At 38.7% G+C, this 110,823-nt stretch overlaps 14 protein-coding genes across 20 annotated transcripts; 8 read left to right on the top strand and 6 right to left on the bottom strand.

Moving 5' to 3' along the window:
* Positions 1–1,230: 1,230 nt before the first annotated feature.
* On the top strand, positions 1,231–3,280 carry LOC122011423. The gene is made up of 6 exons (XM_042567814.1): positions 1,231–1,398; positions 1,502–1,619; positions 1,827–1,962; positions 2,052–2,140; positions 2,395–2,528; positions 2,619–3,280. Exons 1-6 carry the CDS (start codon positions 1,240–1,242, stop codon positions 3,243–3,245), a joined length of 1,263 nt encoding a protein of 420 aa, XP_042423748.1. The 5' UTR covers positions 1,231–1,239; the 3' UTR covers positions 3,246–3,280.
* An 8,266-nt stretch (positions 3,281–11,546) lies between these two features.
* On the top strand, positions 11,547–13,458 carry LOC122011972 (cytochrome b561 and DOMON domain-containing protein At5g47530-like). The gene is made up of 2 exons (XM_042568416.1): positions 11,547–12,689; positions 12,767–13,458. Exons 1-2 carry the CDS (start codon positions 12,069–12,071, stop codon positions 13,313–13,315), a joined length of 1,170 nt encoding a protein of 389 aa, XP_042424350.1. The 5' UTR covers positions 11,547–12,068; the 3' UTR covers positions 13,316–13,458.
* Positions 13,459–42,516: 29,058 nt separating this feature from the next.
* On the top strand, positions 42,517–48,527 carry LOC122011969 (alanine--glyoxylate aminotransferase 2 homolog 3, mitochondrial-like). Of its 2 annotated transcripts, XM_042568413.1 has the most exons (9): positions 42,517–43,019; positions 43,203–43,433; positions 43,533–43,703; positions 43,866–44,009; positions 44,157–44,336; positions 44,474–44,699; positions 44,776–44,889; positions 44,967–45,053; positions 45,132–45,336. In XM_042568413.1, the coding sequence occupies exons 1-9, from the start codon at positions 42,777–42,779 to the stop codon at positions 45,173–45,175; spliced, it is 1,440 nt and encodes a 479-aa protein (XP_042424347.1). In that variant the 5' UTR covers positions 42,517–42,776; the 3' UTR covers positions 45,176–45,336. The 2 variants fall into 2 exon arrangements, with proteins under 2 accessions (XP_042424347.1, XP_042424346.1); XM_042568412.1 differs by lacking the exons at positions 42,517–43,019; positions 43,203–43,433; positions 43,533–43,703; positions 43,866–44,009 and adding exons at positions 46,002–47,015; positions 47,086–48,527 and having other exon boundaries at positions 44,158–44,336; positions 45,132–45,920.
* A 1,107-nt stretch (positions 48,528–49,634) lies between these two features.
* Positions 49,635–63,513, bottom strand: LOC122011967 (clathrin heavy chain 1). The gene is made up of 30 exons (XM_042568411.1): positions 63,302–63,513; positions 62,858–63,062; positions 61,147–61,235; positions 60,965–61,043; positions 60,744–60,871; positions 59,241–59,339; positions 59,019–59,127; positions 58,352–58,431; positions 58,034–58,261; positions 57,881–57,946; positions 56,306–56,422; positions 55,876–56,073; positions 55,621–55,737; positions 55,362–55,421; positions 55,116–55,202; positions 54,878–54,961; positions 54,676–54,810; positions 54,538–54,600; positions 54,357–54,461; positions 54,092–54,204; positions 53,748–54,000; positions 53,478–53,614; positions 53,115–53,393; positions 52,028–53,030; positions 51,440–51,925; positions 51,120–51,290; positions 50,859–51,044; positions 50,349–50,471; positions 50,144–50,254; positions 49,635–50,052 (listed from the first exon to the last, which is right to left on the bottom strand). The coding sequence occupies exons 1-30, from the start codon at positions 63,344–63,346 to the stop codon at positions 49,891–49,893; spliced, it is 5,118 nt and encodes a 1,705-aa protein (XP_042424345.1). The 5' UTR covers positions 63,347–63,513; the 3' UTR covers positions 49,635–49,890.
* A 1,031-nt stretch (positions 63,514–64,544) lies between these two features.
* On the top strand, positions 64,545–66,309 carry LOC122011966 (protein CANDIDATE G-PROTEIN COUPLED RECEPTOR 7-like). Its single transcript, XM_042568410.1, has one exon. It carries the CDS (start codon positions 64,669–64,671, stop codon positions 66,013–66,015), a length of 1,347 nt encoding a protein of 448 aa, XP_042424344.1. The 5' UTR covers positions 64,545–64,668; the 3' UTR covers positions 66,016–66,309.
* A 736-nt stretch (positions 66,310–67,045) lies between these two features.
* On the bottom strand, positions 67,046–68,958 carry LOC122009673 (protein NETWORKED 2A-like). Its single transcript, XM_042565926.1, has 2 exons — positions 68,862–68,958; positions 67,046–68,787 (listed from the first exon to the last, which is right to left on the bottom strand). Exons 1-2 carry the CDS (start codon positions 68,956–68,958, stop codon positions 67,046–67,048), a joined length of 1,839 nt encoding a protein of 612 aa, XP_042421860.1.
* On the top strand, positions 67,183–73,341 carry LOC122011965 (probable GTP-binding protein OBGM, mitochondrial). Of its 3 annotated transcripts, none has more exons than XM_042568408.1 (7): positions 69,391–69,696; positions 69,780–69,935; positions 70,762–70,909; positions 71,150–71,258; positions 71,382–71,464; positions 71,651–71,713; positions 71,808–73,341. In XM_042568408.1, the coding sequence occupies exons 3-7, from the start codon at positions 70,769–70,771 to the stop codon at positions 72,972–72,974; spliced, it is 1,563 nt and encodes a 520-aa protein (XP_042424342.1). In that variant the 5' UTR covers positions 69,391–69,696; positions 69,780–69,935; positions 70,762–70,768; the 3' UTR covers positions 72,975–73,341. The 3 variants fall into 3 exon arrangements, with proteins under 3 accessions (XP_042424343.1, XP_042424342.1, XP_042424341.1); XM_042568407.1 differs by having other exon boundaries at positions 69,392–69,696; positions 69,780–69,880; XM_042568409.1 differs by lacking the exons at positions 69,391–69,696; positions 69,780–69,935 and adding an exon at positions 67,183–67,312.
* Positions 73,342–74,224: 883 nt separating this feature from the next.
* On the bottom strand, positions 74,225–77,784 carry LOC122011964 (scarecrow-like protein 9). Of its 2 annotated transcripts, none has more exons than XM_042568406.1 (2): positions 77,633–77,784; positions 74,225–77,007 (listed from the first exon to the last, which is right to left on the bottom strand). In XM_042568406.1, the coding sequence occupies exon 2, from the start codon at positions 76,949–76,951 to the stop codon at positions 74,642–74,644; it is 2,310 nt and encodes a 769-aa protein (XP_042424340.1). In that variant the 5' UTR covers positions 76,952–77,007; positions 77,633–77,784; the 3' UTR covers positions 74,225–74,641. The 2 variants fall into 2 exon arrangements, with proteins under 2 accessions (XP_042424340.1, XP_042424339.1); XM_042568405.1 differs by lacking the exon at positions 77,633–77,784 and adding an exon at positions 77,478–77,626.
* A 647-nt stretch (positions 77,785–78,431) lies between these two features.
* Positions 78,432–79,892, bottom strand: LOC122012514 (pentatricopeptide repeat-containing protein At2g27800, mitochondrial-like). The gene has a single exon (XM_042569081.1). It carries the CDS (start codon positions 79,765–79,767, stop codon positions 78,535–78,537), a length of 1,233 nt encoding a protein of 410 aa, XP_042425015.1. The 5' UTR covers positions 79,768–79,892; the 3' UTR covers positions 78,432–78,534.
* Positions 79,893–81,714: 1,822 nt separating this feature from the next.
* Positions 81,715–86,499, top strand: LOC122011962 (mitogen-activated protein kinase kinase 1-like). The gene is made up of 10 exons (XM_042568403.1): positions 81,715–82,011; positions 82,459–82,546; positions 82,725–82,853; positions 83,196–83,420; positions 83,491–83,673; positions 83,776–83,996; positions 84,377–84,422; positions 84,499–84,691; positions 84,994–85,970; positions 86,046–86,499. Exons 1-8 carry the CDS (start codon positions 81,938–81,940, stop codon positions 84,589–84,591), a joined length of 1,059 nt encoding a protein of 352 aa, XP_042424337.1. The 5' UTR covers positions 81,715–81,937; the 3' UTR covers positions 84,592–84,691; positions 84,994–85,970; positions 86,046–86,499.
* LOC122009672 lies at positions 85,771–86,229 on the top strand. The gene is made up of 2 exons (XM_042565925.1): positions 85,771–85,970; positions 86,046–86,229. The coding sequence occupies exons 1-2, from the start codon at positions 85,771–85,773 to the stop codon at positions 86,227–86,229; spliced, it is 384 nt and encodes a 127-aa protein (XP_042421859.1).
* Positions 86,500–86,938: 439 nt separating the features above from the next.
* Positions 86,939–89,227, top strand: LOC122011961 (E3 ubiquitin-protein ligase SINAT5-like). Its single transcript, XM_042568402.1, has 3 exons — positions 86,939–87,263; positions 88,154–88,540; positions 88,813–89,227. Exons 1-3 carry the CDS (start codon positions 87,072–87,074, stop codon positions 89,146–89,148), a joined length of 915 nt encoding a protein of 304 aa, XP_042424336.1. The 5' UTR covers positions 86,939–87,071; the 3' UTR covers positions 89,149–89,227.
* A 955-nt stretch (positions 89,228–90,182) lies between these two features.
* LOC122011959 lies at positions 90,183–94,567 on the bottom strand. 3 transcript variants are annotated; one of them, XM_042568399.1, is made up of 7 exons: positions 94,362–94,567; positions 93,031–93,097; positions 92,886–92,947; positions 92,720–92,809; positions 92,517–92,638; positions 90,835–90,910; positions 90,183–90,646 (listed from the first exon to the last, which is right to left on the bottom strand). In XM_042568399.1, exons 2-7 carry the CDS (start codon positions 93,095–93,097, stop codon positions 90,431–90,433), a joined length of 633 nt encoding a protein of 210 aa, XP_042424333.1. In that variant the 5' UTR covers positions 94,362–94,567; the 3' UTR covers positions 90,183–90,430. The 3 variants fall into 3 exon arrangements, with proteins under 3 accessions (XP_042424333.1, XP_042424334.1, XP_042424335.1); XM_042568400.1 differs by having other exon boundaries at positions 90,856–90,910; XM_042568401.1 differs by having other exon boundaries at positions 90,874–90,910.
* A 3,544-nt stretch (positions 94,568–98,111) lies between these two features.
* On the bottom strand, positions 98,112–101,761 carry LOC122011957. Its single transcript, XM_042568398.1, has 6 exons — positions 101,507–101,761; positions 100,080–100,562; positions 98,879–99,215; positions 98,622–98,699; positions 98,351–98,408; positions 98,112–98,268 (listed from the first exon to the last, which is right to left on the bottom strand). The coding sequence occupies exons 1-5, from the start codon at positions 101,512–101,514 to the stop codon at positions 98,358–98,360; spliced, it is 957 nt and encodes a 318-aa protein (XP_042424332.1). The 5' UTR covers positions 101,515–101,761; the 3' UTR covers positions 98,112–98,268; positions 98,351–98,357.
* Positions 101,762–110,823: the final 9,062 nt, after the last annotated feature.

Genomic DNA, 110,823 nt, shown 5'->3' with positions numbered 1-110,823 from the left:
CATCGGTCGATTTAAAATGATTCACTTTAGAAAATGATCAGAAAGCCGCAGCAAAGAACCCTGAAGAAATGATTCACCATATGCACTCACGATCTGGAGGACGACTTGATTAGTTAATATAATCTCCATCCATCATGATCGCACTGTGCTGCATTGAGTAGCCGATGCATGAAGGCGGACGCAGGGGCGGGAATCTCTCGCCGTCCCGTTGACTACAAGCAGATAGAAGCGGGAGGTAGAGTCCAAGCGTATTTGGACGGAAGCTGCAGCCAGCAGGGACAATCTCTTGTCGTTTTCGAAAGTAGCTGGTAGGCTAAACCAAAGCCATCTCAATGCTCTACTCTCAACAGCTGCAAGTACGAGTGGCAGTGGGAGTAGCCTGGCAGGGGAAGCGATGTTGTTGCATGCGCTGGGGATGATCCAGTTGTGCTGCAGCTCTTCGAAGTGGGAGTCATCACTCATCATAAAGGAGTGGGTGTAGGTGTAACAGCTGCAAGCATTGCTGTGTCCAAGTGTGGGTTAATTCGATCCTACCATGCACTGCCCCAACTTCTCACATTGGGATGATGGGACCCACACTTAAGTAGTGGGTCCCACCATCTCATTGTGAGAGGTTAGGGCAGTGCCTGTACAGGCAGGGTGAAATTTACCCCAAGTGTGCTAGGCGAGGAATGGAGAGCATTGATTTAGAGTGTGTGCCATTTGGTTCAATCTTCAGTATCACGGCCAAGCACCAGGCGTCAGGTGGTGAGCCAAGATGCATGAAAAATCTCAAAGATCAAAAATTAACAAGCAAAGAATGAGTAATAAAAAGATTATGATGAAAAATCAACCAGAAAAGGGGCATGTCGTTGTTCTCTCTATGATTATCGTTTTCATCGTGTCTTTTGATGTGCGTTGAGCATATCTTCTTTCTCAGATAATAGAATCATGCTGCTACACAAACATGCACGATCGTTACTCTTCTTATGTGTATCTACAATTTAGATTTCAATAATCATACATATTATATCGACATCATTAACCTTTCACTTTCACATAAACAGAACCAGCTTTCGTCCAGAAAATGGAGAAATTTCGAAATCTCCATGCTTTTTTCTCCCCGGCCCAGTTTTTCTCTGACCGGTTTGTGTCCTCTCCCACAGCGCAAGTACAAAACAACTCGCTTTCTTGGTCTCCACTATAAATACCAGCTTCACCTCGCCTCACATGCCTAAACAAACTATTCCCCTCACGTTTATGCCTTCATCCTTACCAGTTACCTCATCTCCAGTTTTCAACTTTAACCCCTCTGTGACTGTGATGACGAGATCTACTACAGAGAAGAAAGAGCCCAAGACTCGAGTGGATGAAGTTCTCCGGGCCCTCAACAAACAAGCTCCTCTCACAGTGGAACAGGTGAAAACTTCCGCACGGTCTCTCTTTTCCCACAGTGGCCCCCCACGAATTAACAATACATGCACGAACAGTTTAAGACTTGTCTGGTTCTCGTCGATGGCAGGGCAAGTTCTGTAGCGATGCTTGTGTGGAGCTCTTCCTGCGAGCTAAAGGAGAGAGCGTTAAGAAGGCAGCCAAGCATCTCAGAGCCGTCCTTTCGTGGAGAGAGGCCATTGGAGCTGGTAACTTTTTATAGCAACATAGATCAAATCATGTTTTAACTTCTAAATATATTTTGAAAAACAAAAAACAAAAAAAATCACAAGTATACATGTCCATTGGATTTTCATATAAGCTTCTTTTTATAGCGTTTGTTCAGAAATATACATGGAATCTGTTTTTCCGTCCGTACTAACCCCTGCTTCTCTTCTGTATCAAAAACCCGACAGCGCATTTAATGGCGGACCAGTTCTCCACCGAGCTGGCCGATGGGATGGCGTACGTAGCAGGTCACGACGACGAGGCCAGGCCTGTCGCAGTGTTTCGCATCAAACAAGACTACTTCAAAGATCAATCTCAGAAGTCGTGAGCAACTTTGCAAGCTTAATTTCATTTCTTTACTTGTCTGATTTTGCTCTAACTATTTCTTCTTATGTTATTTGTGCTTCTGGCAGACTTATCCTGTTCTTTGTTTTCACTCTGGAAGTGGCCGTCTCATCCATGGCCAGATTCGTGGATCAGTTCGTGCTTCTCTTTGACGCCAGTAAGCTAATAAAGCTTGCTTCAGTTATAAGAAAATTGAAAAATAAGTACTAAAGAGTTCAGTCACCAACGGACGTTTTAGTCAATAACAATCTGGTGTTCAGAGTCCTGCAGACTCTTTTTACATAACAGTGACATTCTTTGAATTCCCAATGTCTCAAAAGTTAATGAACACTGAGATGATTTGTGTTCTCTGTCTCGGATTCAGTAAGATTTAATGTGTATTTATATATGTGCGTGCTGCCATCGATGCAGGCTTTTTCAGGTCACCGAAGACTTTCCTCAGCTTGTTCTTGGGGACGTTGAAACTTGTTTCCGAGTACTACCCTGGGCGCCTTCATAGAGCCATGGTGATCGATCCACCCTCGCTCTTCTCTTGCCTGTGGAAGGTCTGCAATCAACGCAACTATTGGAAATTAATGCAGCGTGATTAAGCTTGTTTACTTCTTTGTTTTTTTTTTGTGTAATTGATTGATTAGGGGGTTCGGCCTTTCGTCGAGCTGTCCGGCGCCGTCACGGCGGTGGTGTCGTCGATGGATTACGAAGATTCCCTCGAGGGTTCCACCTTCGGGTTGTCGTGCGCGAGGACGACCTCCCTCCGTTTCGACGCAGCGGTTGGCGGCGGCGCCGCCAAAGTGGGCAGGTCCACTTCGTCCCGGTTTTCCGTCACCGTTTCCCACCACAACTCGCTGAAGCCGTGGTACTTGAGCACCACCACGACCAACAGCGCCGTGGTGCCCACCGCCAGCCTCTCCCTCGTCGGCGCCTCCCAGTTAACCGCCCGGTCCTTCTCCTTTGTCTCTCCCGGCACCTCCCGATCAACTGCTCGCGTCGTCGGTGCGCCTCCGCAGTCAGAGACGCCCTCCAAGCAGCGGCCGAGGACTCGGATGCCGTCATTCTTGCAGTCGCCGTCGGTGCTATTCTCGTTCAAGAAAGAGGGCCACGTCAGCCGAGCGGAAAGGGAGAGGGAATCGTTTCTGCCGTTGATGAAATTCTACCGGCGGCCGTATGACGAGGCCGCGTACCGTAGCAAGCTGCGGCCCCCGCACGGCAGCCTCTTCTCCCCCTGCGATCATCTTAGTCAACGGTGCAATGTCTCAAACTAGTGTTGTCATCTCATTGGAACCTAGAGCATTAGAACATCAATATCAATTATCATATTCAAAAAAATTTACTTTAAATTTTAAATAAATTAATTAAAAATCCTCTATATCAGTTATCTTATCAATTTTTTAAATTTAGATTTGATAAATAGTTATTCTCTAAATTTAATGAATAATACTTCTATCATAAAAATAAAATAATATTTTTTTTAATCTCTCTCTTTTCGCTCATTTCATAAATATAATAATAAAAAATTAGAAGAAATAGAAGAAAATAATAAAAAATTAAGTATGTTGGAAATTTTAGGATATTTAATGTAGTGTGTAGTGAAAAGTGATTATTTAAATTTAATAAAGTGGATCATTCACCCTAAATTTTAGATATAGTAATAGAGAAACTGATGTGAATGCTCTTGACACCTTTAGTTAAAATGTAAGAATTGACCTTTAATGTGAATCTAAGAGCATCCACAATAGTTTGGGATATTTTTCCCAAGTATTTGTGAACCCTACTTCCACATCATCTTTCAAATATCCCACTATTCAAATATCTCAACTTCCATAATGAAATATCCCACCAATCAAATATTTATGGGTCTCACTCATCAAATATTCACTCTCAAATATCCTCAATTCCACAATTAAATATCTCATCAAATTTAATTAACTTACATTTAATTCTAACAAAAATTTAATAGAAATATAAATTTAAGTTCATACAAATACAAATATTTTATAAATTTAAAATTAAAATACAGAGATACAAATCATATTTAATTAATAAAATACATAACAATAAACTACAAATAATAAAAGTAACATTGAGCAACTAAAATAAACCAAATTAACTACATGTTTAATTTTTTCTTCAGTTGTTCACATATCGCTAGATGATTTTGAAGTTGTTCATCAGTCATGCCTCGTGTGTCCATTACAAGGAGTTGATGTGCTTGGATGAGTTGATCAACTTTCTTATTGTTAATATACTCTTCCAACTGCGTCATTGATTATTGCATAGCCTGATTCAATTCATCAAGTAGGAATACTCTTTCTTTGCCTTTCCTCTTTGATGCCTTCTGTCCCATTGGACGAAATCAGATTTCTCTATCATCTATATCAGCAGTTGTGTTAGGATTAGAAGAGTCAGTATGTGCACCTGATGATTTTGATGTTCTTGCTTTTTTTGTTGCCCGTCGATCTGAGGATTGAGGAGCATAAATAGGACTATCTTTCACGATTCTCCACACATGCTCATATTGGAAAGTAGTTTTAAAAGTACTTTTGTGTTCTTCATGAGCTCGCACCATCAAATCCTCATCACTCCATTCGCTTGGTCGATCATTATACCATTTATTGTAGATTCCATTGTATCTATTTACGATATTTTTCAATGAAGCCCAATGTGATTTTGCTTTCTCCGCGGTTCTCTTTTTAGCTCCTTTAGCTCGATTGGTATTGAAGTATGTCACAACTCATTTCCAAAATGACTCACTCTTCTGGGCATTACTAACTACTGAATATTCACTCATAATTGTATAGGCCGCTGCAAGGAGCTTATCATCTGCCACTGTCCATACTGTTCGCTTGTTATGGTCTTCATCTGATTCGTTGCCCATCTCTAGTGCTTGATTGAGAATAATATCGTCGGACCCTATTTCAGATGAAAATGGAGGAAATTGTGAATCGGGGACTGCATAAGGTGTACCTTTATCACTGTTAATTGCATCAACACTAGCTCTTCTCGATTCATTTGAATGAATCTCTGGTGATTGAAGCTGATTAATTCCATGAGATGAGTCTTGCATGAAATACTGATTACTCTGCCAATATTCTGGAGGATATGTATAAAATGGAGCTCGAGGGTCGTCACTCAAAGAATTTGGATAACTTTGGAAATTATGGTAATATGGTGGTGGGTATGGAAAAAGTTGGAAATTTGGTGAATGTTGAGTGGGAAATGGAAATTGAGGATTGAAGAAATTAGGACGAGCTCGAGAACTTTCTTCACATGAATTTTCGTCGATATTTGGAGAGTTGAACAAATCCCTAAAATAATGACCAGAATTTTTATCCATCTCTCTAAATTTTTGGTAGGCAATGGGTATGAAAATGATAAAAATAGATGAAAGAAAGGATGTATATATAGGGAGAAATTGAACGTTATCGAACGTTTAATTTTTCAAACGTTTTCGAACGGTTAATTTTCCGAACGTTTGATTCCTCGACAATTAATTTATCCAACGGACTCTTTTTAATGTTTGCATAGTTTGAATTTCATTAAATTTTAAAAAAATGAAACAAATATAAAGTCACGACAACACTCATATAAGGTGGGGCGCACCATATTAAAAACAAAAATAATAATAATAAAACAGTAGCGGCAGCCCACTTTTTGTGGGCCCCACGTGAGGAAATCATCGGACATAGATGTGTGTCCGGTGATTTCTATTACCCCATCAAATATCCCCCACAATGGGGGATATTTGGGGGTGGGGGATATTTGGAGAAATATCCCCTCCAAATATCCCCCACTGGAGATGCTCTAAGACGATGTGACCGTTAAATGGAGACCTATACGTGGGGTGGTGTGAAAAAGAAGTCAAGCTTACGGTAAATAGACAAATGGAATTGTGCGTAATGAAAGAGAAAGTTCACGGGATGGTAATAGATTGAGTTTAAATTTGGCCCTGTTTTATTTGGGGTAAATAGATGATAGGACGGATCTAAATCTATTAATCGAGTTTAGAAGCGGATTGTAACCGGATTATATATTTCAATAAATTCATTTATCCTGTTCGAGAGTCGAAGCAATGGATGTTGGGACATGGCGTTCCTGATGATTGGTGGTAGACTCCTCATCAATGAAGCCTGTAACCATAGCAATGTCAGTGCCGAGCCAGGGAGGGGTTGCTCGGCGATGGTCCTCCGACGCTCAAGTCAAACACGGGCGATGTAGAAGAAATGAGGAAGTAAAATGACAGAGTAAATGTGGCTACAGTAGAGATTATGCATACATCCGTCAAATTTTAGGGGTGTTTATATAGGACTCCCTGGGAACGCGTGCATGCTCCTCAAAACATACCCTGAAGAGACGTGTCAGAAAAGTGTATCTGACACCATATCTTAACGACTCGAGCATATCTCTGACAAGACAGTAGAAACTTCCACTGTACGATCTTCTGCCTGTCCATGCTGCCAACCATGTCGTCTGTCGATGGCGCGAGTCCCTATGAGGATATTGGCTGATCCTCCTTTTGTCTATTAGTGGGCCGAGCGGGATGAATGCTCGGCCAGCCCTTGGTTGTTCAGCGGGCCTTGTCCTTGAACCGAGAGGAATGACTGCTTGGCCAACATCCTACTATCCTGATTCCACGTTATGTAGGTCGGAGCTGTGTCCGAATGTAGCCTGCTCAGTCGTCAATGTTTCACTTATGTGCGTTCGAGCGGGCTGGTCGCTCGGCGCCTACTTCGTCTGTTCTGAGCGTAAAAAGCTCGGTATGGAGCCGAGCTATACTAGCATCCGCCTGGACCCTCTTCCTCCTGAGCGGGAGGGGTTGCCCGATCGGACTTTGACCTTCACCATGTCGTTGACCGCCCCGTTGATCGGGGTCCCTCCTTATCACCGGATCATCCACCTTGGACCTGCCCTATATATATAATAATAGTAACTTATTATTTTAAATTTAGTGGGTTAACGGGTCCAACCCACTATGGACCTGCTGGATTTTGAGCGGGGTCGGGGTGGGTTGAAAAATTAGGCGGGACAGGTTCAGGTTCAGGTCCATTTTTTTGACGGGGCAAGTTCTGTGATTTACTAAACTCGACCCGAACCCGCCCCATTATCATCCCTAGACATATTTGACTTCCCCTAGCTCCGTCTCCCAGCTCCATTAGCTTAGGAATCCACCTCCAATAGCTCAGGATCCTGACTCCAAAGACTTGGTCGACCGACTCTAACAACCCAGTCAACTAACTCCATTAGCTCAAAAGTCCGACTCTAACGGCTTGATTGTCCGACTCCAATAGCCCGATCGCTTGATTCCATTAGCTCAGGAGCCCAACTTTAACGACTCAATCGTCTGACTGCAACTATCTAATCACCCAACTCTATCAGCTTAGATATGTGATTTCAAGAGCTCAATTACTCGACTCCTCAACTCTCTCAGGCGAGAGTCGCATCCACTATAAGAAAACCTGTAATTAACAACCAAATTAGTGACAAAAATATATTTCTGTCGTAATATCAATCGTTATTAATAAAAAAATATTTTTAATAAATTTAAAATAGGGATGAAAATTTAATTTTGTTGCTAATTTAGTGACATAATTTATTTCCGTCGTTGTTTAGTTAAAGAGCAATGAATATTTAATTCTGTCGCTATACGAGCGACAAAAAAAAATTTTCACCGCTAATTTAGCAAATTTAGGATTTCCTTGACTCGAGGATCATTTCCAAGGTCACTACCTACCGAGGATAATTTCCAAAGCTAGCTTGAGGGTCACCCACCCAATCTCAGGGTCAAAATTTGAAGCACTAAAGTAATCGTCGAATGGACACACCCTCAAGAAGGAGGTCTCAATCTCAGTCTTGGGAACTGGTGTGGTACGAACAGGAAAATAACCTCCACGGTGATAGAGAGTGTAAGTATCCCGAGTTGCCAGCCTACACAGGACCAACAGAGAGAATCCCCCACTCCAAGGTGACATCAATATGATTTCAGAAGGATCGACTGATGGATATTCGAATAGAGCCCGAAAGAATTATGGTTGAAGACTCAAGAACTATGGGATTGACACCAAGTTTCGTTTGGAGATAGGTCCCCAATCAATTTTAGGACTCACGACCTCAAGGGGGTATCTACTCTTAGGCTCTGTTTACTTGGGAGAGTGGAAAACAAAATTAAGGAAAAGTTTTCACGGTGGAAAAGTTTCCGTCGTTTACTTCATTAAAATTTTCCGAATGAAAAGTAACGCAATCCATCAGCAGATAATTTTGGAGCCAAAATCGATCACCTCAAAATCGGACGGAAAGCAGCGGATGGAAAAAAAAAATGACACATGTACTCCTTTTACATTCACAAAATTACATTATATACAAAAAAAAATGACGCATGTAGCCTTTTTAACTCACAAAATTATACTATGTACCAATAAAATGACGCATGCACCCTTTTTTATTTACAAAATTACATCACAAGTATTCACCTTCCTCTATCAAGGTAAACAAGTGTGCAAAGGAAAAAATTTCTTCACCCTTTCTTTTCTCTTCCTCCAAAGATAACTTTCTATCGTTGATTCTTTTCTTTTCCTCATCCACACTCTAGAGTAAACATAGCTTAATGAAGATATGCACTCTTGCTAACTATAATGTGACAAGGGCCTTCATATATGGGGAGCTCGATAAATGTGCCCTCAAAAAGGCCTTAGATCAGATGTCGATAGATCGACATGAACTTTTACATCTCTGTACGGTGTTATTTAGGTTTACGAAGCATGAAGTAGAGCCGTTAGGACATATTAACCTTCCATTATCTCTAGGAGAAAGCCTTGGAGAGTGAACTCAAGTTATTGTCTTCACAAAATAACGTCGACGTGACGATGCTGTCGTAGCTACGCTGTTCCAGAGATCGACAGTTGTATGCAAAGCTAAATGACCGCCCATGTGGTAAAAAGGCGAAATCGCTCGTCCCCAGCGCCCCCGCTGCACCCGACCCAAGGTCATCACGAGAGAGGTAAATCATAATATCCTGAGCGAGCATGTGGCAGGTGGGGTGAGTTGCACAGAGATCAGGGATTTACACCCTGACTACTTTGAGTTTCGACCTTACGATCTCATGTGATAAATATCCCACCACGTACCAACTTTGATGACATGTGGAGTCTGCCAAATGACCGCCTATGTTCCATATCAAAATGAATCGAAATTAAAATCAGTTATTATCTTTATTCTGTACTTAAAATTATTATTTTTCTCAGTTGTCCACAAGTCTTTTCAATTTCTTTCGGTTTGAATGTGTTTGGAGATGTGTGTGGATCAGTTTTTGTTTTTTAAGAAAAAGTTAAAAGATTAACATAAAAACGTTTATCCTCGGCTTTCAGACACAATTATACGATGAAATCTATTTGTTTGAAAGTTGATCATTTTTCAAAAATCTATGAAGTTGCTATAAAAATATTTACAACAAAATAAAGATGTGCCAATTTGGGGAAGCTGGTGCGGTGCGTTAGATGATCACGATTCAAAGATGTCCGACTTGGGCCGCGGCGCTCTGCACAATGTCAATAGTGCATTTTCGGTTCGACGCCGTCGATCCAGCCCCGTACTTTTCCGGGACAAAAGATGTCTGCGAGGCTCGCTGCGGCCGTGGCCTATCGTTTCTTCCCGCAAATGAAACCCTCGATCTGCATCTGGATCTGAGGGACTGAAATGGCGAAATCCGCGACGGAGAAGAGGAGGGTTCGGCGAGTCTCGTAGAATGGGGGAAGAGATCCGCCCGACACCTCGTCCAAGGTTCTTTCATCTCCTATTTCGTTTTCCGCTCGCTCCGTTAATTGAGTTACCTTGCTTTGTTTGATTGATGAAACAAGCATCCCATTTTCTTTTGTTCTGTATAATCCATCCCCTAATACGCTCTTTGCTATTTGATTTAGTGGAAGGGAAATTTATTTCTGAGATTGCCGTAGTATTACATTTGTTTGATCTATTTTTGGATGTGAAGGGAACAAATTACGGCTGTTCTTCCTCTGCGTGAAAGATAAGGTCAACAGCTTTACATATTCAATGAAGTGCAGTTCTGCAAATTGGCGCAGCAGTTCTTCATTTTCTTCCTTACCTCACAAAGGGCATGAAGAACCATATCCAACAAAAGGTGGTGTTATCAGCTCAAAACCATATTGCCGGTTCTCGTCTCCCACATGCCTATGCACTTGAACATTTTTACAGTGTTCATTAATTTTTTTCCCCATTTATTCGACTGAAAAATGCAAACTCTGAATTCATTTTGTTTGGCAGTTAGAGCAGCAATATTTGGCTTTCTATACATAGTTTCTGGAAAAGCGCATTTGGTTTTCCCCCTAGATCAATGCCAGGAAACAACGTTTAGGGAGCTAAGTCAGCTTTGGCCAAAGAAAGATTAAGAGGAACCCCCTGGAGCTGTGTTGATTTTGGTTTTGGTTCGTCACCATGATCCTGAGGAGGATGCCAGAGCTAGGTATGTTGTGTTATCAGATATGAAAGAATTTAATATCAGGTGTTGGTAACTTTCTATCCATGTCAAAAACTATTTGTGTGTGAGTCTTAGCTGAGTTATTTCACAAGAGAAATAATTTTTCGTTTCATTTGTTGCTATCCAGTTAAAAACTATTTGACTATATCTTAGTTGAGTTATTTCACAAAAGGAATCTGTGACATATATATTACCAAGCCTCACGTAGCTTAACGTTATTTTGGAATTTTCTCTTACTGTTTTTCCTTCTGATTCATGCAATCTTATCAATTCGCCTGTTAAATTCTCTTTAGATACCAGAAGGTTCACTATATATATTGATGATGTCCTTTGAGTGATCTCCAAAAGTAGCATTATCTTATCTGATGCAGGAGCAGCACCTGCTTGTTAATGTAATTCAGAGAAATTTTAAAAAGAAGACAATCAATCATCCAATGCTCAAGACTCGAGTTATGGCATGGTTGAAACTGACCATCAAGAGGCCGATCAAGATTCAGCTCAACTTTCCTAAGGTATGATTACAATATCCAAAATTATCTGCTCCTTGCCTTTTGCCTTGAATTTTAAAGGGAGTATTTTGTTGTTTAATAGAACGTCTTTGAGTTAACTAATACATTTTTCTTTTGATAATGGTATCCATTCTGATCAGCATAATCAAGCAAAATTAATATTCAGGCCAAGTTAAATATGATGGAAGTATCATGATGCAGGTGTGTAGAAAAAAATAAGAGTCAGGGTTTCTTATCTATTTCTCAAATTCGTTAGTTTCTTCATCCAAAAATGTTTGTTGCATTAGTCATCTAAGATAAAAGCTAACATCCCCTAGAGAGTGCATGTCATCTATGTTCTTGTGAACATTGTCTTCCACTTATCGTTGTGTGTAGTTGCCTGTCTATTGATAAGTTATAAAGAGGTCTCTTGTGTTATTGGAAGTCATATTCGACCTTGTCAGTCGTTTTGCCAACCATTATAAAAGTTTTGCTGTTCCAATTTCATGCTATGTCGACACGACTTTTCTATGTTAATCCGACCTTATAATGGTTCACATCATTGTATTGATAATCACTCATCTTGAATTTATTTGGACTTGTTCAACTTCTTTTTTGTTTTTTGGCAAGGAGGTCAATCGGCTACTCAATTAATTTGGACACTGTTTTTCTCTCCATAAAGCCACCCAAATATATCGAATTATTTGCTCATCAACTCGTCACGTCGACGTGGGAAGGTATCAGAAGAAATTAATGTTAGTCAACTTGATGCTTGCTTTGTAGTGACTCGTGGGAAACTTTTTTTTTTTCCACGAAGTTAACTTTACCAAGAGAATAATCAACTTGACGCGGTTGATCGACTAAAAATTCCGGCATAGAAAATGACTTCGCTGAATAAATTGATGGATGAATACCGAGTCAACCATTCCGCGTTCAGCGAGGTAGGTTTTGAATGGAAAAAGTCGCGTGGCTACGGGGGTGTGGAAATTGGCCCTGGCTTTGTCTTCCAATTTCGTCGTAGAAAATCACATCCTTTCCGTTCTCTTTATTTCATCCTCCCTCTACCTTGATTTCTGAAGCCATCCTCATCGATTCCTCTCCAAGCTTCGGCCATGGAGCTTGCCATCCTCTTCCTCGTCGTGTTCTCCTCCTCCTCCCTGTTGCAGCACGCCACCGCCCAAACGTGTGACGCTGCGATTACCTTCTCCAACGACAAGTTATACACTGCCTGCAACGTCCTTCCCTACCACAGCGCCTCCCTCCACTGGAACTACTTCGCCTCCAATGGTACCGTCGACATCGCCTACCGCGCATCGGGGTCTTCCGCCAGCTGGGTCGCCTGGGCCATCAACCCCAACAGCGCCGGCATGATCGGGGCCAACGCTTTCCTCGCCTTCACCAACACCACCACCGGCAACGTCGCTGTCTTCGCCACCCGCTTCACTAGCTACAGCGTCCAGGCCGCCGATGTCCGGGACGAGGAATTGGCCTTCACGGTGTACGACAAGCGGGCGGAGTACTCCAACGGCTACTACACCATCTACGCCTCCCTGGAGCTGCCGGGAAACACCACGAGGCAGAACACAGTGTGGCAGGCTTCATCGGATTTTAGCGACGGAGTTCCCAACGGTCACCCTCTCAGCACAGCCAACAGACAGTCGATGTCTACGCTGGACTTCCTCTCCGGCCAGACCGCTTCCGGCGGAGGCAATTCGAGGCTGCATCGCAAGAACGTATGTTCGTCCAAAATTTGGACTTTCACATCCTGCATCCATTTTTTTTTCTGATGATTAATTGAATCGTCCGACAGATTCATGGAGTCATAAACGCCATCAGCTGGGGAATTCTACTCCCGACTGGAGCCATCATCGCAAGGTACGTGAAGGTGTTCCAGTTCGCCGACCCGGCGTGGTTCTACCTCCACGTCGCTTGCCAGTGCTCGGCCTACGTGGTAGGCCTCGCCGGTTGGATTCTCGGCCTCAAGCTCGGCAGCCAGTCGAAGGGAATCACCTACCACAAGCACAGGGACATCGGCATCGCCCTCTTCTGCCTCGCCACCGTGCAGGTGTTTGCTCTGTTTTTGAGGCCCGACAAGAATCACAAGTACAGATGGTACTGGAACATCTACCACTACGCGGTCGGATACGCCGTCATAATCCTCAGCATCGTCAACGTCTTCGAGGGCTTCGACATCTTGGACCCTGCCAAGAAGTGGAAGAACGCTTACATCGCCGTCATCGCTACGCTGGGCGGCGTTGCGCTTGTTCTGGAGGCCTTCACTTGGGCCGTCGTTACCAGGAGGAGGAGCTCCGAGAAGCCTCATAATGGCGACAATACCACAAACGGGTTTTATGCTTGAAGACTACAACTACACGATCAATTGGTGTTATTTAGATAATAGATGCGTAGGGAGAGAGAGAGAGAGATACCTGGCAGATCATTCTTGCTTAATTTTTTTTGTACTACAACTTAATCCATGGAAATTAGCTTATTCAACGTGCAGTCCTGCAATTATGAAGTTATCAGAATTGGATCAACTGATCCAGGCAAAAATAGATTCAATCGGCTGGTTTGATAAAAACTGAAACGATGATCTATCAGAAGTCATGAAAACTCCACATATACCTCTTCAGCATCTTAAAGGTTAACATGGCAGTGTAGTAAAATGAGGTTTGGAATTGAGCATTTGTTCTATGGGATAAAACCATGTTTCTTTGACGTCGCTTGTTTCCTTGCGTTTCCTCAATTTTCCACATTGTCCCGGAGCCATTTGGATGGAAACTCCACCTAACGATCAAACAACAATAATACGACTCAAGTGTTTTCTGCCATACCGCCTCTCTGTTGGACTCGTACTGCCATCCTCATACTCTTCCCCTCTTTGCATCTTGTTTGGATATATCTATAATGATCAGCTAGGTAAACCATGAATGGCATACCACGAATAAATTTCAATCCAAAAATAAAAAAAAAATGGTATACTTGATAGAAAGAAGCTAAATCCTTAATTCTGTGCATAAACAAACAAACAGGGAGCTGTTCAGCTAAAGTCAAGCACAAACAAAAACTCAAATCATAGCAAGGGTTCAATCCAAAGCAAGGCTCTCTGGTTAACTACATAGGCAAACTCCAAGAACGCCACTAGTTTCTGAGTCCACGTCTGATGCACTTGATAGTTGGATCCTTTCTTCTTGTTTGTTTTCCTCATTTCAATTTATACTTAGTAATGAATTGGTGGAAACCGGAGACATTAACATTATAAGTGGATATAGACTAAGAATTTTTTTTTTTCCATTTTCAATCTGTTTCAGCGTTGTTAAAATGGCCATTAATTTAAAGCCTAAACCTGCGACTGAAATGATAAGGAATCGATGGATATAAAAGAGAAAAGAACAAATAGATACGCCAATCCATGGGTCACTGTTATGATCGCCGGAACTGCGGACGTAGAATCTACGTACACAAACGTAGAATCTTCTGATCGGTTTGCCCTGTTGTCACCAAAACTGTATGATTCATCAAAACTAGGTCGATGAAGGAATGGTAGGGTGAAGGAAAGGTTAATGCTGATTAATTCCAAGTTCAAAACTTGGAAGTAGCTAGCTCATGCAAAGTCCATGGAGGAAAGAGGGGAAGGTACATGCTCCAAAACCAAAACGTGAAGCGAAAAGCAGACAGACGAGTCGCATAAAATCGTATGCTTCCCAAAACTCGGCGCCAAACGCAAGGCTCCAAGCTTCCTTTGTTCCACTCTCCCCGCAACTTTCTCCCTTTTAAAGTGGTCTCTGCTCCTGCTCCCACCCACCAAACAAACGTCTCCTGAGATAGCCTCCAATTCCTTTCCTCCTTGGATTTTGCACTCCTGCCATAGATTCTCTGCGCTCCCTTTCCCCACAAATTTAATCCATTAATGCAGGAGGAGAAGGGCTTCGATCCCTATAAATAGCAGCACCTACGAGCTGAGCTCCAATTCATCATCATCCGCCTCGACCATGGGGAGAGAGAGCGCCTCGCTCAATTCCACCATTGCTCTGCTGCAGGAGAGGTTCAAGAAGCTGGAGAGAGTGAGGGAGATGCGAGAAGAGCGGGAGCTCCACAGATCGGCGACCACCAACAGGGGCGCCGCCCAAGTCGGATTGCAGTCGTCGGAGCAACCCAAGTGGCTGTTCCCCGGCGCCTCGGCCCCGTCGTCCGGACAGCTCCGCGGCAGCCATGTCGTCGTCGACACCTCGCTCACCATCGGCTCGTGGCATAACGGCAACGAGACGTCGGACGTCGACACTTCCCTTCACCTGTAGCCATGCGGGCCTGTGTCATTAATTAGTATGTGCGTCGAAGTAGCTACGCTCTGTAATTAACTTCTCTCGAGAAGTGTTGCGACTGCAATCTGCAATCTGCAATCTGCAATCTGCATGCCTTACTGTACTTGATATGAAGAGATTGAAGGGACGTACTGATCAATCATTCCAACTTAGAATGCGAAGAGTGGTGGGGGTTTGACGGAAGTGAGAGTGATGAGTGTGTTCCACAGAGGCGATGGAATTCCTGTCGGAAAAAATTAGTAAACGACGGATATAAAAAGCTCATCGTCTCTATATCAGTGAATCAATCATGCGTCTGCGCAATGTTTTCTGGCGTCTGTACACAAGACTTGGCGTTTTCTTGCTTGAAGCCACGGATCCTCATGCCTCTGCGCAATGTTTTCTGGCGTCTTGTAGGCTCAGGCCACGAAGCCTCAAGGAACCAAAACGAATCTAAAAGCAACATCAACTACGTTACCAATTTTTTCACGTTCAAAACTAACTACAGTTAGCTTGATGTGATGTGATGTGATGTGGTGATGATAAATGAGGTTTTTAATTTATCATTTTTACCTTACATCGATAAATAAAAAAAAGAAAAATGATATGCTCAATGAAAAAATTTAAAAAAAAAGCTCAAAAATAGACATATAAAATAATGAGACTCATAAAAAGTGAAATGGTGGATCATGATTTTATATGTCTATCCTTGAGTTTTTCCTTGGGGCCCTCATCTGAATGACCTAAATAGATCATATGGGTGAGACGATGAAGAAGGCAAGAATGTTAGCTTAGGGACATGTGGAGTACTTCAGTTCTGCCAAGATACATTGTGTTTTTTATAACCATAGTTAAATGGGAGCGCTTATGAAATCAAGGTCTAGGACAAATGAAAACCTTTTCATTCAAGTACTTAGTAAAATGATTTGGCATGAGTATCCTTTGTTGTTCAGTAGCATAGTGAAAATCTTTGGCATAGAGTTCCAGTGCTAACCTCAATATATCGAAGAATTCTGTGAGTATTTCTGACCATCATTGAATATCCTGTACAACCTTCTTCTCAAAACTCAAATTCCTATTTATTCCCGGAGTCACAGACTATGAAAATAAAGAACACAAATAATTACTAAGCATATTGTTCCCATGTGAGATCACGGTTTGATGAATCAACCGGAGGCGATTGCTAAGGGGGAGATCCTAGATGCTTCGGCTAGGAAGAAAGCGCCGTGGATACCTGTAGCACTCCGCCAGATTAGAAGGAGCGTCAAGGTTGGACTCGGTGTGACCACAGGGGCTAGGAAGAAATAAAGGTTGCAGTGTAGTGGAAGAGTAGATGATTGTGTGCGCATACATGTGCCCGCGAGAGCGAGCGACATTTTATAGAATGCCGAATGTATCTACTTCTCTGAGATATTTGCATCCATTTGCCTTGTTCTCCCAGATGTACGCTAATCTTCTTCACTCCTCTGAGAGAAACAGTCCTATGAATGAGGCGGTTATGTCGAGAAAATAAATTGGACTATAACAAGTAAATAAATTACTTGTATTATATTCACACTACAAAGACACTACAACACTTTTGAGGATCACTCAATTTTAGAGAGGAAAAGAAAAGGAAAATGAAAAACAACTTTCAACTTGAAGTCTCTATATTTTTATTTTTCATTGGATGATAAAACAAGAATGCAGGGGGAGTATTTATAGTACTCACCATACAAGATACATAGTTGATCAGAAAACTAAATTCTATCTACCAAGAAATTCTATCTCTATCCATTGGATGAGAGAAATACTCTCAACCATACATTTTAATTCTTATCAATTAAATTCTATCTATTGAATGAGAGAAATACTCTCAACCACACATTCTAATTTCTATTTGTTAAATCTTATCCATTGAATGAGAAAGAATACTCCCATCTATATTTTTATTTTTATCCGTTAACGAGTTGGTATTGATCTTCAACACTCCCCCTCAATATAAACCCTTTGTACTGTGCTGAGTTGATAACGGAACATATTAAATTTGTTGGCGTTTAATCCTTTTGTAAACACGTCCGCAACTTGATTATCTGTACTGATTTGTCTCATCTCAATTTCTCCTTGCAGAACTTTTTCTCTGATAAAATGATAATGAACTTCAACATGCTTAGTTCTTGCATGAAAGATTGGATTTTCTGCCAAACGAATTGCTGATTGATTGTCACAATATACTGGAACTACATAATCTACTGGTTGATGTAGATTATTCATTAGTTGTATTATCCATGTGCTCTCTTGAGCTGCCATTGCTGCTGTTCGATACTCAGCTTCAGTAGTTGACAATGATATAGTTGGTTCTCTTGCTGCACCACGAGATTGTGTTGGTGCGGTTAGCACTAACGATTTAACCCATGTTTTGATGAATGACAAATAGGTTAAGTTAGTTTTGTTGTTGTCTGACACTTTGATCGAGTGTGCAGGAGAAGTCCAGACAGGTCGACGGACTGACCGGATGTCTGGCACGAAGTCCAGCTAGGTCGACGGGTTGACCGGATAGCTGGCGAGAAGTCCAAGCGGGTCGACGGGCTGACCGGACGCTTGGCGAGAAGTCCAGCTAGGTCTACGGGCTGACCGGATAGCTGGCGAGAAGTCCAAGCGGGTCGACGGGCTGACCGGACGCTTGGAGAGAAGTCCAGACGGGTCGACGGGCTGACCGGACGTCTGGCAGGTAAGTGAGGTAAGTCACGGGAGGGGAGTGACTGTGAGGACGCGTTCCCGGGAAGGGGACATTAGGCGTCGATCCGGCTTAGATTCATTTCGGATGTCTAAGTCGAGATCGTGACTAGATTCCGGTCTCGGAAAGACGGAATCTAAGTTATACTCTTTTTATCCATCTGTTGAACTTTAACTGTGCTAACAATCTGTTTTACAGGATGTATATTTGCCTCGGACTAACTTTGTTTTGCAGGAAAAGGGAGTTTTCTGGAACAAGGTGGTCCGGGCGCCCGGAGGGGATCCGGGCGCTCGGAGGTCCGGGCGCCCGGAAGGCGAATTCTATCCAGCCAAGTCGTCGCCACGTGGAGCATCTCGGGTGGAGCAGCTACGTCACATTCCAGGCGCCCGGAAGGGATCTAGGTGCCCGGAACAACATATAAAAGAAGCCCCAGACAGGAGCTTCATATCAATCAATCAAGCTGAGAACTCTTCTGCTGCTGGTCTTGCTGCTCGACATTCAGTGCGACGCCAACAAAGCTCCGACACTACGCTCCGTTCTTTTCCCTTTTTGTCGGTATTTGTTTTTAGTTTTCATTAGCATTCCCTGTACGGTTCTTTTGTAATCATCATTTCGAATTGCTAGTGATTGCCCAACGAAAGTGGTCAAGGACCACGGGCCTTCGAGTAGGAGTCGTCACAGGCTCCGAACGAAATAAAACCATTGTGTCTATTTTACTTTTCCGTTGCGTTTATACTCTTATTTTTCGAATCGATATTCACCCCCCCTCTATCGAATCTAACGGTCCTACAAGTGGTATCAGAGCAGGTACCGCTCTGATTTGGTGCAACCACCAATCAGACAGGGGGTGAACTTTTTTTTGGTTCGATAATTTTAAAACTGGTGTTTCGTTAACTTAATATTTCTCTAATCAATTTAAATTAGTGCAACACGAATCTATTTTTTTTTCTATTTTTCTCTTCCCGCACTACTAATCCAAGACCAAGTCTTGGGATATTTTTTGGTTATTTACCTGTGCACAGAATGTCCCAACAAGAAGGATTCAGCACAGTACGACCTCCACTCTTCAACGGGGACGACTTTCCATACTGGAAGAAGCGCATGGAGGTCTACCTCAAAACAGACTTCGACCAGTGGATGAGCATTACGAGACCCTACAAAATTCCAGTGGACAACTCCGGGAATCTAGTGGATCCTGAAGACTGGACAGCAGATCTGAAGAAAAAAGCATCAACAGAAAATAAAGCGATCAACACTCTACAGTGCAGATTGACAAGAGAAGAACTGAACAGAGTCGGTCCACACAAAAACGCTAAAGAGCTATGGGACAAGTTGATCGAACTGCACGAGGGAATGTGCGACGCTAAGGTAACAAAACGAGACCTGCTTTTAAATAAAATTTTTAATATAAAACTGCAGGAAGGAGAAACAGCGAATCAACTCCACGCGAGGATCAAGGACATCCTCAACGGGCTTCATGCGATAGGCCACCAGATGGAGAACAGAGACTTAATAAGGTACGCATTAAACGCCTTTCCACGTAATAGTTTGTGGGCATCAATAGTGGATGCTTACAAAATTTCTAAGAATCTTTATGAATTAAAATTAGACGAGCTTTTCTGTGAATTGGAATTACACGAACAAACTAATGCTGGAGCCGAGAAAGGTATAGCCTTATTTGCAGGTTCCTCCAAAGAGAAGAAAAGCAAGCCTGAACTTGAAGAAGACTCCGATCAAGATTCTGAAGACGAAGAACACCTGGTGAATTTGGTAAGAAAAATGTTCACCAGGAGAAAAAGGAGTTTCAGCAAAAAGGACCTTCAAAAGATCAGCTCTCCCTCAGAACAAAAGAACGTGACTTGCTACAGCTGCAACAAAAAGGGACATTACAAAAACGAATGTCCAAAACTGAAGTTCGACAAACCAAAGCCAACCAAAAAGAAGGCACTCAAAGCAACGTGGGACGACTCCTCGGACGAATCGGAGGAAGAAGAGCAGAAACATCAGAGCCACCTCGCACTGATGGCCCGCGAAGCCGAAACAGAAAATGAGTTGGAAGATGAAGACGGGTCTGAACCCGAAACAAGCCACGAGTCCGTACTCGTTTCCGAAGGCTCGAATGAGGTATATTTTAATTTAAACAAAAAGTTTTTTAGAATCATTTCTTGTTTAAATAGTAAATTAACTAAAGTAGAAAATGAAAACAAATCACTTCTTGAGGAAAATCAAAACCTCAAGGAACAATTAAAAAATTCGAATCCAACTCAAGATCTAACACTTGAGGAAGAGAATTTATTATTAAAAAATGAAATAAACAATTTAAAGGAGATGTTAGAAAAATTCACAACAAGATCAAAAAATTTAGACTTAATCCTAAATAATCAAAAAGCATGTTATAATAAAACCGGACTAGGATATAAGTCGAATTCAAATAAAACCTTCAAATCATTAATAACCCAATACAAATCAACCAATCTAGCTTGGGTTCCGAAAGCGTGTCTGACCACGCAAGTAGGACTTAATCAATATTATATACCTAAAGAAAAAATACATTATATAAAAGTGAATAAACCAAACCAAAATCCAAAATACAAACCTAGATCAAATTCAAAATCTAAATAGTTTAAAAATCAACAAAATTATCACCAAGTTAACTATAACTATAAAAAGAATCGACACAAGCCTAAAACCAAAATCTAAATTAATGGCCAATAATTCAGGGGGAGGCTCCAGAATAGCTGGCACCTCCAAAACTAACCTACCCGACAGGGTAACCCAAAACTAACTAACTCGGCAGGGTAATTTAAAAAGAGACCAAGTTAAACTTGAATCATGGTACTGGTGAAATTTTTGGATGATAGTACGTTAGGGAAACTTGGGCATCGCATGTCTAGAAAGATATGGCTTCGATCTGGTGCATTTGGCCAAGTAGAACTGACCGAAGCTACCCTTAAATGAATCCTAACCGGTTAGACCAAGATTTAGTACTAAGTTCCGTGGATAGAACTATTCGGAAAACCTCGAAAGGTTGGTTACTTCTAATGATGTCCATGTGACTCACCAAGCTTAGAAGTTTATCCGAAGAATGCCTATTTGTGGAAACCAAAACTAAATCTAAATCTAACACAAGTTAAACCAAAACTCTGTAATCAAACCAATTTCATCTCACAAAATCATAGGATTCCCTGATTGATAATATAGATCGGGTGAGATGAATAAGGCTTAAATTTTAAAGTTAAAAATTAATTTCAAATTTTAATTTTAAACTTAAAAATTAATTTCAAATTTTAATGTTAAACTTAAAAATCAATTTCAAATTTTAATTTCTAACTTAAAAATTAATTTCAAAATTTTAATTTTAAACTTAAAAATTAATTTCAAATTTTAATTTTAAACTTAAAAATTAACTTCAAATTTCAATTTTAAACTTAAAAATTAATTTCAAAATTTAATTTTGAACTTAAAAATTAATTTCAAAATTTTAATTTTAAACTTAAAAATTAATTTCAAATTTTAATTTTAAACATAAAAATTAACTTCAAATTTCAATTTTAAACTTAAAAATTAATTTCAAATTTTAATTTTAAACTTAAAAATTAATTTCATATTTTAATTTTAAACTTAAAAATTAATTTCAAATTTTAATTTTAAACTTAAAAATTAATTTCATATTTTAATTTTAAACTTAAAAATCAATTTCAAATTTTAATTTTAAACTTGAAAATTAATTTTAATTTTAAACTTAAATAATGCATGCTCAAAAGACTAACTTTAAATCCTACTTACTGTAGGAAACCAAGTGGATTTTGGACAGTGGTTGCTCCAAACATATGACTGGAGATCACACCAAATTCACTCAACTCACTTACAAAAGCCTAGAAATAGTTGCCTTTGGAAACAACGGCAAACTCAAGGTAATTGGTATAGGTAATATTGAATTAAAATTAGACTTTATAATTACAAATGTTTTACTTGTTGAAAATTTTAAATATAATCTTCTAAGTATAAGTCAACTATGTGATACTAGGTATAAGGTCAAATTTCTATCTTCAGAGTGTTTAATCAAACATCTAGATAATCCTACCATAAGCCTAAAAGGCTTTAGAAAAGACAACATCTATGCCATCAACTTAACCATTTCTTCCATTAAGTGTTATTTAACACAAAAAGAAGAAACTTGGTTATGGCATAGGAGGATGTCTCACACCAACTTTAGAAATATAAATAAACTAAATGGACTTGTAAAAGGCTTACCAAAGTTACCTAACTTAGATTCAACCATATGTAATGCTTGTCAACAAGGCAAACAAACTAAATCAACCCACAAACAAACAAATCAACCACAAACTAACTCAATCTTAGAACGTCTACATTTAGACCTTTTTGACTCCCATGGAGTCAAATCTATAAATGGAAACTTATATTGCTTAGTAATTATAGACGATTATTCTAGGTTTACTTGGGTCAAATTCTTAAAACATAAAGATGAAACTTTTGAATTTTTTCAAATTTTTGCAAACAGATTGAAAACGAAAAAGATATTAAAATTAAAAGAATTAGGAGTGACAACGGGGGATAATTTAAAAATCACCACTTTAACAGTTTTTGTCTAGAAAACGGTTACCATCATGAGTTCTCATGTCCTAAAACCCCCCAACAAAATGGAATTGTAGAAAGAAAAAATAGAACCTTACTTGAAGCTTCTAGAACAATGTTAAATGAGTATAACCTACCTAAATACTTTTGGGCAGAAGCCGTTAGTACAGAACAGAACAACAATAAATAAAACTCATAACAAAACGTTCTTCAAATTGTTTTATAATAAACAACCAAATATAAAATATTTTAAGGTATTTGGGTGCCCAGTTTTCATCTTAAATACAAGAGAACACTTAGGAAAATTCACCTCTAAAATTGAAAATGGAATTTTTGTAGGATATTCCCTAAATAGTAGAGGCTACAGAATTTACAATAAGGTTACCTTAAAAATTGAAGAAACTACTAATGTAAAGTTTGAAGAAACTAAACAAGACATAGGATCTACACAAACACCTGAGTTAGTTCCAGAAACCAACCAAACTCTAAGTCATGAAGAAGAGGAACAACATCAAGAGAATCAACCTCCTAGAACAATAAGGGTTAACCCAAATCATCCAATTGATCAAATAATCGGTGACCCAGACTTAAGAGTTCAAACCAGATCATCCTTTAGAAACCTAAGTCAAATTTCATTAATTTCAAAAATTGAACCCAAAACTGTGGATGAATCCCTATTAGACCCAGATTGGATTATAGCTATGCAAGAAGAACTAGCCCAATTTGAGCGTAATGAGGTCTGGGACCTAGTTCCACCACCTAAGAATAAGAAAATAATAGAAACAAAATGGGTATTCAGAAACAAACTAAGTGAAACTGGGGAAATTACTAGAAATAAGGCTAGGCTGGTTGCCAAAGGATTTAGTCAAGTTGAAGGACTTGACTATGATGAAACATATGCCCCAGTAGCCAGATTAGAATCCATTAGAATGTTACTAAGTTATGCAGCCCATAAAGGGTTCAAATTATACCAAATGGATGTTAAGTCTGCCTTTCTTAATGGACTAATAAAAGAAGAAGTTTATGTAGGTCAACCTCCTGGGTTTGAAAGTCTAGAACACCCTGATTATGTATTTAAGTTAAAGAAAGTATTATATGGACTTAAACAAGCACCCAGGGCATGGTATGAAAGGCTAACATCCTACTTAACATCTAAAGGATTCAAACAAGGTCAAATTGACCCAACCTTGTTTGTTAAATCATTGAATTCAAACATATTCATTGCACAAATTTATGTAGATGATATAATATTTGGTTCAACAAATTCGGAATTTATTACTCTAATGGAAAAAGAATTTGAAATGAGCCTAGTAGGAAAATTAACTTATTTCTTAGGATTACAAATCAAACAAACAAATGAGGGAAATTACATTTATCAACACAAATACACTAAAGAATTACTTAAAAAATTCGGAATGGAAAATACAAAAGAAATAAAAACACCTATGGCAGTGAACACAATCTTAGATAATGACCCAAATGGAAAATCAGTTGACCTAAAATATTATAGGAGTGCAATAGGTAGCCTACTATACTTAACTGCAAGCCGACCTGATATTTTATTTGCAGTTAGTATGTGTGCTAGATACCAAACTTGTGCTAAGGAATCCCACTTGACACAAGTTAAAAGAATTTTTAGATATCTTAAAGGAACAATAAATGTAGGAATTTGGTATCCTAGAACCAATAATTTTGAACTAATAGGGTATTCTGACTCAGATTATGCTGGATGTAAATTAGACCGCAAGAGCACAAGTGGAGGATGCCAATTATTAGGTACATCACTTGTTAGCTGGTTTAGTAGAAAGCAACATTGTGTTGCTCTATCTACAACTGAGTCAGAATACATAACTATAGGTGAATGTGTTGCACAATTACTATGGATGATGCATACTCTAAAAGATTTCAACTTAAACATTACAAATGTAAAAGTATTAATTGACAAAATAAGTTCAATTAACTTAACCAAGAACCCTGTGCATCATTCAAGAACCAAACATATTGAAGTTAGGCACCACTTTATCAGGGATCATGTTACTAAAGGTGATATTGAACTCAAATACATTGAGTCCAAATCAAATTTAGCTGACATTTTCGCAAAACCACTCCCTGAAAGTGAGTTTAGAAACTTACGCCGAAAATTAGGAATGTGCTCAATAGACTAGGAATTTCAAATTTCAAAATTGTTTTCAAAAATCACTCTTTCAAATTATAAGTCAAATTTGTTTATTTTCAAAACCTTCCATTTTTAGACTTTCAAAAATAGTTTTGGCCTTAGACTAGCTTGGAATCCATAGAAAGCATGCACCCATAGGGCTAGTTTTTGAGCATCTCACCAACACTTTAGGTTTACCTTGCGTGTGTTTGACAAACATAGAAAGGGGTGAGATGCATAGGCCAACTGTCTGGACTTAAGATGCTTATTTCAGTGCATCAGCATAAGTCTGGACGTTAAATACAAATCAGACAGTAATCAGATTAAAGATCATCAGTCAAATCATACACTGACCTTAATCTGACTAACCAAGTGAAAGCTATTATCTCCTGATAGTTAGTTAGTACCTAATTGGTTAGACAGCAGTTTAATTTTAAATGTCAAGTTCAGGGGGAGAAATTAATCAAAATTTCATGTGTTTGACAAATGCTTTTAAAAACTAGCTTATGTTTGAACATTAATTTTCAAAAAGTTAAAATTAACTAAGTTTAATCCCACCTAATTTTTAAACTTGTTTTTAAAAGTTGAATATTGCAAATTTAAACTTATTCAGTTTTGTAACATATGCTTGAAAATTCAACTTTCCAAACTTAGTTTTTATCAAATTAGCCTTAAAAATTTATTTTGGTAAAAATTTTACTTCTTGAAAAATTATTCTTACTTGTTTAAAATTTTTGCTTTGTTTTAAAAAAAAAATCGAAGATTTACCTTTTTGAAAAGTAAATGTTACTTAAACATGAAAAGTAAATTTGAAAAACCTGATTTGAAAATTTTTACACGCTTGAAAAGTTGAACTTGATTAACTTTAAATTTATACTTTTCAAAATTCAACTTGTCTCCCCCAAGTCAACTTGACTATTTTTTTAAACTTGGTGTTAAAAATTGTACTTTTATCTTTTAATTTTGAACCAAACTTAGATATGTTTCAAAATCTGATTACTTTTTACAGTAACTCTACACTATGATTGTTTACCCTTGCTTATTTTTGATGAATGCCAAAGGGGAAGGGTTAGGTGGTTAAGTTAGCTAAACCAATTTGAAAATATAAACTAACTTTAAAACCACATAAATGCATGTTGTTTCTTGCATATGTTTTCACTAACTTAACCAGGTTGTCATTCTATCAAAAGGGGGAGATTGTTGATGTTAGCACTGACGATTTAACCCAGTTTTGATGAATGACAAATAGGTTAAGTTAGTTTTGTTGTTGTCGACACTTTGATCGAGTGTGCAGAGAAGTCCGCAGTCGACGGGCCGACCGGATGTCCGCACGAAGTCCTAGGTTGACCGGATAGTGGCGAGAAGTCCAAGCGGTCGACGGGCTGACCGGACGCTTGGCGAGAAGTCCACCAGGTCGACGGGCTGACCGGATAGTCGGCGAAGTCCAGGGTCGACGGGCTGACCGGACGCTGGCGAGAAGTCCAGACGGCTCGACGGGCGTCAGGCGGTAAGTGAGGTAAGTCACTGGAGGGGAGTGACTGTGAGGACGCGTTCCCGGGAAGGGGACATTAGGCGTCGATCCGGCTTAGATCCATTTCGGATGTCTAAGTCGAGATCGTGACTAGATTCCGGTCTCGGAAAGACGGAATCTAAGTCATACTCTTTTTATCCATCTGTTGAACTTTAACTGTGCTAACAATCTATTTTACAGGATGTATATTTGCCTCGGACTAACTTTGTTTTGCAGGAAAAGGGAGTTTTCTGGAACAAGGTGGTCCGGGCGCCCGGAGGGGATCCGGGCGCCCGGAAGGCGAATTCTATCCAGCCAAGTCGTCGCCACGTGGAGCATCTCGGGTGGAGCAGGTACGTCACATTCCAGGCACCCGGAAGGGATCCAGGCGCCCGGAACAACATATAAAAGAAGCCCCAGACAGGAGCTTCATATCAATCAATCAAGCTGAGAACTCTTCTGCTGCTAGTCTTGCTGCTCGACATTCAGTGCGACGCCAACAAAGCTCCGACACTACGCTCCGTTCTTTTCCCTTTTTGTCGGTATTTGTTTTTAGTTTTCATTAGCATTCCCTGTACGGTTCTTTTGTAATCATCATTTCGAATTGCTAGTGATTGCCCAACGAAAGTGGTCAAGGACCACGGGCCTTCGAGTAGGAGTCGTTACAGGCTCCGAACGAAGTAAAACCATTGTGTCTATTTTACTTTTCCGCTGCGTTTATACTCTTATTTTTCGAATCGATATTCACCCCCCCTCTATCGAATCTAACGGTCCTACAGATTGTTCCAGAACCAAGCTTGAATACATAACCAGTTGTTGATCTTCTTGTGTCACAATCTCCTGCATAGTCAGCATCGCAGTAGCCAACTAACTTGCAGTCTTCATTTCTTTTGTACAAAAGGTCATAATCAATTGTGCTCTTTACATATCTTAATATTCGTCGAGCTGCTTCTAAATGAGGTTTCTTTGGATTTTGCATATACCGACTTATCACACTGACTGCATAAGAAATATCAGGTCGAGTTAAGGTTAAGTAGATGAGACTGCCTACCAATTGTTGATACATAGTTGCATCTTCTAATCTTTTCCCTTCATGTGTACATATTTTGATATTTGGCTCCATGGGTGTCGAAATCGGCTTGCATTCGAGCATTCCAAACTTTTTCAACAAGTCTTTGGAATATTTTTGTTGACAAAGAAATATTCCATTTTGTGTGCAATCAATCTCTAAACCAAGAAAGTGCTTAAGTTGCCCAAGTTCCTTCATTTGAAAGCGAATTGATAAATTCTCCTTTGTTTGAAGAATTTCTTCTTTGTCATCGCCTGTTATGACTAGGTCATCCACATATACTAACACGATAGCTAATTTTCCTTTATTTGTTTTGATAAATAAGCTGGAATCTGCAGATGTTACTAAATAACCACTTTGAGTTAGAAATTCAGCAATTTTACCATACCACGCCCTAGGTGCTTGTTTCAATCCGTAGAGTACTTTCCGTAGCTTGCACACATATTCAGGATGATGTTGGTTCTGAAAACCTATTGGTTGGATCATATTAATTTCTCGATCCAATTCTCCATGAAGAAAAGCATTCTTCACATCCATCTGCCATAGATTCCAGTCTTTGTTGGCTGCAAGTGCAAGAAGGATTCATACAGTTGTAAGTTTTGTCACTGGACTAAATGTTTCATCATAGTCTAGTCCATACTGTTGAGAGAAACCACGAGCTACCAATCGTGCCTTGTACCTCTCGATTGACCCATCCGGACGACGCTTTATTTTGAAAACCCACTTGCAAGAAATGGGTTTCACATCTCTTGGTTTTGGTATGAGATCCCAAGTTTGATTTTGCTGCAGTGCATCAATCTCTTCTTTCATAGCTATCACTCACTCAGGACTTTGCGACGCTTTTTCAAATGTCTCAGGCTCTGTTGCTTCTTCAACTATGGCTGCATTGGCATATTTTGGATTTGGCCTTCGTGTTCTGTTTGACCTTCGAAGTTGAGATTGTGGAGTTGATTCTTCCATTTCACTAGGTCTCTCTTCTTCATTTGGTTGTTGATATATGCCGGTTTGCCAAGGACTCTGAGCCACTCCTTGTTCAATATCATTGTCATTTGGATCTCTTGATTCATCTGAACTTGGTTGAAGTTGAACAATATGCTCTCCCATCTTTTGTTGCAATTTGTCTTCGAGGTCTTTAGAATCTGACAACACCTCCTTAACGGGATTCCACCAAGAAGATGCTTCATCAAACACTACATTTCGTGAAGTGTAACATCTTCCACTTGTTGGATCGCAACATTTCCACCCCTTTCTTTGGCTATTATATCTCACAAAGATACATCTAATAGCTTTCTTGTCGAACTTGGTTCGTAAGTGATCAGAAACAAATACATAACATACGCAACCAAATACTCGAAGGTAGCTAACTGTAGGTTTTATGTTCCTTAATTTCTCAAAAGGTAAAATGAATTCTAACCTTGGTTGAGGAAGTTTGTTAATGATAAAAGCTGCAGTCCTCATTGCTTCAGCCCAAAACTGTCCAGGTACATTCTTGTTGTGCAACATACTCCGACAAACTTCTGCAAGATGTCGATTCTTTCTTTCTGCTACATCATTCTGTTGTGGTGTGTTGGCACATGTGTACTGATGGTATATTCGACTTTCTCTTAAGTATTGGGAGAAATCTCTTGAGCTATATTCTCCCCTGTTGTCTGTGCGTAGGCAATAGATCTTTGTTCTCAATTCTCCTTCGACTGACTGTTTAAACTCTTTAAACTTGGAAAATGTATCAGATTTTTTTTTCATAAATAAGATCCAGACATACCTTGAGAAGTCATCAATGAATGTCACCATGTACCGCATACCGCCGATTGATGGTTGCTTAACGGGTCAGAATACATCAGAGTAGACTAACTCTAATGGTTCCTTTGCTTTAAACTTTGACTCTTGATATGGTAATTGGTGTGCTTTACCATATTGACATCCCGCACATACCGTGTCTGTTCGTATGTCTAGTTGAGGAAGCCCCTTAAGCATTGACTTCTTCATCATCATGTTTAACTTGGAATAGTTAACATGACCTAATCTCATATGTCATATGTCTGATGTTTCACTTTTCCTTGTCTTGTCTATATATGCAGACTCTGTTGACATCACGTAGACAGACTCCAGTCGTTGCCCCTCCATTATTGGTGTTTCTGATATTTTGAGATTTTGATATACCTTTACATCTTCAGGACCAAATAGAACATAGTGACCTGATGATGTTAGTTGAGACACAGATAATAAATTTTTCTTCATTCCTGGGACATGATAGACATCTTGAAGTGACACCTGATTAGAGTTATATCGCGGCGTAATTATTGTCTTACCAATGTGAGCTATTGGTAACCTTGAGTTGTTGGCTGTCACCACCATACGAGCTCCCTTATATTCGGACAAGTTTTGTAGCTTTTCTTTATCACCTATCATGTGATTTGAGCAGCCTGAGTCTACGATCCAATCATTTTTGTAGTTAATCTTGTCTGACATTGTTGTAAAAGCTAATTCATTTTCCTCTGCAGCGAACAAGGCTTCAGCATCCCAGTCATCTTCGCTATTCTCCTTAGGATTGGAGGTAGCAGTATTACTCTGAACAAACTTTTTCTTGGCCCATCAATCTTTTGCCATGTGGCCCACCTTCCCACAATTGTAACACTTGCCAATAAACTTTCTATTATTGGCATGATTCTGTGGGGCTCTTCTTGGACGATGACCTTCATTGCCTTGATAATTCTTTACTTTGTCACCATCCTTTTTAGATCCATCACCAGCATGTCGTTTGAAGCAGCCCTTACTTTTATTGGTGTAGAGCGCTTCCTCCTCACCCTTTAGCGAGACTTCTCCCATTTGCTTAGCCATAGCTTCTTGGCATGCAAGTAAATTTTCAAACTTAAGAAGTAATGGTTGTGTTGGCCATCCTTGTATAGCAGCAACAAATCCTCGATATTCTGGTTTCAAACCATGGATAATTATTCTCTTTATCCTGGTTTACCCAATAGGAGCTTCTGGATCTAATTCTGAAATTTCACGACATATCGACTTTACCTTGTGAAAGTATTGGGCAATCGTTTTGTCACGTTGCCCTAATGCTAGTAGCTCATTCTCCAGGAGTTGCAATCTTGCATCATTCTTCTTTGAAAAGAGTGTAGCAAAGGTATCCCATACTTCCTTTGGTGTTTTGGCATCTCGGATGTGCTCCAACATTTCTTCTTCAATTGTGATTTTTAAAACAAACATTGCTTTACCTGCTTTGATCCTCCATTTTCGCAAGATGCCATTAGCATCTTCTGCTGGTTGCATGACTTCACTACCACCAACAACCTCCCAAAGATCCTGACCTTGTAGGTAGGACTCCATATATATTGTCCACGTGTTGTAGTTTTTGTTGTTGAGTTTCTTGACTCCTCCTACTATTTTAAGGTCGCCCATCGTGTCGGAAAGATTTTGATTATACCGAACAAGTTTGATGAACAACCTTGTACAATATAAACCTCCTTACGATTCAAGATAACTCCACCAAGAACAATCCCTGACCGTTCAGCTTTGATACCAATTGTCGAGAAAATAAATTGGACTATAAACAAGTAAATAAATTACTTGTATTATATTCACACTACAAAGACACTACAACACTTTTGAGGATCACTCACAATTTTAGAGAGGAAAAGAAAAGGAAGATGAAAAATAACTTTTAACTTGAAGACTCTATACTTTTATTTTTCATTGGATGATAAAACAAGAATGCAGGGGGAGTATTTATAGTACTCACCATACAAGATACATAGTTGATCAGAAAACTAAATTCTATCTACCAAGAAATTCTATCTCTATCCATTGGATGAGAGACATACTCTCAACCATACATTTTAATTCTTATCAATTAAATTCTATCTATTGAATGAGAGAAATACTCTCAACCACACATTCTAATTTCTATTTGTTAAATCTTATCCATTAAATGAGAAAGAATACTCCCATCTATATTTTTATTTTTATCCGTTAACGAGTTGGTATTGATCTTCAACAGGTTATGCCTCTCCCACGTTTTTAACAAACCATGTAGGATGGGAGATGATTGAGCCCAACAGGGCTAAAGAGGCCAGAGAGACCAAATAGAATATGTCTGGGCGGTCGAGTGATTGAGTCCGGAGGAGTCTAGCAACTGAACTTAGAGGGCTGAGCTAGAGAAGTTTAGGAATCATGTGGTGAGGGAGCACAATTGTGTCAAACTGAGGGAGTTGAGTGTTCCGATTCGAAGGGGTTTGTTGACCAAGTTGGAGAGATCACGTCGGAGAGGTAGTTTGTTGCCCAAGCTCAAAGAGTCTAATGAACTAATTTGAATAGGTCTTTTGCTCAAGTCTTAGAGGTAGTCTAGTGATCGAGTAGAAGGAGTCAGGTGATCACTTTGATCTCTACCTATGCTTTCCTTTTGACGAAGACCTTTGACCAGACCATGTCATGTATGGGCTCCCATATCCATCACATTACAAATCTCCCTCGAGTCTAGTCAAAGAAGATCTAAGTCTGACTGATTGAACTTTTGTATTTTAGGCCGGATGTTCCACTTGGGGTTTAGGGTGGATGTAGACAAGTGACCTTACCGTCGTACCATTGTATGACCTTGAGAATCTACGAGTCAGGTGCTATTAATGTGAGCAATACACGTGATGATATATCTTTGTAATGATTAACGTGTCTTGTCTTGCAATTAATGCTAGCGAGTTGAGGACCACCACATATCGAGGCCATGTCGGGAGATCAGTTTGAAATGACTGTTGAGATTTTATGGATTTGGGTACATGGTCCAACAGTTCAACGTGATAGCTCGACAAATTCGATGGTTGGAACTTTGAGCCATGACTATATTTGGACCAGTGACAGAGGAATGTGGCCGCATTCGTCATTTCTTTCATCTTTGTCTTCATTCCTCGACAATCTTCTACTCTCTCTGGTGTAAGTCATTGTCTTCTTCTCTTTGTTTTCCATTTTAATGTTGTTTTCCCTGAGTTTACTGTCTGACCGTGGCCTCCAAAGGTCCATCCACCTTCTAGTATGAATCGATTGAATCATACTTTAACAGGGGTGGCCTAGACCAACTGCGCATATAATTTGAGATACCGGCCGACTATTGCATTGTAATCCGAACTCGCTTAGCTTGATCATCCTGTATACTCACCCACTAGTTTTGTAACATTTTTTCAGGGTCAAATGCTAAGCGGGCTTCACTTTCCTATTCTAACATTCTTCTTCGAGATCTCTGAGTATTTTCACATTCCTATCCAACATTAGGTCCCAAACTTATTTCGACTACTTTGCAGGTTAGTTGTTCTCTTTCACCTATACCGAGTGCCCTTGACCTTTTGAGTTTTTCGAGATATTTTATTTTACTACTAGGTTTGGATGTAATTTTTTAAAGAAACTCCTGACTTTTCATAAAGGAAGAAAATCTTTTCTTTTATTCAACTTCTTACCCTTGTTTTTTTGGCCTAAATGGTCATAGTTAAGAAGTTGGCTAACGCTTGCACATTGATAGCCATTTTGGGTTGGTACGAATGCCATACTCGTTGAGTTCTATTGCCATTTGATCAATCGCCCTGAGGTCTTGGTATTAGTTAATACCCGACCTAAGGTTCTATTGGTAAGCATGACGGTGGAATAAGATAAGAAGTATGGTCATAGTTTGCGAGTCATAGTGACTAGAGCTAAAGGCAACTTCTCTAGGGTGGAATATCTAGTATATGTGTCCTTTAGAAGATGAGCAGTAAAATAAATGGGGTGTTGGATACTACCCTCTTGTCGAAGTAGAATTGAGCAAACTGTTGGATCGGGTGGACAGACTAGAAAGGGTGAATAGTGTTAGGACCCTTGGTGGCCGGCTAGAGGAGGATGAATAGACCCTGCACAAATCAAAACAAAAAGAACATTTCTTGACTTATAACTTAAATAAAATAAACACTTGCATAAGAGAATAAAGAAACTGAAAAGAAAGAGGCACAGAGAATTACTTAGTTATAACTAGGGAGGTTGTTAATCCAAGGAAAAAAACGCATTAAAAAAACCTCCTCTGGACGGAGAAGCCTCTTACAACATTCAAAATGTAACACCCCACCCTCCTCACTACTAGACTGTGAGGGCGGAGCGTTACTGGACTACTAACTTTACTTAACTATCTTGTTCACATGTTGATAGTAATTCTTAAAACTCTCGGAGAACTCAAAACATACAATTAACTAGCAACGGAAGACTAAATGACTCATCTAATACATTCTTAATAAATGTCAATCTTAATAAATTCTTATCCTAGGTCCCAAGACTTCTATAGTCCAGGCATCACACATCCATCCGCACCTCTCTGTCACCTTCCTTTGCTATAACTTTTCTTTTCCTGTATCTGCAGTAAGAGGAAATGCAAACTATAAGCAAAATGCTTAGTAAGCGCTATCTAACTCACAAAATCTCGATATGCATGTACATATATCTATAACATGATCTAACTGATTACTTACTGAAGACTACTCATGCTCATCTAATAATAATAAAGGAATCAAACAAGCTGAAATGCTAAACATGTAAAGCTACTCATGCTCAGAAAATAGCAAAGAACAGTAAGCTAATCTAAATAACATGCTAGCATAAAAGAAAACTCAACTTGCTGCTTTTAAAACAAAATGAAACTTATTTCATTTGTTCTAAACTTATTCTTTTATTTCACTTGTTTAAAAATTTCTTCTTTAATACTTTTATATTTATGTAAAACTTACTTACTTGTTCAAAAACTTATACTTATAATACTTCAAAATAATAATCAACTTTCTTCTTGGGCCCGGCAACTGTACTTGCTATATGCGCATCCCTAACTAGACCCAAGGTAGCTAGTCCCGAATCTAGTAGGGTTTACAATTGTAACGACCCGACCCATTTGGCGGCCTATTTGGCGACCCTCGGGTCGTCGACCGTCGACCGTCGACCGTCAACCGTCGGTCGTGCCGTTACTACTAGGTTATCTAAACCTAGGGACGACTATGAGAGCCCAACCCAAGGACAACTGAGAGTCCAGCACAGTGCCACTAATAAAAGTAAAATACTTGTTATCTTTTAATACTTCTAATATATAATGCCTCAGCATTTTAACGAGCACCTTGTGTGCCAAAATCCCTAAAGTCTTGACTTTGGGATCTACTTAATGCCTTGGCCTTTTTCTTTCTTTTCTTTATCTTTCTTATACTTGTTAATACCTCTAATAAAAGAATGCTTCTTTAAAAACTGAAATGTTTAAACAAATTCTAACTTTGAAATGCATAAACAAAAATCTGCATACTATGCTAATCAAAATTCTGCATACTATACTAATCAAGATTCTGCATTCTATGCTACACTATTTCTGTATACTATGCAAACATAAATTCTGCACTATAATACTTAACCAAACTGCACTATAATCTTTTTCTTTAAAAATTGCACTATAAGTTCCACAATAAATCTGCACTACAAGTTCCACCAAAAATCTGCACTATAAATTCCACCAAAAATTTGCATTACAAGTTCCACAAAAAATCTGCACAATAAACTTTAAAGAAATCTGCACCATAAGCTCTTAAGAAATCTGCACTACAAGCTCTAAAGAAATCTGCTCTAAAGAAATCTTCATTTTAAGCTCTAAGAAATCTGCACTACAAGTTTAATTAAAATCTGCATTATAAGCTTACATAAAAATTTGCACTTATAAGCTTAATTAAAATCTGCACTATAGGCTTAATTAAAATCTGCACTATAAGCTTAAATAAAAATCTGCACTATAAGCTTAATTAAAATCTGCACTATAGGTTTAATTAAAATATGCACTCTAAGCCTAAATAAAAATCTGCACTATGAGTTTAATTAAAATCCGCACTATAGGCTTAATTAAAATCTGCACTATAAGCTTAATTAAAATCTGCTCTATAAGCTTAATTAAAATCTGCACTATAAGCTTATATAAAAATCTGCACTATAAGCTTAATTAAAATCTGCACTATAGACTTAATTAAAAATCTGCACTATAAGCGCTTCTCATGCTTCAAATTCAAGAAGAACAAAGGTCTGAAACTACTCCTACTGCAGGTGAGAAGCACTTACCTTTGCGTTCTTGGGCTTACAACCGGAAAGAAAACTTCTAGGGTTTGCGGGAATTGCAAGCTTCGACCCCTCCTTCATGCTCACGGTTTCCCCTTGACGAGAGGATCACAACCATGTGAAGATCTCCCGGAAATCTCCCTTGGGCGGCCGCCGGAGAGGAACCCTAGATCCCCCCCCCCCTTTTTTCCTTCGCCCAAACAGGAGACGCTGTGCCGTCGAGAGAGAAAAGGAGAGGAGAGGTTTAGGTTTTGGAAAATAATCCCTAAGTTCTCCCTTTTTATAACTTAATATTTCTGTTAACTATCTTAAATAAATTCGCTACCTTTTCTAAACAGACAAATCCAACATCAACTTATCCCTTTTATAATCCAATATTCTGTTAACTATCTTAAATAAATTCACTACCTTTTCTAAACAGACAAAACCAACATCAACTTATTTCTTTTATAATCCAATATTCTGTTAACTATCTTAAATAAATTTTGCTACCTTTTCTAAACAGAATCGCTTGCTTGACCACTTGGTCAGTCGAATTTGCTTAAGGCTTGGTTCGGTCGGAGGTTGCAGGTTCGAATCTCGGTTAATTTTCTTTATTTTTTGCAACTTGTTTTTTTGGTAAAAATACCAAACGAACTCCAAAAATTGCATAAAAATACTCTAAAAATTTCTAAAAATCTCTAGAATTTTTCTAAAGTATTTCTAAATATTTTTAAGTACTATTAGGACTCGAAATGAGGAAATTTGGGTTGTTATACAAAACTCACAAAACAAAGCTAAATAAGAACTAGGAAGTACATAAGTGTTGTTTCAAACTATTCTGTGTTATTGTTAGCTTTTGGGAGCCGGACTATTTATATAACCCTGCTTGGGGCGCTTGGAAGCGTTCTAGATACCTAGAATGGGATAAAACCTTATCCCCGATGCAACGGTCAAAGGTCACGTCGAAAGTGATAAAACATGGGTTCCGAGCGCTTGGACTACTCACGGCGCTTGGAATGGTTTCGGGCGCCCCGAAGTTGAAAGTCAACCTTTTGTTGACTTTCTTTCCGGGCCTTCACCTTCGGCTCCGCTTGCTTCAGTCGGAGTCTTCCGCTCCGCCTCTGTTTGCTTGGGTGATTTTGGCCATCCGGAATAGGGCTCGTTTGAACCCAACTTCCGACCTTCTCGAGCAAGCTTCCGCTCCATCTTCTCGTCCCTCGGAAACGCCGCGCACCTCCTTCTTGTTTGTCCGTGTACTCTTCCGTAACACCTCGTTCCTCAGACGTACCGAGCCCGTCGACTCTCTCCCGTGTCGTCCTTCTCGCTAACTATGTCTTTTGCTCGACATCCTGTGCTCCTAAGTTTCTGCACAATTAGACACAGGGTTAAACACAACAGGGTTTAACCTAACTTGTGATCACATCAAAACAATCTTCCCCTTTTTGATATGAGCAACCCAAACCAAATTAGGGTAACATAGTGTAAAAGAAATAAATTTGTAATTTAAAATGTAAAAATTTAAACTACCTCCCCCTAGACTTAATCTTCCCTTCTCCTCTTTTGATCACATAAAAAATGGGGTACCAAAAGGAATCTAAAGGTAAAATTTTCAAAAAATAGGAAAGTTTTTAGTAAAAAAAAAAAAAAAATCTGATTTTCAACATTTTGAAAAAAACTTATCAAGTTTTTGAAAGTTTTAAAAAATAATTTTGATAGCACTTAAAAAAATTGCAATAAACTTAGAAAAGATTTTCTAAGTAAAAAATATTTTGATATCACAAAAAAAAAATTGAAACATCAATAATTTTCTAAATTAAACAAATTTGTAAAAGCTAATTTTGTAGAAATAATTTTGGTAAAGTAAAGCTGATACTTCCAAAAAAATTTTTAAGTCTTTTAAAAATTTCTAAGTTAAAAATACCAAAAAAAATGTTTGAGTAACTATATAAAGTATTATTTAATTACAATTAAATGTTTTATCAGTTATTCAATTAAATATTTTATTTTATTAATTGACTTCTAGGCTGTGGCAAGACACTAGGTCTTCTTGCAGAATAGTATAATGTTTATTAATTGACTTCCGAGCTAGTTCGAGCGCTCGGAACTGGTCCGGGCGCACAGAATGCAAAAGTCTATCTCGTCGCAAACATGGTGCACGCTGATTGGCTGGGCTGACATCACAGTCCAAGCTCCCAAAACTACCTATATAAGAAGCCTTCCGCCAGAGCATGATACACAACTTTCTACCATGATTGCTCTATTGCGCACTGCTCCAAAGATGCTCCTGCAACACTGCGAAGCACTTTCGACAACCCGCGACTCAGTTTTAATTTTCTTGTTGTCGGTAATTTAGTTTTATAGTTCTTGTATGAATCTTGTAACTATTTTCATGAACTATTAGTGGATTGCCCAACGAAAGCATTCGACGAGTGCGTGCCTTAGAGTAGGAGTCGACGAAGGCTCCGAACCAAGTAAAAACTTGGTGTGTTATCATTGTTCTTATTTTTCTATTTCCACTGCTTATTCGATTAAGTTTCAACGATTGTTATTCACCCCCTCCCTCTAGCGAACTTTACGATCCAACAATAGGTGTACTGGTAAAGTAGAGAGTCATTCTTGAATCGACCTAGATTGTCCTCGGGATCTGCTGACGCAATGTATTCTCCAAGTTGGGGCATCCGAAAATTAAGTGGTAGCTCCATCATCTAAGACATGACTCGAGAAAGGTATGCCTTGAGAACTCCTTTCTTCAACATGTGGGAACTCTTTGCTTTAATTCGGGAGAGGAGGAAGTGTCTCTCTCTCACCATCAATCCATTTGAGTGTCCTTTAGGTGGGATCATAGTCTTCCTCCATGGCGTAGTGAAGGTGGTATCTAGGGGGAGGGCTTGTTGGACCCATTGACACTCGACTAGGGATAGACTACACCTCAGTTGAAGCATTGAGTACTTCTTCGGGAGTCAGATGTGTGAGAGGGAGTGTTTTCAAAACCCGTTGCACCGCTTGATCGATTAGCATCTAGAACTCTTCTCGGGCCATGGTGATGGTCTCACCCTGAGCCACATCACAGGTGGAGTCGGGACCCTCGACAATTCTCTTGGGTTCCACTATCTCAACATTTCAGTTCAAGTATTTTCCATAGACGACGCCAATTTATTTTTACCTGAAATCATGGTCTTGTGAGTCAACAATAGACAACGGCTAAGGGAGAGATCCTAATGCTTTAGGGAGGAAGAAAGCGTCGTGGATACCTACGACACTCAACCAGGGATTAGAATGGGAACCAAGGTTGGATTCGATGTGACCACTCTGACACTTAAGTTAGGACAGGGGTTAAGGAGAAATAAAGATTGTAGAGTAGTAGGAGTATATGGTTGTGTATGCATACCTATGCCTAAAAAGTAATTCCAGTATCTCAAATTTCTTAATTTTTCCAATTGAAAATTTTAGACAATCTATGACATATAAAAATAGAAATCTACTATCTATGTCGAAACACAAGAAGGTCTAATACCACTATTGATATCCCAATGCTCATACAAAAATATATTTTTGAAAAACATGCAGCAGAAGTATAATAATTCCCTAAATTATTACAATTGTATCATACATCCACAAGAATATATATGTGTAGATATAATCATAGAATAAAATTTTGTTTAGAAATTATACCTATCGGATGACATTTAATGGAAACAACATCAAATAGTAAGCCTCACAAAACTTGTCTCTATTCGTATCCATGTCGAGATACCTTCAAGATGACTTCACAAAGCCACAAGTCATGTCTCCACTTCGGTACTTGCTAACGTAAGGAGATGATACAATCTGAGAGAAGAATCCACGGCTCAATTTGGTACACAACGGTAATTGCAACCTAACAACACCAAAAGGATTGGCCAACGACTTTAGAGCCTATTGTTGGCGGTTGTGGTGGCTCTGTTCGACTGGGTAGTTGGCAATGGGAAGGTTGATGCCCGGAAGGCCAACGACTGCAAGGCGCCGGTGGCTGGTTGGCGGCGGCGACAATCAAAGGTAGCGACACCCTTAGTTTGGCAGCACAAGAGAGGGAAAGGAATAACGCCTAAAATTAATTCACATTATTTTTCTCCTCATGGAGGGATTTTATACACCTCCGTTAGAATTTGATAAGGAAGATCAAACCTATACCAAATAAATCAATCTAATCTATTAGCAATAAGTTTGGTTCAAAATCAAACTAACTTGGTTTAAAACCAAACTAATTTTGGTTTATAACTAAATCAAAGTGGATCCGACTCGCCTACAAGAGGCGTGACTCATTAATGCTTCCGACCCAATAAATACTTTCCATATTTGCCTTTTGTCTAGTTTTACCAGATTTAATTTCTCTCAATTTGAAAATCCTATTTTCAAACCTATTTTGCATATTTCGAATATACTCATAGTGTGTGTGATCCAATAGATTCTCGGTTATGTTAGTCATTCATAATTGACCATTAATTATGAACATATATGAATGACACATTGTAGTACATTATGACTCTCAATTAATTAAAAAATCACAGTTGATCTTAGAATAAATTCTGAACTTTCAACATCTATAGTTATTAGTGTCGTGTCTGTTCCTTTCACTCATCTTATACTCACTTCGTTCAAAGCATGGTCTATGTGTCAGTCTCCACTAGACTGATTACGTCACAAATAGCCCAAGTAATAGTTCCTTGTCTTGTGGATTTAAATTACTCAAATATGTGTCTAAGAATACTATCATCTTGACATGTTTTTCTTTGGCCAAAGATATATAAGTAATAACCTTGACAAGAGGTCGTAGGGTATACGCCTGCTTTACAAAAGGAGTGATGAATCCTTTATGAGCTATTCAAATACCTTTAGATATATTGACTTATACCCAATTATCTCGTAACTACATTCCCTAGGGAATGTATAGTAAAAATGTCAAAGTATAAGCCTCCATGATTAAGATGACTTGAATACCTCAAGTATAAGAAAACTTGCACTCGAGCTATAATAAGATCTTTATCGACATGTAAAGAACCACATGAAGTCTCACAGTAAATCACATCTAATGAAGTAATTATCTTTAACTAGTATCCATATGTTAACTCTTAACATCCCAATGTTTCTAGCCATTGAGGACCAACTGCTTGGATAAACCAAGGAGCATAACATATGCTAGTCTTACAAAATCAATAATGACCAGTCTCATCAATTCATTGACTAGTGAAAATTTCAATACATACATAATTATATATGATGAAATACCAACTAATTATGATCTAATCATAGTTTTTCTCATGCTAAGTATTATATTGTGGACTTTATTAATTGTGTTTAAGATCAAATCACATACATATAAAATGTATATTCAAATAATACATTTTATTTATTAAATAAATAATACAAAATCTAAGGTGATTGCCTAGTACACATCTAAAATATTGCACATGCCACAACCTCCTTCTTCCTCACGTCTTTGACTTCTTCAACATTAATAGGTCTCCCTTCTATTGGCCTTGAAAAAAAGAACTTCAGAGGTGGCCAAGGGTACATCCAGAGCAACTTTATTAGATCTATGTATGCATTCTCTTTGGCTTTCTTTAGTCACTTGCTTCAAGGCGAATGAGGGGCATCTTAAGATATTGTTCACTCCTAACAAAGTGATGCAATAAGGCGGCCTTGAAGTCGGCAAAGGTTTGGATGAATGAGGGTGATAGTCGGTTAAACCATCATTGAGCAGATTTGGAAAGTCATTCGGAAGACTGATCAACACTTGACATTCTTCGTGTATTGATGAAGTAAGGAGGTGTTCTTGAATCGACCTAGATGGTCCTTGCAATCGGCAAACCCAGAGTATTCATCGAGTTGGAGACTCCGAAAATTAAGTGGTAGTTCATCGTCTAAAACACAACTCAATAAATGTGTGCCTTGAGAACTCCTTTCTTTGACATGCAAGGGCTCTTTGCTTTTATTCTGGTGCAGAGTTGGCATCTCTTCCACCATCGATCTATCTGAATGTCCTTGTGAGATCACGGTCTTGCTTCGTGGTTTAGCGAAGGCGATAGGAGGAGAGTCTGCTCGACCCATCGACACTCGACTAAGGATAGGTGACACCTCAGTTGAGGCATTGGGTACTTATTTAGGACTCAAATTTACAGGAGTGAGTCTTTGTAGAATCTGCTACACCGCCTGATCATTTAGCATTTGGAACTCTTCTTGTGCCATGATGATGGTCTCACTCCAAGCCACATCGAGGTGGATATGGGATTCTCAACTACCATCTCAACGTTTCAGTTCAGATATTTTTCATAGATGATGTCAATTTATTTTTATCTAAGATCACGGTCTTGTGAGTCAATGGGAGGCGATTGCTAAGGGGGAGATTCTCGATGCTTAGGGAAGGAAGAAAGTGTCCTTAATATCTACAACACTTCACTAAAGATTAGAACGGACATTGAGATTGAACACTTCCTTGATTACTATATTTTCGGAGATATACGTTAACATTCTCCAAGTAGTCGTGATCCTATGTTTGACTTTTGACCAAGACTTGACCAGGCCATGTCAAGTATGGGGTCTCATATCCACCATTTCACATATCGTTGCGTGATCCTCTCCCATTGTTTGACATCTCTGCATCCAAAACTTGTAGCTGCAGCTACCAAATTCCCAATATTCAATCAATCTATTCTATTTGTCTGACGTAAAAAGGTGAACGCATGATATTGTTGGGAGATGAGTTTCTTTGCATATAAATATGTTTAAAGCTATATCATGCATGACACCATTCAAAATGTCGTTTATGTATATAATATAGATTCTGCAGCACCAGCCACCAAGTCGACTCACTCCACCAACAAGGATAATAAATAAGAGAAATAGGTCGATTTTTAATCAAACTACCTCAGAAATATGCAAAAACTTTGTCTTATTACCAGTAAATGAAGGCTGAAAACAATTTCACAAGTTGATGAACTCATTTTTATCATTGATATATATGATTTATTTATTTATTTTTTCAATCCAAATGAATTAATTAATGAGCGTCCTGGAGCAATTCATCCATCGCCATCTCTGTTTCTCCCCAAGCAAACACCAACACTGAGAAAGGACAAAAAGTACCTAAGAAAGTTTTTGAAAACTTCATCCGTTCCGGCAATCTCACGTCGATTCCAGCTCAAACAACAATCCGGTGATGATTCATCAGTATTTGCTGGTTATCTGAGTCACAGCGCATCAAATGATATCCGATAACAAGGGCAAAGTGGTAAAGGAAAGAGGACAGATTTCCTATTTAAGTGAGTTTTTCTGAGCGAGAGAAGGAAGAGTTATTGTTTCCGCCGCCGCTGGAAGGAAGCCGTCGAGGGAAGATCACGCCTTTCTTGTTCTCCTCTGAAGCGATGAAGAGACTTCTTTTTCGGCAGTTTTCTTCTTCTTCTCCTTCACGGAATTTTAAGAGGGTCTTCTCCCGATCTTCGGCGGCGGCGACAGTCGACGAGAATGCCGCCGCCGCAGCCGTTCTTTCCAAGATGCCACTTTTCGACTACACACCGCCTCCCTACGACGGGCCACGGATGGAGGAGATACTCCGGAAGAGGATTGAGTTCCTCAGCCCCTCCCTGTTCCACTTCTACAAGAAGCCCGTGAGTTTGCTTTCTTGCCCTCTTTAACCTCACCAAAAGCACAAACGAAAGCAAATCTTGATCTATGGATAGTGAAGAGGATTGACTATTTCTTCCAGCAAATTGCCAATCTTCTTCAAAGTAATTTAGGATTTCCGTAACTTGAGATACATATATATTTCATTCGCCTTTGTATTTTTGCAGTTGAACATTGTTGATGGGAAGAAACAGTACTTATTTGATGAGGATGGTCGCCGCTATCTGGATGCATTTGGCGGTATCGCTACTGTTTGCTGTGGCCATTGCCACTCTGACGTTATTGAAGCAATAATCAATCAAACAAAACGAATTCAGCACTCTACTGTTCTATATCTAAACAATGCCATTGCAGATTTCGCTGAGGCGTTAGCTTCAAAGTTGCCTGGGGATCTAAAGGTGTAGATTTTATTTTATTTTATTTCCCTTAAACATTTGTTCTCTACGAGCAACCTTTTTTCTTAGTGTGTTTAAATTGAAACCTTATACGCGATACAGGTTGCATTTTTCACAAATTCTGGCACTGAAGCAAACGAGTTAGCCATGATGATTGCTCGCCTTTATACTGATTGCCATGATATCGTATCACTCAGAAATGCATACCATGGGAACGCTGCAGGGACAATGGGTGCAACTGCTCAAAGCAACTGGAAATTCAATGTTGTTCAGGTGCATGTGATGTTCAATATTTAGGTTTTTTGCTTTCTCTGATTAAAATTCCGTGTGCAGATGCTATTTAATACCGTGATTATAGAAACTTTTGTGTGAATTCCAGATTGATAAAACTTGTGATATGTTAAAAGAATTGTTCACTTTATTGTTTTATCCCAGAGTGGAGTGCACCACGCTTTGAACCCAGACCAATACAGAGGGGTTTTTGGTTCTGATGGAGAAAAATATGCTAAAGATGTTGAAGAAATCGTAGATTTTGGTACTTCTGGGAGAGTTGCAGGTTTCATTTCAGAAGCAATACAGGTGCTCAGATTATACTCTTCTTTAATATGCCACCATCAACTGAGATCAATGTTTGTGAAGATGCTTTACATCCTTTCATTTCTTTTATTGAGAGGACGGCAAATTCTGCAATCAAAATTTTTTCTGCATTGATTAACACTTGCACAGGGAGTAGGTGGAATATTGGAGTTGGCACCTGGTTATCTGCCTTCTGTATATAAAACCATAAGAAAGGCTGGAGGAATTTGCATAGCTGACGAGGTTCAATCAGGATTTGCTCGCACAGGAAGCCATTTCTGGGGTTTTGAAGCTCATGGTGTGGTGCCAGACATTGTCACAATGGCTAAGGTTGACTCTGATAGTTATTAACTGTATTCTGAAACTTATTGTTTCTTGATTGAGTCTTTCAGAATGTAAGAAATTAAAGTTGATTTTGCATATGCTTAGTATCTGAACTTTTGTAACTTGTTAATGAAATTTTGCAGGGTATTGGAAATGGGATACCGATAGGAGCAGTTGTTACTACTCCAGAAATTGCTCAAGTTCTGACTCGCCGATGTTACTTCAACACCTTCGGCGGTAATCCGGTGAGTACAGCGGCTGGTCACGCTGTGCTTAAAGTGCTCGAGAAAGAAAAGCTTCAGGAAAATGCTTTGATCGTTGGATCTCACTTGAAAGATCAACTCAAGGCACTCCAAGGAAAACATGAAAGTAAGTCGGTGCATGAAATTAGTGATTCAAATGGCTGAGTGATAGTCTGATGTATTAATGAGTTTTATGATCGTAGTCATCGGCGATGTAAGGGGAAGAGGGATGATGCTCGGAGTTGAGTTAGTCACTGATCGCCTCGAGAAAACACCAGCAAAAACTGAAATCTTGCGTGTGATGGAGTTGATGAAAGGTAAGAAGTTGTTCAAATTAAACTGTTTTATCTCTGTTCTCTGACAAATCTGGGCGGTGTTTCTGTGGTGGCAAAAGACATGGGCGTGTTGGTAGGGAAGGGTGGCTTTTATGGTAATGTCTTCAGAATAACGCCTCCTCTCTGCTTCTCAAAAGAAGACTCAGGTGTGGTGGCTTCTTTTCTTCAGTTTTTGTTGTACAGTGAGTGACGATGCATATAATAACCTTCCTTATTTGGTACAGATTTCTTCGTGGATGTCATGGATATCGCACTTTCCAAGTTATGAATCTTCTCTTCCGATCTCGTCGCTGGATTGTGAATGCATCTTAATATCGCACTTTCAATGTGCATGTTAGGCGACAGTGAATGTAACTCTCTCTCTCTCTATAAGATTCTCCTCGGTGATAAATGAAATTAAAACGGTTTAGAAGTCAACTTCCACAGATCGATCGTTCTTGAATTTGATCACAAAGTTTGCAATCACTTTTATCGGTTTAGAAGTGCGTTTCAGTTTCTTTAGAAACATTGGTAAAATTAGCGCTGCCCGCAATGGAAGGGGAGAGGAGAGGAGAGGAGTGCCATCCAATCCTGTGAATTTCCCACGTCCATTATTAACTCTAGTTCGCTATTTCCATGGTCGAAACCAAAGGTCGAATTGATGAGCGAGATCACAGCACTATGTATTCTCCTTCCTCTTCCTCTTCCTCTCGAAGAAGTTTACCGCTGCTCTTCTTTCTCCATCAAAACAGAAGATTATCGAAGAAGAAGAAGAAATAAAGAAAGAAGAAGAAGCAGCGGCTTCTATGTCACTCATCAGCTTCTCGCTGCTCAACATTACAGGAGGGACTCCTGAACCTGTCTGCTACGAAAATGGCATTGTCAACTCCAAAGGGTGGTTTCTCGGGGACAAGCCGCTGAACTACTCCGTCCCCCTCATCCTCTTAGACATTTCCCTTATTTTCTTGCTCTCCAACGCCATCCATTTCGTCCTCAAGCGCTTGGGCCAATCGAGATTCGTCGCTGAGCTCCTGGTTAGAGCTAAATCTGGGTATCAACTGATTGATTGATGTGGGAGTGGCATTGAAGTTTTTTATTTTTTTTTAATCTTGTAGGCTGGTATAATTCTGGGGCCTTCGATGATCGGGCGAAGCAGGGCATTTAGAGACGAGCTGTTCAAGGATTGGGCTCGTGTCATCCTCGACACCATTTCGATCACTAGCGTCGTCATGTTCATCTTCACCGTCGGCGTGAAGACCGATCTGACCCTGCTCCGCAAGCCAGGGAGAAGATCCCTGGCCATCGCCGCTGCCGGCACTATCCTCCCCTTTTTGCTCTGCTTAGTGATGTTCTTCGCCTGTCGGAGATACTTCCCCAACGATGTCACCCAGGACTCGCTCCTCTACTTCCTCGCTTCGCGCCTCTCGCTCTCCTCCTTCCCGGTGCTGGCCACCGCCCTTGACGAGCTCCAGCTGCTCAACTCCGAGCTCGGCCGCATAGTCATGTCGGCCTCGCTGATCACCGACGTCACGGATTGGATCGTGAGCGCGCTGGCGTCGGCGATCGTGATGATCACCAGGGCGGGCCACTCCGGCGCCGCGATCGGGATCATAGGGTCGCTGATCTTTGGCATCCTGTTCGTGATGTGCGTGGTTCGGCCGGCAGTGATGTGGGTGTCGCGGCGCACTCCGATAGGGGAGTTGCTGCTGGAGTGGCAATTCCTCACCATGTTGCTCACCGTGCTGGTAATCTCGGTGGCGACGCAGGTGCTGGGGTTCAACGCCATCCTGGGGCCTCTGCTTCTGGGACTGGCCATCCCGGGGGGGATGCCCTTCGGCCAAACCCTCACGCAGCGGCTGGAACCAGTGTGCATGGGCCTCTTCCTGCCCATTTTCAACGTCCTCGCCGGCTATCGCACCGATTTAAACGACCTCAAGGACGTCAGCTCCTGGGGCCTCATCGAGATGGTAGTCGTCCTCTGCGTCATCGGCAAGCTCGTCGGCGCGGCCGCCGCGTCACGCTACTTCGGGATGTCTACCGTCGACTCCATCTCGGTCGGCCTCATGCTCAACGTCAAGGGAATCATCGAGGTCGCCGCATTCAACACCTATGCCTGGGGCGATATTCAAGTGAGCGATTTAATTCCCCTGTTTTTTCTTCGATTCACACATCTCACAGCGCGTCAAATTCAAATTGTAGATCGCATCGGTGGAGCACTTCTCGATGCTGATCATATCCATCCTGGTGGTGACGGCGATCGTCATGCCGCTGATCAAATACCTGTACGACCCCAAAACGCACTACGTGGCGCGGAAGCCGCGGACGCTGCAGTACGCGAACGCCAAGCCGAACTCGCACCTGCGCATCATGATCTGCGTCCACAGCGATGAGAACGTGGCCCCCATCCTGGATCTCTGGACCATCTGCCACGTCACCGTGGAATTCCCCGTCACTCTCACTGTCCTCCACCTGAACGAGATCGCCGGGCACAACCTCCCGGTTCTCCGCGCCTACAAGCCGAGCCACCACTCCGCGCCCATCACCCCCTCCGACCACATCATGAACGCCTTCCGCTACTTCGAGCAGAAGAACATGGAACCGGGCGCCACCACGCTGCATCCCTACGTGGCCATCGCTCCCTACGCTACTCTGTTCAACGACGTCTGCTACCTCGCGCTGCAGCGCAATGCCCACTTCCTCCTCCTGCCCTTCCACAAGATCAACGACGGGACGCAGCAGAAGGTGAACTACGGCCACCAGTCCCTCAACCGCAACGTCTTCGCCTACGCCCCTTGCACCGTCGTCATCTTCATCGACCGCAACCTCGCCGGCGCCACCTGCGCCAACACCAACCACCTCCTCAACCGCCTCGTCGTCTACTTCCTCGGGGGCGAAGACGACCGCGAGGCCCTCGCGCTGGCCCTACGGTTCTGCTACAACCCCAACCTCCAGCTCACCGTCGTCCGCTTCCTCCTCCTCTCCCCCGGCCGCGACGAGGCCGTCGATAAGAAGAGCATGGACAAGGAGGAGAGGCTGGATGAGGAGACGATGGAGAGATTCCGCGAGTTGTGTAGGAGCCAAGAGAGAATGCAGTACTTGGAGGAACACGTGGTGGACGGGGAAGGGACGGCGGCGGTGATACGGGCGATGAGCGAGAAGTTTGACCTGCTCTTCGTGGGGAGAAGAAAGGGACTGGATTCGGAGCTGACCAAAGGGCTGACGGAGTGGTGCAAGGAGTGCCCGGAGTTGGGCATTTTGGGAGATATGCTGGCGACGTCGGAGTTCACGGAGAAGGTCTCCGTGTTGGTGGTGCAGCAGCAGAAGGGATACAAAGGAGATGGAGGAGGTCAAACGGAGTCGTCAAAGAAGCGACGAGAAAAAAAGCTTGCTGGAGTAACCGTAGAAAGATAAGGATGCTCAGTTTTTTCCCTCTTTTTTGTTTTTTTTTTCTTCTTTATTTTCTTTTCCCCTCAATTCTTTTACCTTTTTTCTTCTTTATAATTCTGTTTTTTTTGTTAATTTTATTTTGTTTCGATTACATTGGACTTTTGTATAATTATTACACTAATAGCTCTTCATTTTTTTTTAACTCTATCACAGAAGAGAATTTCGTCTTTGTCTTGTTAGAAATAAAGTTGATGCTGCGAAGAACAAATGGAAGGTCTGTTATTATCTACCATGAAACGTGAATGAGGAAGCTGAATTTGTCTTTTATTTGCCCATTAATTTTTATTATGGGAGATTTCTCTGAGATACTTTTCCGTTAAAAAATACCCTAGAAAACCAATAATAATTATTTTAAAATAAATTATTTGTAAAAAAAATAAATTACATCAAAAATATAATTCTAAATTTTTATCTTTTTTATACTAATAATAGACGAATTTACTCTAAGTTTTAATCTTTTTATACTAATAATAGACGAATTTACTGTACATATTCAAAACATAGTACCGTGATACATATTATTTGTAAATGATATTATTTCGATAGATGAAATACATAAAGGTTTAAATGTTAAACTAAAATCTTGATAAGAAACACTAGTAAGCAAATATTTTACACTTAACAGAATAAAAACATAATATATAAAATTTAAATTTAATAATATTAGATATAATGAAACAATTGTTAAGATAATAGATGACAAGTTATCTAGAACTCAAAGTTTTAAATATTTAAAATTATTTTTATAAAACAATGAAGGGACTAAGAAAGATTTTTTACATAAAATATAAATAGGATGATTAAAATGAAAAAAAAAACGTCATATATTTTATGTGATTATAAAATATCTTTAAAATTTAAAGAAAAAAAAATCTGTAAAACCATAATTAAACTTGCACATGAATAGAAAATGAAAGTTGAAGAAATAAAAATATTAAAATAGATGGAATAAAAAAATGAGATTAAAAAGAAAATTAGAATTCCATCTATTGAGAAAAAACTTAGAAAGATATATTTAAAAGAATACAAGCATACATTTAGACGATTAATAAATGTTCTAATTAAATAATGTAAAACAATGACAAACATGTATATCAAATAAAAAAAATTTAAAAATAATTAAAAATAATAAATCAAGATATAATTTATTCAAATATAGACAAAAAATGAATCATATAATTGACCATATCTAATGAGATAAGATTTAATAGTTGTATGTAAATGGATAAACAACATAAGTAGAAAAGGTACCCAACAAAGAAATTCATAAATAGAGCTGCAAAATCCGATTAAAAATCAAATGAAGGAAAAACAATAGTTTACTCTGCGTGCGGAGATGTTATACAAGTACAATAACCACTCCATATTTTGATCACACAAAAACGTGAGTTTGACCTCAGTCGCAGTCAATCACTGCTTCAAAAACAAAGAATAAAAAATGTATGAAAAATAACATCAACTGCAAAAAGACCTTGACTGCTAATTTCATTAACACCCACCCAACATCTACAAGTACATTCTAATTGAGTTTACATGGTATAACAATCTCCAAAATTCTCAGTAACTCCCCATGGGAGGCATGCCAAAGGGTGGCATGGGAGGCATTCCCATGCCGCCCATTGGTGGCACCGGTAGGGGTCCATAAGCTCCACCCATAGATGGACCTCCCATACCAGGAGGAGCTGGCAATGCAAGGGGCAGCAATTGTGCGTACATATTCTGCAGAGAAATCAGGCCCAGTTTTAGTTAACAATGCAACATCAAGACTTGCACCAACAAAAAACAGTTACAGTTAGGATTCGTTAGCTACCTGCTGTGCAACCAAATCCTTTTCTTCCTTTTCTTTAGCCTTCACGTCATTTTGTGACTCAATCTTATCTTTTACAAGCTCATCAACTTTACTAGCATATTCACGAATAAACTGCAAATGCAACACTTGGTATTAAGCATACATATATTGAAAAAGACTTTTTTTTTAACCAAAACGCAGCAAACAGATGGACAGAACAGATCACCTGCAGCAAGTATGGGAAAGCAAAATCAATCATATTGTTCATCCAGGCAAGCTCAAGGGCAACATCAGGACGGATCAAGTCATAACAAATGAAGAGGCAAGAAGCAAAGCATTCTTTCTTTCCCTGTAATACAAAACCATGAAATCCATCAGCTGTCTACTAGAGAATTTAAAGCAAATGGATTGAATGTTTATTTCCTTTTAGGAATGTAGACAAACATTGTTTGCGGTTGTACAAAGAGAAAAAAACAGTCAACATAATAGCAAAGTAAAATAGGAAACCATGTACAAAAAATATAGCTAATCCTACCGTGCTTACAATCCACGTATATAGTGAATAATTGCTTATTGAAGCTACTTATGTTGTAATTCAAACATTATTATGCAAAAGAAATTTCTTTTAGTCTAGTAATGCTAAACAATCTCTTTTACATATGAAAACATCTATCCAGAGGTTCCTTACAGAAATGAAAGCATATTTCTTGAGGTTTCTTACAGAAATGTACTTCACCTGTTCAATAAAATAAACAAGCAAATCTTCTGAAAGTTCACGATCACCAGACTGAGAACATGTTTCCATTGCATCTTTGTAAAGTTTGTCTTTCTTGGATAGTGCAATGGATTGTTTCCACCTTCCTGCTTTCTTATAGATATAAGCAGCAATTCTTCGCATCTCAAGAAGCTCATGTTTTTCAATCTAAATTTGGAGAAGACAATTCTGAGAAGATTCATAATCACAAAAATAAATTGTAAAAAAAAAAGGCAACTTTACCCTTTGCGCAAGGCCAATCTGATCAAAATTGTCATGCAAGTCAACTGATTCACGTAGTCTATCATAGTCTTCCTCCTCAACATAAATCTCATTTAGAGCTTCATTGACTGCAGACACATTGTTGCTTTGAACAGCAACCATATATGGCTTCACAAGATGTAAGTGCCCAGCCTGAAGCAATAAAGTGTTGGGGATTCAACTCCTAACTTTATATTAACATATCATTTTTGTACACAGCAAAAGAAACAGCTGGATTTACTTGTAATAAAACTAAAAGAATTGAGATAATGCAGAAAAAGATTACAAGGACAAATATGCACCTTTCGCATAATATCTACAACACGAGTGTGGTCCACACGAAGTGCTAGCACGTGCAACACATCATTAATAAGGTCAGGATGTTCTTGCAGGTAGAAATGCACAGCTTTGTAATAGAGCTCAACATTTGCAACTTTAACAATAACATCTTTGAACTGCATATGATCCCATGCGTCTGGAGAATGGTTCATAATAGTAGTAGCAGCATTGTCAAATTCATCGTACTGTATATACAAATATGTTAGCTCTTTCCAGTGATGCTGCTCATCACAAGCACGGATAAGCTTGGGAATGTTCAATCTGGTTGAGAAAAGTTTAATATGCTCCATCAGTTTTTCAGGTCTATATCTAGCATATAAGACTCCCAATTCTGTAAATATGCCCATGTGTGCACGTTCCAAACCAAGACCACTCTCCATAAGGGAAATTAACTCGTTGAAGCAACCTCTGTTCTGATAGTATTCACTGACCTCTTCCAGGTCATCCACCTAAAAAGACAACCAGCATATAACATTAGATCTGAAGCAAAAAACAGTACTTTCTTGATTAACTACGAAAAGAGAGTATTGTCGATAGGAGGAGAAAGCTACCTGGATAATTATATTCAGACCACATATTTGCGCCAAGCGGAACTCCTCAGCATCAACACAAGCAAAACAAACTTCCTTCCAGGTCTTGGAGCTATTCGCTTTGCGAGCTGCATCAACAGCACCCTGGAACTGCTTCAGCTTAACAAGTGTACTAGCCAACTTTGCCCAGTTCGAAATGAAAGCAAAGATGATCTTTGCAGCCTCATAAAGAGTATCATCAAATAGCCGATCTCCAACATTTTGAAGGTTAGCAACATTTGGCATAAGAATAAACTCCTCGATATCACCTAGCCTATCAATCTTGGCATATGCAAATATAAGTTCACCATCCACTTTTGGCTCTTTAAGCTTTTGTCTAACCATCAACAAGTACTTCACAAGATCATGATAAACGTTGGTACCTTCAGCAGCCCGAATGACATCGTGGAACTGGGTTTCATCATCAGCACGGATGAAAGACTCAATAGCATCGCTTACTAAGCCTTCCCGTAATTGAGCTTTCGCAACCTGGCTCCATACAACATCTTCCTCAACTCGGAAGGCAAACTCTACAGCTCTCTCTATGCTTTGGATATTGTCCAGAAGAACATTGACAGCCTGAACATTTAGATTAAATTTCTTGAAAATAGCAAAGCCTTCCTCATAAAGTTGAGCCTCAACCGCCACCTCACCAACTGCAGGGCCATCAAAATTATCTAATCTATTAATGTAATCCATGACCCTTGGTGGATCTGCTTTAATAGCTGTTAAAATCAACAGGTTCTGCAAATTGAAGTTTCCACTAAAGGCAGAATTCTGTAGCACAATTTTCTCAAGTAGTTCAATAAGTTCATGTGGAAGATCAGCAGTCATGAAAGCTTTAACAGCTGAAGAAACTTGCTCGGGGCTCTTGCTCTCAGGCAATGCAGTAGAAACAACTTGATCGATAAGTTGTCTTCTATATTCATTTTCAGGTTGAAGAACTTTCTCCCATAAATCAGCATCCATCCTTTCAACTACATATCTGTCACCAGAGAAGATGGTAAATCTCGAGTAAATAATCATTATTAGGAAGGAAGAACCTAACAACGTAAACTTCAAATTCTACCTGGCTTGAAGTTTGAATAATGAGTTTTTGTTAGTGACATTTATCAGTTCATCGTCACATTGACCTCGCCTGTATGCAACAACTGCCAGAGTAGGATCACGTTTTTCACAATATTTACCAACAACACGTGAATCATAGTATGGGTTAGTTGTAAGAAAATGCTCAGGGTTGTTATTGCTGTCAATAATAATTTTCCCCAGAGCATTATGAACATGAACATCTTGGCTTCCCTCGCTAACAAGATGTTCCAGAAATTGCGTGAGCAACCGCAGACGATTCCTGTTATCCATGCAGAATTATAAGTACAATCCAATTTGTCAAACAGAATATTTCTAAGGGCATAATAAAGGTTCTGTCGCATACCTCTTCTCACATTCAGCCACAAGAGGCTCAACCGGCAGGAGAGAACGGACAGAAAGAATCAAACCTTTGATGAAATCTTCAGGACATTCATCATCCAGCAGCTGCCCAACAACTAAAGGAGCATTTCCTGGGTTTACCTATAAATATAACAGCCCACGAGAAACACAAATAAATAGGTTAATCAACCTCAAATGACTACACCTATAGTAACTGCAGGTAGCTGACCACTGAAGATAATATGACAAAAAATGCAGTTTAAATAAATCTTACTTTCTGAACATAACCTTCAATGTAGCGAAGCATGTTGTTTGTGTATAAATAGTGAGTCAAATCTGGAACAAAACCAAAACGATCACAAACATTGATCAAGGGCCTTGCATCTGGAAGTTTGGCTTCCATCAGAAAATTCTTAGTTTTCTCAGGGTCATAGAAGTTGGACTCTCTTGTCACGCGCTCAACCTCTTTTAACTGTCCAGTTTTTGCTGCTGCCTCAATATACTTGAAGTGTATATCGGGATCTTCACTGTTTCAATCCAATAAAAATAACAAAGAAAAATATCAGCATTCTTATTTGCAGAGTGCAATCGCTGAAGAATCATAGTGCCAACTTGTACCTGGAGCTTAAATAAGATCCCAAGAAAAAGTAAAGTCCTTCATATGACTTAAATTGCTCAAACAGCTTTATACAGGAATCAACACCTAATTGCTCAGAGTATTCCTTGGCAGTCTGCAAAAAGGATGTTATGAAACTTAACAAACTTCCACCTATGGTAGGAAAGAAACTTCGATCAGAATGAACTTAATCAGAATTTTTATTCTATGATTGACAAGATTAAACATCAACTTTAAATCAGACTAGTTCTCCTGAATCAGGACTACCTGAACAATTATCTGAAGGTTCCCTCTCAAATTAACAAGTAAAAGGTCCTTCATGCACTCAAGAGCCCACTCTTTGGACAGTGTCCCAAAGAACTCGACAAGCGCCTGCAGTGAGGTACCTCTGACTTAATAATTCATACAAACATTTAGCTAAGCGACAAGATTCAGTATGCAAATTAACCTGTGGCTCAATGGCATGAGTATTCACAATGACACGCTTGATATCGGGTAATTCTGAGTAGTGCTGCATGATAATTTAAATTTGATTAATAATTTGCAACACATAAACCTTGCCAGCAAATAATTTTCATTGTTCCACCTGAAGTGCTCGGATATATAAGCCAGCTTTTTCACAAAGTTGAGCAATACGAGGTCTATCATAGTGACTAAACATTCCATTAGCCAATATAGCATCTGCTACGTTTGGATATGTCACCAAGTTAATCTCTAAAACCTGCAATAGTTTTGAGGTCAGTTAGAAAGATTGCAAATGAATAGTACATATTCTTAAATTGAGTTACCTTGGTTTGAAGGAAACCATGTTCAGGTAAATTTGACTTCAAGACATCTAACAAAAAAGCTGTTGCCTCTCGAATAAGATTTCTCTAGTAGCATAACCAGGAAGAGAACAGAATTATTTTAGCAATGTATTTGAATTACAAAAGACAAAAACTAAGCAAGGTAGAAATGTAGTAGATCATCTCTATAAGAAAACTTATACTTTCTGCATAACTGTGATCACAAGGGAAACATCAGAACCTGAAGAAAAAGATCTGTGATTGTATTGTAATCAACTGGACAGCCTCCCTCCATTTGAGACATCATAAGGGCAAAATTTACCGCTCCCTGAAAGAAAATTTTATTGGGAAATTAAATGTCATAACAATGATAATAGTAGGGAAGCAGTAGAAATCATTCAAATTAACAGTATCATTCTGAATGAGTATACTGCAACAGAGCTATATTTGCAATTTTTTCCAGATTCACATATGAACAAATTCTTACCTGAGCATCAGCCCTGAGAATTGTCTGCAATAGGAAAAGATAATCGGGTGTATAACCTACCTGCAATGAGTGACAAAATTATTTAAGTCAATCAATCCAACATTCTTATTTGAAGTTGTCTTGGATGTGTAGCTTTTATTTGGACAAAGCAAGGAGTACAATGGTGGAAAGTATACCTGAACATAAATATAAATCAAAGAAAATCAAAGTGATCTGATCAGATAACTAGCACAAAAATTTAGAAGAAAAAAAAATGTACCTGCTTTGAATAAATAAGAATCTTATCGAATTCCCGTCTTTCAGCAAAAGCAGCAACAACTTTTGGTGTGGCCCTTGCTTTTATATAAATTTTCAGGGCAAGGTCATTGTCCACAGTCTATGTAAAAACAGTTGTTAATATTGAAACTGCGGTGATGCAAGTTATAGAATGCTTTAAAATGTACATTTCATATGATAGGCTCCTAATTTTAACAGTCAAAAATACTTCTAGTCTCCTGTCACTAATAACAATTACCTTGACAAGATCCCCAAGTTCTTCACTGCATTCAAGCTTGTCTTCAGCCAACCAATTCTCCAAGAGGTTCTTTTTGTTCTGATTGACAACAAGTCGAGATAACTCCAAAGATTCAAAGGCATTAAGTTTTCCTCTAGTCAACAATGTTCCAAAATACTGCAAGAGAGGTGGTGTTTGCCCAGGTTGGACTGGGACACTCTGCAAAGCATATGCAGAAACATATTTTTAATAAATCCTCAGAAACAAGGTGTAAGAAAATATAAAGAGAAGAGAAAATATAATGTTTATGCCCAGAAAAGTTCAACGACAACTAAGATATGAATTTCAGTTCAATCACTTTGTTCAATAAAAATAATTTATTTCAATACAATAAAGCGTTATTCAGAAAAAAAAAACATAGTATAAAAAAAGAAGCCAAAAAAAGGAATACCTGAAACTTCGCAACAGTCTCTGGAGTTCGAAGAATGCCTTGTGGAGATTCTGCAGCAAGTTCAGCAGCTTCTTTGTATTTAGTTTGGGAAAAGAGTTCTTGAAACCTTTGCACAACCTGGAAACAAATTCGCAGGTAATTAAGGAAGCATCATGACGTTCTCCAAACAATAAAATGTAATATCACTTTGTTCAGATTGAAACAAAAGGGATCAATCACCATTCACCATACAATTATCTCTCATTGTAGAGAATAATAAAATAATATGAAAATTATAGAGAAAATAAAATGATATGAAAATTGTTGCTGCCTACAGCTATGCCCATCAATACATACATAGCAACTAAGATCAAGAAACAAAATATCACAAAAGCTTGGCTTCCAACAAAATATTAAATAAAACAACTTAAATTTGCTAAAAGGAAAGTATCCATGTTATACTTACTCTGCTTGAAAAAAAACATTAAGCCCTATATTTTTTATTTTATATGTAATTTTTGAAATTTCTTGAATAAAACTCAGGTCAGGTTGGGTCAGGTAAAAACTGTCAGGTCAAATAAACAGATGAAGCTTTTAGTAATTTCTAAATTGATTTGCTTTAGAAAGTTTTTTTAGTTAAATAGTTAGGTTCTCAAGCTTTTAGAGAACTATTAGCTATTATTTCAAACATATAAAATTTCTAGTTATTCAGATTAAGATTCTGTTAAAAAAAATGTCAATGCAAGATTTTAAGCAGCTTGAGAACATTATTATGATAGCAGACACTGCCATTGAATTTAAAGAATTTTCATGATGGTAGCTGATCATGGTACAATATTATCTCTCACTGCACCACATGCCAAGCAGTTTTTGTTTTCCAGATAATAATGATTTGGAAAACTAAAAATAGAAAGAAAAAACATTTACAATAATTTTTTTTAGTTCTCTATACAATATTATTTTTTTTTAAAAAAAAGAGGATGTTTGATCTTCCACAATGGTAAAGAATTTAGTATCAAACATATTGAAAAATGAATATTTTTCTGGAAAACATAAACACGAATCAACTGCACAGAATTCTAGGTTAGCGATGTAAAAGATACACCAAATACCAAACAGAGCTCTTTGATATTTAATGAAATCAGCATGTTTATCAGAATTCTGAATCAATTTTTTTTCAGTGTAAAAATAAATGAAAAATATTTGCAAGAAACTTGTAGCATAAAAAAACAGCAAGTATATTCAACAGTGAAATTTATGGTTCAAACAAATTGCAATTTGTATTACCAGAAGCAACAAACAAGTGAACAACTAAAATAAATCAAGACGGAAAAGGGAGGTTCAGTTTGTGTTAAGAATTTAACAGTCACTAGAGGAGTTGGCAATATTCATGAAAAAAAAATAGAATAAAGGGCAGTCCGGTGCACGAAGCTCCCGCTATACGGGGTCCAGGGGAAGGATCCATGTACGAGGCTGTTTACAGTAGTCTTGATGAAAAAAAAAATAGAATACCAAGGAAATAACAACAGCATTACTGATACTTGAATAATCAATACATATAAACAGGTAAAGATTGAGCTAAAAATCTATGGTTACCAAATTCTCTGCGCCAGGAAGGTTTCCTCGTTTTGCAAGATTAACAGCAAGCTCCAGATTGTTCAACTAGTAAAAGTATGACCAATCAGTAGTCTTGAATTTTTTTTATTTTTTATTTTAAAAATCAAATAAAAAGTTCAAGCAGTCACATACTTGGCCACTGATAAATGGAATAATAGTTTCTTCATTTACAGTAGCCCGTAGAACCTGACCCCTCCTATTGATTGCATAAAAGCCACCAATACTTGAAGCCTCTGCAGTGAGAAATATAGGATCTGGGCTAATTCGATTTCTGTAAACTGCAGATGCAGTTTCCAGATCATACACAAACAATAGACCAAGCTTTGTAATAACATATATCAAACTGTATTTTTGAGAAATCTGCCAAAATGAACCATATTTTGAATCAGAGGGTAAAAAAGAAGATAAGTATACTTGACACACATTTAATGGAAATAGTTTCATCATCACCTGCATTGCTACAGGAAAGTCATCTGCAAAATCTGGTGGGAAGAAAAGATCTGCTTGTTTCTTTGTAAATCCCGGCTTTCCTGTCATTTATTGATTTATAAAATGAAGAAAGTCACACAAAAGATAAAATATGCCCAAATAAAAATGTGATATGAATCTGCAGATTTGAATGTGTTTCTTGGTTCTCAAAAGTGTTTGGCCAATACAAAATTATTCTATTCGTTTTATTTTTTAACTACTTTCTGTGAGAACAACCATTCATTATATTAGATAATTCTCAAGTATAAAGACCAGATGAAAACAAGTCACTTAGTCGGGCACCCAGTACCTGTCAACAAAAACAAGACTAACTACTCAAGTAATATTCCTTTTATACAAATGAAAATAGAGATAAATTCTAGTTCTAGTGTAGTAATGTAAGAAAGGATTCTTTCATGAACATGTCTTTGATTTATTAATCTTGATCAAGGTTTACATAAATTTTCCTTTTCCATATTCAACATTCTTGCCAAAGGTTTTTAGTTCAAAAACTCGTCTCATATTGATTCCAACTACTAACCAAGTATAATAATAATTAGATACAATTAGATAGCAGATGAATACTGAGATACAATCTGGAAACAACACTCCTGCAAGTAACCAACAGCAAGAATCACAATCGAGATACCTGGTTGCGCTCCAAGTTCAATGACGTGCAACTTTGAAGTAATTTGTCCAGCATTACTAGTCTTTGAGGCAAAAGAAATAAGAATGGAGGGATTCTCATTCCCAACTACCTACACAAGAGAACCATGAAGTCAAGAGAACAGAAAATAGAAATACATGTTAATAGAAGTAGCATAAACCAGTGAGAAAGAATAAAGCGACTAAAGAAAGTAGAAAAGCAAACCTTAAATGAAGCAAAGGATGCAGTATGTGCTTCAAGTGCCTGACTACGCTGTTGATCAACAGAAAAGAGCTGCATATTTCCTTTCACCAGCTGTGGTCTCTGTAACCAACATTCCATTGTTTTCATCAAGGAAAGCACATAACCTAATTACTTATATAAAACTAAAAGAGAACTAATTAACATAGAGAACCTCACAGAAAATAAAGAATAAAAGAAAGTATAAAAGGACAGGAATAATAATAATAATAGAAGAAGAAGAAGGCATCAATCAGTTCATTCAACATCATAACAGAAGAGAGCAACTATTGCCAAAAGTTAAGAGATTTAAAAGAAAACACTTGGAGGAAACATCAAGCTACTATTTCTCTTTGAACAAACAAAATTGATTATTACTTTCTGAATCTTCATCATGTATAATTTCCATGTCTCAAATTTTCAATCTAAAACCAAACTTTACATATATCCTAAGGTTATTCCCCATCTTAGCTAATCTTTTCAGATTTGAATTGACAAGTAAATATCAATCAAAGGAAGGGAGCGCCAATAGTGTAGAAAGAATCGCTTGTTGGCAGACAATTGTGCCTTGAGCTTGTAGTGGACACAGAGGACAGAGGAGGATTTGCTATGGATTTGATCAACTTGGTGTGATGTGCACGCAGAAGATGAAGATGGTCATCAGAGTTATGTCAGGCGGTGCTAATAAGCATAAGGCTAAGAAGGGGGCTTCAATGTGTTGTGAAGCATTCAAGATGGGAACCTGCATAAGGGCCAACAATGTGACATAGGAGAGGGGGATGCATGGGACTTTCGAGTAAATATGGTGACGAGGAGAGGAAGGGAGATAGTATAAGAGAAGGGAATAGAGGATATTCACTGTTACATTCAACACATAAAAGAAATCTCAACTCTAGAAGAGAAACTAAGCTTCAATATATACATATGTATGATTCAAAAGAGACATTAAACTCATATACACATAGACTCATATACCCATAGAGAGAGGACTCTTAACATATTACCAAATAACTAAATATCTCATGTGGAGTGGAACTAAACCTATCCTGATGTAATTATTAACTCTAACACAGTCGCATCCTCTGGATTATCACTTTTTGCCTTGAGAAATCAAAATCATATGCAAATTCCTCATAAAAGATCAAACACTCACTCGCACCTTTAGAAATTGCCAATGAATTCCTATTTCCACATGTTTTCTAACCGATTATTGTGTACATCATGTTTTAAAGAGGATTAAGTAGGATAGTTACATTTCAACATGACCCTGGTTCAATTTTAGTGCTCCAAAATGTGACAGAAATTCACATCCTGACACAAGTACACACAAACATACACATGCAAAAGCCAGTGTGAAAAAAAAACTGTAAGGAATTTCACAAGGTTTTGATTTATTTTCCAACTAATAAAGTACTATCATAAAGTCTACTTACAAGGGAGAAGCTTCTTAAACCACATAAGCAATATAAAGAAGGAAATAAAGAGTACCTCTGGAGCACCAGGTGCAATTCCAATAAGAACTAGCCATTTCTCTGATGGGTCACATTTATAGTTAATTATCTGATTGTTCGCTAAATTAGCTGCCCTATCAAACATCTTAACTGGCTCCGATCCACCTGCAATTCATCCATGATGAGAGTACAAATTTCTACAACATGACCTGTGGAATTTGTAGGTTATTATTAAAAGAAAATTAACTAAGGGAGAACCTTCTATTGACCAATGATAAACAGAAGTCTGAGTAGCCAGACCCAGCATCTTTGGGGTGATCCATTTCCAAAATACAACCTGAAAAGTAACTCAACATAATTAACTATAAAAATTGACCACCAGAACCAGAAAAAGAAACCAACTGCCTGATAAAAAAAAACATTATATTCATCATGGATACCTGTTCAGGCATCTGATGAGATTTGATTTTAGTCTTTGCTTCAATATTGAATACCTGCAAGTGATCCTGAGTGGTTCCAGGAATTTGAGCTGCAAGTTCAGTAGATTACAGGTTGTTCGTTAATAGCAAGAAAATACATGCTTTCAAGAACCAAAAAACAACCATGTGACTTCTATTTTGAAAAGTTAATTATGCAAAAATTGATTTCCATATTTCAAAAGTATGAATAATAAATTAGAGACGTCCACTTTGTATGCTTAAACAAGAAATTTAACAAATAGACTTGCCAAAATCTATTCTGGTGGTGTCAGCCAAGAAGATAGATCCATACAAATTATATGACTAGTTAAAGAATAGAAAGATAACATATCCGACATCACATGTGAATATTAAAGAATCATATAACAAAATCATTAGAAATAAAGTTGATGTTTTATGTTAAAAATGACATCAGAAGCATTTTATATAGTTGTTTTCATTTACAAAATAGCTAAACAGAATCAGGAAAATTTTCATGTTTCATGTTGATTTCATGCCTTTGTCTATAGATCACAAAGGCCATTGATTTTCATGAGATGTGAAATATGACAGCAGCATTTTAAATGAAAAAAAAATGCTGCAAGTCGATTAAATGAGCTTAGAATGAGAAAGAATGCTTATATCTAAATTATCTGAGGTTAAAATAGAAAAATTCCTTTAATTTAGTAATCACCTAGGTGAGGCAATGGTGGTGTTTATCCTTGAAACAAATGAAGATGAGCTGGTCAAAAGATAAGTGTTAAGTGCAAGTAATTGATGTAAGAACTACTGTCCTCACCAACTCCAACTGCAAATGACAGAGAAGAATCGCTATAAATCCTTAGTAGGGAAAGTTGCACATGTAAAGGACAAGTTATCGCATTGCATTTGGCACTTGACAAAGAAATCATTCAAAATATTTTTCAACTAATTGTCACAGAAGCTAAATTTTCTTTTTAACACCTTGATAAACTTATAGAATGAAAAAAAATGCCATTATAGGGAACCCCTCAAGAAGTAATACAACAGTGTACTTATTAAACCAAGTAAATATGAAAGTAAGGTGAATTGAATGGGCTGGTAGAAAGGAAAACTAGAATATAGGAGGCCCTCCCTCTAGAAGGTATAAATAAAAAACACAATAGCGTTTTTTGACTAGGTGATTTCTCAACTTTTGTAAGAGACACATTATCATGTAATGCATGTGAATAGAGTTTTCACCTGTTACCATGGTCGGCTAGAATCAGATGAATTATTTGGACAGTCAACAAAGATTGTACATGATAACATATTAATTGGTAATCCTTACGTAAGCTAAAGCTCAACTAGATCAAGCAAAATTAGACCTGAAAGTAAGTTAAACGCGATTGGATTAAACCAATAGCAAAGATAGTAAATAGCATTTACAACAGCTTAGAGCAGAGTCTAAAATTTTCTCTCATTACTCAATTGTTTGTAAGATAATGCAATCTTTTGGACTACAGATCAGTGGCAGACGCACAGGGGAGGCAATCCTTTAGTACTTAGCCGAAAAAAATAGCGGTTCCGCCCCTGCTGCAGATCCACGTCCAAGTTAACATTACGTGAAAAATAAAGCTAGTTTACCAAGTAATATCAAATCCGTTGGCCCAAAACTATATTAGAAGTTATCACGAATGGAATGGCGAACAAGTGTGAATTTTCAGCTAGATACCTTTAAGAGCAAGAATCCTGCTGTTGGGATTCATGAGAGCAGAGTCTGCAGTGATCGGCCTCCTCAAAGGTTGCATCGGCATGTTCATGTCAACAATTACAACACTATTCTGCGGTGAGGTCTCCCTGACGCATATGTACTTATCCGATTCCATTGTGACATGCGTGAACGTGATGAATTGAGGATTGATCCCAATGCTCGGAAGCTGAAGATCACATCAAGAATCATAACAACAACAAATGCACGTCCTTCTTACGCATTAGAAATATATAACTTCAATTATCTATAGCAAGTCCAACAGATCAACAAATGGCTCAACATATCCGAAACAAAACTAAGATATATTCAGTGTATTCACTCAGACGCCATAAAACCTTACTTTTCTATCTGAACCGATATCTAATACAGCAATAAGTGAAAACGAAGACAAGATGGGAGACTCACCGTCAAAACCTCCTGCATCACGATAGGTGCGTTGGCTGCCGCCATAGCGGCTGGATCTGGGATCGGCTAGATTCCGGCAGCCGGTGGAGGCAGAGAATGGATGTGAACACTAGCACTTAGATCTGGCCGAGTGGAACCCTACAAGCGAGAGGGAGATGAAGGAGAAACGAAGCGGAAGAAAAACGACAATCGGCAGTGTCCTAAAGTTCGCAGACCGATATTATATAAACCGGAAACATTTCAGACCGACATATAGGTGCAAAATTGCAAATCGGGAACGCATATCGGTATTGATTTTGAACTATGTATTTGTCTAGTCTAAACCAACTAAAAATAACACACAGTTGAATATATATGTAAAAAACTATAGTTTTATCACAAATTTGCAAGAATTTTAAATATATTGGGGTGAATAACACTAATATTATCTTAATTTGTTTATGAAGTAATAGGTGTTTTTTTTAATATTTTGACATTTAAAATATATGTTTAAATGAGAATTTGTGTTTGACTATTCAAGTTGATTTTGTTCATCATGCTTGAATACATTGAATTATTAAGCATACAAAAATCCAACAAGGAAACTTCGAATTATTAGGATAGTCAAAGAGCATTTTTCCTTTTTCTTTAAAATAAAAAGGATTGTCGTTGATATATTTTTATTTCAAAAATATCTTTCTTTTCAACGCTCTTATAATTTATATTAATTTTTTATCCATATGATTAAAATTATTTAAATTTGACTATATAATAACTACTAAATAGTTACTAAACTGAGAAATATTTTTTATAAGTTAAAATAAATTTGATTAAGATTAAAACGGATGTTATCTTTATTTTTAAAAAGAATGTTCTCTAATGTTTTTATCTTTCTAAACTCGAATAGATTTTAAATACAAATAACATACTAACTATTTTTATATAAAATTTAAAATATAATTCCTATAATATAATTTTATAGTATAATGTTTATATATTTTTATTAAATTATACATAATTATACTAACTATTATTAAATTATATACAGAAATTATAATCATTCCATTTCCGTTAGCATCGCACCTTTTTTCCCGGCACCTACATCTGATCCAAGTCAAGTCAACTCATGAGCAGTTGTATTGTTCCTGCATCAAGTGTTTATTTAACCTGAGTCACCATGAATCGACCAATCACAATTCCCAAGCTGTGGGTTCCACCATTGTCAGGTATCGCTCCCAGGCGTTCGCCGGCCTCCAACTCCTCCCGTAACTTAGGTTATATTCTCGATCCAACACCATTTCCGCCGACGAAGTTGCTGTTATTGTTGCCCCCGTCGCTGCTTTCCGATCGCCACCGAGTCACCGGCCGAGAATCCAATTTTTGTCGTCATGGACAGATTGCCCTATCTTATTCCTCTCCTCATCTCCCTCCTCTCTGCCCTAATTCTCCCTTCCATGGCGGAGATGAAGACCCTAGAGATCTCCGATGACACCCGCCAGATCATCCTCTTTGAGAAATTCGGATTCAGCCGTGCGGGCACCGTTAACATCAGTTTATCCGGCGTCTCTTTAGCCCCTCCCTCACCCTCCGACCCCGCCATCGACCCATCCTACTTGGGATTCTTCCTCATCTCCGACGAGAGCCTCATTCAGGCCGCCTACGACTCGCAGCAGAATCCTGATCCCAACTCCTACCCCGATTGCGTCCTAATGAGCCCTTACGTCAAAAACATCTTCAAGTTTTCCGAGCTTTCCCCACCGGTTCCCGACGGCGCTATCAATCGCTCCTTCCCCGTCTCCCATCCAGATGAATACAGCCTTTACTTCGCCAATTGCGTCTCCGGTTCTGCGGTCACGATGTCGGTTCATACGGAGATGTACAACACCCGCGCCGACGGGACCCGCGACTTCCTATCGGTTGGCCAGTCCCCGGTGCCGTCGATGTACACTTTCTTCGCAGTCGCCTACTCTGCCTTCCTGGGCATATGGATCTACCTCACTCTGTTTCATAATCGGCTCTCCTCCCACAAGATCCACCACCTGATGGCCGGGCTTCTGCTCTCCAAGGCCCTCTACCTCGTCTTCGCCGCCGAGGACCTGCACTACATCCGAAAGACCGGCACCCCTCATGGGTGGGACGTTCCTTTCTACCTTTTCCAGTTCCTCAAGGGCGTCCTCCTGTTCACCGTCATCGTCCTCATAGGCACGGGCTGGTCCTTCCTCAAGCCCTTCTTGCAGGAGCGCGAGAAGAAGGTTATCATGGTCGTGATCCCGCTCCAGATCGTGGCTAACATCGCCTCGGTTGTGATCGGCGAGACTGGGCCGTTCATCAAGGACTGGGTCACCTGGAACCAGGTTTTCCTCCTCATCGATATCGTCTGCTGCTGTGCTGTCATGTTCCCTATCATCTGGTCCATAAGATCGCTGCGGGAGACGTCAAAGACTGACGGGAAGGCTGCGAGGAACCTCATGAAGCTGACTTTGTTCCGGCAATTTTACATCGTTGTGATCGGATATCTTTACTTTACTAGGATTGTCGTGTATGCTTTGAAGACGATCACATCCTACAAGTACCGGTGGGTGAGCGTGGCTGCTGAGGAAACCGTCAGCCTCGTTTTCTATTTATTCATGTTCTACATGTTCCGGCCAGTAGAGAGGAATCAGTACTTTATGATCGACGACGACGAGGAAGCAGCTGCAGAATTAGCTCTTCGTGAGGAAGAATTCGAGCTCTGATTGGTACTAGGTAGGAGACATTTTTCAGGAACTTCTTGGTTTGATCTCTACTGATCTCTGATAGTGTTCTTGCTATAGGCTAAATGGGGAAAAAATATCCAGAAACAAAAAACAAAAACCTAAAGATATTGTATTCTCGTTTGATCTGATTGGCACTTGCATTGCTTCCACAATGTTTTCGATACCTTAGTCTTCATTTGCATGGTGCTTCAGCTTATCATCTTTCTATGAGCGTAAGATTTTTGTACTGAAACCAATTCCGCTTAATGTATTTATACAGAGACAAAACTTTTATGTGATTGGCTCTTGTATTGCTTAAGCTTACAAATACCAAATGAATTTTAGATGAACGAAAAATAAAATTCTAGTGGATCTTAGAGTGATTAGATTTGATGACTTATTGGCATTTTGAAAATGAATCCCCTTAATAAATTTTAAAAAAAAAGATGCATGCTTGACTTTTGCCTCAATAATTAAACCGAGACACTTTAATTAGTTTAGTGGCTCGCTTTAAAGTTGCGGACAAATTAGTGAGGAATATGCAATTCTACTAATTAGTTAGCCAAGCTGAACTTCAATTTGTTTATTGTATTCGAAGTTCCATGCGATGAAAAATTGTGCATATTTTTTCCTTGATAATGCAATTTTCATGTTCTGAAGTCAACTTCGTATTTGTCCTGTGCTTACAGTTTACATGGTAGTGTCTCTCTTACACTGTTTAGTTTGGCCCCGAATTGACAACTGATAACCATTAGCAACTGATACATTGACTATGACTTTAGTATGACTACTCCTGTTTGAGCAACTAGTTCTGAAACCATATCTACTTGGAATTCCTACCTTTGCCACCGCGGATAAACGATGATATAGCAAGGGATAGAGCCGATATAGAAGAATAATTATTGTTGTTGTTGCCACGGCGGAGAGAAAAGTCACATCTCGGAAGGTGTCATGGATCTCCTAAGACATCACTAAGAGGAACTGAAATCCAAGCACAGGGTAGCATTTGTTCGTCTAGGAAATGCAGATCTTAGATCACTCTCTTGCTTCTTGAATGCGCAGGGCTTATGCACGAGAACAGTGAAGGCTTCTTGGGCTTTGGACCAAACAAGAAGGTCCGGAGTGGGATGATCTTGGAGGATGGATGCTCGAGGTGGTCGTCGTTAATTTTGGACAAAGTGGTAGCAATCTCCTCCTGCAATCCGCTCACACAGTCTAGACCAGCTTGCAACTCTTTTGCCACCTTCTTGTTCTGTTGCTGCATGCTGAGTACCTCTCCCTGGAGCTTGGCTGCCTGGTAAGGGGTTAGATTCACGCATTCAATCTCGCTTTCCTTCGAGGCCCCTTCTATCTGGCCTTGCATGCTGCAAAGAGATGAAATTCTGCAGTTGAGTTCTTCATTTAGCTGCACATTTTTTTCCCACCACATCTGTAGCTTGTGGTTGAACTTTCTCAGCCTTTCTGCCACAAACGAAGTTTTAGGACTGCCCTTATGGTTTCTGATCTCATCCCACTTCTCCATGTCAGCTTTTAGTTTTTTGTGCTTAGCTTGGAATTCTTGAATCTCACGGTACGACGAACAAAAGCGCAACCAGAAATCCATGTTCTCTTGTAGCAACACATCAATTTGTTCACGGCATTTTCCTTCGACTGACGAAGAATTTTGGCTTTCAAGGACATAGTATAATTTGATGTCCTCTGCGTAAGGGCTCCCAGTTTCTGAATCATGAAGTTTTTGGTCGTGAGCAACTTTATTGCTAGTTTTTCCCATCTCTTTGATCACGTTTCCACCTAAACGTTCCTTCAAGGTATTTAATATCTCTTTGAGAAGTCTGATTTGCTCCTCTTTCATTGCATTGGAATCTTTCAGCTCTTTGACTTGTTCCATCGTTTCCAAATGATATTCTCTATTTTTCTTCTCAATTTCCGAAAGCATTTCCCTGGTGTCTTCATAGTTTTGAAGAATGGACGTGTACTTGGACAATGTGACCATTTGTTCATCCTCTGATCCATTTTGTAGCGACTCTGGGAGATCTGTGTCATCATCTACCTCTACAAGTTCTGCTAGAACATCATCGACACCAGAGTCACTATCTTCTTGCAACAATTCTGTCTGCGTACCTTCAATTTGTTGAAATTCTTCTTGATGTTTAGGTGTCTGCCAACTCTCAGAAACATTGTCAAGGCTACAGCAAGATTCTGTTAACTGTGCTGGAGAAGTGCCTTCTTCATCATCATTGAGGCAATATTCAAGTTGATGAATGCTTTTCAACCTATCTTTTGCTTGCTTTAGTTTCTCAGTTAAGCTATTTTTGGGCTCACCAGCCTGGTCTTCTTCCAAGCTTTCTATCTGCTCCTGAAGCTCATCTGCCTCTGAACTTAATCTGTTTATCTGCACAGTCTGTGATGCAATTTTGAGTTCTAAACAAATGGCCTTGTCTACAAGTTCATCAATCTTCTCTGCCAGTTCCAACCGTTCGTCACCATCTTCCATTGACATATTCGGCTTCGGGTAGCCACAATCACCTTCATCATCTTCTATTGCAAGCTCAACCTGCTCCGGAGAAACAGTAGCTATGGTCCGGTTGGCCTTGTGCAACTGCCCAGATGTCCTATCAAACTTATCAGCCAACGCCTTGTAAGATTTGTGCATCTCCTCTACGATGCTCGAAAGCTCAGGCCTTCTCTGGAAATACAACTCTGCCCTCTTTGCAAAGGAATCTGCATCCTGCTCTATTAGTTTCATCATGGCCTGAACCTTCCCCTCCATCACTGCAAACCGAATAAGAAGATTAAGAGCACGCCATGTTACAATGCAGATGAAAAGAATGTTTACTGAGACAAACCGCGGAGGTCGTTGTCGAGCCATTTGGATTGCTTGTCTCTTATATGGCTGGCCAGCCACAAAGAGTAGGCCTTGTCGCGTGCTTCCATTTGCTCCATCTTCTCTGTGCAATCTTCTCGCTTCCTCGACCTCCCTCGTTGGTGATACAACTGAACAGCTCATCGGAGTGAAGGAGGAAGTGGGGATAAAAAGAACAACCGAACGAATTGCTTGTTCGAAGCTCGTAGAGTGGCTGGAAAATAGGCAAAAATATGCGGCGGCAGCGCTTTAGTAGGAGATGTGGAGTCGGAGACGTTTTACCTTAATCTTGTTCGTTCCTACGGAACAGATTGGAAAGCTTTACTAAACAGCACGGACTATTTTAAAACGAAGGGATATATATTCTTTGTCTGATTATGCTTTAAAAGTAAAATAATAATAATAATAATAATAATAATAATAAATTATCTATTATATTTCTCGCTATATATATAATTATTATCGATTATATTTGTGAACCAAACCCAGAAGTCAGGCGCGAACCAAAGCGAAGGCTCGAGCCGAGCTTGATCCGGATTAAATGAACCAGATCGTCACTCCATTTCTCGCTCCGCCTTGCGGGTCGAACCGCCTCCACCCTCTTTGCTCTCGCGATCTCGCACGGGAGTCTGCAGCCGTCGCACTCTGACGCCGTCCGCTCTGGCCGAGTGCCCTTCCCCTTTCTCTCTCGCATCACAGTTCTTCCGGCGATAAGGCCTCTCTTCAGCAGAGAGTGCACCGTCACAGAGAACTTTCTTGCTGCTCTACTCTGTTAACAGCTATATCGTCCCGGAAGTAAAACTTGTGTGCCTACTCGTGTAAGAGCTTGTTCCTTGCGCTAGTTCTGAACTCTTCCATGCATTATTGTTGTCACTTGTTGTTTCTGGCTATATCTTTTCAGAAGCCTTGAGGCAATAAGGATTATATGCGGCAGCAAGAAATTGTCCTTCCCCCCTTTGATTGCCTAATTTTTGTTATTTGGGTGAATCGCATCGTGATCAGGTAGTTTTTTCCCCCCTCTCTCGCTCTGTTGAATCGGGAAGACTTGTAATGAAAGGTAATCGTGTTCTGATAATTAACTTTGTCAAAAACCTTGATGTTATCTTAATTCATATTGTCGAAAACCTAGAGGATAGAGCTAATTTGATGTTTGACTCAGATGCAACTATAGGTATTAAGTTAGTAGTAAGTTTTATGATGAATGTTTCACTTTCCATATTATATCATGTCTAATTTTTCTTTGATATGTGAATTCTGCTTTCTGACCATCTATTACAACCTATTTCTATAAAGAAGAAAAAGAATACAAAAGGACTAAATATTTGTTGTTGGATTAAGGATGAATTGACTGTGTGGCTCAATTCATGGATGCATACCAGCCAATATGAGGGATATACCCGCATTGGGTTGTATAAGCATCACGAATAAAAGGCTCATGCATGTATATCTGAAAAATTAGATGGTCCATGTGTGCCTGTCTTTGGACAAACTTGTACATAACATTTGTACTTCCTAGTGTGGCATGCGTGCTCATTCGTTGTTTTTATTCATGATAAATTCTGTGTTTATACTTCACTATCTCGTTATGATGGGACATTGTTGGTTGAATCAGACAAATGAATTATGAAGCATCCTTCAATTGGCAGTTCATGATCATGTAATGTTGTCACATATTTTTTTTTTTCAGGAATTGCAGTTCACAAATCATACAGCTAAATTCATTTCATTTCATTTGGTGGTTATTTTTATTGACATTTCTATGCTTTACAGATACACTATGTATGGTGTGCATGCTTGGAGAATTAGAAAATTCAGTAGAAGTCTTCTAATTTTTTCCATAGAGTTTAGCAAAAGTATTTTATACTTTTGTTGTACAACAACAGGTAAAGGATGTGGTGGTGCCGATATCATCAACAAATTCTAGGCCATGCTAGAGTACTTTTGACATCACATTGTAGGCCGCAATGTCATCCCTTCTCTTTTCGTTACTCTGGCATTCCCAAAAAAAGAGGAAAGCTGGCTCCTTTGCAGGTATCCACAACATAATTCACCATCTGCGGCATCATCTTGGACAGTTACTAATGTTTTTCTACTTGATTCTCCTTTTCTATTTTACCCTCTCATGTTTTTAGTTTCAAACAGATAGACCTAGAACCCTTTTATCTACTTTTGAGATGTCAACTGGTCTCCTATTTTTTCTTGGTTTTGCTCATATCTGTAGATTTTCAAATTGTCTTGAAGATACTCTCACTTTCTTGTTTGAATTTTTAGGAAAGGAAAATGGTGGATAGGATCAGATTGTGGGCCAAAGGAGGTGAAGGTGGGAATGGGTGTTGTAGCTATAGACGTAGCAGAGCTGCCCGTTATGGTCAACCTGATGGTGAGAATATGTGATTATTCTAGTTTAGCTTGCCAACCTCTTAACACATCATAGAATATCTGTTTATGGGGTATTGGGGTTACTAGTCTACTAACGGAATAATACCTCTACCAATAATTGTAGGTGGAAATGGTGGCAGAGGTGGTGATGTCATTCTTGAATGCTCTCCGTCAGTTTGGGACTTCAGTAATTTGCAACATCACTTGGTATGTTTCGAAACTGATAGTTTTGTTGATTCATAAACTGGTAACTTTCTCTACATAATAGCAGCAGTGTGGTCATTTAATAATGTACACAGGCAAAATTAGTTTTTTTTCTAATTGAAGCATGCTCATTATTGTGGCCTTAAATACTACTAGTAGTGGTTTGAGTGTTATTGGACTGTTTTCCAGAATGCACAAAGAGGAGGGCATGGCACTTCAAAGAATAAATTAGGAAGCCGTGGGCTTGACAAGGTTACAACTTTTACAAAGTTGGAGTTTCTTCGTCAACCTGTTATTTGCATACTATTGTCATGGTACGTGAACGACTATTTTTTTTTTCTTTCAGGTTGCTCAAGTACCAGTTGGCACTGTAATACACCTTGTTAGTGGTGAGACTCCTGTTGCAGAAGATTCTTCTAACCCATCATTGGACCCCTGGGATATACCAGTTGATGTTAACCAAGCCAATTCTAATCACCAAAAAAATGAGAAAGTTGATCTATCTCATTCGGCTGGAGTGGAAGCTTTTCATGGTTCAACTTTGAACTCTGAAGATGATGTTAATAAATCAGTTCATGTTAACAAAGAAAGGTTGGATTTGTCTCCAGACAAGGAATCTAAATATGACAAGCATGATGGTGCAAATGAAATCTGCAAAATCAGCATGGAGGAAGATGAGGAAGACGATGAGTTGATGGATGAGGAAGATGAGGTGGTGGCGGAATATTCAGTTGCTGAATTAACTCAACCAGGGCAACGATTAATAGTTGCACTAGGTGGAGAGGGTGGTCTTGGTAATGTTGCTTTAATGAAAGATAGCAAGTCTTTCAGAAATACAAGTGATCAAAATGGTGTTTTGAATCAAGGAACCATGGATCAGACATTGCCTACTACTGGCAGACCTGGCTCTGAAAGTCTTATCATATTGGAACTAAAGAGTATTGCCGATGTGGGTCTTATTGGTATGCCTAATGCTGGTAAAAGCACGTTGTTAGGAGCTCTTTCAATGGCTAAGCCTGCAGTGGGCGATTATGCATTTACCACTCTTAGGCCCAACATAGGAAATCTAAATTTTGAGAGTTACTTCTCTGTTAAGGTTGCTGACATCCCTGGTATTATTAAAGGAGCTCATGCAAACCGTGGGCTTGGCCATGCTTTTTTGAGGCACATAGAGCGCACAAAAGTTCTGGTATATGTTGTTGATTTAGCAGCGGCATTGGATGGCAGGAAGGGCATTCCTCCATGGGAACAACTAAGAGATCTAGTTTTGGAGCTTGAATATTACCAGGAAAATTTGTCAAGTAGACCTTCCTTAGTAGTTGCTAACAAAATTGATGAAGTGGACGCTGAAAATGTCTTGAAAGAACTACAGAGAAGGGTCCAAGGTGTCCCCATATTTCCAGTATGTGCTGTCTTGCAAGAGGGAGTACCTGAACTTAAATATGGTATTAGGAGGCTTATAGATGGTTATGAGTTGCACAGACTCACTCTAGAGAACATATTGGTTGACTAGCCTAACTTATACACTGGCTTGCTGCAGTTCTCATGGTCAACCTTACATAAGAAGGTGCAAAGTTAGGTTTGAGGTATAAGCACTTAACACCCTCCAAAATGCTTACGCATTTGCTAGCCACGTATTTGTTTCTGTTTTGGCATATTAATTGCTATGGTAGAGACAGATTTTAGCTGAAGATGGCTTGTCTGCAGCAGGCTTCATGTACTAGAATGGCGCTAATTTGTTTAGGCATTCATGAATAATTGCCAGTCATCAACTAGGTGATACTTTGTTATCTGTATCAAAAACAGAGAAAGCATAAACATTTTGGCCCTTTTAATCTCATGTTTATGTTATTAACGAGAATAGTTTACTTTTCACTGTTTATCCTTATGATTTGAAGAGGAGTTTTGGTGTAATAATAAAATTATTATCATATGATCTTGAAGTTATAAGTGTGAGTTACAGAAATAGTCGATTGCAAAATTGAGTACAATAGATCGTTTTCCAAGACCCTGCATAGTCTGCCCCGGAAACAATCTCTTCATTATTGTCTAAGACAATTGGCGAAATGCAAATAAAGTTTGTGAACGTGTATTCACAGCCTCGAAATCAGAGGTTGAAAAGTGGTACTTTCCTGTAACATATTACACCTACAATGTTACAAATTAATTTAAATATAGTCAAATTAAATTTGACCTTACATCTTCGAAAACGATTTGGATTCATAACCAACAAAATTCCATGGAGGTAGGGCAAATGATGAATTTTTTTTTTATTTTTTGTTTGGGGGAACAAAATCCATATAACAAACGTGAATTTTGAAATTAGTAGTCTTGTAACAAAACTAAAATATCTTCCCATTAATCTTAATTTAGAATAAATTTTCTTCATTAAACAAATGAAATTTAGCATGTGAATTTCATCAGTGAAGCATTAAATCTACGTCACCCTTCGGTGGTGCTGTGCCAGCAAAACTATAGCTACATATCATGTAGAGAGAGACAATATTTGTAAAAGAAAAGTTCAACACTTCATAGCAGCTGCCCAAATAAAAAACTCGTGTACTAAAAAAGTTACATGTCTTATGCAAAAACAAGTTATCTCAACAAGAATCTTACTTGCCAAATGTCCTTCGGAATTTCCGGATTCAGGTGATCCCTCATCTTTCTCCCTGGTTGTAAGGGCATTCAACCTTGTAGAATAAGTTGGGACATATTCTCATAGTGTTTATAGTACTACCAAACCTTAAGATACCAGACACCAAATTAGTACAGCAAAAAGGATATCGTGCTAACCAAAAGTCTGAACGACTGTAATAAAATACACGTGTATTACACGTCCTAACTAGGAATAACACATCATCTAGTAGGATAACTAAGTAGCAAAAAGGATATCATCTTGCTAACCAAAAGTCTGAACGACTGTAATACAATACACGTGTATTACACGTCCTAACTAGGAATAACACATCATCTAGTAGGATAACTAAGTACAGGAGACTAGAACTATGGAATGCAACATGAACTCTTTGCTACATTAGTAAACTTTGCTTGTGAAATTTAGCCCCCGTCAGTTGCATCCGCATCAAGTAGCTTTCAACCACATCCAGGCAAGCAACATATGAAGAATATTATTAGTGGCAGGTAGCATTCAATGGAAGATATCAAGGTCCTGAAACAAAATTAGGAAGTGGATTTGGATTTCCATAATGAGAGGGCATGAGTGATGCGCCCTTTCCATCCTTGCAGTAGCCATTGTCGATCTACATCCATTAGAAAATCCTTATGGTAGTCCTCCAATTTTTCCTTTGCAGTTCCTAATATGTCAGGAGATAGAGGAAGTTGCCTGAGTCCTGCACGGACATTTCTTACCTGCCACTGCTTGTAGGTCTCTGGCCTTTCCACCCTTTCTGCACCCTCGCAAGCAATGATATTTAAAATACCTTTGCCAAAGATATTCTTCTCTATCAGCAGCCTGGCTTCATCTTCCCGTGGCACATTGGTTTCGATCGCGTCAAACAATGAAGAGTAATGGAATAAAACTTCCCGAAATCGTGTGACAAAAAAAGGAGAGTTATAAGACCCATTCCCAATTGCCAAGATAAATATAGATGGATCAAGATCTCTTATGGTCTTCAGTACCATATCTCTTGGGCTCTCCTCTTGCACTGTTTCATCCATCAGGTTATTAAACTGATACAGACTGTTGACGACAAGCACCTCGTCTTTATCAATGTTGAGATCCTCAATTCGGATGGTTTCCCACTTGGTTGCAATTGCTTGAAACTCAAAAGGAATGCCAAATCTACGAGCATAATCAGCTAAGCGACGCCCAGTTTCATCAACCCGCTCAGTTGGTCGAAAACCAGGCATCGGTTTGTCGATGCCAGTCAAGCGGAGCCGAGGAGGACCACCTGGTCGATCAGCAAGACGGGTCATGAAACATGGCCATTGGAAGCCATGGTAGATGCCAAAATCTATTATATGCAATCTGGTAGCATCCTTTGCCACATTCAATATTGTTCTATTGGATAAGAAATAAGAGAGCTTCTTGAATGGGGTTGCAGACATATAACACCTGTGAGCTTTCAACATATCAACAGTAGAGATACCTTTTGCTACAATGGAATGATAAACCTGACTTCCTGTGCCGGCCATTCTTGCCTCCAGGCCATCAGCAAAGCAAGCTGCCAACCTCTGGTTTGCATCTCCGAAAGGAGATGAGTACTGTCTGATCTGCTTCAGTAGATCATTTGCGCTTCGATGATCACCTATTGCCACAGATTGTGCACAATGGATGAGGAGTGTCCTATAATCAACCACCTCCTTCTTAGGTTGCTTCTTCCCCCGGCTTTTACCACCACTTGATGTTTTAGCTAGACTACTATTAGAACTTTTGCCTGTTTCATCATTCTCCAATTCAGCTTGCTTTTGATCATTCTTTGTTCCACACTTGTTTCCGCAATTGTAGAGCAGGACCTCGTCAAAAAGTTCCGAACTGGCCGTTTCCTCGGCGGAGAAAGCTAGTTGTTTATGGCTTCTCCCTTCCTGCAGATCCAAATCATCATCATGCTGTGTCTTTCGCCCCCTTGACCCATGAACTGGCTCCACCTTTTCTCCATTTTCTAACTTGATCCCAACCAATTCTTTCTCTGTTGGCTCTTGAGGAAAGTGAAACCCACTGGCTTCTAAATCAATCACTAATTTTTCATCATTGGGAAGAAATTTACTCCCTTCTTCAAAGCCCTTCTGAAAAAGCCAAGCCGGTGCACTCTGACTGAGGAGATCATTCACAGAGAAGATTGAGTCATCCAGCACTCCATTGATTGCAGAGGAAAATGAAGACTGCAAAGTGTTAGCAATGGAAATAGGATCAGTTTGAAGCTGGTGATACTCCAGTGGATTGTAAGGCCAGTTATTACTGCCCTCATCACTTAAATTCAAAAGTTGGTTATTGACGCTATCATCTAGGCTATCTGTACCAGGTCCTGAGTTCTCCTCTGGTAAACGAGGGAAGCTCTCACCAAGTATCTCATAGAAGGGCTTCTCTGTAGCTAAAAGAGCTGGATCTTCTGGATACTCATCAAACTTGCCATCCATGTTTTCATCCATTAGCATCTGATTAATATAGCTGAATACCATATCTGGAGAGAATTCGGGAACTTCCGTCTCACTGCTTACAGTCAACGATGATGATTGATCTGCACTGGGCACGGGACTAAATGTGGATGAACTTGACGATCCATTCTGAAGACTTGTGAAGCTATTCTCATCCAATGTTTGAGTTTCCCTCAATTCAATATTACCTGGAACATTCTGGTCTAAAAAGGCTTGGTAATGAAGATATCCATCTTGGATATTATGGATATTTGTAAGAGATGAATTAACAAAATCATCAGAAGAAAAAAGTGAGGCAAGCTCCAGATTTCCTGAATTAAGATCTTCGATGTTGCTTGGGTGACTGAAGAACTCATCGTGCCGAAATTGATTCATCTTGCTTCTAGATTTTCAGAATCTTGAGTCTCTCATCTGTGGGCTTCCATCGACTCCTACACAAAACAATTGATCAAACAACTTCGGATACTTCTTTTCACTATTACCCATCCTGGTAATCAATCAAACATCATATTGACAAAAATTAAAAAAAAAATCTCCGAACATGATTAAGACCATAGGAGAGAATATCTAAGAGTAGAAAGGGGGGGAAAGGTAACAAATTGCAGTTTGTCGAACAAGGGGAAGGAAAACACCATCAAAGAGAACAAATGACTTCAGATGTTGCCCTAAAGATCTGTCTTTCTGTCTTTTTGTTTTTCAAGGAGGGAAAGGGGAAAAAAAACACAGATACATGCTTGAATTTCATAAAGAAGAAACATTTGAGGGATCTAAAATCACAACACAGAAATATAGAAACAACAAAGTCACAACAAATACCAACTCAAAGAGGGAGTATGGTACGAGGAACACAAATCGGCTACAAAAAACAAAAGAATAAAAGGTAAATTAAGCGAATACAAACCTTCAACCGATCCAAAGAATAAACCCACAAGTAAGGGTCAAAGGGAAAGGCGGAGTATGAACTCAAGAAGCCGATAGCTCCCTTTCTTTATAATCCTTTTTTTTTTTTACAAAAATGATGTGAGGATTTTTAAAAGGAAGAAGCAGAAGTCGCACCATCGCTGTCACCGGGAAACTTCGAGGACGTGATCCTCATCGGCTACCGCGAATGGGCATCGCACAGAGCGGCGGGCTTGGCTTGTTGTCCAAGCACTCATCTAATCCCATGCGCCTCAGTCTCAGCGATCAGTGACTAGTCAATTCCGTGCTGATGCCGACACCATTAGAAGATCACCGCCGTAGCTGGGTGTGGCGATGGAGCATCGAGACGATCTGATGGCGGCTAAGGACTGACTTTGCGGTTGACCGTTCGATTGGATATAACAATATCGAAATTTCATGTATCAAAAATTTTGATTCCGTATTAAAATTTTAATATATCAAAACTCTGATATTTTAATTTTAATTTTTTTATTTTTAATATGGTGTAAATTTTATATTATTTACACTTTAAATTCAAAATTTTTTGATATATATAGTAAAATTTTCTAAATTTTTAGCGAGATACAAACAAAGTTGACACAATCTTTTTAATATAAATAATTGTTTCAATATGCAAGCCATCATTAGTAAATATATAAATCAAACCAATCATTAAAGAGTTAAATAATTATTTTCTTAAATAAATATTTAGATTAATTGAGTTACCTTTGATAAACATATTTCCTTTTTAATTTTTTTTTTTAAAGTATGCTTTATGTCCAACCATGGATCATCCCAAAAAATACCCCACGGATCCGAATTAATATGTGACTAATATTATCATAATGAGGTCGTAGGTCGATCCTCAGTCGGATACAACCGACGGCGAGAGTTTCGCCTTTTTACCATGGATCATCCCAAAAATGCTCGGCTCTTAGAAACAATTTTAGGGAGTATTTTATTTAAATAATCCATATAAATTTGATTTTTGGGAAGGCAATTTAATCTAAAAAGAACTCTAATCTGTTCTAACGAATTCACCTATCGAAACTCGGAATCGCAAAATCTTTTGCAGCTCCTTCATCAGTCTTTCCCGTCCTTCGGTCACTAAATTTCAATTCATTCTCAATGTCCGAATTCATGAATTCTTCTTCGATCCATAGCAGAAGGTCGCCGTGCATCCGCGCATCCACCAACTTCTCTGCTTCCATCTCTTTCAGCAGCGTCACTGCATCCGCGACCGTCCACCGCCGGCACATCTCCTCCAGCAACGTCCGGCAAGTGATCAGGTCAGGCGTCCTCCTTGCCAGTGCAGCTTCCCACATCAGCTCCACCGCGCTACGCACCTCGCCGGCCATCGCCGTGGCGCAGATGATCGAGTTGCACGCTCGTGCACTCGGTCCCATCCCTTTCCCCCGCATTTCGTCATACAGCTCTCGGGCGTTCCGCGTCCTGCCCTGCGCGCATAGCCCGTGCACCAGCAGGCTGTAGGTGTGCTCGTCGGGTTCGCAACCGTACACCGGGCCCATCTGGTGGAACACCCGGAGCGCGTCGTTGAGATGCAGCGACTGGGCGTAGCCCTTGACCATGGCGTTGAGGGCTAGGCGGTCCGGGTTGATGCCGGAGTCCACCATATGGCGGAAGAGCATGCGGACGGTGCCCATGTGGATGTGGTGGATGTAGGAATTCGCACCGTCGCGGCCGAGGAAGGCGGTGAAGAGGAGGTTGTAGGTGGCACTCGTGGGGCGAGAGGAGGGATCCGCGGCGGCACCCATGACCGTGTAGACGTGGACGGCCTTGGAGAGCATGCGGCCCTCGGCATAGAAGTAGAGGAGGGTGTTAAGGTGTGGTTCGGTTGGGGGAAGGGAAGGAAGGGCGAGAGCGAGGGAGGCGACGGCGTCCATATCAGAGAAGAGGCGAGCGACTCCGAGGCGCTTGATGGCGACCAGGAACGGCGCGTGATCTCCGGCGAGGCGGCGGCGGTGGCTTTCGAGTGCCCAGGAGAAGAGATGGGGACAGAGGCGAGGGTCGGGGAGGCGGCAGAGGGCGTCGGCGAGATCGGACGCGCTGAAACGAGGAGGGAGCTGGGAGACGACGAGGTCGAGCTGGGTCCGATCCAACGGAGGCGGTTTTGGCCGTTTCCCACGGCGTCTTCGCCTATCGCCAGCTGAGGCGAAGGCGCGCTGGAATTGTACAGGCGGTGAATCGGCCAGAGCTACTGAAGAGGAGCATAAAGGATTAGGGCGACGGAGTAGAAGAAGCCGAAGCATCGTCGCTGAGACGGCGAAGAGAGGCGACGCCACCGAAACGGACGGCGTTCGACAAGCACGCGCGCTAGGGTTACGATGAAAGGGACGGCGAGAACAAGGCAGAATGGGCACATTAGTGGGCTTTATAATATGGGCCAGGCCCATATTGGATCTATTAATGTATTTTTCCCGTGAGTTTGCCTCTTAGAATATTAATAATTTTAAGTAAAATGCAAATTGATAAATTATTGACTGTTTTTTCGTAAAAGAAAAAAAATCCTAGAAAACAAACATGACACAAGGAACACTACAGCGGTAGTGCTGAGCATTCGATCAAATTCGATTCGAATCGAATAGATCAAAAAAAAAAAAAAAAAAAATTGAATAAATTGATTTTTTTTTCAACTAATTGAACCGATTGAATTCTTTAAAAAATCAAATCGAACTGGTAAAAGATCAGTTAATTCAGATTTTGACTGGATTAATTGAATTAATCGAATTTTAAAACTTTGTTTGATTTTAATTAAAAAAAAAAGAGATTTTTATTTTATTTATTATATTTTAAAATAAAAAAATTAATAAATATTTTTATTCGATTTAATCGGTTTATTCGGTTTAACCGAATTACAAAACTTTAAATCGAAATCGAACCGAATTCATCGAAAACCAAACCGAATTTAAAAAAAAAACGAAAATCGAATTAACCGAACCGAATTCCTAAATTCGATCAGTTCGGTTCGGTTAATTCGATTTTACCGAATTTTTGCTCACTCTTAAAGAGCGATATTATTATTATTATTATTTAATATTCAAATTCTCACCTAATAGTTAATATTGTATTGGAGGAAAATATTTTAGAGTGCATTATAATTAGATTTTGAAAGATGGATCCGTGATCAATCTACTGAAACTCATGCCTAGAGACTTGTACAACATAGTTGTTAGAGTTGTTTGTTGAGCAAGAAGCATGATGCGGTTGTACATGACATAATTTTTGTAAATTGATGGTGGCTAGAATACTTACACATGATGTATGTAACACGTCATTTCATGTTACTAAATTTTATGATATGGATGCCAACCACTTGCCATGACTTTTCTCATGATGCCTACATTTTGTGACTTATTACATTGCATCACATATAATATGTGGCCCCCTTTGAAGAACTATGTCTTTTGTCAAGTGCTCCATTCATGATGTTAGTGATTTACCTAGCTTAATACCTATAGCATTAAATATTTTGATGCCTCTAACAAAACAAATATTGATACTGTGCAACCCCAGTCAGTTATTTATTCATTTTAATGACAAATGATTTTAGTAAAAAAAATAAAATTATATGTTTTTATTTGACTTTTAATTTTTAACTTTTGTAAATCAAACAAATCTACCTACTTCCTTCCATTTTTAAAAATTATATTCTTAATGTTTTTTCCATCCTTTCACACGTGCATCTTAGTCTACTCGTAGTCATTGATACAATTTACTAACAGTTCAATCTTATCAACGATATCATAATCTAATAAATTCGTGAAAGATCTAATTAGTTTCTACATTTCTCATCATCTCTTCACATTTTAATATTCTTTTCGGTATTGTAATGGTTAGACATTCTAAATGATTAATTATCTAAAATTTGAATCTTATTTGTAGTATACTATACTGTAGAAATTTTCCTCCAATGAAACGATAAATGTAAAAATACCGACTTTCACAAGTACTTCTTAATTTGAAAATTTTGTATAGGAGTTTTGAACTCTGAATAAAAAAAATAACGAATACATTATTCATTTGAGAAGACAATTATTTTTTTTAAAAAAAAAATTAATATTAAAGTCGTTTTAATTAAAGTTAAAGTAATTTAAATTAGATTTGACGTGTTTTTTTTTTCCTTTTAAAGTAATTACTTTAAAGTAATTTAAAGTATATTTTAGATATATTCACTCACCATTAGCGGCAGCGTCTTTCATTTTGAATTCATGAATTATTTCAACGGGTGGGTCGCTTCTCGCAGTGGCCGGTGTCTTTTGGTTCTCCGAATTCCTCCTCGCTCTCTCTATAAAAGAGTCATTTTCGCAGGTTAATCCATTTCAAGTATTCGGATTTCTTCTTTGATCACTCGCATCTCCGCCCCGGTCCTCTTGATTCAAGAATCCATAGCGGCTCGGGGATCGGGAACCCTAGATCATCATGAGAGGCGCGAAGCAATTGAAGCAGCTCAAGCTCGACGTGACCGCCCAGGAAGCCCCTGTCGACAAGTTCCTGTAATGTCTTGGTTTCTCCAGTTGCTTCTTAGTTTTACGATATCTTGATTCTATTTAAGTGTTTATTGCTGTAATTTGCGCCACTTGGTGCTATAAGCTTTTTCAGTTTGTTTGGTACGGTGGTACCAATTCGCGTTGGCACAGAGTTCTTAAGAATCGCGAGTCCAATTCTTGTGTTTGGAGTTCACTGAAAATTGATGATTGGAATTCTATTTCTTGTTTTGATTGGTATAAGATTATAAAATCCTTCATTCTAATGTTTTTCAGAGAAATCTCAGACGCATCAATTTTGACCAGATTTTTAAGTATTTTGGAGTCCCAAATTTATGGAATTATAGAGTTCTATTTCATATTTCTATTTCCTAAAAAGACCTTCAAACAAATTGTTAGTGTTTTCTTTCAGAATTTGGGCGAAATTTGAATAATTCAATGGTTTGCGAGTTGTAGGACTGCGAGTGGAACATTCACAGACGGTGACCTGCGGTTGAATCAGAGAGGGTTACGATTGATCTCTGAGGAAACTCAATCTAGTCAGGTAAAGTTAATTTTTTATGCATGAGCTTAGGCTCTCTTAAAGAGACTATCTTATTATAATTCATCTTTACATGATATTTATGGTAGTCGTCAATTTCATTCTTATCTTCCATCTTAAAAATTGCATAACTTCTCAAGTTTGCCCTTTAAATTTGGCACTTTGGTATAACAACATGCAGTCACCAGACACTGAAGATGTAGAGTCGTTGAGGGAAGATCTTGAGGTCATTAAAGTCATAGGGAGGGGAAGTGGTGGTACCGTTCAGCTGGTACGACACAAGGGGCAAGGAACATTTTATGCTCTAAAGGTGCCTTTTTATCACTATTTATGATTCAAATACCATGTTAATTCATCCTTAACCCTAATAACTACACCCTTAACTGCTGTTTACATAGTTGTGAACCTTACTAAATTAGGGCTTTGAATAAAGACCTTCAGCATGTGCATTGATACTTATGAGGTAAAGACCATCATACACATTCATTACTTGTGAGCCAGATTAAAAAAATGCAGCAATTTTTGGTCTGTCAGGTCAATTCAAGAATTGTATCACTGATATGCAATGTATTCACAAATGTTCTTCATAAAAAACCTTATTTTTGTTAACCAATATTTAGAAAATCTGAGAGGTAGAAACTGTTATGTGCAGGGTATTCGGATGTGCATCCAGGAGACAGTTCGTAAACAAATCGTGCAAGAACTTAAAATAAATAAAGCCTCCCAGTGCCCTCACATTGTTGTTTGTTACCATTCTTTCTACCACAATGGTGTTATTTCTCTTGTACTTGAGTACATGGATCGTGGATCACTTGCAGATGTACTTAAGCAAGTTCAAACAATTCTAGAACCATATCTAGCAGTCATCTGTAAGCAGGCAAGAATATTTACTATTTGTTGAATTGTTAGAAACAATGTGCTGAGCCTTAGATTTATATGTGTGTTAGGTTCTGAAGGGTTTAGTATATCTGCATCATGAAAGACATGTCATTCATAGGGATATAAAGCCATCAAATTTGTTAGTGAACCATAAAGGTGAGGTAAAGATTACAGATTTTGGAGTAAGTGCAGTCCTGGCAAATTCCATGGGTCAGCGAAATACATTTGTTGGCACCTATAACTATATGGCGGTAAGTTGAACTACCATCCTCACATAACTCATTGCACAGCATTATTCATATAGTTATAAAAACATTTCTACCTAATAACAAATTGTTTGGTTCTGTCCTTAGCCTGAGCGGATTAGTGGAAGCTCATATGACTGTAAAAGTGACATTTGGAGTTTGGGCTTGGTAATACTTGAGTGTGCAATTGGTCATTTTCCGTACACTTCAACAGAACAAGATGGCTCTTTGAGCTTTTATGAACTTCTAGAGGCTATTGTGGATCACCCTCCACCTTCTGCTGCTGCTGATCAATTCTCGCCCGAGTTCTGCTCATTCATATCAGCTTGGTATGCTGGAAACTCCCATATGATTTTAAGTATCCTGATTGCCATTTGTTAGCGAAGGATTCATATAGCCGATCTCACCTAGTGGGATAAGACTTGCTATCTGTTGATATTGCCTGTGCTATAATATTGTTAATTGCAACCATATTTTACTCTTTTGATATAGATAAATTCGCTAATGACATCTATTGTATAAGATTTAGAATAATATTTTATAATATTAGATCATGAAGCGGTGAATATGCAAAATAATATGTTTGTAAGGAACTATCTGCAGTTTTCCAAATTGACTCTTTGATTGTTTTAGAACTCTTCCGTATCAAATAGGATTTTTTGTTCTTTGTACCTGCTTTGAAGACACTGTTTTCTCAAACTATTTACAGCATACAGAAAGATCCTAAGGAACGATTATCATCCTCGGAGCTACTGGTTAGTGTTTTTAACCTTCCTTTTTTGTATCCTAATCTTTGATACATTAATAGATTTTTCCAACCGGGTTTTCCAGTGCCATCCGTTCATTCAGAAATTTGAGGACAAGGACATCGATCTGGCAATCCTGGTTGCCAGCTTAAACCCTCCTGTAAATTTAGATCTGTGATTATATGCCATTGGTCTGTGTGTCCGTAGCTATGCCCTTGAGGGAGAATATTCATCTCCAACCCTTAAAATTGAGCACTCTACTGAGCCAGCAACCGAAGGTGAAATATCGACAATTCTGTCTTTCTTTATACTGAAAGAAATACTAGATTTGTTATCTGTACATTTTAGATGTTATGCATCTGGTTCAGTGAAAATATGATGCAAGATCATGGCATGATTGATCCTTGATTAAAGAAGCATGAGTCGTTGATATAATCAAACATGAGTTTAAACAATAAAAAAAAATGGGAACACCTGAATTACGCGTGCCTTTATCAATGGTTTTACCTGTTGCTCTGGTACACTACATGTAGTGCGATACGTTGTGTAGATGGTAAATTCTCTAGTTTCGTATTTATAGGAATTGGCAGCAAGAGGCACGAGCAGAAAAAGAGTGGTCTGTAACTGTAAGCTAAAGCAGACAAGGGAATTTGTCTGTCTCCACTGCTCGACATGGTCGTCTATCGAATCTAATCTAATATATGAGGAATGAATTCTACTTGAGGTACAAGGGTTTTAAAGAGCAAGTTGACTGACAAGTGTAGTGGTCCAATAAATCAAACGAATTCAGAATCGAACTAGCTGGACCGACCTAACCTGGGTTCATAGGTTAACTAGTAGAGCTGCCTTGGACAGATGGCCTCAACTCCTCACATCAAAGTATGGCTGTGAATTGGCCTGAAAGCAAAGCCTGATAAGAACCAAAGATATGGATGAATCCTACTCAAAGAACTTATCCATTACAAGGCCAAGCATTTAATAAGAGACATGCATGTGGACGAAAGAATCCATGAAACATGGAGAGAAGACAATGGCAAAAGGTGCACCTCACCTTAACCCTTCAGAACCAACATGGGGCCAGCACTGATCTTCACTTCTCTCTTTACATCAAAGGTCTTGTTCCCTAGGCCTTAAAATAAAACACCTGAGATTCCATTTCCATCCACATGATTAAACTAATTGCAAACCCATAAAAATATGTTCCCTAGAGGCATCGCAACTCAACTGTAGTGTGAGCTATATATATTGAGGCAAACCGACGCTGGGAGTTAAAGTACTGCCATCCTTGGGAGATATAGATAAGCTAGAAAGAGAGCTCGTTCCTTCTCAAAAGCAAGAACTATTTCTGAGTCTAGATATGGGTGGAGTTGATAAAGATGATGAACAGCTCTTTGATTCTGACTCTTTCTTATGCAACTCTGACGATGATGATAATTCTGAAGAGGATTCAACTTCATCATCTCCAGATGCTACCTCTCCCACTTCCCTGACAGCAAACATGAATCCAAATGGAGCCCTGTTTGAGTTATCTGCACTCATGGAGCATTTGCCTGTCAAGTGAGTCTTTAAAAAATTCTCTGTAACTTACTGTAATTTTTTTTTTGCATAGTAAAACTGAAATGGTTGTTGCAGGAGAGGATTGTCCAAACACTACCAAGGGAAATCACAATCCCACACATCACTCTCTGCTGTTAGCAGCATAGAGGACCTGCCCAAGAAAGAGAATCCTTATAAGCGAAAGATGATAAAGGCAAGCAAGAGCCATGCCGGCGGACTGGATGGGAGCAAGAGGTCTGCTAATACACCAAGATCTTGATTCTTGTAGCAAGGCCAAACCAAAAAGTCACCCAGGGTAGCTTCTTGTGCTTCTTTGATATCGAAGAGCAGCAGCAGCAAACTACCTCACGTTCCTGTACAGAGCAATCCATGTTCTCATTGATCATCTATCAAGCACAAGTTCCCTTCAGATGTAGTGTTGTGTTCAGATAAGAAAATGAGAATTATGCTTTGTAAACTTTTCAACATGTCAAAAGTTGGATATGTATTCTTAACGTAATCCTGCCTCAGAATATTTAAGATTTGACTACTTCTTCTTGATCCAAAGCAATGTCTCTACCATCATTAGCAACGTTGCTATAGTTGTTCTAGTAAGCTACTCTTTTCTTAGATCATGTGACTTGAAAGGATTCTTTAAAAGTAAACAATTATCAAGTTTTAATAAAGGGGAAATTTATAGGTTCATTACCAAATTTTGTAATACATAATATTTTTTTTAAAAAAAATAATAAATACCAATAAAGAAAATAAATAATATGATGACGAGCTGCTGGGATTTTAATTTATTTTTTTCCTTTTTTTTTCTTTCTTTATTTTATAGATTCAGTACTAAATTTTGTAATACATAATATTTTTTTAAAAAATAATAAATACCAATAAAGAAAACAAATAATATGATGAGGATCTGCTGGGATTTTAATTTATTTTTTTTCCTTTTTTGTTTTCTTTCTTTCTTTATTTACTTACTTAATCGCCCTGTGGCGTTGATCTTGAGTCGTCTCCTCTCGAAAACCCTCTATTTTTTTCCCCTTTTGGTTCGTTCTCGATCGGCAAATCTAGGCTCGAGGGACTGATTCGATCTCACTTTCTTGCTTCCCGTCAATGGAGTCAGATAGCGTCGATTGCGTTTCTCTAGCGGACGGGCTGGATGAGGAGGAGGAGGTCGCCCAGCACGTCTCGTCCAAGCCGCATACCGGAGTCTCCGCCGTCGCTGGGGTCGCTCCGGAGACCAGCGTCCACGAGCTGCTCGAATGTCCTGTCTGCGCCAATTCTATGTATCCCCCGATCCATCAGGTTGGTTTTGTTGATTGAGATAAGGTGATTTCGAGATTTGCTGAGGGGTTGATGAGTTGAAGTTCTGTTCTTTCTGGTATATGGATGGGGGCGGCGATGTTGGCAAGTGTGATTATTTCTTTTCGCCTGCTTGTCGTGGTTTCGTTTTCTTTTGGCTACTGTTTGTGTTAGTCAGGCACCTGTTTGTAAAAAAAAAAAAAGAAGAAGAAAGATTCGGAAGGCTTGAGTTAGAAATTCTAAGATCATACTGCAATTCGTTGCAATGTGAAAGCATGCGTCTACTTGGTTGAATCGCTGAAATTGGGAATTTTATCTTTTTCCATCTTTCTCGTTGCGGCATTCTTGGTATTTATTTTATCAACTTCGTTTCATCGAATTCTAACAGTCTGTGTGCGTGGTTTTTCTGTGGATCCAGTAATTTCTGTAGCCTTTATTCGGACATTGATGGCAATATAGATCCTGGATAGTACTTTGAATTGAATTGATATAGATTATTTATCTGAACTGTGGTGGGTGTCTACTTCTTTTTATGCTATCTGATTCCTTTGTTTGGTAGCTTCAAGTCTGCTCACTCTTTTAGCTAGTCAAGAAGGGATCAACGCCAGCATGCTAAGAAAAGAGAAAAGAGAAAAAAGATATTGCTGTTTGGTATCTTATTTCTTTGTTGCCTTGTTCAGATGATAGACTGCTGCACTCTTAATCCTATTTAGTAGAATGCTCCCAGTTATGTAGTTGGCTTTCCACACTGCCTAGTCGATAAGAGAACTTCATTAGTAATCTAAGAGAAGTTACATTTAGTGGGGGAAATTTTGCAAAGAACTAGTATCCTGTCTCTAGTTTTTTGGATTGCTCTTGCTATACTAACATCATCCTTCCTAATATTTTTGCAGTGTCGTAATGGGCATACACTGTGCTCTACTTGTAAATCGAGGGTGCATAACCGTTGCCCTACATGTAGACAAGAGCTTGGGGATATAAGGTGTCTAGCGCTGGAAAAAGTGGCTGAATCGCTTCAGCTTCCTTGCAAGTACAACAGCTTGGGATGTTCTGAAATCATTCCTTATTACAGCAAGATCAAGCATGAAGCACAGTGCAACTTCAGACCTTACGGCTGCCCGTATGCAGGATCAGAATGCTCAATTGTTGGGGATATTCCTTCCTTGGTTGCACATTTGAGAGATGACCATAAAGTAGACATGCACACTGGATGTACCTTCAATCATCGTTATGTGAAGTCTAATCCACGCGAGGTTGAAAATGCAACATGGATGCTAACTGTAAGTATGCACAGGTCCCTTATGTTAAACACAAGCATCTTTAGTTATCATGCTTGCTTGCAATTTGTTATTACTTTGTGCTTCATCTTGATTACTAAACACCAGAATCACTAGTTATCATGCTCGCTTGCAATCTGTTATTACTTTGTACTTCATCTTGATTGGTAAACACCAGAATCACTAGCTATTGTAGGAAGCATTCCTACAATTGTATCATCATATTAAATTTAAGATATGAAATAAATTTCTCACTAGTATCTTTTGCTATTTAGGTTTTTTACTGTTTCGGTGAATATTTCTGCTTGCACTTTGAGGCCTTTCAATTAGGAATGGCTCCTGTATACATGGCCTTTCTCCGGTTCATGGGCGATGAGAATGACGCAAGAAACTTCAGTTACAGTCTTGAGGTTGGGGGCAATGGCAGGAAACTAATATGGGAAGGCACTCCACGCAGCATTCGTGATGGTCACCGGAAAGTCCGCGACAGTCATGATGGCCTTATAATACAAAGAAACATGGCACTCTTCTTCTCTGGCGGTGACCGGAAAGAACTGAAGCTGCGAGTCACTGGACGGATATGGAAGGAGCAACCAAACACAGATTCTTGAAATTGTACTCCCATTCTCAGAAGTTAAATGTGCTACGATTTATCTTATTCGACTACGTTGCTGCTTTATCCATGTTTCATTGACATGTTTCCAGAGGTAATTGTGAATAGAAGAACGTGTGTCAGCTAACCAGTGTGTTCTGCCACCACGGTGGCCTGGGAGAATATGCACGCTTTTAAACATTTCCCTTTTTTAAGTTAGAATTTTCTGAAAAGATATTTCTTCGCGGAGGCTGCTGTCGACCTCCCTCTATTAATCACTAGATACTCTATTATTAATTGTGAGCATAAGCATTGCACAAAATGGAATCACTAGGTATTTATGGCCTTTTTATAATTGTGAGTGGAATTTGTGATCTATGTAAATTTTTTATCAGCCTAAATCAGAAAGAAAGTGCTTACAATGGATGATTAAAATTTAATATTTTTAATCAACTGTCCATTAAAAAATTATTTATTAATTAATTGAAGCCCTATTTGTAAAATTAAAAACACACTGTACAATTGCCACGGGAGGGAGTGGGTAGCCAGGTAGGCACTACTATCATTGCAGAGCAGAGAGACGAAGTCCGCTAAAAATAACACATATATTTATAAAAAAAACCTCTAAATAAAAAAATATAATTAAATAATATTAAACTTCTGATTATTCGCCCATCATATGTTTTAATTTATTCTAATAATCGATAAAAAAAAATTTATAAAACTGAATTGATTATCTCAGACCTGAATGAGAATATCCCAAAATTAATCAATGAGAATAGAATAATTAAATTTATCATTTTTTTTTTCACTCATCAAGCATCATAATGATGCCAATACAGATTATACGTGACCGATAGAAAAATCTATCATTCAGAATTAGTTTATTCCATGGCATTCAGTTTATTTGTATAATGTTCTGTGGGTGAGGCTCAATGCCAGTTCAGGGAATGTGATTCACTGCTGCATATAATATGAAAACCTGCTGCTTTTCTTTTTTATCATCTGAGCCTCCGCAAGAGGCTCAGCTTCATGGTCAATTAACTCGGCAGCTTGAGCATAAACTTCAAATCTGGAATCGCTAAGATAATTTGTCACCAAGCTGCTAGTAGTTCAACGTAAAACAAAGAACATCACTGCTGCTTTACAAGAAAGTAGTACGGTGGGCAACTAGACTTCCAACAAACAAACAGTGGCCATAGGTTTTCTAGTGGAATGATTTGTCATGCGATTGCAAACCAAACCGAATTGAAAAGATAGCAATTTGCTTTCGAACTTGAGCACCACAAAGCAAACTGTCCTCACTTGGCAAAGTTGCCAAATTGGCGTCGAGGACCACCACCACGTGGCCCTGCTCTTCCTTGCTGCTGCTGTTGCCTTGGTGCAACGTGCCTTTGTGCTGGAGGAATGCTGATTCCATGATTCATCTTCTGATTCATAAACTTCATCCTCTGTTCCTTCATATTGGCAAAGAGCGCATCCAAGGTCTGAGGCCGCTTCTTGGCAACCACCTTATCCTGACATTGCATTAGCATGATATTAGAAGATATGCCCAAGTTCCCTAAATCAAGACATTTGACAAAATACAAGGAATCAATAAATTACAAAAATCTATTGCCAAGATCCACTATCATGAAAAAAAAAACATTATCAGAAGTTCCTGCCAGTATTCTTTAGTTAAAACAGGCATCAAAAGAAATAACTATTTGTTTTCATAAAAAGTTACCTTCCGAATAGAGCTCACATCAGCAACTTTTCTCTGAATTCCTGTAGTCTTGGTCCTGCATAAGTAATTAATTTTTTTAAAAAAAAAAACGAAGTGGTTACAGATTTAAAATATTAACACTGTTTTTTGGCCAGTGAATTATAGCAATGATGAAATATGTAAGAACTTACCATTCTCTCTTAAAACAATTGAGTGTTTAAATAACTATTCAAAACAAAATGATAATGAACAATAAACTGTCAATGCATTGACTAACTCTTCCACCAACTTTCATATATCAGCTCTAAAATATCCTTGTTTGGCCGTTGTCAAGCTTTACAGAAATTGAGGTAGAGTGGAATTTCCGAACACAAACACATCATCTTTCATCACTAAGCAGCAAAACAAAAGGACACCGAAATTGGTTGAAACACCAAATAACCCTTGTCCTGATAAAAGTACCTCGTAAAAAAAGAACTTTCAGAACATTATAATGCTTATCTCATAAAGCAAGCTTGTGTTTAATGGATCCCATATCTACTAAGCCATTCAGATTAGGCTGCTCCAGAGATGGCAACAAGTCTTTCAACCTAGAACACCATTTACATTTACTACACAAAACTTGGAGATGGCAGAAAACCTGGCCTCAGCATAGATGTTACTGAATCAAATATCCACAGAGATCATGTTTACCGTATAGATGGGAAGAGCCCAGATACTCACAAGGAAGAAGACTCACAACAATATATGCCTACAGAGTACAGAGAGGTGATGCCAATGAAATCACTCAATCATTTTAGGAGCTTTAGGAGTATGGAGCCTGAGTGAGCTCCAATATATGCAAAGAAAAATCAATTGGTCTGTACTGTCTCCTTAATATACATCTTGAATGCTCTGTATTTTTGTAGACCAAAACTGTGAACAAGAATTTATGGCAGATTAATCCACTGAGGAAGAAACTAAATAGATCTATACCATCTAACTGATTGCATCTGAAGGACAAACAATCTTTGTAAGTTGCAGCTAATCTGAAAATATTCCATAGGCAAAAATTTGTTCACCCTGTAGGAAAAAAATTACAGACTTGCCATTCTAGTTAAGAAATAAATCCATGTTCTCCCTTGCAAGTTTACACCAACACGGACAGGAGATGACTCTAATGAATGTCTCAATGATATAAACAAGTTACTTTTGGCCTTGACGCTAACCATGAAACACGGCATTTATTTCATTTGCTTAAATTACTTCCCTAGATAGATGTCAATCTTCTCATAATCTGGTCATCATACACCAAATATGTTGAGAAATACTACACTTGGTGCAAAATAATGATCTACAAAGCTATTTTTATCCATCTTTGCCCAAAATGCTCAACAATTTTGAGATGTTGAAGGGGTCAAAAACCAACAATGGTTTATGCAACTGTGGAATGGGCAAACACAGAAGTCCTCAAAGACAACTGTGGAATATCAAACGTGCATTTCAAACCATTTAACAGCTCAGAGTCCAAAAGACAACTGTGGATAACTGCAGAAATTGATAGCAGAAGTGTGGAAGACTTTCTGTGAACATCAAATAAGAACTACATTTACCTGTAAGGAAATTCAAATAAACTAAATCTTGAGAATCTGTAAATAGAAAATATAATGTGAAAGAAGGGGAACAGAAAGTCAAAAAAATACCTTCGTCCATTTTGATTCATCATCCTACTGCGAATGGGCATGCCAACAGACTTCCTTGCCATCTCTGTTGTTACTGGGAACTGATTCCCATGAAAATTTGACCTTCTCGTTGCGAGAACACCCTAAACATCAATTAACTACAAGATATTAATAAATGTATAGGATAGGCAACCTAAGTTGAAAATCAGTTAACTGTTTTATACCTGTCTAATCGATGATCTAGAATCGATGAAGTGCTGTGCCCTGGTGTTACCTTGGGAAGGATTTGTATACTGAAACCCTTGGTTTTTGATCTAAAACAAGGTATTTATCATCAAGTTCAATTATTTGGAAAAAAACAACTTTCTCTAGTAAAGAATAATCACTCACAGGAGGCCTTGGAGGTCTTTTCCCTCTAGCTGCATTTTTCTTTGACATTTTAATAATATCATCTGCGGCAAATATTGGAAGCTGCATTATGACCAAGCTAATCTTACAGAAACCTCAACTGTGATTGAAGAAAGTCATGACATACCCAATGCCATGTCCATCTTCTTCTCAGTCATGGCAATTGCTTCATTTGTTAATGGTTTTGTTGCCATCTGATTATTCAGAATTAGGAATGTAAGCAACAATATCACAATAAAAGCTCTAACCAACTATGAAACTACAAGCCACCCACACAAAATTTCACAAAAATAATTAAACAAAGAAATTTGAAATAATTAAGTGCTCAAACAAAACACCCATGATACAACTCAGAATTGAAAATATGTGAACCCTGATCCTCAATAGCACATGTACTCTTTGCAGCCCTAAAACCCTAACTTCCTAAGAGAGTTCCCATTTAAAAAGCTTATGGAGAAAGAAGCAAATCAGTAAGAATCATAGCCCAAAACCAACTTTAAAGTGAAAGAAAGAAGATAACTACATCCCATCTCAATATTTGATCACAGGTCAACCAAAAACCACATTGTACATATAAAATTCAAGAAACTCATGGCTACACACACAATCTAAGATTCCAAGATAAATCATTGAATGACCTAGGAGGCAAATAGAGATCTAGGATTTCAAAATAGATTCTTACATGACAAACAAACAGCACAGAAGGCTAGTTTTTGCTCTAAACCTATAAATTCAAAAATATTTTGCATTTAAAATTTTCTACAGCATACTAAGTCGGGGATTTTCATCACAGGTAGTCACAATGCAGTTTTAGATCTTAAGGAGAAGAAAAGAGGAAACTAACTCCACAATTAAATCGAGGTCCAATAGAAAACCATGTTGCATGGATAAAAATCAAGAAAGTTGGCTCAAAAAAGAATAGAGAGAAAGAGAGAGAAATAGATGCATCGATTATTCTTTGAGGTGGTAAACCGCCAAATGTCAAAGCTATTATAGGCATCCAAACAAGTACCTTGAGAACAAGAACATAAAGATAATGGCGAAAACAAATTTTATAGAAATCCAAGCCTTATTCAAAGGTGGACACAGATAAATTAAGCTAAGAGAATAATCACTTTAACGAAATTGATCTTGAAATATAAAAGGTTAAAAAAAAGAGACCACAGTAATTACTCATAGATTTATCTCTTGTGCGCCTTGCCTTAAGCAAACAAAAGGAAACAAAAGGAAACTAAAGGGAATTTCAAATAAAGGGAAATAATTCTCAATTGAATAGGTAATTGAACGATATTCAAACTGATCTACTTCTTAGATCATATCCTCTGGGTTTCGAAATCGATTCCTCTATGCGTCGGTCGAACGTACAGCGGAAGAAAAAAAGATGTAAACAAGGCTCAAGAAAATAACACAGAAGAGAAAAGAAATTAATCACATAAAATACGGGAAGAGAAAACAAACCAGATCTGCCGAAATAGAAGATGCTGCGCAAAAGGATTAAAGGGGCCGAAGACGAGAGCGGATTTCTAGCAGTTCCTTGACGAATTAAGGATTCAGAGGGCTTCCGCCGACGAGTTAACGGAGATCAATAATTGGGGATCGAGATAGCGAATTAGGGTTCGCTTACTTCCACGAAGCCAGCCGGGAAGATTACGCCCTATTCCTTCTCCAATGGGGATTTTATTAATTATTAGTGGGTAATTTTTAAAATGACCCAATATTTATTAACTTTTCAAAAAAAACCTTTTAACATTTTACTAATTTTAAACTACCCTATGTTTTATAACCTACTTTTTTTGAAAATAAATAATATCAAAAATATAATTTAACTGAAACTAAGATTGTTCGACTCAGATTATATGATTTTTAATAACATATTAAATCCATTAGTGAAAAAAAAAAAAAAATCTTACTTGGTTCGTAAATTTTTTTCTCGTAGTAAATAAATTTGTAGAGAAAAATAAGAAATAGAATATAAGCAGCTTTAAGACTAATAACTAAGTCGTAAAAAAATAGTGTAGAATGAAACTACTAATCTTGTATTCAATAGCACCAAAAAAAAATTAAATTGTATTAAAAAATATTTAATCATAAACTCATTTAACCTTAAGGTTGCGTTGCGTTGCGTTTGGTAAGGTATAATTTATCTTTAATATAATCCTTATTACATTACAAGATTTTATTTGATTTTTTTTTAACTTGTAATGTAATATAATCTGTTCTCGAATTTTTTTCATTTTCCCATGATAAATCTGAATTTATCCCTTTTTAAACTCTATCAACCTCTGAGCTACTGTCCGAGTAGACTTGAACATGGCTCCGTTCTTGATCACAAGTCTAACTCATGGCATTTGAACAAGCGCCGATCTTCAGGTTGTCTATGACAATTTCTACAGTTTGGTCTTCCAATTTTAAAAGCTTTCTGCTTTTATTTTGTAATGTGAGCTATAGAGTTGAAATTAGTTATTTTTGTTAATTTCTCCCCTTTGCAATGACTAAGAGGATCCTCTCTGTGAGTGGGCATTATTTTGAACACTCTCTCTTTCAATTTTTTTTTTTTTAATTTTTTTTTTAATTGTAAAATTTTTAATATTATTTAAAAAATAGTAAAAGAGATGAGTGAGTGGACGGTGGAACTCATAAATAATGAGTGTTAATGTTAAAAAAGATGTGAGTGAAAGAGATATGTTGTTATAATGAGTATATGACAATGGACCTCATATTTTTTAATGAAATGGTAGATATTATAACGAATTAACGTTGTGGATGCTCTAATAATCTTGTATTTTGTGGTCCAATGTGGGGATGTCCACATTGAGTCCATGTGGGCTCCACCCTTCCCAAAAAGGCGAGAAATATCATCACGAAGTGGTTGTAATAACATTAGCTAATAAAATAAATGATTAGAGTTAATATTGATAGGTGGGGACATGGAGAGACATTGTAGAACGGCAAAGTAACCACCATTGCAACAGATGAATTTAAAGATTGTCATTACATACAAAAAACTATTAAAGAGAGATAATTATTCAGAGAAAGATATTTGATAAGGTATGTTGTAAGTGGATTTAAAGGTGATGTGATGGTTAAAATTAAAATAAGATGGTAGTCCAGGTTAGAATGGATGCATATGAATGGATTATTCAATCTGAGACTCAACTCCACACTTAGTGTTATGGCTCTCAGAGTAAAAGTCAATCGATCCAGTAGTCGATCAGATTAAAGGGGCTCAGATCCCCACTCTTTGAGCATAAGTCTCTTTGAATAAGGTCGACCACTCCTAAGGACCGATCGGACTGGGAGGACTCATTGTTCCATTTAATGTTAAGATATATAAGATAAACTCGAACTATTCTAGTATCGGTGGGGCAAACGGGACCTAATGCCTTATCCTCCAAAGTATTTTCTCAACACAAAGCAAAGGCAATATCTAGTCAATATCTCCCAACATATGTGAGCCAGAATGAGATCTAGTTGAACTTCCAGATCCTAGTTCAGGGACAGGTCTTATTACATATGACTCCTCGGTCTAAAGTATCGGACAGACCTAGGGCTGAACTCCTCACTTTCTAGCAAAAGCACTCTTCATATATAGTCGATCGGACTCAGTGTCGCTCGGACCTACAAGATAGGTCATTACTTATAAGATATTTAACATCAGTCTATTGGCATATAGCCAACTGGAACTATGTCTAGTCGAATTTATGAGATTCAACTCCCCATTTTTATTAGTCTCCTATTACACATATCCGGTCAAATATGAATCCGGTCGGACTACCTCCAGGGGATAATATTATCAAAGAATTATAATAATCAATTAAAGAACAACAGCTATCCACTAGAGAATATTCTGATATATGACACATACAGACAATGAAACCTTCTTATGAGAATGACTGTATATCTCCTTTTATTACTTTAGAGGTTACAAGAAATTGCTCATATACATATAACAGAAGATTCCTCGAAAGGAAATTGTACACTTTCCATTATCCGACATCTTCTGGCAACAAATTTCCTTATCGCTTTATTATTGTGGAGGTTATGAGATGTTATATAAAAAGAAGTCCTTTCAGTCGGCGAGATATGTAATACACACTAAGCCAACTTTAAATCATGCATTCGCATTTTACTGTGGATCTTTTCCACTTTTCGCTTAGTCACCTATTCACTTGAACGTCAGAGGACCTGCGCTAGGGGCTCCTTCCCTGATTTTCTCCCTAACTTCTTATTTGCTCTTTCGAGTGTGCGTAGAAAGAAGTCGAAAGGAGTGTCTAGCGTCACCGTTCTTTTCTAACAGAGTCATCTCCCAGACAACATCAAAAATCACCTGTCTAACACGTCATTTTCACTATTTTCAGACAGGATTAGTACTCGTACAATTAGCTATTTTTATTTTAAGATTTTTCACTCATGTAATCATTGAAGGGCATTGCTGGGACAAGACCGATGCTCTAATCGGGTGTCGATCTTGAGCAAGAAAATCCGTCTACCCATTACGGAGAGCACAACAAGAAGCATTAGACCGAACAACATTTATAGGGTATTTAAAGGAGTACTAGTTTCTCTTTATATTTTCTTAATTATTGATAAAAACTAATTTAAAAATATGCATTGACTATTCAGAAAATATATTGCCTATCATTGAGGCCTTCTATCTAGTCCCGTATGTTTTAAGAAATTTAATCATATCTTTATATTAAATTTAAATATTTTTGTGACTATTAAAATTTCAAAAACGCCGTACTTCATGATTGGATGTGTAAGATCATAAAATGTGGCATCTTTACCCTCGGGACAACAAAGTCGTGGCCTCGTGGGTCAGACTTAGTTCAAGACTAATTGCGAACGGTAAAGTATTGTGAGAGATTTTTGACCTCCATATAATTTATTCCGATTTTATAAGATCGAATTTATCAATTTTAAAATTAATCGAGTGGGAATGCTTGAGTATATGATGTCAATAAAAAAAAAACAAAGCGACACCAGGAGATCAATTTGGACAGATTTGACCCTCGCAAAGCAGCACTTGTGCTGGAGACCATCTTCATCACACAATGTAGCAATTTAGTCACAGTTTGAGAACACCAGCTGTCCCTCTTGCCGTGTGTTTCTTCCCATCCAACTTTATGAATCAAACAATATAATATTTATGGGAGAAATGAACCTTGACCATAAAAAAAAAATCAAATATTAATTTTGAACATATTATAATCACGGCAAAAGACTCTCAAGTCAACTTAATTGAAACTTTCATCTCTCTCATTGAAGGATGAGATCTGTACAAGAGCAAGGGAGATGAAGGATCGCATGATCTTCATCTTTGCCAAAAATAAAAACTGTAACAGAAGGGGGAGAAAATTCAAGACTGCAAAATAAAAGTGAAAAAAGGGGAGCAATGTCAGTTGAGCTATGGAAGGCACGAAAGAGACTGAGATTCCACCACTCACCACTACGTTACTCTGAGTCACTGTTTAAGCTCTCCATGGCCCTCAGTCCAAGTTTCTTCTGCAAACAACAGATCAAGGCACCATTAGAGACTAAATTAAACATATGTAAGTCAATATATTAGATCTGGCCAAGTCAGAATGAAAGAAAAAGATGGCAGAAACTATTAAACTATATTAACTGAGACGATCAATGCAACCACACCCACTGCCAAAAGTAAATGTCTTGCATCAGATAGTACCAGGTTGAGAATATTAAAAGTTAAAAGGATACCTTCTTCGCAGACTTCTTCTCCCTCACTTCATATCTAGCTCTAGTCAAGTCTGAAAGCCACATCCCTGGAAAGCAATACTGCCGAAACAAAATGGAACAAAAAAAAACAAGTAAATCACACTACTGATTTTTTATATGTAGTTCAGAAATTTTCTTTAAATCTCTGAATCATATAATAATAAAATGATGCAAAACACCACTACTGTCTACTGAGGTAAAGAAACTACGGATCAAGTAAGATGAATTATAGTATATACCTGGAGAGCTTTTTCGATGTTCTTGGGCCTTTTCTTGGGTCTGTGGGGTAGCTTTGTCCCTTTCATGGCAAGGAAGTCATCTTCCTTCTCCTTCCTGGAGAGGGAGATGTAAATCCTCGGCCACTCAAAGTTATCAAGATTTATCTTCTCTCCTGCACTGCCCATCTCTCTCTCAATTGGACGTTTTGATGATTCAGTGTTCACATAAACACCTGCTGCTGCTGCTGCGCAGCCATTCTGAGCAGCCATGGCCGTCGGCTTCTGAGCGTTCTCAGGCAGGACTCTCGGAGATCTCTTCCCAGATAGAGTCAGGTCGCTGGATCCATCTTTAATGTTCCTGATCATGGGATATAATGGACAAAAAGAGGTATTTAGATGAAACAAAGCAAGATGGGAAGGACTCTGAGGTATTAACTTCGATGCCACTCGAAACGTAATGGCGAGTAATGTTTATAACTTATAGAGAGAAACAGTAGCACCTTGATTTAAGGCAAAGAATATGAGTAATTCTAAAAAGATGACATATTTTCAAGTAATAAAAATCAAATGAAAGGGAAAGAAATGCATTATGGTGGGACAACAAAAAACACGCTTTGGTACAACAGAAGCATTCGGAGGTGGTCATGCTTCACATGAAACTATAAAAGAAAAAGGTTTTATTGGAAACATTCTCATTAAAGTTTAACCTATCAAGTATAAGATTGTCATATTGAAACTGGAAAGGACTGCGCATGTAGGCACTTAACAGGACTGAGTCTCACAATTCTATCCACAAAACCAAGATCTCACTAGAGGAGAATTGGTCAATTTCATACAAATAAGAGACAAGTTCTTAATTATCAACTAAATATCAAGATGAGATCTTACACAATTTTTAGGATATCGTCATCATCATCAAAGCAGGGCAATATACATGCGTCAAACATTGAGTTTAAACTCATAATTTGACAAATAGCCTCGTTCTAATAGTTTTAAGAAAAACAAATAAACTTGTTCACTTTTGATCTAACTGTAGGTTAAAAAACAAAGATAAAAATGATGCACGAGACAGACACGATTTTACAATTTAGATCCAGAAAGCACCAAAATGTTGATTTTTCCAAGATTTTGCTTCACCTCTCTATTGGGAAAACATCAATGAAAACGAAGCTTAGAAGAATGAGAAAAGGAAAAAACAAGAGGATGATAAGAAATGACATACTTATTTTTTAGTGAACGGTGATTGGCGTCTCTGGTGTACAAGTCAGAAGGCGGAGGGGGCATCGCAGCCGACAACACCGATCTCCGCTGGATTTTGTGCCTTGAGTTGGCGGAAGATTCGTCCCCAGCCGACCGGTCGTCGGCCCTCGAGCCACGGGACCTCTTATTTTGACCCCACTGGAGAAGACCAGTGCCGCCTACGTCGGCGCCGAACCCATTTACCCCAAAGCGATGGTGATTGTTCTGAGCCTTCGTGGAGGATGGCCGTTGGTCGCATTGCGCTAGTAAGGGTTCCGAAGGGAAGGAGTGGTGGCAGTCTGATGTTGGGGAGGGATCCGCCGACCCCGACGCCGATCGCGATCGTGGAAGTGATTTGCCTTCGGAGGCAACGTAGTCCGGAATCGCATCCTCTTCTTTGCAGGTTCGCAGTGATAGCTTCTTTCCATTGCTGAGGAGGAGGACGTCGGGGCTCACTTTCTGGTATCTGCGCGATCAAGATTCGATGAAAAGGTTGTCTAACACCTCAGTAGATCTTATAAAATCTTAAAAGGAAAGATAGCGAAAAAATAAAATGGGGATAAGAACACCTTAACACTGAAAACTTTTTGCCTCGATTTGTTGCTAAAAATCGATGGCGTTCGTCAAGAAAAAAATGTGAGAAAGGCACAAGATCAGGGACGAGAGAAGAGGAGAAGGAAATTGTATCAGCAGTAAGTAGAACAAAATGTCAACGAAGAGCAGCAACAAGCGGAGTGAATCGTGGCGGCCAGATTTCATTCGGTGGCTGAAGAAAGTAGTTCACCATGAAGAAGTCGAGAATTTCGGAAGAGAAGGATAAATGGAAACTAAAAATAAAAATGAGAAAAGGGATCGGACATGGAAACGACTAATCTTTCAGGGAAGATACAAAACAACAAAGAGCTGCAGCGCAATCGATCCTCGTCCACTGGACTCGGGCCATCGCTCGTTTTCTCGTCCTCTCAACCAGAACGATGAAGGCAAAGAGTACACCCATGCGAAGAAAGAGCGTAACGAAGACCTTAAGATAGCTTAGAATCACGAACTGATCCAAACAAAAGTAGAAATTTTTTTTTATCAGACTATAGATCCTCCATCCAAGAGATATTTGACGAGCAGTAACTCGAAAATCTCGCGAAAAAACAGAAGGATCAAATGTGCAAAAGAAAAATCCTAAATAACAACAGATGAGAACCATTCGGGTAAAGCCGGACTACAAGCTACAGATCAAAGTAACAGAGGCGATCATGAAGCAGAAAAGATCACGGTCCGCATCCATCACCACCTGCACGCTGCACCGCCCATCGATCTCGAACGCGGCAGGCCTCAGGAGAAGCAATCGAAGTAAAAAATTGGTCCAAATTGCAACAAGTACCAGACGCACAGACGAAGGACAAGATCCACACAAACCTCATCATGCCCAAGTGCGGAATTGCGATCCGAGGACAAATTTCCACCAACTCATCGAACAAATCTCAGGCTTATCTATGCAGAGCACACACGTCAATGGCGATGCTGGAGATCTAGCAGTAGACTCCTTCCCAATCGAGTTCGCGTCTCGAGGAGCGATTCTCGTGACTGAGGAGAAAATTAGCAGAGAGAGGGAGGGAGGGGGAGAGGGCCGAGAGGCTTAACGGGAAGGAGAGAAACTAATAATAATGGGGGAAGAAAAGAGCGGCCTTTTGGGGTGGAGTAGAACTAGAGAACCAGTCTCTTCCATACAAACCCGTATATGTTTGCTATTTTCAAATCAGATCCTGTCGTGGGAGTTTTAGTAAATAACCCGCAAGAAAAAGGGCCTAATAAATATTAGTCAAAATGTATTACATTTAAGTGGGTCATCAACTTGTTAATTCAAATTTCTCCTTTAATTTTAATAAGTTTAACATGAAGATTAATATCATAATTAATAATAATTTGTCATTTTTTATGGTAATAATTTATCATTTCCGAACTTATTGACGAGGAGATTTGTTTTTCCTAAATTCAATCGATCAATTCACTAGAATCATTTTCATGACAATCGGTTCAATCAATTGAAAAAACTCGATTCGGTTCAACCTAGATCCGCCGACTCGCCGTTGCAGGAGGTCAGCATCGCCTTACGACTGGGCGTCGCTGTCGTCGCCGTCATCATCGTCATCGTGTTCTCCTTCACCTCCTGGCGCTCTTCTATGCCAGGTTTTGCCACCACGGGCTCCTCGCCGCCGCCGACATATCGATTCTCCCCCTCCGACAGTCCTCCGGCATCGACGATGCCTCCATCTTTTCTCTCCCCTTCTTCCGATTCATAAATACATCGAGAATTATGGCCTTTGTGTCATCTTCAATCACCGATGGCGCGACGTCAACCCGGCGGATTTGCTTTCTCTGAGCGCAGATATGCTCAGCAGTGTTTCGAGCAAAAGATTTAGTGAGGAGAACTTCAACTTGGAGGTCCTAAAGGAGTCAAAATTCATCTAGAAAACAGAGCAGTAGACAAAATTTCTCCAACGGGTGAACATGATTAAGAAGGAGATGGAAAATAAGGTATTACTAGAGCTCAAAGGCAGGCAAATCAGTGGTTCCTTTCATCTCTGTAGCTGATTTGAACTAGAGAGCTTCGATCTGCTCTGGCACAAGATCGATGTTGGATGATCCTGTTTGGGAGATGTGGAGATGGTCCGTTGGGTAGCTGGCGTGACTGCTGACTTGGAGAAGATTTTGAGCGGTGAAGGAGGGAACGCTTGGCCTTCCTTTCCTGGAACCGTGGCTGTGTTACTTCGATCCTAGCACTTTGAGACTCGGGTTTTTTCCCTGAAAATATAGTAAGAAATAGGCTCAACAGTAGATTTAGGAGGTACGTGGGAGATGGGCGAGGGGAACTTACCTTGGCCCGGGGGTGCCCTTGAGTTGGCCCGGGGGCGCCCTCAAGTTAACGTTGAAATTTTAGTGGAAAGAGATTAAGGCCAAGTGAAATCTGAAGAAGAAAAACAGTTGAATGTAATAAGTCTAATTGATGTGTAATGTGTTATGGTAAAAGATAAAATGCTTGTCCTCAGCGTTTTTGTTATACCCGACTCAAGGTCATCACGAGGGAGATAAATCGCAGTATCCGAGCGAGCATGTGACGGACAGGGTATAATACGGGGATAGGAGATTTATTCCCCAGCTGCCCCGAGAATCGACCATGTGACCTCATTGTGGCAACACCCGCCACATACCAACTCGGATGACCCGCCGGGTCTAATTGATGTGTAATGTGTGCGTACCTCCGAGGTGGAGAGAGACTCTTTTTTATATTACCTCCTGTAACATTTACAATCATGAGACAGTAAGAAATATTTGGTGTCAGAAGTAGTTGGGTAATGAAAAGTGTACAGTATTGCATGTGTACAGTTATCCTCCGAAAAATCTTCTTGTGAGGAATGTATGCATCGTTTGTCAAGTTATCATGATAGAAGCTGTTGTCGCCCTCGTGAGAAGACTCCATTGAATGCATACGTTAAAATTGAGGAATATTCTCTAACAAATGTCTGTTATTTTCTGACAAGTTGTTGCGTTATCTCTTGATTATATCTCAGACGAACCTTTAGCCAACCATCTTCACGACATACTTGGTAGATTACATTGGTATATTCATATACAAGCGGAATGCCAAGTTTCATAAGGACGATCAGACCATACATCGCACGGTTATATATGATGTAGCCGCAAACCTACTTTTGAGATGAATAAGGAATCAAGCCCCCTAGGTTCGACCAATCTTATGCTCGACCAGCCGACCACAGGACTACTTATCTCTTAGAGGATATGGGACTGAGTCTCAAGATCACTCGATTGGCATATTGATTTGATTGCTTTAGGAGACTTCTGATGAGATATAATATTGAATTTGGCAGCACGATTGGGCTCTTATTGAGTTTGCATATGCCTCGTAAATTTGGTTGGCCTTACGTTTGGTTGACCCCACTATCAAGGGTCCGAACAAACACTCAGTCGGCCGCTAGTAATCACCCGACCGACCCTCATCCGACTAGTCTATTATTGGATACGATCGAATATTTAACTGACTATCCACATGTAAGGTGGGGTAAATCACTAGGTCCCTCTTATCCGACCGTCCCTTAGGCCGATCAGCCTGATATTAACGATCCTTAATTTTGAGGGAACGGTGAAATCATATTGGGGATATCGTGTTGATTGCCACTTTCCATAAACTTTGACTATCACCTCATCTTTATTTTGACTACCACGTCATACCTGGGTTCACTCGTAATTGCCCCGTATCATCGAAGATTACTAAACTGTCAAGATGGGGATAGGTAGAGATGCACGCAATAGCAACGTATGGGTTGGGGTTAAAGATGACTAGATGAGAAATTGTGAGGGATTTGGCTGCATGTTGCAAGGAGGACACTGCAGTGATTTGCAGGGAGATAACAAAGTAGAATAGAGGATTCCACAAGTGCTTGATTCAAATAGTTTGACCCAGTATATAGATAAACTTAATTGTAACAACAATTATATATACAGTACAATTAATTTTGTGATTGTCTCATTTTATTTTTGTTTAGATATGTACACTTATATGTAATCTAGAAATGTCTGATGGTTGTATGTTTGAAATTAAAACTAATCATTAATTTCAAATAGAAAAATATGAGTTTGATTGTTTGGTGGATATTGTTGATATTTATGAAACTCTAAGCAATGTTAATTTTGCTTGAGTTCGAAATTCATTATCTTCCAATTTGATGTTTAATAATAACAATTGAGTATGATATCTTGCTTTGTCGTATCACTTTATTATTTACAAAGTCTTTATATAAGATTATTTTTTTTTGTAATTGATGATTGGATTAAATATCTAAAATATAGGATGAAAGACTAATTTCAGGGAAAAAAGAGTTTTACTTCTTTCGATTAGAAAATACTTAGTTTTGGTACATTGTTGATTATTAACATATGAATAGAGATGAGTATTCGGTTAAAATTGAACCGAACGAAATCGAACCGATTTTCGATAAAAATCGAACAAATCGAATTGAATAAATTGATTTTTCAAAAAATTTAATTTGGCTTAATACAAATTTGGTTCATTCTAAAATTTATGGTCTAAAAAATCAATTTAGTTCAAAAATTTGATCTAACTGAATAAAGAAAAATCAAAATCGAACCCGAATCGAATTAACCAATTTTTTGAGAAAAAATTGAATTTCTGAATAAACCGAACCGAATTTTTAAATTCTGTCGGTTTGATTGATTTATTTAGTTTAATTGAACTTTTACTTACCCCTATATGTAAGTAATGATTATAAACTAGTTGGAATCAGAAACTTAAATGAATGCTTACTGTTCTGTCTTTAAAGTATTTTTCTTTCTAAATCTTCTTTTCATTTCTCCTATTGAATAATTCTTATTCTTCTTCTTGCTGTTCTTGTTTTCATCATGAATATATGTTGGCATGCATATCATGCTTTTTGTGAAGTACTTAGCATGACGAAGAATTAAGACATAGGTAACCTCAATCCTAATTAATCAATATATAGGATAAGTTCCTAAAAGTCAAAAACAAAAAAATTTGTGGCAAGGAATAACTAAGAGAGAAATAGTTCAACATGAGACATGAGTATTAGAGCATTTATAATTCGTTTTGATAGTTGCCCAATTGCATTACAAAAAAAATGAGGCAAGGAACAACTAAGAGAAATAGTTCAACATGAGACATGAGTATCAGAGCACTTATCATTTGTCTAGATAGTCTCCCAAGAGCAAGGGAGATAAAACATCACATGATCTTCATCTTTGCCAAAAACAAAAATGGTAGCAAAAAGGGGTGAAAATTTCAGACTACAAAATAAAAATGAAAAAAGAGGAGTCATATAATTTGAGCTAGGGAAAGATAAAGAAGACTAATATTTCACCACTCACCACTGTCGTTATTTTGAATCACCGTTTAAGTTTTTGATTGATTATCTCATTTAGTACTTTGAGTACTTTTGCCCCCTCGGAGGTCATAGCAGAGTTACAAGACATCAATTCCTCAATAATTGAGACCGATTTATTCATGTGGAATACGTATAACTTGATCAACAGATCTTGTGATTCCATCAGCTTTTTTGTTTAGATGATCTCATCATGGACGTCTACGGAGAAAGTTGTAAGTGGTCATTTAATATATATAATAGACTGGGGGAGGGTGTAGCGGGTGCTGACAGCAAGAAACAAGAAACACAAGGAGTACGCTTCGCCGATACAGAATGTGGACACTTTACAGTTAATATTCAGCATCTCTTCATAGATAGCGAGTCCGGAAGTATTGAACCTTGAGTGAAGTTGATAAACAAGTTTATAGGCTCTAAGTTTACGAATGCTAGCATATATATTTGGCATCTGACCACAACAAACATGTTATTGTCGATAGGACCATTAATACCCACAATGCATTGTTTCGATAAGATTTCAGGGTTGAGGCTATAGAGCCGCGCATTGAAACGCACGACAAAAGAATAGCCAACCGATGAAAAAAGAGCAGCGGTGATGATCTTGATGGAACAGTAGCAGCAAGACGACGATGTTACACGGAACAGCAACAGCAACGATCACCTTTGAAACATCACCGATGATCTTGATGGAAAAGTAGCAGCGACGCGTGAGGATTTGCACAGAACAACAATAACAATGATTGCCATTGAAACAACACTGACGACGCGCAAGTAAGAAACAGTGAACATGTTGGGAGGTAGGAGATAAGAGAAGGTATGAGTTTGAGAGGGAGAAGGTGAGAAAAGGGAAAGATATTGGGAGGGAGGAGGAAAGGGAAGGGTAGTCAAGAGTAAAGAATGATACGTAGAATCGTAAATATGCTAGGGGTACGTAGAATAGCATTTTTTGTTTTTTTTTCAAAAATCAAGAGTACACAGCAGAAAAGAATAAAGACGAAATGTGAATACTAACATAGTTGGTTTTACTTGGTTAAGGGTCTTCTATGACTCCTACTCTAAGGCCCACAATCGCTAAGCGCTTTTATTGGACAATAACTATAATCATGAAGCAATTACAGAATTTAAGTACAATTACAGAAATTAAATTATACCGACAATACAACTTTAAAAATTTGCACGCAGGTTGTCGGTGCAGCTTTTTGATATCCCAAAGACATTTTCATAGTAACGCGTGAGATTCCACCACTCACCACTATCGTTATTTTGAATCAATGTTTAAGTTTTCCATTGATTATCTCATCCAGTACTTCAAAGTCTTTCGCCTCCTTAGTAGAGTTTCGAGACATCAATTCCTCAATGGTTTGGACTAATTTATTCATGTGGAATGCATATAACTTGATTAAAAAATCTTGTGATTTCATCAGCTATTTTATCTGGATGAACGCATCATGAACATCATAGGAGAAAGTTATAAGTAATCATTTAATCTGTATAATAGATTTGGGGAGAACGTAACGAGTGTCAGTGTCAATAGCAAGGGCAAGATACCCACGGAGTACGCTTAGCCGACGTAGAAAGTGGACACTTTACAGTTAATATTTAGCATCTTTTCATAGATAACGAGTTCGGAAGATATCGAACCTTGAGTAGAGTTGATAAACAAGTATATAGACTTTGAGTTTATGGATGCTAGCATAGATAATTGATATCTAACCGCAACTGACATGTTATTTTTGATAGGGTCATCAATACTCACAATACGTTGGTTCAATAAGATTTTGGAGCTCAGATTGCATAGGCGATCATTGACATGCACGACAAAAGAATAGTCAGCCGACGCGAGCTGCAACGATAATATTGGACAGAATAACAGCAGCAGCAGCGACGACAATCTTGCACAGAATAACAACAGCAACGATCGCCATTGAAATAACACCGACGTGGCACAAGTAAGAAATAGCGAACATGTTGAGAGGGAGGAGGTGAGGACAGATAAGCGTTTGAGAGGGAGAAGATGAGGAAAGGGTAAGAATTTGGGAGAGAGGAGGTGAGAGATGGGTAAACAAGAATAAAAATTATAACTTTATAAAAATGAACTGAGTGAAAGAGAGGAGGAGAGGGTAGGGGAACTTTTACTCTCAATAGTATAATTCTATTATCATCCATTTAGGGTTTTGCTTTTTCGAAAATTAAGAGTACACAGCAGAAAAAAATAAAGACGAAATGTGAATGCTAACATAGTTGGTTTTACTTGGTTCAGGGTCTTCTATGACTTCTACTCTAAGGCCCACAATCGCTAAATGCTTTCATTGGACAATAACTATAATCATGAAGCAATTACAGAATTTAAGTACAATTATAGAAAATTAAATTATACCGACAATACAACTTTAAAAATTTACATGCAGGTTGTCGGTGCATCTTTTTGATATCCCAAAGACCTTTTCGTAGCAGTGCGTGAAATTCCACCACTCACCACTATCGTTACTTTGAATCAAAGTTTAAGTTTTCCATTGATTATCTCATCCAGTACTTCAAAGTCTTTCGCCTCCTTAGTAGAGTTTCGAGACATCAATTCCTCAATAGTTTGGACTAATTTATTCATGTGGAATGCATATAACTTGATTAAAAAATCTTGTGATTTCATCAGCTATTTTATCTGGATGAACGCATCATGAACATCATAGGAGAAAGTTATAAGTAATCATTTAATATGTATAATAGATTTGGGGAGGACGTAACGGGTGTCAGTGCCAGTAGCAAGGGCAAGGAACCCACGGAGTACGCTTGGCCGACGTAGAAGGTGGACACTTTACAGTTAATATTCAGCATCTCTTCATAGATAGCGAGTTCGGAAGATATTGAACCTTGAGTGGAGTTGATAAACAAGTTTATAGACTTTGAGTTTATGGATGCTAGCATAGATAATTGATATCTAACCGCAACTGACATGTTATTTTTGATAGGGTCATCAATACTCACAATACGTTGGTTCAATAAGATTTTGGAGCTCAAATTGCATAGGCGTTCATTGACACGCATGACAAAAAAATAGTCACCGACGCGAGCTGCAACGACAATCTTGGACGGAATAACAGCAGTAGCAGCGACGACAATCTTGCACGGAACAGCAACAACAACGATCGCCTTTGAAATTACACCGACGTGACGTAAGTAAGAAATAGCGAACATGTTGAGAGGGAGGAGGTGAGGAAAGATAAGAGTTTGAGAGGGAGAAGATGAGGGAAGGGTAAGAATTTGGGAGAGAGGAGGTGAGAGATGGGTAAACAAGAATAAAAATTATAATTTTATAAAAATGAACTGAGTGAAAGAGAGGAGGAGAGGGTAGGGGAACTTTTACCCTCAATAGTATAATTTTATTAACATCCATTTAGGGTTTTATTTTTTTGAAAATCAAGAGTACACAGCAGAAAAGAATAAAGACGAAATGTGAATGCTAAAATAGTTGGTTTTACTTGGTTCAGGGTCTTCTATGATTCTACTCTAAGGCCCACAATCGCTGAGCGCTCATTGGACAATAACTATAATCATGAATCAATTACAGAATTTATGTACAATTACAGAATTTAAATTATACCGACAATACAACTTTAAAAATTTGCACGCAGGTTGTCGGTGCAGCTTTTTAGTATCCTAAAGACTTTTTTCGTAGCAGCGCGTGAGATTCCACCACTCACCAATATCGTTACTTTGAATCAATGTTTAAGTTTTCATTAATTATCTCATCAAGTATTTCAAAGTCTTTCCCTTACTTAGTAGAGTTTCGAGACATCAATTTCTCAATGGTTTGGACTAATTTATTCATGTGGAATGCATATAACTTGATTTAAAAGTCTTGTGATTTCATCAGCTATTTTATTTGGATGAACGCATCATGAACATCATAGGAGAAAGTTATAAATAATCATTTAATATGTATAATAGATTTGAGGAGGACGTAACGGGTGTCAGTGCCAGTAGTAAGGGCAAGGAACCCACGGAGTACGCTTGGCCGACGTAGAAGGTGGACACTTTACAGTTAATATTCAGCATCTCTTCATAGATAGCGAGTTCGGAAGATATTAAACCTTTAGTGGAGTTGATAAACAAGTTTATAGATTTTGAGTTTATGGATGCTAGCATAGATAATTGATATCTGACCGCAACTGACATGTTATTTTTGATAGGGTCATCAATACTCACAATACGTTGGTTCAATAAGATTTTGGAGCTCAGATTGCATAGGCGTTCATTGACACGCATGACAAAAAAATAGTCACCGACGCGAGCTACAACGACAATCTTGGACGGAATAACAGCAGTAGCAGCGACGACAATCTTGCACGGAACAGCAACAACAACGATCGCCATTGAAATTACACCGACGTGGCGCAAGTAAGAAATAGCGAACATGTTGAGAGGGAGGAGGTGAGGAAAGATAAGAGTTTGAGAGGGAGAAGATGAGGGAAGGGTAAGAATTTGGGAGAGAGGAGGTGAGAGATGGGTAAACAAGAATAAAAATTATAACTTTATAAAAATGAACTGAGTGAAAGAGAGGAGGAGAGGGTAGGGGAACTTTTACTCTCAATAGTATAATTCTATTATCATCCATTTAGGATTTTGCTTTTTCGAAAATTAAGAGTACACAGCAGAAAAAAATAAAGACGAAATGTGAATGCTAACATAGTTGGTTTTACTTGGTTCAGGGTGTTCTATGACTTCTACTCTGAGACCCACAATCGCTGAGCGCTTTGATTGGACAATAACTATAATCATGAAACAATTATAGAATCTAAGTAC

Source organism: Zingiber officinale, chromosome 8A (assembly GCF_018446385.1).
Source record: "Zingiber officinale cultivar Zhangliang chromosome 8A, Zo_v1.1, whole genome shotgun sequence".
In the NCBI taxonomy this organism is placed as follows: Eukaryota; Viridiplantae; Streptophyta; class Magnoliopsida; order Zingiberales; family Zingiberaceae; genus Zingiber; species Zingiber officinale.
Note: the sequence above shows the minus strand (reverse complement) of the source record. Positions and strands in the feature narration are given on the sequence as shown.

Bases quoted from the DNA above. Each gene is read 5' to 3' on its own strand.
- LOC122011423 (XM_042567814.1), top strand. From the start codon at position 1,240: ATGCCTTCATCCTTACCAGTTACCTCATCTCCAGTTTTCAACTTTAAC. The intron at 1,399-1,501 runs GTGAAAACTTCC...CGTCGATGGCAG, and splicing joins CTCCTCTCACAGTGGAACAG to GGCAAGTTCTGTAGCGATGC. The intron at 2,529-2,618 runs GTCTGCAATCAA...TTGATTGATTAG, and splicing joins TCTTCTCTTGCCTGTGGAAG to GGGGTTCGGCCTTTCGTCGA.
- LOC122011972 (XM_042568416.1), top strand. From the start codon at position 12,069: ATGGAGCTTGCCATCCTCTTCCTCGTCGTGTTCTCCTCCTCCTCCCTG. The intron at 12,690-12,766 runs GTATGTTCGTCC...ATCGTCCGACAG, and splicing joins CGAGGCTGCATCGCAAGAAC to ATTCATGGAGTCATAAACGC.
- LOC122011969 (XM_042568412.1), top strand. From the start codon at position 45,693: ATGTCACTCATCAGCTTCTCGCTGCTCAACATTACAGGAGGGACTCCT. The intron at 45,921-46,001 runs GTTAGAGCTAAA...TTAATCTTGTAG, and splicing joins GATTCGTCGCTGAGCTCCTG to GCTGGTATAATTCTGGGGCC. The intron at 47,016-47,085 runs GTGAGCGATTTA...TTCAAATTGTAG, and splicing joins ATGCCTGGGGCGATATTCAA to ATCGCATCGGTGGAGCACTT.
- LOC122011967 (XM_042568411.1), bottom strand. From the start codon at position 63,346: ATGGCGGCAGCCAACGCACCTATCGTGATGCAGGAGGTTTTGACG. The intron at 53,394-53,477 runs GTATGCGACAGA...CATGGATAACAG, and splicing joins GTGGCTGAATGTGAGAAGAG to GAATCGTCTGCGGTTGCTCA. The intron at 50,472-50,858 runs GTGAAGTACATT...TTTGTATTACAG, and splicing joins TTGTTTATTTTATTGAACAG to GGAAAGAAAGAATGCTTTGC.
- LOC122011966 (XM_042568410.1), top strand. From the start codon at position 64,669: ATGGACAGATTGCCCTATCTTATTCCTCTCCTCATCTCCCTCCTCTCT.
- LOC122009673 (XM_042565926.1), bottom strand. From the start codon at position 68,958: ATGGAGCAAATGGAAGCACGCGACAAGGCCTACTCTTTGTGGCTGGCC. The intron at 68,788-68,861 runs GTTTGTCTCAGT...TTCGGTTTGCAG, and splicing joins GCTCGACAACGACCTCCGCG to TGATGGAGGGGAAGGTTCAG.
- LOC122011965 (XM_042568409.1), top strand. From the start codon at position 70,769: ATGTGGTGGTGCCGATATCATCAACAAATTCTAGGCCATGCTAGAGTA. The intron at 70,910-71,149 runs GTATCCACAACA...TTGAATTTTTAG, and splicing joins GAAAGCTGGCTCCTTTGCAG to GAAAGGAAAATGGTGGATAG. The intron at 71,465-71,650 runs GTATGTTTCGAA...ACTGTTTTCCAG, and splicing joins GTAATTTGCAACATCACTTG to AATGCACAAAGAGGAGGGCA.
- LOC122011964 (XM_042568406.1), bottom strand. From the start codon at position 76,951: ATGAATCAATTTCGGCACGATGAGTTCTTCAGTCACCCAAGCAACATC.
- LOC122012514 (XM_042569081.1), bottom strand. From the start codon at position 79,767: ATGCTTCGGCTTCTTCTACTCCGTCGCCCTAATCCTTTATGCTCCTCT.
- LOC122011962 (XM_042568403.1), top strand. From the start codon at position 81,938: ATGAGAGGCGCGAAGCAATTGAAGCAGCTCAAGCTCGACGTGACCGCC. The intron at 82,012-82,458 runs GTAATGTCTTGG...TGCGAGTTGTAG, and splicing joins GCCCCTGTCGACAAGTTCCT to GACTGCGAGTGGAACATTCA. The intron at 83,997-84,376 runs GTATGCTGGAAA...AACTATTTACAG, and splicing joins TGCTCATTCATATCAGCTTG to CATACAGAAAGATCCTAAGG.
- LOC122009672 (XM_042565925.1), top strand. From the start codon at position 85,771: ATGGGTGGAGTTGATAAAGATGATGAACAGCTCTTTGATTCTGACTCT. The intron at 85,971-86,045 runs GTGAGTCTTTAA...TGGTTGTTGCAG, and splicing joins ATGGAGCATTTGCCTGTCAA to GAGAGGATTGTCCAAACACT.
- LOC122011961 (XM_042568402.1), top strand. From the start codon at position 87,072: ATGGAGTCAGATAGCGTCGATTGCGTTTCTCTAGCGGACGGGCTGGAT. The intron at 87,264-88,153 runs GTTGGTTTTGTT...ATATTTTTGCAG, and splicing joins TGTATCCCCCGATCCATCAG to TGTCGTAATGGGCATACACT. The intron at 88,541-88,812 runs GTAAGTATGCAC...TTTGCTATTTAG, and splicing joins ATGCAACATGGATGCTAACT to GTTTTTTACTGTTTCGGTGA.
- LOC122011959 (XM_042568399.1), bottom strand. From the start codon at position 93,097: ATGGCAACAAAACCATTAACAAATGAAGCAATTGCCATGACTGAGAAG. The intron at 90,911-92,516 runs GTATTTTTTTGA...TTACTTATGCAG, and splicing joins ATGAATCAAAATGGACGAAG to GACCAAGACTACAGGAATTC. The intron at 90,647-90,834 runs TAGTTATTTCTT...ATGCAATGTCAG, and splicing joins TAACTTTTTATGAAAACAAA to GATAAGGTGGTTGCCAAGAA.
- LOC122011957 (XM_042568398.1), bottom strand. The intron at 99,216-100,079 runs GTATGTCATTTC...TCCCATGATCAG, and splicing joins CACCGTTCACTAAAAAATAA to GAACATTAAAGATGGATCCA. The intron at 98,700-98,878 runs GTATATACTATA...TTGTTTCGGCAG, and splicing joins ACATCGAAAAAGCTCTCCAG to TATTGCTTTCCAGGGATGTG.